At 38.8% G+C, this 121896-nt stretch overlaps 1 protein-coding gene across 1 annotated transcript; it reads left to right on the plus strand.

Annotated features, from left to right (window-relative positions):
• Positions 1 to 57816: 57816 nt before the first annotated feature.
• Positions 57817 to 117748, plus strand: gatb.L (glutamyl-tRNA(Gln) amidotransferase, subunit B L homeolog). The gene is made up of 13 exons (XM_018231408.2): positions 57817 to 58003; positions 66363 to 66513; positions 69154 to 69267; positions 75060 to 75258; positions 79033 to 79155; positions 80319 to 80432; positions 81223 to 81307; positions 82637 to 82681; positions 83089 to 83278; positions 105582 to 105715; positions 108058 to 108136; positions 115416 to 115550; positions 116984 to 117748. Exons 1-13 carry the CDS (start codon positions 57954 to 57956, stop codon positions 117110 to 117112), a joined length of 1548 nt encoding a protein of 515 aa, XP_018086897.1. The 5' UTR covers positions 57817 to 57953; the 3' UTR covers positions 117113 to 117748.
• Positions 117749 to 121896: the final 4148 nt, after the last annotated feature.

Below are 121896 nucleotides of genomic sequence, written 5' to 3' on the forward strand. Positions count from 1 at the left end.
CTGTATAAAGAAAAGGGTCAACCATTGGATCCTCCCATCGAACATCTCTTCATGTCACCTTCCCTCCCTTGAAGTTTTCTTTTTTGCCCCCTTTTCTTTGTGGCAACTCAGAACACTGATACAATGAAAAAAAATATTTTGCAAAATAAAAGAAGCAATCTTCCAGTAAGTATACTTATTTAGTAGCAACATTATTTGTAAATATAATTGCAGTTAAAATCTGTATTTATTTATTGATTTCTGCTCTGCTGGCTCTGAAACTTGGTCGCGAAACAATATGGCAGAAACAAGGTTTCATCCAGCCAAGAGTCCAATTCCCATAATGCCTTGCACGCATCTTTTCAGGTGTGTTAAGCAGCTGGCGTCTGATACATTTCTTTCAAGTTGAAAATCAGCAAAGCAGAGAATAGAAAGGGACAGACACAATATTTTCATTAGAATAATTAACAAGTTTATGATGGTAACTTACTGAGAATTACATTTTCTTTCATTATACAAATTTGGGTAGAGATACCCTTCAACATTAACCTTATACCTTGTACAGACTAGTCTTACCTTAGAGGTATAATTTATTTTCTCATTATCAATGTTGTTTCCTGTTATATCATTGCTGGCAGTGTTTAACCATACTACAGATTAAAATCCAATCATTATAGCAAAGAGAGGTTCTATGTTTCCAATGAATAAACAAGTTTCACAGTAATTGTTTTATTGGACATTTTGCATTAATTAACTTGTCATAAGTAATTGTATTCTGCATGATAAAATTTCCTGTGTTCATCCTACTTAAAAAAATAAATTTATATGCCAATGCTGTAAAAAGCTTCTGCCATAAAATTCCCATTACTCACACATCGTGGCATTGCTTCACATTTTTCAGACTCCAGGAGCCTACCCTCTTTAAATGAACCTGACTTACTGCTCTTGCCGATGAAAAGAAACACATTTTGTTTGTTTATTTAATCTCACTGTATATATTTGCATTTATGTTTTGTTTTTTTTTAATTAGTTTAAAGAATGCTGAATATGGGAAACTTATTGAATAATTAAAGTTAACATCTGTGAATTGCCCAATTAAAACTTTGAAACACTTTATAATGGAATCCCCGCTATCTACAAGTCAGTTAGGGGAAGGGGTCATTATACCTTTCCTTACATTGGCATTCCTGATTCCTAAGGGAAGGAGGTATTAAAGGTAAAAACAAGATAATAAATTGTTATGTTTTTTAAGCATTTTTAATGATACTCGCACATTTATATGAAAATGGATAGGATTAGATTAGTATTACCGGGTAGTAAGTAGGGGCACAATTTTCTTTCTCTGTAAAATGCCCCCAATCCACCCTCTGTACCTGTAGTCACGAAGAGGAGATTGAGAGTCATTCAGTAATTCTGGGTTGGAGGTGGAGTGACTCTTGCTTAAACTGGAGTACAAATATAGGCAGTACTCCTACAATGCAGCCAGTTGAAGCATCACACTGACTCCAGCCCAGAGCAAATGACACAAGTGACATAAGGCTGATACCTGCCTTATAGCACCAGTGTCTGCCATAAGTAGCACAGCTCCAAAACAGTTGTTCAGTTGCACTCGTGCCTTCAACACCCACACTCGACCCTAACCAGTGCACTTCCATATATAGATCCATGCCTGCCACACCCCACTCTGAAGTCATGGAAGGGACATGGGAATGTAGGCGTGAGTGTATAAAAAGCCTGAGACTGGAGGCGGAAGCAGGGAACTGTAAGGTCAGGGGCGGGTGGACACAGGGGTAAAGTTCAGCCTGAATCCGCCTGCAGACCACTAACATTGTGCGGAAATCGTCCCGAACCCAACCAACCCTTGGATAAACCCTCGGGCTGATTTACTAAAGGGCGAATTGTTGTCAGCAACAGCTTCGCAAACTTCTCACCACTTCACGAGGCGAAAAATTAGTTACCACTATGATAATTCACTAAAATGTGAGGTTGTGTCCTGGGTGCTGAACGCTGGCGACTTTTCGTTAGCGCTACTTTGGCATTGCGAGCGCTTCCAAACGAAATTATGCTAGAGATCGCTTCTGCCTAGTGAAATTTCGTTAGTCTTATTATGCTTAGGTCAATTTGAATAGAGAGGGAACATTAATGTCTGGACGTCTTTATTAGAGATGTTGGTGAAAATGCTTCAAGTGGCCATTTTTTATTACAAATGTCCAAGGAACCTGACTAAAGACAAAAGAGATACTATAATGCCCTACACAAGAGCCCATCCTAAAATGAATGTTCCATGGCCCTTAAATGTCTGGGGAAAAATGTTAACCCAAAATAGTTTAATAGTTCGGACTTTTGCAGGCAATCCCGCTTAAAAAAAGGAAAAGTCACCAGTGTTTTTACAACTTTAATGCATTTCCCGCAGACAGGATATGATGTAAGTGACATAAGATTGAGGAAGATGTAGCTTCATTTTAGCAGTTCGCCTGGTCTGAGGTAGCGAAGTTAGAAAGAGAAAGAGGTAACGTTCAGTAAAATTCGCACTTTACTGAATTTGTGGAGTAACATCTGGGGATAGAGTGCGAATGACTAGCAACGGTCCCATTCGCAAATTGTTGTCTGCGCCTGTTAGCAAATTGGCGATGTCCCTGGGGATGGAATTTCCGGAGAAATTACGCTAGTGTTAGCCACTTCTCCCTTTAGTAAATCTGCCCCTTGGTGTGGTATGGTCATTATTCTATATTTATAATAAATAGGGCTTCTATTGTTCAGAGCACTTTAAACAGGTCTCAGTTGGATAAAGTAGTAATGCTCATGATAATATGATGAACTAATTGTAAGCAAGAACACTAAATTTGAAAAGCATATAATTTTATGAACAGCTATGAAACCCACACAACATTATTTAAGCCTGGGTTCAACAGGATTATAAAAAAGTCAAACCAAGTAATAAAACCCTACCTTTATTTAATGGTCGTTTAATTGGGATATTGAAAATTTACTGCCATACTTAATTAAAACATTTACTCAAAGTTTACTCAAATATTATCTTTGACAGTCCAGAATTTTAGTACAGTCAATTAACTAATGCAGAATGAATTTTGAAAAGAGTAAAAATATATGTATAATATGTTACTTTTATTCAATGTATTTATTCGCCTAATTAAGGATAACTGGTGGGCGATAATTTAAACAATTGTTTTTTTTTTAAACGTTAAGCTATTTGAAAACAAAAAAAAACTTAATAAAAAGAATGCATGTAACAAATGATTCCCCATGGAAAAATAGAAAATTTTCTTGCAAAGTCAGAAATTTTCATCAGCAACCATTCTAAAAAAAAAAATGCTCATTATGTAGAGCCCATTCTTACACAGCGACCGTTGCTATGGCAGGAGCCCCCCAAGTGCTTACCTATCCTGTGTCTGAGAAGGTCTGGAGGACACTGCATCGCTACTGTTGAGAGTGCTCTTGAACTAGAAGAGCTGAATTTCCAGTTTAAAAAATGAAAATTCATTTCTTAAAGTTACCGGGAGCAGCTTTTTGCTGCCCCTGGAAACTCAACTGGCCCCATTGGTGCAGCTCCCCTGTTCCTACATTCAATTTCACCACATTGGACTAAGAAATCTTTATTTTTTTGTCTTTTTAAAAAGACAAAAGTTTATCAAGTTTAATCTCTCCAACTGACTCCCCCCAATTAATATATATATGTAAATAGCTACACAGACTTATCAATACAGTCACATATACAAAATATATCTACACATACCTATAATAAACTAGCTGTAGATCATGATTACTATAACCATGGACATTAATTTGACCTTAGGGTGAAAGACAGATACACAGGTTTGAAGTTACCTACTGCATAACATTAGGGTCTTCATTTTATTTTAAGGGTGTTTTTTTAATACTGTATCTTTAACAAAGGTACATTTTTTTTTCATTTGATCCTGTTTTCTCAAATAAAAATCTGTCAAGTTTTAGGTGGAGATATATATATATATATATATATATATATTCAAAATAAAAATATAAAATGTTTTTTAAAAGTACAAATAGCTGAGGCAATATAAAAATTTCCAAATTGGGTTGGATGCCTCATGAATTATGATTTATCAAACATTGTGCAGCCGCTGATCCAGGGAGCATTGCCATTTTAGTGTCCCTCTGTCTGAGTGAATTGGTGACTTGACTGCTGTCGTTTTTGGTCGCCCTACTATGTACCCATAAATTAAGCTTCTAACTTGCTTCTCAGTCATAGATTTTTTGAGTAGACAGCAGCCCATTTAAAAAAAGTAAAAAAAAGTAAAAACAGATGAATATTTTATACATGAAGGGCATGTTTTATTACTTGTGTTCAAGGAAATAAATTGAATCAACTGGCCATTAATTTTACTGTTATTTCTAGGAAAATCATGAATCAGCCACCCATTACCATTAAATTTATTCACAATTATATGCAATACAATATAGAGAATGGCGTTGCATACCATAAATCCATGACACTTTCACAGTTATTTAAGCTTGAAAAAAGGGTTTTGATGATTTATACGAATCTATTTTTCTTATTATCCAACATTCCAATATGTAACTGACCTTATTAAAGAAATTGTTAGATCAAAGAGTTAATGATATTTCACAGTGCAGAATAAATCCAATTGCCGTGCTCAAGCTTTATTTTTCAGAATATAGAATATATTTATTCCCACCTGACTGCTACATTTTATAAATGGTTCACACTCAAAATAGCTTTCTGATTTTGGAAATGCCGTTTCTTTTAAATTAAATTTTTTGAAGGATGTCAGTTATGTAAAGTATAAAATATTCGATCCTCTAAATCAAAGACGTGTAACTGCAGAGCCCTCTTAGGCTTAGGGGCAGATTTATCAAAATGTGAGATTAGAGCTTACCACAGAAAAAAATCACCCACTATCTATTCATTCCTATTGGATTTTTATAAACATAGTTATCAAATGGTGAACTATACCCATTATAAATACACTTTTAAAAATAAATGAATAGAAAGTTCGTAAACATTTTCTGTTTGATAAATTTGCCCCTAAATCTACTTACGGACTTCACAAACTTGTTTTTATGACATCACCATTTTAATATAACGTAGGTCCAAAAAAATGCCTTTGATTAGGTTATTGGTCCAGAAGTGGGATACTGCCCTAAATAATTAGGGAATCATACAGTATATAATCACAACAAACATATACCTATAACAGTAACAATAAACCTAAAATTACAACGAGGAGGGAAATCTTCAATAGTAGTGATGGGCGAATTTGTCCAGTTTCGCTGAAAAATTTGCGAATTTCCTGCGAAATTCGCAAAATGGTGAAAAATTTGCGAAACGACGCCGTTGTCTCGTTTTTGGTGACCATTTTTTTTTACTTCGCCAGGGAATTTTTGCGGTAGTTTCGTGAATTTATTCGCCAGCAGCGAATTACAAGAATAAATTCGCCCATCACTATTCAATAGCAACTACTATACCTTTTTTTAGAACCAGCTTGAATAATACTTGAACAATTATTAGACCAAGGAAGAAACTCATAAACTACTTGAATTAAAGAAAAAATCCTCAGCTTGTCATAGACAGAATTCTTCCACGACTATAAAGAGCTATTCTTTTTATGGGTTTGCAGCCAACAGAAAATAAATATGAGCTATTGTATAATCTGTTTAGCTCTACTGAGACTGGACAAAGAATACAGTTCATGGGTTGCTGTGAATGAAGTTATTTATTCAGATACACAATCTGTAGCACAGACATTGAAAGCTCAAGCCTCTATTTTTCATTTCAACAACTGGTCAAAGAACACTTTTATAAACCATATACATGATGAGAGTGACATGATATTCACTGCGGCTACATACCGTGATACTGTATTATGCCAGCTAGTGCTGACATTTAACTGCCAACACATCAATAAACAATTTGTGGCAGTACTGATACTGCTGTGTTATACTTTGTAGTGGGTACATAGTTATATTATAGTAGATCATTATCAACAGACAGATGATGTTCCATACTTTCTTTTCTTCTAGGTTTTGAATTTTATAGGCACAATCACTCATTTACTCAATATACTGTAGAAGTTCTCAGTTATATACATGTACGAGAAATAGGGATGCACCGAATCCACTATTTTGGATTTGGCTGAACCCCTGAATCCTTTGCGAAAGATTCAGCCGAATACCAAACCGAATCCTAAACAATTTTTACTTCCTTGATTTGTGACACAAAGACACGCAATTTCCCTCCTGCATATGCAAATTAGGATTCGGTTCAGCTGAATCCTGCAGAAAAAGGCTGAATCCTGGCCAAAATCCCGATCAGAATCCTGGATTCAGTGCATCCCTAATGGGAAATCTGTTTCGTTTACCAGACCCAATCCCCGTGTGAAACCTTTTCCGCGGCTTCCCACCTCCCTCCCTGGCCCCCAGCACATCAACAAGAGGAAGAACGTAGGTGCAGGGGGGCCAGAGGGGGGTTACGGCTCAGCAGGGGCTGGAGAGGGCTTTGCGTCTAAGGCACCAGTTCGACATTGTGTTTATCTACTGGATATTGTGTTTCATACAATTAAAACAGGGAAATCAGCTTATGTTAAATAGCTAATTTAATGAGCAAAATAAACAATTCAAGACAAGCTTTGCATCATCACTTAATTATGTGAATGAAAGAGCGGATACATGTACCCATGCACAGGCTACAAAATTATAGACAGTAAGGAGAGAGGGGGAAAGTGAAGCGGGCAGCAACATCTAGGAATGCAGAAATGAAAGTGAAACATTTCTGTGCCTCAGGCATAGAGGCAGTGAAGCCAATACAGTATATGATTGACAGCAGAGATTTTTAAATATGTTTATAAAAGGTATGGATGTTTTAATTAAAAAAAATGGATTTCATATTTAATTTGAAATGGACTTTTATTATACAGCTTATGTCTGGGTGACAGATCCCCTTTAATAGCCTTTAAAATTACATATACATAGATCTGAATATTGTCCTGAGGTCTTGTTATTATTCTTATGATTTACCTTCTTTGATGATCTTTCCAATTGTCACCATTTAATGGGGCTTCATGATACACTGCACATTATTAGTATTTAGGAATTATGAGGTATCATATGAATGCCCCTTTCAATCTCAGTTTTGCTTCATAATAATGTAAACAAATAAAACTGAAGAAAAAATGAATCATACATTACAAAACCCTTTAAAAGTCTGAATTTGAAAAAATAAATGTTACCATATGCCAAAGTTTCATTTTTTGTATGGCTAGGGTATTTATATTACTCTATAATCTATCATCTTGTCTTATAGTCATATGTCAATGGGAGAAACAAATTATATGTCACTTGTCTCCTTTTTAAATGTCTTTGTAATCATTGCTTTGGAAAGACAATATCAAATAGCTGTCTGCGTTGTGAAGAACAGACTAAAAAGATCTTATCCTGAAGGATTCAGTAAGTTACTTTTGTTGTATAGAATAAACCACATCTTACCCAGGAATGTCAATCCCTAGGATAGGGACAAATTTAATGTATGATGCTAATATTCCTTTTGATTTCTTGGTAATTGCTAGAAAAATGTAGCCTAACACTGACCCAAGATTCAACTTCCCCATTATTATGTTCACAATTTATCACCAAAGCAGCAAGAGTTGGATAAGGACAATAAACAAGAATGTTAAAGGGCTCACTTGTGATAAGTCTACCTTTGACCCCAACTCTCATGAACAGTATCTGAGGAACCAGTAGCACCCCAGATCATATGTTTACAGACCAGTTGTGTTGCTCTTTCAATGTGCATTGTGCTTAGACAGCTACACCCTTTCTTAAGGATAAACATAATGGCTATACCTCATATTTATTGGTTTATGTGTCCAGGCATTCATGGGCAAGAAACAATATTTTCCTTGTGTCCCAATGTGGCTTATTTTGAATTTGAAATATGTATGCTATTGTTATTCCTTGCAATAAAGCTACAGCTCAAAGAGTCGATGTCACGAAAAGACATCCCCAGACTTTTGGCAAAATGTAAATGGGGATAAATATAAAAATATTATGGGGCACTCAATCATTTTAACAACCATTACTCTTTTAGGTATCCATTACAGCTCACTTTGAATATGATCACTTCAATGTGAAAGCCAATTTTACGTGTTTATGCGAATTGACCAGATCCTCAGTAAATTCTGCTGCACATATGTACAGAATAATGTAATGTTATAGGTTTCACAGATGCACATTCACAAAGAAGCACACTAATGAGAGAGACTACAGTAGAATAATCAACAAAGGGAATAATCAACAGAGGGAGTCTTGAAGAACTCCAGTGGGTAATGCTCACCGAGACATAGTTTATTCTTAGGCCTCCACTCCTGGAAAGTCAGTGAAAATGAAAACATGAATAGTGGTAGGCTCCAAGTGTAAGAGACAAGTCTTCACAATTATTAGTAGCCCATAAATGAGGAAATTGTCTTCATTAGTAACACCTGCAGCTGGTGGATAACAGTGGGCATAAAGCAACCATGAAAATATTTCTTGAGACACTTTAATAGCAAAGTTCTTAAATACTGCAACTAGTAAATAACCATGGAAAATCCTTTGTAAACTGATGCCAGAGACATTGACTAAAGGAACCTAAATTTCTTAGATAAGGCATATCCCACCATAAGCCAATAGGGTTAATTTATGACCACAACAGCAGCTGTTGCACCAGCAACATTTCAGACCAACACTGGTCTTTTATCAAGCATGATAGGCTTTGTGCTGTAGTACTAAATAGTTGAGAAATTAGTCCAGGATGAAAAGTGAAATTTAAAGCTATCCATTTATGTTTCATGCACCCAGTGGTCTTTTTATCTTATATACACATGAGAGATCTCTGTCTACTAATTCAAGAGACTAGCAAAGTATTGGCAAAGGCAAACAAGGTCATCTACGTGTTGTATAAACAAACAATATTAAGAAAAAACTTGAAGTTCTTTTAGTTGTCTATGTGCAGATTATATATGCTGAAGTTAGGTAAAAAGTAAACTTTCTCCTCATTTCAGATTGTAAATCACACATATATTTATAGCTTTCCAGCATCCCTAAGGTTGCAAATAGTAATGGGAATGCCAGAAGTCTGTGAATCATACCTGCCTTTTCTTTTTAAGAATGGATCGCCTAAGGTTTTTTTTCCGATCATCAAACATTTTCGGAAGAATGTGAGAGATGTTCATTAATATATGATATGCCTAAGAATTCTGTAGCTCTCTCAGGTTAAGTAATTATGTACTCTATTTAAAACATGTACTGCTATTTGGCAACAACTATATGCCCTAGTACCTTTATACCAAGCTCAATACAAAGCAATGTACAGGAGCAAAAAATACAGGGATGAATGACAATGACACCTGGAGGATAAACAGGCAGCCATATGCAACACTATTAATATTAAATTAATTGTTTCCAAAATTGAGTACAATGTTTACAGAGTTGTCTGGTTGCATCACTTTACTGCATAAAGTTCAATGTGCAAAGGACAGGATTTTTTTCTAGGACAAGAACTTTTCCACAAGGAAATAATGATGATTAATAATAATAAAACTGATGATATAAGCAAGGGACCTTGTCCAGTGTTTCTGTGGTTTTATCAGATTTGTTCCCAATATTCTGCTTTTTTTTGTTCCCATCCTCCCCTTAACTACCCTTTCAGTTGCTGTTCTATCCTTGCCCTTGCAAAATTAACAAATGCAACCGCTTGAATTTGCATACCAATAGCATACTTTTGCATTGAAAAATCCTATTTTAACACATACAAAAATTGCTGATTTGCACAACAATGACAACTTCCTATAAAGTTTAAAAATATTCTACATGTACTATTCAACAGCAATGTAGAATTGTACCTTTAAAATAGCTAAACACACTCTAGAAAAAGCTGAATTTCTCTCTGTATTAATTAAATTTTAATAAAAGCGGCTGGATTATATTATATATTAAAAAAAATTACTGAACATAAAAAATAGGGAGAGAAATAAAACATATATTTAATATATATAGAACTAATTATCAATATGGCTGACCTGCACAAAGATTGGTATATTAATGAATACCAATATTAATACCAATTTTAATCTACAATATATTGAAAATGTGCCCCCCACAAATATATGTTCTAAATTAAAACCATGTTTTGCTAATTTTATTTTGCTAATTTTTATTCCAAATCATATTAACTATTTAATTTTTAATGTACATTAATTAAAAATGTTCTCACATAAATGTTATTGTTACAAACACATGTACATATTTATTTCGCTCATCCCTACTACATAAACATACTGTATCTGGTTTTTTTTGTGTTGTGCCTCAGATTTGGTTTTATGTGATGGAATAGCTTATACAACAACTGTATTTTGTATACTTTAGGCTTCACACATAACGTATAAATATATATGTGTGCTTTGATCACACCTCTTCTTATAACAATGAAGGGATGCCTATACAATTTCTGGGAACAATTTATTGTGCAATGGATCATAATAGATTAAAAGAACTGGATTCACTGAAGGTGATAATATACAAGTATTAAAAACTGGCATTGACTAGTATTAATTTAATGTCAGTTTCTAATATCTCTGCATTCCAATAGGAGTGTAAATGGAGAGTCCAAGCAATATGGGAATGTTTGATAAACTCGACTGAATCATAGGTTTTTTTCTGACTTTTTTCCCAAATTGCTCAATTTTGTCTAAACCCAGCGCAAACCACAATATCTTCAAATTGGGATAGGTACATGCCATTAACTTATACATAACCTCGACAGGTTTGAGATGGCGGATTTTCAGATTTGGTCTATTTGCAACATCGGGGTATAATAAAACTCAAAAAAAATTACAAAATTTCCCACAAAAAATTCGAGTTTTTGCCCCAAAAAGCCTGACCACAATAAAACAAGTTTTAGTAAATAACCCCCTAAGTAGTTAAATTAAATAACTGAATTCCTTATCAATAGAAATATTATCCCCACAAAAGCAACAGCAATTGAAAACAGTTGAGTAATTTAGCTATTGTATTTCATTTGAGACTCTTTACCTATCATGTTAAATAAAATTGTAATGAAATGATAATGTAAAGCCCTGGAAAACACTTACCCTACAAGGCTTGAGTAAGTAACTGCAGCAAAGAGGAAGAGAGGAGATCAATGTAAATGTGGGGGTTCATAACAGAAGATAGATGAGGAAAGAAAGTGAGGACAGTAGAACCACAATACATTCAATTTCTATAAAAGCTTGTGGTAAAACAATAAGCAATGCTGCTTGTTTTAAAACTGTAGAATTTCCACATAGAGACAAAGCTTAATAGTAATGACCGTAGTAATTATAGGCAGAAGGCACAGAAAAAAGTGGTAAGATACAGGTCTGGGGTGTAACACCACTTTGCAACATAGACGGTATAAGGCCTGAGGATCTACAGCTCAGGAAACGCAGAAAATAATTACATATTTGCAAGAAGATTTATTAAATATCCATTGGCTTGGTCATACTATGAACAATAGCTTCCCTTTAATCTGCAACCTACAGTAGCTATGAGGTATAGTAATGGGAGCAAGATTGCCATCAGGGGGGCACAGGGGGTACTGCTGTACCGGGCCCAGGCCTGAAGAGAGGCCGAAGAAAACAGCCGAAGTTTAAGTCCTGAAGCGGCGAAAAGACCGAAGTCTCGAAAACATATACGAAATTGAAGTCCTGAAGTGGGGAAAAGAACCAAAGTCACTAAAGGAAGCGAAGTTGAAGTCCTGAAGCCACAAGTTCAATTCTACTGGACACTGTATTATTTTAATAATCTATAGGCCCCTGCCACCAATATTTTTTAAAAAAAAAAATTCTCTGGGGCCCCAATTTCTTTTTAACTTGTAAGGGGGGCCCTGGCACCAATGTTTTATACCACAACATGGGTCATTCTCCACCTAGTGGTAGACATGAGAATAGTACCCAAGCAGGAAAAAAGCAGGGGTTTTCCTGCTTTGATGTTATTCTCATGTCTACCACTAGATAGATAAGGCTGCCGTGGAGGGAAGGAAGGGGGTCATATCACTCCAACTTGCAGTGTAGCAGTAAAGAGTGACTGAAGTTTATCAGAGAACAAGTCAAATGACCTGAGGACTCCTGGGAAACTGACAATATGTCTAGCTGCATGCATTGGCGGAGGGTGATTTTTAGGTATGGAGAGGCTAAACATGGCCACACACAGGCTAATTTCAAATGAGTGGTGAAAGGTATGTCAGAATATATAAGTGCCACATAAGAACACAACATATCTATGGTTGTCGATTGCTATAGACTGGCAGTATGTTCTGATAGCACTGATAGGCAGGTAAACAGCTAATGTGTGCAACCAGACTATATTATATAGTGAGAAGCAGTGGGTACTGGAAATGTAATTTTATGCTATATTGTATCATATGCTAATGCTATATTGATAAACAGGCCTGAACATGTGTGGATCAAGATTTAAAATAGACCCCCTTTTCTCTGGTGCCCAGGCAGTGCAATTCTAAAATAAAGCACAGTGCTTGCTTACAACTGTCCATCTGGCATTTGCCAGAATATTTAGATTGCTACTCTTGGCCTGTCATTGGTTTATTATATACAAAGCAACTGATACTGACAGCACAAGCAAATTATATAGAGAGACTGTTTATATTGGCCCCACAAACATGTAAAGTGAGAGTCAGTGAGAACTGGCATTACATTATACAGAGGAGGCAGTTGGTACTACAAACCCAAACCAATTATACACAATGAAAGACAGCGGACAGTGGCACCCAAAAACATTGTGGCACCTAAACACATTGTAGAGTGAAAGACAAGAGGTACCACAAACATTTTATACAGAAAGAGGCAGTGGTGATGTCCTAAGCACATTAAATATAATAAAGGTTAGTTGGTACTAGCACCCCAAGTATAGTATACACAGGTTTGATCAGTTATACACAGTAGACTGTGGCACAACAAGTATGTTATACAGTGAAAAACAGTGAATACTGGCACCCTGAGCACACAGAGTGATTGGCAGTGGGCACTGATACCATCATACAATGCTGTTAAATTATAGTTAATATAGTTTGACCACTGTGCCCCTGTTTCACAACGAATATTGGAACTGTTGGGCATGAAGCAACATAATCATTTTTTGTTCTTTTCTGTGTTCATCTTACTTATTCTTCACATTCCAGTAACACCTTTCCTCAATGTACTCCCCTCAGTTCTATGTTCTCTACACATATATTTGCTAGGCTTTTCCATGCATTCTTATTTCTTCTTCAATTTACCACATCTCTCTCCCATTCCATTTAACAATCTTGTCTGTCCTTTTTCTTCTCTACTTCTTCACTGACCTTATGATGCAAAGTCTGTAGATGATGTGGTTGTGCTGATGGCAGCCATTCAGTTGTTGCAGTCATTGGCCATTTTCATAATCAGTGGTGGGGGGACAGATCTTTAACCTTAGGTTAAAAGAAAACTATACTATATGTAGGTCTCTGTAAACAAATATTGCTTAAAACAGCTCATATGTAAAACCCTGCTTCATGTAAATAAACCATTTTCATAATAATATCCTTTTCTAGTAGGATGTGCCATTGGGTAGTTATAAATATAAATTACCATTTTAAAAAATAAGGGCAGCCCTCTGGGATCATACGATTCACTGTGCACACAAACATGCCAAACAAACTATACTTGTTAGGTCACATGACCCAATTAATAGACAGAGTTCTTCCTGTTACAGTTAGAGCTGTAGTATTTCTGGTCAGGTGATCTCTGAGGCAGCACAGAGACCTTCACTTCTTCCTGTTACAGTTAGAGCTGTAGTATTTCTGGTCAGGTGATCTCTGAGGCAGCACAGAGACCATCACTAAAATAGTGGGTCAAGGCAAGAGTATTTACTTAAATATATATACCAGTTTGGTAAGATTCTTTAATATGCCACTTAGTATAATATAAACTGTTGCTTAATTATTCATTTTGGGGGTATAGTTTTCCTGAAGTATCTTCTTTCGGTCTGTTTTAACTTCACCGCTGCTGCTTTTGTCCACATAGTCCCAAGTACAGTGACTGACTGGAGAGAGGTTCAAAGGTCACTCTGTAGCCAATCTGATTCTCTGCAGCTGTATCGGGACTGTAACGGGAAAAGCAGCAATAGCAAAAATGCAGCAGACGTGAAGCTTTTTAATATAGCCAGGTGTCTGACCACTGACACAATCCACTGCCAGTAACATCCCCCATCTGGAGACAAACTTACCAGCAGTTAGTAAGGGAGCAGCATTTGTTTCCTCCTTTTATTTTTTTCAAGTGCCAGGTAGGTTTGGGGAGGCTTGAATGAATAATTCAAAAGGAAAGGAAACAAGAAATATTACAGAAGAATATCTACTGTATTTTTATCACTATAGTTTCCAGTGCATGTGTCCCTTTGGGATGCCTCTCATATATTCCATTAGATCTTGTGTTTTTTTTTTGTTTTTTTTTAAACTTCAGTTTTATTTGTTCAACATTTAAGTGAAAAGCAGCGATCAAGTGCGATACAGTAAGCAGTAATGTAACAATACAACCTCCACCACGCAGTGTGGACAATTGCTGCATGAAAGCTATACCATTTAGAATAAGTTCAACACATAGTACATACAACTAAGAATAAAAAAAACAAATATAAACAGATCAGCCATCTCGTCTGAACATTGTCTGAGACCGTAGAACATTATGTAGAGGTATTTTGCATTACTTTATAGCTAGCCCATTTTCCCCAGATTTTAAGGTAGGTGTCTAAAGAGCCATCTCTCTCTGCTGCCGCCCTTTCCATGGAACATCTAATGTCAATGCGAGTTTTGCATTCCTGCAAAGGCGGTGGTCTGGAGGATTTCCTCGTAGCATTAAAGATATGAAAAAGCTGTTGTCTTGAGGGTTTGGAAAGTTTCACTGTGTAGCGTTGTAGTAAAGCCACTCCAGGGATCATAGGAATTTGCTGACCCAGTAGTTGGGCTATAAGATCAAAAACTTGTTTCCAGAGCGGGATGATGGTTCGGCATTCCCACCACATGTGTAAGAGCGAGCCTTGGGCCCCACAGCCTGTCCAACAGCTCACCGAGTAGTGTGGTATGATTTGAGACAGACGTACTGGAGATAAGTGGCACCTGTAGATGAGTTTGATGTAGGCCTCTTTATGGTTCATGCATTTCGTCGCTGCGGAGCTGCTAAAATCCTTTGCCATTCTGGTGTGGTGAAGGTGATTTGAAGATCCTGTTCCCACTTGCTCATATATGAGAGTTTATCATTAGGGTCCTGGGCTAGAAGCTGTTTGTAACAGTTTGAAATAAGCTTTTCCCATTCCAGCCCTGCTTGCAGAGGTATTCCATAAATGTTTTAGTCCTAATAGTGGTATAGTCCTTAGCAACAGAGCGGAGCCAGTGGGTGATTTGTAAGTAGGCATACCGGTCAGCCGGCCAAAGGTTAGATCTTGTGGTTTTATGCAATCTTTCTAACACATCATATTATTTCATCTGCTATAAAGTTGGAAGTGATGGGTGATGAAAGAATCCTTCTGTTGCTCTCAGCTTGTGTATGGGAATTTATTAAAAAATAACGATTACCTACCTTAATTCACAATTAAGGCACCAAGTGAGTAGAACGTTATAAATATGTTTCCTGCTTCTTTTTTTTGGTTTCTTGTGTTTTTTTTATAGTATTGAAAGTAAAACCAGAAATTCATATTCACATGCTGGAACAAGGGGATATCATTAAATACATTCGATTCTTTTTGGCCCTGTGATGTCATATATGATCAGTATGATTAGTATGACAGTATAAAACTGACAAACCCTGAGAACAAATAAGGTTAATGTTGAAAAATGTAATTTCTGTGCTCCAGTGGGGCAGGAGAGGTACAGTATGTTAGAATGATCCGTCTTACTGTTAGTTCATTCTACCCTCCTGATCAAGACAAGTGCTTGTCTGACTGTGAGTGACAAATATGAGTGTTGATATAAGAAGACATTACTGCTTATTGAACATCACAGTAGGAAAGTGATCCTTCAAATCCACGGACAAAGGTTTATGGGAGAAAGAAACACTTAGGGCAGGGGCACACAAAGCTACTGGGGGAGATAAGTCGCCCAGCGACAAACCGCTTCTTCTTCAGGCGACTAATCTCCCGAACTGCCACCCGCCAGATAGAATCTAAATCGCCGGCTGAATGGCACTCTGTGCACTTCGTTTTCAGAAGTCGCCCGAGGTTTCCTCGTGAGGCAACTTCGGAAAACGAAGAGCTCCAAGTGCCACCCCACCGGCGATTTAGATTCTAGCTGGTGGGAAGGCTTTTCGGGGAGATTAATTGCCTGAAGAAGAGTCGATTTGTCCCAGGGCAACAAAATCTCCTGAAATCTTAGCGTGTGCCTTTCCCCTTACGGTATTATTTGGAGGCTATGAGTCTCTTGTCTGTTTTCATTAGGAGAAACTCCACTGACAGAAAACCTTTTCAAAGGATAACAGAGGCGCTTTGAGATGAAATATTATTGATCATTTCTAAGCCTCATAAATAATTGTAATCTTTGTAGTCAATGTATCACAGTTATGGGAAAGACTTACTACAACTTTATGTAATAAATAACCAGGGATTGAAAGGTCTGTGCTCCCTACATACTAAGTTTGAGAATCTGAATCTGTAGGCTGGAAGTTTGTAACCAAAGAAGAAATAATGCTTTTTTTGACTAGTAAGCAAAAGATTAAGGGGCAGCTCATTGTGAACCATGTACATTGTGGTATTCCAAGGCAATTTGCTGCTCTCTTTGTTTTTATTTCTTTGAATTTTTTTCATATTTAAATGAAAACATGTTCACCAGCTTGTCCTTAAGGTCCTGTCATGAGCACACCAGTTCAGAGTTGGTGGTGATAATCAGTGCAGCTCTGGGATTCTAGCTCCAACACACCATAAATGCAGCATGTACAGTACGCACCAGGAATTTCCTGGAGATTCTGTATGTTAGATCAGAGCATGCCTTTGGCACGAAATCCAAATCCTAAAAGCACACTGACACCAATTGGGACTGTTTGTTGTCTGATGTCCCAATCCTTTTACTCAGTCCGTGGTAGATCTTTCTGATCTTTAGGGAAACTTATCAATATATTCGAGACTGTGTTTTTCCCACAATCCATAAAAATTGTAGTGAAAAAATGTGTTCACAAATATATTCAAGTGGTAGTTTTTCAAAGTAAAATGTTCTGGATGTATGAAGCAAAATATTTTTATGAGAAATCGCTGAAAATGTCTAATTAATGTATATTATAAAATTGCTTACGCTTTGATTACATTGTCTTTTTATTCACATGCATAATTAATCTCATTTGTTGTATTTTTGTGTATCTCAATAGTATAATGATTTAAAGCATATAAATTGTGTAGCATTGGGCCAATCCAAAGAGAGAATGAAGTGATGTCTGGGTGTTTTACATAAATTAAAGGGGTTTTGTCATGATTGTTATGGTTCACTTTTAATTTCTATATTACATGGTTTATATTGCAAATTATTCACTCTACCATTTGAAATTGTATTCTTGAACCAACAGAGGTATTTTTTTAGCTATAATATTGGTGTGGAGGCAGCCAGTGGATTGTGCCTGATTCTGTTTGAGAAGGAGACATCACTTCAGAATGGAACTTTGAGACAGATATTGTTTCTCCCTTCTCATTGTACTTCGGTACGACCCAAGTCATGCTATTTTCATGTCTAGGGAGCACTTTTAAAAATGCAAACGATTTCTGACTTCATTTTGATCAAATCTTCTCCAGCCTTCGGGAAACGTGTTTTTGGAGGGTTAGGAAGGGGCTCTGCAGTGTCATAAATCTGAGCTTGATAAAAGATTCAAGGCAGTCTGAAACGTTGCTGAATTTTCGGGTCAGTGCCCATGTTCCAATAAAGGCGTTTTAAAAGAATCCTGTGGCTGGTGCTGTCTGTAAGTATATTGTGTCATAAATTACTGCCTTTCATATTTAATGTTTTTGGGCCTAAAGTACCCACTGCCTCTTACTGTATTTATTGTATATGGGGCTAAAGTTCCCATTGCTTCTCACTGTATTTAATGTATTTTGGGTTAATAATGTATTTATGATCTGGAGTTATTGTTCTCAGAAGCCATTGTAACATTATTTAGATGTGAATACTATGTATACATATATCTCATATACTGTACAAGCATTTGAGGCTTATGGTACATGGGACAGTTTTTCCACTGTGTATTTTAGCTGGCAGAGAAATGCCTGAAACCACCCTAAATTATTGGGGTTGGGCAGTATAGGCAGCTTTGCCTGTTCGCCCACTTGTTAAAATTCAGGACAGCACCAGCACTGCTATTAGTCCATGGAGGCCCTATCAGTTCAGGCAGCAGGTGTCAGGTAGCTACTATCTGATTTGTTGCCCAATGGTCTGTTGATAGGCTGCTTATGGGCTGCTGCGGGGGGGGGGGAGGGAGGTGGTGATATCACTCCAACATACAGTGTAGCACAGTGATCCCCAACCAGTAGTTCACTAGCAACATGTTGTTCACCAACCCCTTGGAGTTGCTGCCAGTGCCCTTAAAACATGTGCTTATTTTTGAATTCCAGGCTTGGAGGTAAGTTTTGGTTGTATAAAAACCAGGTGTACTGCAAAAACAGAGATTCTTGTAGGCTGCCAGTCCACATAGGGGCCACTAAATAGCTAAATACAGCCCTTATTTGGCACCCCAGGAAGTTTTTGCATGCCTATGTAGCTCAGCAACTCTTTTTATTTTTGAATGTGGCTCACGAGTAAAAAAGGTTGGGGACCCCTGATGTAGCAGAAAACAGTAACTGAAATTTATCAGAGCACAAGTTACATGGTTTGGGGCACCTGGGAAATGGACATCATGTCTAGCTCCATGACAAATTTTTGAATTAAATATAAAAAACTGATTTTAGTGCAGAATTCTGCTGGAGCGCTATTAACTGATGCATTTTACATGTTTCTCGTGACAGTATCCCTTTAAGTGAAATAATGTTGAATGTAGTGTGGTAATTCAAATAATAGTAAATAGTTCAATACACACTATTGAGTGGAATAATTTAGAACTGAGAAAGAAACTGCTGGCAATCCTTTTCACATTAGGACTGTAATACTAGTCTTTGGAGAAGAAAACCCAAATGGAAAGCTGTACTGCTAAAGGCATCTCTTTACACTGTTACTGTGACAAGCTCATTACAATGTGTAACAAATTGTGTCTCCTACTTCTTAGATATAACCACTGTATCTGTATCATTAGATCCCTAGGTGCTGTCTGCAGACAAGGAACGTGTGGATCAATCTATTTATTTCCAATGCTGTCTGGATAATCCTAGAAACTTCAGTAGGTCAATAGATATAAATATACAGAAAAGATAACAAGCAAAGAGATGCCATTTATATTATGTATAGGAGACAACCCAACAAAATATAAGATATAGAGGATGAAACATCTCTCAACTAGTTATGCTACTCTATATTCTGAGAGGCATTTAAGTTCTGAGAGAGAGAAAGAGAAAGAGAGAGAGAGAGAGAGAGAGAGAGAGAGGGGGGGGTGTATCAGGGTTATAAAAATTATTAGTACTGTTCATTTTGTCTTGAAAAATGGGAAAAGAAGCACACCATACTTCGGCTCTTGCTTTTAAAGCATTCTATTGCAGCAGAGATGTGGCACATCTCTGCTGCAATAAAATGCTTTAAAGGCAGGAGCCGAAGTATGGTGTGCTTCTTTTCCCCTTTTTCAAGAGATTACTGTGTTGGGCTTGAAGCAGCCTGGGATTGAATGCACCCTATAAAGTATCAAGTAAGTGGTGTGCCGAAGACAAATTTTTTTGACTACTGTTCATTTTCCACATTGCTTTACAGAGTAAGGGGATACAAATATGGGACATAACAGTTTATGTATACAAACATTTCACCAGGAAAGATGCACATAGTTTTAATTGTATATTGTTAAGAGACAATAGGGTGAGACTGAGAGTCCTTTTCAGAAGAGCTTGTAATCAAAGCAGGAGAGGAAGTGAGTCATATGGTGAGGGTAACCAGTGTGGTTGTAAATTTACTGTTGGTCAAGATAGTAATTGTAAGTGCATAGTGAAAAAAAACAGTAGTTAGTGTGTGTGCAAGCCAATAGTAAGGGGGTGTAAGGGTGGTCAATTTGCTAAGGCCTTAAGTTGAATCAAAAGGTTTAAGTGATTATTTGAAATCCTGAAGGTTCTGGGAGTGTCTGTTGGGATAGGGCAGAGTTCCAGAGCATGGGCACAGCACAAGAAATGTCCTGGATGTGGGAGTAAGAAGAAGTAATGAGTGATAAGGAGAGATGGAAGTCATGTGTGGAACGAAGGTTACATCTTGAATGTACTTGGTAATTAGAGAGGTGATATATGGTGGGGCAACATTGCTAATTGTTATATGAGTACAAGAAATTTGAAATTCTTTGTATGACATAAAAAACAATTAATATAAAGGAGTTTGCAGGGAGAACTTTTAACATTAGCTGCCAAGTCGAGGAGCAGATGTCCCCAAAAATGTCATCTCCCCCTGTCTTCAGAGCTTCTTCTATCATTTCTTTGAGAAGCATGTACAGTCAAAGCTGAATCAGGATGTGGATTCACCTGCCCATGCTCCTGCAAAATCCATGTCGGCAAACAGACAGAAGATGATCCAAAGACACGGGAAGATGGCACCTTTGAATTCTGCTACGCAGGAATGGAATAGATGTGTTTGTGTGTGGGGGGGGGGAGTTTGGATGGTGTAAGTGGAGGGGGGGCTGAGGATGGGCTAGGGTTTAGTTCTCCCTTTAGGAGGTGTTTCATCCAGGGTTCCCATTGCATGTTGGACCTAAATGCACAATTGATTTTAGTCTAAAGAATCACACACGATCTTACTGTTTTCAGTCCTGTGACCATCACTGCACAACAAATGACACAATTCCCATCCCACTGTCTTCATTAAAAGGTGAACGCAACTTGTGTGAGATTTACCATCACCCACACTAATTAGCACATGCTGTTTAGCAGGTAACCACAATCATGCAGTAGCTGTGGGAAAAATGCTGCATTATAGGTAAAAAAAAAACTTGGGGATTTGTTTTGGGCTTTATGGTTTCCATTTGCATTTGTAAATGAGCTTTACAGGTTTTTATTTTTTGTTTTGGAATATAGTAGGGATTAATAGTTTATCCATGAAAATAGAAATAAAGAAATCCACCCAATCAGCCTTTTAGATACGCTTGCTTTTAAAGTGACAATTTTCAGCATACACAGTGCTGCCAAATAAATGAAATAGCTGAAATTACATCTTATCTGCACTGTCAGGCACAGTAAAGACTTTTTTTTGTGCAATCCCTGGTAATCGTTCTCACCTCCAGTTGTGCTCAGAGCGTGACTATCAGCAAGACAGCAGTAATAGATTTCTAATTAGCTATTCACCTCTGTTTATCACTGCTTGAAACAGAATCCTGAAAACAACTTCATTTGCTGAGTGCTGAAATGTATACATCTGCACAATCAATGAAAGAGCTGTTTATATTGTAATCTTCAAACTGGCAATGTCTAGGAACACATAAGTTAACTACAACAGTGATCTCAAACTAATGTTTCTAATGAAACACACAATATTTTGTATTTATTATGATGTTCCTGTATATTATTCTTGTCACCATTCTTATCTGGATTATTTGTGCTTAAATTAAGTGTACAGCAAAGTGGATGATGCCATTCTAGAGTGATTCTCAGTATTTTTTTTTCTTTTGTGTGTTGCTGTTGGAAGTAAAATACTTATTACGAATTGTCTACTGCTTTCAATACTGGTAAAGTATAAATTATGAATAATAACTTGAAAGGTTGGACTCTCTTATAAATGATCAAAGTCTTCATGCAATAGGTAAGGCTTTCCCTGAATAATTATTGCTCACAATTGTAATAATTTTCACATATGATGAAGCTCCTCCAAACATAGTTATTTCCCCTCAGACAGTGTAGCAAAAAATGTGTGAAGCTGTGTTACTTGCAGAGAGAGTCTTCAGAGAAAAATGGACCTTCAAGTCAGGTTTAAAGCTTTGAGCCAAGTACCAGGTTTTGTCAATGATGCCACCAATCATTGTAAATTCCTTTCAGTACTTCCCCAAACTAGGGCTGAAGGACATTTCAAATAGTCTATGTGCGCCTATGGGTTGTATTTATGGAAAATGAATAGTCCATGTGCTCATTAAGGTTATGTTTATGAACAGAGGGAGCACCTTTTTGGGGACAAGGACAAGTGGATTGTGCAACTAAACTAGGCCTTCTATCCCTCTCCCCACACACATTTTTTTAAAGAAATAATTGCCAACCCTCTGTCAAAACATACTGAGACTTTATAAAAGATACAGTATCACTATAATGCAGTAGAACATTCAGGCGCCATATATCACACAATCAAGGTTCCAAAAAATCTTTTTGCAGAAAATTTGTAGAAAGTTTTTTTACAAAATTGCTACACCACATTTCACTGTGCAGGTCCCTTACATTTTGACCACTGGTCCTATACACCCCCTTGAGACTGCTGTCAGTCTAGCAGGAAAGAATATCTTATTGGTTGATCAGGATACATGGGATGTGATTGGTTAACTGGAAACCACTGTACAATTATTACATTCTGGATAACTGAGATTTCTAACACTTGTTATATACTAGTAGTAACTGGCACATCGTAAGAACAGAAAATAATAGATTTTTCTATGTCTTCCCATTACTTCCCACTATCAAATGTTCCTTTTTCATACTAAAACTATATTTACACCTTTGTTTTTTTGTTCTGCACTTCACTTTTCTCCCACCATTTAACTTTCCATTCCCATTCTTTATCACCCCTTTCTTGTCTCTGATGGAGTCTATGAGAGATGGCCTTCCCATAATTCAGAGTTTTCTGGATAATGGGTTTCCAGATAACAGATCCCATACCTGTGGTCCAGCATGTGGTCCAGTGCTGAAATAATTTAGCTCAATATACAGAAAATAATAATAACACTAACAAAGTTCTTTGTACAGGTACACACGATTGTTGTAAATCCAACTAACCCAGAGGCTAAATAAAATCTTTGTATGTATTGTATCAAGGCACCGATGTGACATATGGGCATGGGATCTATTGAAAGCTTGGGACCTGATGTTTTTTGGATAATCTTTCTGAAATGTGAAGCACTGTGTGAAAGTTATTTGCCATAGACTCCATTTTAATATAATAATTTACATTTTTAAAAATGATTTCCTTTTTCTCTGTAATAATAAAACAGTACCTTGTATTTGATCCAAAGATCATGACACCTCCTCTGTCCCGAAGTGCTTCAAAACCACCACCATTGTCCCTGTGCCGAAGAAGTCATCAGTGTCCTGCCTCAATGACTACCGTCCTGTGGCACTCACCCCCATCATCATGAGGTGTTTTGAGAAGCTTGTTAAGAAACACATCAAAACCCTGCTGCCACCAGCACTGGACCTCCTACAGTTCGCATACCGTCAAAATCGCTCAACAGACAATGGAATAGCCACCACCCTCCATCTGGCCCTCTCTCATCTGGACAAAAAAGACACCTACATTCGAATGCTGTTCATAGACTTCAGTTCAGCATTCAACACTATCATTCCTCAGCATCTGATAGAAAAGCTGAGCCTGCTTGGACTGAACACCTCCCTCTGCAGTTGGGTTCTGGACTTCCTAACCGACAGACCTCAGTCAGACAGGATTGGAAACATCATCTCCAGAACCACCACACTGAGCACCGGAGCCCCTCAAGGCTGTGTGCTTAGTCCTCTATAGGGATGTCGCGGACTGTTCGCCCGCGAACTAATTCGCGCGAACATCGACTATTCGCGTTCGGCGAATGTTCGCGAACGTCGCGCGACGTTCGCCAATTTGGGTTCGCCTTAGCTGGCGCTTATTTTTGCCCTCTCACCCCAGACCAGCAGATACATGGCAGCCAATCAGGAAGCTCTCCCTCCTGGACCACCCCCACACCCCCTGGACCACTCCCCTTCCATATATAAACTGAAGCCCTGCAGCGTTTTTTCATTCTGCCTGTGTGTGCTTGGAAGAGCTAGTGTAGGGAGAGAGCTGTTAGTGATTTGAGGGACAGTTGATAGTAACTTTGCTGGCTAGTAATCTACTTGATACTGCTCTGTATTGTAGGGACAGAACTCTGCAGGGATTTGAGGGACATTTTAGGTTAGGTAGCTTTGCTGGCTAGTAATCTACCTTCTACTGCAGTGCTCTGTATGTAGCTGCTGTGGGCAGCTGTCTGTCCTGCTGCTGATCTCTCATCTGCATCTGTTCTTCAAACAACTGCCACCTAGCTGTCTAAATATCAATAATAATACCGTCTCCAGAAACACCACCCGAGTGACGTTTTTCAAGCAGCAATAATATATTCCGTATCCAACGGCTGTAGTGTATACGTTGCCCTTGCAGGCATTATTTGCCCAGTCTTTAACCAAGTGCCACCTAGCTGTGTGAGCTTTTTCACATTCCGTGTCCAGAAACATCACCTGAGTGACGTAGTGTGATTTCTGCCCTTTACAGCACAAAACGCAGCGCTGTGTCAACAATGGATTTTTCAGATACATTTTTGCCCTTGATCCCCCTCTGGCATGCCACTGTCCAGGTCGTTGCACCCTTTAAACAACTTTAAAATCATTTTTCTGGCCAGAAATGTCTTTTCTAGCTTTTAAAATTCGCCTTCCCATTTAAGTCTATGGGGTTCGCGACGTTCGCGAACTATTCGCATGTTTTGTCGCAAGTTCGCGAATATGTTCGCGAACATTTTTTCCGCCGTTCGCTACATCCCTAATCCTCTACTGTTCACTCTGCTGACGCATGACTGTGCAGCCACAAACCGCACAAATCACATCATAAAGTTCGCTGATGACACGACCGTGGTGGGTCTCATCAGCAATAATGACGAGTCACCATACAGAGAGGAGGTGCAGCAGTTAACAGACTGGTGCAGAGCCAACAACCTGTCTCTCAATGTAGACAAAACAAAGGAGATGGTTGTTGACTTTAGGAAGACTAGGAGTGACCACCTGCCACTGTACATCGACGGCTCTAATGTGGAGATTGTCAAAAGCACCAAAGTCCTTGGTGTCCACCTGAGGAGAACCTCAACTGGTCCCACAACACCAGCTACTTAGCCATGAAAGCCCAGCATTGCCTCTACTTCCTGCGCAAGCTGAGGAAATCCCATCTCCCACCATCCATACTTAAAACCTTCTACAAAGGGACTATCGAGAGCATCCTGAGCACTATCTGGGCTGGGAATTGCACTGTCATGGAGCGCAAGACCCTACAGAGGATAGTGAAGACAACAGAGAAGATCATAGGTGTCTCTCTTCCTTCCATCACGGACATTTACACCACTCGCTGCATCCGTAAAGCCACCAGCATTGTGGCTGATCCAACACACCCCTCACACTCACTGTTCACACTCCTGCCATCTGGAAAAAGGTACTGAAGCATTAGGGCCCTCACTACCAGACTGTGTAACAGTTTCTTCCCCCAAGCCATAAGGCTCCTGAATACTTAGGGACTGGACAGATCTCTCTCACACACACACTCCATCTGACCTTACTATATAGCATAACTTTACACAGCCATTGTACGCCATTGTATGGATGAATAGCCATTGGATACAGTTGTTCCCAATGAGCACATCTGCACTTTGTCATGTTCTTTATCATGTCACAATGATACACCCATCATGTCTTGATGTTTAGCATTATTTACTTAACATATTACATCTGGTACATCTATATTGTGTTGTGTAGCACCATGGTCCTAGAGGAACGTTGTTTCGTTTCACTGCGTACTGTACAAACGGATATGGATGAAATGAAAATAAACTCACTCTTGACTCTTGACTTGATAAGATTTAATTAATCCTTATTGGAGGCAAAGCACCCTATTAGGTTTAATTATTAGACAAGTAATTTGGTATGGAGACCAAATTAAAGAAAGCCCCTTATGAGGAAAACCCCAGGTCCCAAGCATACTGGATAACAGGTCCATGCCTGTAGTATTTTAGAGATTGCAGAACAATGGGTTTTCAGATAATACCTCCAATACATGTAGTTTTTACATGCACAAAATTAGAGCTCTGGGGCTTGAGTAAAACTATCTTAATCGTAAAATAATTTGTACTGAACATAGCTGATTCCATCTTGTAGTCTAGAAAAATATAGTCTCCATATTTGAAAATGAAACCAAACTACATAATGACTTAAACACAACAGGGGACTGTAGATTAAAACAGCAGATCAGACTCTATGTAGGTACATTTAAGGTTATGCACATATTTTAAGAATTTGTGACAAGCAAATTCAGAAGTAAAAGGGTATACATTTATGCAATTCAGACACTGAAAATGATTTAGTGACAACCCTCACTAACTGATCATTGGTCCAAAAACCTGTATAATTTTACTTTGCAATAATGAAATAGATTTAAGCAAAGCAAATATAATTTTGCCTGAAGTTTAAAAAATTGGCTTGAACACATGGATGCAGTTTTGGGACCCACCTATAAAAGATGGAAAAAATGTAAATGTCTGCATTTATTAATTGTAGTACTTAATTAATTATTTTAGTTATTTCAAGTATAGATATTTGGTAATCTATATATTTCCAAATTTGCAAATTAGAAATGTAGGTGTTGCCTTACAGTAAAAATAAATGGTTATCATGACGTCTGATAAACTTTAAAAGCAGGTTCAGTAACTAGCTGTAAAATAACAAAAGGGATAATTTGCAATACACCATGCATTGTGGCAATCAGCCTTTTTTTGCACTTTGCCCACTATGTGGTGTATTTTGTAAGAAGCTGCAGGCCTCTAGCTCTTCTATTTGGAGTGCAGAGACCTGCAGCATGAGCATTGAATAGAACTTTGCCTGGGTATCGCAGGGGAGGCACATTGGCATCCACCCTTAACTTGTCATTCAGATACACAAGTTAAGGAACATCAGGAGGAGCAGCCAATCGGGCAGTGTCCTGCCTTTGGGTAAGGACAGGGCTAGTTGCGTCTCCTGGCACTGTGCTCTGTTTCTCGCACCAGATTTGCTAGGGGGCAAGTGCATTTGTGCTCCTTAGTGCTCTAACAGTTGCCCCCTGGGGTATTGTAAATGATTATTCCTATTGATTATTAGAAACATACATTAAAAAATATTATATATTTTCTACAATTTTATGTGAAATTCCTGATCTACTCGTAAAACAGCATGTTCTCAGAAAACATATAATAAGCTATTTTTTTAAGTCAAATAACTTACAATGGTCATTGAGGTGATGTTAAAGGGATGAAATTATGTACTGATTTCGTGAAATATCCAGAGCTTAAAATATACCTTAATACAATTTCCAAATTGCTCTGTTCTCTAATAGTGAAATTTCCTTTTGCTCACAGATCACGTCATAATAGCTATGAATAACAATGATATTTCAATCAGAGGAATAAAGTCAATGACATTGCACAGCTCTGTTGTATAGTTTAAATGTAAGGCATCAGTTACCTAAGACCACCAGTAGTAGTACATAAAGCGTCATCATCACAAGCTCATTTATCAGCGGGCACATTTGGTCAATGCAGTAACATATATCAACAAATCAAAGATTTGCAAGTTTACCTGTAGTAACTGTACGGACTGCTAAAAGCTAATTCTTGATTAGTTGCACGTTACTGGCTTCAAAGATCAACAGCCATATTTTCAATCTTTTTAACAAATGAGAACAAATGTCTGTTTACTATTGCCCCTACTGAAAACGGAAACTGAATTCAGTATGTAAAGTCACTGAGAAACTATATTGAATATAAAAGCATTAGGTTGAATGCCTACTACGTTTCATCTAGGTCATACGTTAACCTGCCTTCTATATTAATTCTCTTTCATAGTGTACATTCGTTCTTGTGTTTTTAGTTTTGACAACTTTTATAACTTCTTTGTGAGAGTGCAGATTATTAGCATATATTGTTAATTTATAACATTTTTTGTGCAGTTGTGGTACTTTGGATATAATACATTTTAGAAAGAAAATAACATTTGAATCTGGGATAGTGTTAGCTGGTGTGTGTACAATTTTGGAGTAGATTATGCTTTATTGTGTAGGTTATATCTGTCATTCTTTTCAGAGACAAACATACAAGGAACAATGTAGATTCTATTGTAAAATAGAAGAATACTGTATTAGACGTTACAAAGTCTTTTTTATTATTACTTTTCTGTTTGTTTAGGTCCTCCATTCCGAACTTTCCTGCGATCGAGATTGTTTGTTTTCAAGTCGACCGATATACAAGTCTTCTGCCGTTATCTGTTGGCTCATCTCCCACAATACACACACCGAATATTGTATAAAGTTTCATAATCATAGTTTCATACATTATTATCGGTGCATCTATGGCCACCGTTATTCATCAGCCAGTCTGTCATTCAAACCAATGCTTGATTGCTAAAATAAGTGAGTTTAAAAACCACAGAATTAATAAATATAAAGATAAAATACAATATATAATCACCACATTCTTTCATTACTCCCTGAACTTTTTGATCTCCTCCAAGTGATATCTGCTAGTGGCATATAACCTCATTTGCAACAGCCAGATGGATGTATACCAGGGATTGCCACTATGAATACCAGTTGTGCCTTTCGGCTTATGTAATGCCCCAGCAGTTTTTCAGCATTTTATTAACAATATCTTTAGTGATTTTCCTGTGTAGTGGTCTATGTAGATGACATCCTGGTATATTCTTCCTTTATGGCTGTTTCTTAAAATTAAACTAGTTCTGCAGTGTCTTAGAATAACCTGTATTCTAAGCTGGAAAAGTTTGAGTTGCTTTTCATGGTTACATTATTTCATCTTCCTACTTCATGATACATCCTGTCAAAGTACCAGTGCAGTACTGAACTGGCTCATACCCTTGGGTTTAAAAGACATTCAGCAGTTTTTGGGGTTTACCAACTGTTATCAAAACGTGTTAAAGGTTTTGCCACAGATTGTGGGTCTCAGCACAGCCCTTAACTGCAAAGATTCTAAAGCCTCCTGGTCGCCTGAAGCCCAAAAGTCCTTTGAGAATTTAAAAATTTCTTTCAGTTCAGCATCTCTTCTTGTCCATCCTTTTATCCAATTCTGGGTAGGTGCCATTCTATCTCAGCGTTCCAGTTTCCAAGGCTCCCTGCATCCATGCACCTTCTTTTCTGTATCCTGCAGAAAGAAACTATGATATTGGCAGCCAGGAGCTGTTGCAGTGAAGTTGGCTTTGGAGGAGTGGCACCATTTTTTGGAGGGCTCTCTGGAACTTATCACCATCCTCAGTGACCACGAGAATCTGGAGTATGTCTCTGACTTTGCCCCCCTCCATGCCACAACTCGATAAAGCCTTAATTCGTAAATCCTTGCTCAAGTCCTTGCATGGGGTCATTCTTTTAAGATTGTTGCCCATCCTGGTGTCAAGACAACAGGAGAACTCATTTCTAGGTACTTTTGCTGGCCTTCTCTTGTCCAGGAGGTTTCAAAGTTTGTCACTGCAATTTTGAGTTATGGAACACTCTTTTTCTTTTTTGATCCTTATACCGGACACATATAAACATCCAGCTTTTGAAGTAAAATGTACCGGTACACTGTTTTAAAATCAAATATGTGGCAGCAGGCCTGAACTAGCAATCTGTGGATTCTGCCAAATGCTAGAGGGGCTGCTGGCAGTTGCCATTAGACAGCCATTATTTATTGGGCCTTTGGGAGGCTGTTTGGGCCTCAGTGTACTCTATTTTGAGTCTCACCTGCATGGGAAATTGTGTAAACCAAGTGATCATTAGAGAAAGTGTTGAGGAAGGGAAAAAGGACAATGACTAATCACTTTCATTACAAAAAGAAACAAGCATGTCACACAAATAAAGTAAATGATTTAAAAGCAAAGTTGTTAAACATTTGTTAATAATGAGTTGGATGCTGTATTACACTTAACAGGACATGCATATTGGTTGTATGTTAATAGCTCTTAAACTATCAAATACTTTAAGGGAAAAACTTTTATGCCAAAGATATTTTATTGCTTATGATAGAAGCTCGTGTTAAGTAACTCAGAGCAAAAATGAGAAAATATGACGAGAAACTCAGTTTATAGCCAGCATTTTATCCTACCCTTATAATTATTCTAGTAGCCTTGTTTCCACAGTAACACATCTTACATATGCATGCGTTACAGAATGATTATACATTTACTACATGCAGCCTATGTTTAGATAAGGGCCCACAGCAAGTGTTTCATTAAAGATACTGAAGTGATATTTTGTGCTGATGGGTGTTTGAAATCATGCCCTTTTTAAAGAAACCATAATGAATAATAACATTATGGTTCATTCACGAGATACTTTAATCTAATTACTTTGACCTGTTATTATGAAAAACTGTTATTCTATAAAGCTCATAAAAAGCTGTTAGGTAAAATTACTGTTTCTACACTAGCCATCTCATGCCTAACTGTAGAATGGTGGCATATTCCTTTAAGTAAGGTTATCAGATAGCTCAGAAATGTGTGCATTCTAATAAATGCAAGGTACAGGGTTCCACTGATTGCATTCAAATAAGATTAAAATCATTGCATTGTGTCTAGCTGGATTATATAGAAGTGTCTCAATTTTCTACATGATGTTACACTCAAGAGGCCAGTACTTACTGCTTGGAAAACACAGGACTATTTATATGGTGAATAATATGGTGCATAAAGTACTCCCTCTTGTAAAATATAAGGATGTTATAAGTTACAGAGTTCTATGACCATATAAAAACACAAGGCAGAAGGCAAAGTGTTTTTTTATAGGTCATGGGACTCCAAGGTGACTTGTAATATCGCCATATTTTGCAACAGGGGTACTTTATTTATTATAATACATACGTTTCAGTGAGTCATGTGACAGAAATTACATCACTAAGCACCATATATAAGAATATAATTTACGGGATATTCGTGGCTCTTGTGTATTATAAACTTATTTTGTGGTAACTTGCTAAGGCCCTTTATTAAATACAGCCCATTTCTCTCTCTATGGTTCTCTGTACCAGGGATAACCTTGCTCTCTGTAGTATCTTCTGGATACATGGCTGCAACAAGACAGTAGACCAACAAGCCTGACTTGTGTAAACCAAAGACAATCCACAAGTTGATCAGAGCAAAAGGGGACTGTAGATTAAAACAGCAGATCAGACTCTATGTAGGTACATTTAGGGGCCGATTCGCTAACTTCGAGTGAAGGATTCGAAGTAAAAAAACTTCGAATTTCGAAGTGTTTTTTGGGCTACTTCGACCATCGAATGGGCTACTACGACCTTCGACTACGACTTCGAATCGAAGGATTCAAACTAAAAATCGTTCGACTATTCGACCATTCGATAGTCAAAGTACTGTCTCTTTAAGGAAAATCTTCGACCCCCTAGTTCGCCATCTAAAAGCTACCCGAACTCAATGTTAGCCTATGGGGAAGGTCCCCATAGGCTTTCCTAAGTCTTTTTGATCAAAGGATATTCCTTCAATCGTTGGATTTAAATCCCTCGAATCGTTCGATCGCACTATCCTTCGACTTCGATATTCGAAGTCGAAGGATTTTAATTCCCAGTCGAATATCGAGGTTTAATTAACCCTCGATATTCGACCCTTTGTGAATCGGCCCCTTAAGGTTATGCACATATTTTAAGAATTTGTGACAAGCAAATTCAGACACTGAAAATGATTTAGTGATAACCCTCACTAACAGATCATTGCTCCAAGAACCTGTATAATTTTACTTTGCAATAATGAAATAGATTTAAGCAAAGCAAACACAATTTTGCCTGAAGTTTAAACAATTGGCTTGAACACATGGATGCAGTTTTAGGACCCACCTATAAAAGATGGAAAAAATGTAAATGTCTGCTCTAAAGCAGGAATCCACACTGTTTATCTTCTTTTTTACCTATGTGTGATTTTAATATTTATTGTATTTATTAATTGTAGTACTTAATTAATTATTTTACTTATTATAATATAGATATTTGGTAGTCTATATATTTCCAAGTTTGCAAATAAGAAATGTTGGTGTTGCCTTACAGTAAAAATAAAAATTGTTATCATGAAGTCTGATAAACTTTAAAAGCAGGTTCAGTAACTAGCTGTAAAATAACAAAAGGGGTAATTTGCAATACACCATGCATTGTGGCAATTAGCCTTTTTTTGCACTTTGCCCACTACATGGTGCATTTTGAAAGAAGCTGCAGGCCTCTAGCTCTTCTATTTGGAGTGCAGAGACCTGCAGCATGAGCATTGAATAGAACTTTGCCTGGGTATCGCAGGGGAGGCACATTGGCATCCACCCACCCCTTAACTTGTCATTCAGATACACAAGTTAAGGAACATCAGGAGGAGCCTTTGGGTAAGGACAGGGCTAGTTGCGTCTCCTGGCACTGTGCTCTGTTTCTCGCACCAGATTTGCTAGGGGGCAAGTGCATTTGTGCTCTTTAGTGCTCTAAAAGTTGCCCCCTGGGGTATTGTAAATGATTATTCCTATTGATTATTAAAAACATACATAAAAAAATGTAATATATTTTATACAATTCTATGTGAAATTCCTGAAATACTCGTAAAACAGCATGTTCTCAGAAAACATATAATAAGACATTTATTAAAGTCAAATAACTTACAATGGTCACTGAGGTGATGTTAAAGTGATGAAATTATGTACTTATGATTTTGTGAAATATCCAGATCTTAAAATATACCTTAATACAATTTCCAAATTGCTCTGTTCTCTAATAGTGAAAGGTCCTTTTGCTCACAGATCACGTCATAATAGCTATGAATAACAATGATATTTCAATCAGAGGAATAAAGTCAATTACATTGCACAGCTCTGTTGTATAGTTTAAATGTAAGGCATCAGTTACCTAAGACCACCAGTAGTAGTACATAAAGCGTCATCATCACAAGCTCATTTATCAGCGGGCACATTTGGTCAATGCAGTAACATATATCAACAAATCAAAGATTTGCAAGTTTACCTGTAGTAACTGTACGGACTGCTAAAAGCTAATTTTTTGATTAGTTACATGTTACTGGCTTCAAAGATCAACAGCCATATTTTCAATCTTTTTAACAAATGAGAACAAATGTCTGTTTATATAAGGATTTAATATTGCCCCTACTGAAAACGGAAACTGAATTCAGTATGTAAAGTCACTGAGAAACTATATTGAATATATAGTGAATAAAGTACCCCCTCTTGTAAAATATAAGGATATTATAAGTTACCAAGGAGTTTCATGACCATATAAAAACACGAGGCCGAAGGCCGAGTGTTTTTATACAGGTCATGGAACTCCGAGGTAACTTCTAATATCCTCATATTTTACAACTGGGGGTACTTTATTAATTATAATACACAAATTTCAGTGAGTCATGTGACAGAAATGACATCAGAACTCACCGTTTATAACTGATGACATCAGAACTCACAGTTTATAAGGATATAATTTACGGGATATTCATGGCTTTTGTGTATTATAAAAGCATTAGGTTGAAACCTGCCTTCTACTGTATATTAATTATCTTTCATAGTGTACATTTGTTCTTGTGTTTTTAGTTTTGACAGCTTTTATAACTTTTTTGTGCAGTTGTGGTATTTTGGATATAATACATTTTAGAAAGAAAATAACATTTGAATCTGGGATAGTGTTAGCTGGTGTGTTTACATTTTTGGAGTAGATTAAGCTTATTGTGTAAAATAGAAGAATACTGTATTAGACGTTACCACGTCGTTTTTTATTATTACTTTTCTGTTTGTATAGGTCCTCCATTCCGAACTTTCCTGCATCGAGATTGTTTGTTTTCAAGTCGACCGATATACAAGTCTTCTGCCGTTATCTGTTGGCTCATCTCCCCTAATACACACACCAAATATTGTACAAAATTTCATAATCATAGTTTCATACTTTATTATCGGTGCATCTATGGCCACCGTTATTCATCAGCCAGTCTGTCATTCAAACCAATGCTTGATTGCTAAAATAAGTGAGTTTAAAATACAATATATAATCACCACACTCTTTCATTACTCCCTGAACTTTTTGATCTCCTCCAAGTTGATCAGAGCAAAAGATGAGATGGAGTCTATTCCAGGGCTCCCTGCTGACAAGGACTGTTTGGGGGAATGTTTCTTCAGATAGACTGACCAACAAGCACAAGGACATCGCATATATGTCTATTCAGGGGGGGTTGCCTCTCAGGACCTTCGTGCATGCCCGCAACCTGTGTGGATACCGCCACTGCCCGCAGTGCATCATTCATGAAGAAACATCGATGCACGACTTATCCATAGTATGCTGCACAACTACAACATCCGTGACAGCCTTGAGGAAGAAGAGGACTGAAAACCCTCTCCTTCTCCCTACTGTCAGGGAACCGGGAGTTCCCTCTGGGGAGTTGTCCGGATATAGGAGGAAGCCCCTCAGGAGGGATCAGGATCGTGGTATCCAGGGATTCAGCAGAAGGGGTAATAAAGTTCAGGCAACAGGTCAAAAGGCAGGCAGAATATAAACAGAGTCCAAAGTCCAGGCAGGGGGTCAACAACAAGAGATCAATCAATCAAATACACAGGAATAACAGCAACAGGGAACCCAGGAATCTAATCAGGAACAAGATCCTATTTTCGGGCGCCATCTTGACGCCTCAGGCGTCCTTTTAAAGGGGTTTTTTGGCGCCCTTGCGTCGGCGTCAGCACGTCTGCGACCGACGCGCTGCGCCTGCGTCCGTCGCGCCGTTGTGACGTTTTCGCGTCTGCGCACTTGCGCGCAGGCGTCTCTGCGCCGGCGCCGCTACCCACGTGGCGGCCATGGGCGCCGCCATTTTGGGAGCGGCGTCGGAAGGAATAGCTGCGCCGCCCGGAGCTCCTGGTCCTGCTCCGGGCGGCGATCGTGACAGTACCCCCCCCCCTCACGGGGGGCCTCAGGACCACCAGGACAAGGCTTCTGGGGAAACTTGGCGTGAAAATCCCTCACCAGACGAGGAGCGTGAACATCACGGTGTCCTTCCCAGGAGCATTCTTCAAGACCAAAGCCCCTCCACTGAATGAGGTACTGAAGGGACCCTCTGGAGATCGTGGAGTCTAAGATTTTCTCCACCTCGTACTCGAGTTGACCCTCCACAGAGATGGCAGGAGGAGGAGATTGACCGCCAGAGAACCGGTTGGTGATGGCGGGTTTCACCAGAGACACGTGGAACACGTTGGGGATTCTCATCTCTGGTGGAAGCTGAAGTCTGACAGCCACAGGGTTGATTATCTCCAAGATGGGAAATGGACCCACGAATTTTGGACCCAACTTGGGAGATGGTATCTTCAACTGGATATTCCTGGAAGAGAGCCAGACATTATCACCCACCTTGTAGGGAGGAGAGGATCTTCGACGACGATCCGCGAAAGTCTTATGAACAAGAGCGCTCTTCTCTAGGTTCAACTTGGTAGCAGCCCAAATAGCAGACATATGGGCTGCGGAATCGTCAGCAGCCGGGACGTCAGATAGTACAAAGTCTTGGGGAAAAGCTTGAGGATGCTGCCCATACACCGACATGAACGGAGATCTTCCTGTAGAGGAATGACAACCATTATTATGAGCGAATTCCGCCCATGGGAGGAGATCTGACCAGTCATCCTGGCAGAGGGATACGTGGTTCCTCAGGAACTGTTCCAGGGCTTGGTTGACACGTTCAGCTGCCCCATTCGTCTGCGGATGGTATGCAGAAGAAAACTGAAGAACATTTCCCAGGTTCTTGCATAGGGAACGCCAGAATTTGGCAGTAAATTGGGTGCCTCTATCGGAGACGATCTCCACCGGGAAACCATGCAGGCGGAAGATGTACTGGATAAATAACTGGGACAACTCCACCGCAGAGGGCAACTTCTTCAAAGGGATGAAATGGGCCATTTTGGAGAATCGATCAATGACAACCCAGATCACAGTGTTCCCACAAGAGGGAGGAAGTTCGACAATGAAGTCCATGGACAGGTGGGTCCAGGGACGGGAAGGAACCGGCAAAGGCTGTAGTAACCCACTGGGGCGAGAGTGGCTTGACTTAGACGTGGCACAAACATTACAAGCAGCAACGAAGTCCTTCACATCTTTGCGGATATCAGGCCACCAAACCAGGCGTCGTAAGAGTTCAAGAGTCTTAGCTGGGCCAGGATGTCCGGCTTGCCTGGAGCAATGGGTCTGTTGCAGGATAGGCAGACGCAGCTCAGGAGGAACAAATGCCATTCCAATGGGTGTATCAGAAGGAGCAGAAGACTGACCAGCCAGGATTTGGTCGGCAAACTGTGGATACAGGGAGGCAATAATCTTGATTGGAGGAATGATTGGCTCTTGTCTCTCAGGAGAGCGGTCCACCGGAGTGAAGCTACGAGACAAGGCATCGGCCTTCAGATTCTTGGAGCCTGGGCGATAAGACAAGATAAAATTAAATCGATAGAAGAAGAGAGCCCACCTTGCTTGTCTGGGGTTTAGCCTCTTGAGGGACTGGATGAACTCGAGATTCTTATGATCGGTGTAGATCTGAACAGGAATCAGAGAACCCTCCAGGAGGTGACGCCACTCTTCAAGGGCAAGTTTGACAGCCAAGAGTTCTCGGTTCCCGACATCGTAGTTCTGCTCTGCGGACGAGAACTTCTTGGAAAAATAAGCACAGGGATGCAACTTCCCATCAGCGGGGTGTCTCTGGGACAAGATGGCTCCAGCTCCGACTTCAGAAGCATCAACTTCGATGCAGAAGGGTAGTTCAGGATTGGGGTGTCGGAGGACAGAAGCGGACGTGAAGGCCTCTTTCAATGACTGAAAAGCTTCAATGGCAGATGGAGGCCACAAGCTGGGTTTACCCCCTTTCCGAATGAGGGCCAGGATAGGTGCAATGCGGGAAGAGAACCCCCGGATGAACTGCCGATAATAGTTAGCAAATCCGATAAATCTCTGGATTGCCTTGGTACTCAGCGGGATAGGCCACTCCTGGATGGCAGACACTTTCACGGGATCCATCTCAAATCCCTCAGGAGAGATAATGTATCCTAGGAAGGGGATCTTGGACACTTCGAAGACGCACTTCTCCAACTTGGCGAAGAGAGAGTTCTTCCTCAGACGAGAGAGTACCTCCTTCACCTGGGAGCGATGGCTTTCTAGGTCTTTAGAAAAGATCAGGATGTCGTCCAGGTACACGACTACGAACCTTCCTAGGAGATCCCGGAACACATCGTTAACAAACTCCTGGAAGACGGCAGGGGCATTGCAAAGGCCGAAGGGCATAACGAGATATTCATAGTGCCCGTCACGAGTGTTGAAAGCCGTCTTCCATTCATCACCCTCACGGATGCGAATGAGGTTGTACGCCCCCCGGAGATCCAACTTAGAGAATATCTTCGCCCCCTTCAGCTGGTCGAAGAGCTCTACGATCAAGGGCAGAGGGTACCTGTTTTTTACAGTGATTTTATTCAGGCCCGGTAATCTATACATGGCCGAAGACCTCCGTCCTTCTTCTCCACGAAGAAGAACCCAGCCCCTGCAGGAGAGGTAGAAGGGCGGATAAACCCCCGCTGGAGATTTTCTTGGATGTATTCCTTCATTGCGGTAGTCTCAGCAGGAGAAAGAGGGTAAGTGCGGCCTTTGGGGGGCATGGCTCCTGGCAGGAGTTCGACAGGACAGTCGTAGGAGCGATGTGGAGGAAGGAATTCCGCAGACTTTTTACAGAACACATCGGAGAATTGATTATAACAGGAGGGAAGAGACTTTAACTCGGTTGAGGAGATAGTTACCTTCTTGAGGGGTTTAGCAGGAAGGCAATGCTGTAAGCAGAATGGGCTCCAACGAGAAACCTGCCCTGTGGACCAGTCTATGGTGGGATTGTGCAGGCGCAGCCAGGGGAGACCCAAAACAACAGGAACATCGGGACAAGAGATGATAAGAAACGAAAGTCTCTCTTTATGCAGGGTCCCAACCTGCACAAGTAGTTCGCCAGTGGTCATCGTGAGTACAGACTCCAGGGGTTTATCATCTATGGCGAAAATCCTCATGGGAGAAGGCAAAGGAAATAGGGGGATTCCCATGTACTTAGCAAAGAGAGCGTCCATGAAGTTACCCCCGGCTCCGGAATCGAGGAAAGCATTCCCGAAGATGGTCTTATCAGTCAGACAAATCTGGAAGGGAAGGAGAAACCTGTGTGAGTTTCCTTGGGTCTTCCCCTGAGACCAATCTCGAGACTTTTGAGTCGTGCCCCCTACATGAGTTACCATAGACATACCTCGGGGTACAAAACTCTTAGCCTTTGCAGGACAGGCATTAGCGAAGTGGGAATGTCCGCCACAATACAGACACAGGCCTGACGTCCGTCTGCGGAGTCTCTCTTGTTCAGTGAGGCGAGTTCTTCCCACTTGCATGGGTTCCTCCTGGAGAGAAATGGATGCTTGGGCAGGTGGGGTGACAGGAGCCTGCAGGAGAGGCCTCTGGAAGCGGGGGTGCCAACGTGGGTTGAAACTTCCTGACACGATCTCTCAGGGTTTGATGCTCTCTCAGAAGAGTGTCCACCTTAACAGCCAAGGCGATAAGGTCCTCAACTTGCGTGGGTAATTCCCGGGAGACCAGGTCATCTTTGATGCGGAGGGAGAGACCATTATAAAATGCAGTATGGTATGCGTCGTTGTTCCAACGAGTCTCAGCAGCAAGTGTACGGAATTCAATAGCATACTCCGCTACACTGCGACTCCCTTGGCGGATTTGGAACAGACGGGAAGCAGCGGATGTCACCCGGCCGGGAGCATCGAAAACGATCCGAAATTCTTTGAGGAATGCTTCCGCGTCATCCATCAGTGGGGACTGCTTCTCCCAGTGTGGAGATGCCCACTCGAGAGCTTTCCCTGCCAGACGAGTAATCACAAACCCCACCTTGGCACGTTCAGAGTCAAATTCAGTGGGGTGTAGGGCAAATCGAATCTGGCACTGATTCACGAATCCTCGACAGGCTTGAGGATCGCCATCGTAGAGAGGCGGAGCAGGAATATGTGGACCAGAGGTGGGGGGCTGGGTAGCCTTGGCAGCAGCCGCTTGCGGAGGAGGTGCCGGCAGGGGGGTCGCTGGTGTCAACAAGGAGAGCTTTTCCAAGATCGCCTCCAGCGTGTGTCCCACGTAATTCTGCCGGGCTTCATACGCCTCCATGCGGGAATGCAGGCCCCGAAAGGCCCTGCCGAAATCTGGCTGAGCTTCCTCAGAGGAATCCATGGCCCGAAAATAATGTCAGGGAACCGGGAGTTCCCTCTGGGGAGTTGTCCGGATATAGGAGGAAGCCCCTCAGGAGGGATCAGGATCGTGGTATCCAGGGATTCAGCAGAAGGGGTAATAAAGTTCAGGCAACAGGTCAAAAGGCAGGCAGAATATAAACAGAGTCCAAAGTCCAGGCAGGGGGTCAACAACAAGAGATCAATCAATCGAATACACAGGAATAACAGCAACAGGGAACCCAGGAATCTAATCAGGAACAAGATCCTATTTTCGGGCGCCATCTTGACGCCTCAGGCGTCCTTTTAAAGGGGTTTTTTGGCGCCCTTGCGTCGGCATCAGCACGTCTGCGACCGACGCGCTGCGCCTGCGTCCGTCGCGCCGTTGTGACGTTTTCGCGCCTGCGCACTTGCGCGCAGGCGTCTCTGCGCCGGCGCCGCTACCCACGTGGCGGCCATGGGCGCCGCCATTTTGGGAGCGGCGTCGGAAGGAATAGCTGCGCCGCCCGGAGCTCCTGGTCCTGCTCCGGGCGGCGATCGTGACACCTACCCTCCTCTCACTGTCTGTTTAAGTGGAAATAAAGCTTCGGGCAATTCAAACTCCACTATCCCCTATATTTTATTTGTACACTTAATTGTTCATTTAAGGTCAACATGTCAATTTACCTGTGGTTGTATAGAATCTACCTCCAACAGGAGCCCTGTGTGTGTCTGCTACCTCTATTCCTTGATTATCTTTTATTAATGATTAACAATAAACAGTAAACAGTTTGCTTTCTTTGACAGCCTTCGTTCTTGTTCAAAAAAGACTAGTTAGATTGCAACTGTGAAAGAAAATTTAATCTGGTCGTAGGACGCAACCCACACTAGGCTAATTAATCGTAATATTTAAGTCAGCTATAATCTGCGTAAAAATATTTTATTGCAATGTACAGAGAATAACAGAGAAGTACTTAGCTTCCAGTGAGATATATTACATAGTTAAGACTTAATGAGATTTGCCTTCTGATAGCTTATAAACGTAACCACATTTTTATTCACTGATGGCAAACACATACTTTTTTTAACTCAAGTAAAACCAAAAGCATACATTTTTAATCAATTAAAGCTATTTATGCACCAATGAGAACATATTAAATTAAGATATAGAAGTCGAAGGATTTAGAGCTATTCCTGCGTTCGAACGATCGAAGAAATAATCGTTCGATCGAACGATTAAATCATTTGAATCGAACGATTCAAAGGATTTTAATCCATTGATCGAAGGATATTCCTTCAATCAGAAAATTGTTAGGAACATTGGCCTCGGTAGGTTTTAGGTGGCGAACTAGGGGGTCGAAGAATTTTTTAAAGAGACAGTACTTCGACTATCGAATGGTCGAATAGTTGAACGATTTTTAGTTTGAATCGTTCAAGTCGAAGGTCGAAGTAGCCCATTCGATGGTCGAAGTAGCCAAAAAAACATTCGAAATTCGACGTTTTTTTCTTCTATTCCTTCACTCGAGCTAAGTAAATGGGCCCCTATCTGTTCCTGTAAAGGAGAATTTAATGATTTGGTTGATGAGCACTCACGAAGAAACAAAATGCAGATTTGATATACATCACCATACATGATATATAGTCACTACTCAGATAATTATTATGGGCAATAAAAATATATGATTAGTGATGAGCAAATTTTTTAACTAGGCATGGATTTGCATGAAATCCCGCATTTTGCCATCTGCGAAAATGTGGCAAAAATTTGCTATGGAAAAATTTGCAGAGACAAAAAACACCCATTGACTTTAAGGGAAATGGCACACGCTGCTACTGGAGGAGATTATAGAACATAAATCGCCAGCGGAATGGCACTTGGAGTACTTTGTTTTCCAAGGTCGTCTGAAGTTGCCTCAGGAGGAAACTTCGAGCGACTTTGGAAAGCCTAAGCGTCTTTTGACTTCAAAGTGTTTCGCGGATTTTTCACAGTTTCACAAATTTTCCTGTGAAGCAAAACAGGACCGATTCGCTCATCACTACCTATGATGGCTCTGAAGTGCACTACCACACTGCAGGATATGCTGGAGGGATGCCTCTAAGTGTCATTACAGATCTTAAGGACTGGGAAAGATGCACATAATCATAAATACATAAATAGGCTTGCCCTCCTATTATAGTTTGTAGTTCAGAATAGTTGAATGCTGAATTTTATAATCTCCTCTATTTTCTGGCATTTTGTTAGTCATTTTGTAGCTGGAGAACATCTAAGACAGAATATATATACACCCACACAAACAGAACATTGTGAATGAGTGGGAGTATAAAAACATAACTATGTATTTATATGCAGAAATAGAAAAACACTTCAACTTTTGATTGTGTTTAAGTTAACTAAAATGAACAATAATATTTCATAAAATGTAAGAGGAAGTACCACCACTTACATGGTGTTTATAGTTAAAGAGGGAATTTATTTATTTTACTTTATTTTGCTATGGGGGAATGTTTGGAAGGGGGCAGTGGCATTTCTTTAACCTTGTTTGTTTTATTGTACCTGGTGGCAAAATAGTTTACCCCCAAAATCCTTAAGTCCACTATCACCCCATTTACCCAGGCTTGGTGCTTTGCAGTTGTCCTTGGTTCTGCCATGTCCTTCACTCCTCATATCCAATCACATATTAAAGTAAATGTCAACCCAAAATAAAATGGTTTGCCATAATTCTAAGCAACTTCACAATAGAATTCATTACAAATTTTGTATGGTTATTAAGTTATGTGTAGTGATGTGTGAAAGTTTTCGCCAAGTTTCACCGCAAAAATGATGCCCATACACTTCAATGGGAGAACAAATTGTAGCGCATCAAAATAAATTTGTCAGCGAAGTGAAATGGGTCAGATTTGCCCATCATTAGTTATGTGTATACTGTTTATTTTCTAATGAAAGCAGTGTTTGTCTGTCCCTTTCTATTCTCTGCACTGCTAGTTCAGACTGTTGATACAATGTAAGACAAGGCAACTGATCCACAATCAGATCCCCACAACAACTAACTCAAACTACTGTATATCCCCCATTCAAAGCCAATCCCAAAAATCTTAAGCCTCTCAACTCTTGTCATCCCACTCACAACTTGTTTACGTTCACTATGCCTTTTTCTCTAATCACTGTGCTGATGAGCTTACTTCAGCACTTACTCACCTTTTGGAGTCTGGCTTAAGGAACTTTCCCTTTCCATTCAAGCAATGTACATATCAAGCTTATTCTTAAAAATACAATGCTTGACCTAGACTACTGTAACCTGCTAACTGGCTTCCCTATATTCCACTTATCCCCAGTACAGTCTGTACTAAATTCTGCTTCATGAATCTTCCTCCTCTTCTCATCTAAGTGGGAACAGGCCCCTCCAAAATTCCTTATTTCTACTTCCCATTAAGCAAACAACAACTTATAAACTTATTCTCATAACTGTCATTGTTCTGCACTCTTCTCTTGTGTCTCCATAATAGTGTATCCTGTTTTCTCTGTTTTAATTTAGGCAATTAATATTTAACAGATTAACCCTTTAAACACCGAGAACATAGCTCCTAGGTTCTGGCTTAAAAAGGCTCTAAGCACCAGGAAGGTAGGAGCTACGTTCTCTGTTTAAAGGGCTGCCTCTCTGCACTTCTGGCAAAATTGAAGTGCAAAGAGGTGCTCCTGGCTGCTCAACCCCCTAGACAACGAGCCTCGGGGGCTGCAATGCGGGTCCTGTGATGCGATTGTCGCAGGACCCAGCTTCTTACCTCCTCCTGTGCTCATTAGGCTGCTCCCCCATTGCTGTTTCTTCCTGGACCCAACCTCGTGTGATAATCTCTGCCCACTCGCTTCCTGCTGCTGATCTCTTCAGTCCTGCACCCTGCAGAGGTACTTTACAAAAATATATGGTTTTGTGCTGTTATGACGATCTGGTGCACATAATACTGTATGCAGTCTGAGTCTTTGTTCACAGAAGGCGAATCAGCAGCTGAGAAAATTCATATGCGCTATTTTTATTTGGGGTTCGCACATGCCACCTGCTTTGGTATATCTATGCATATTGGGCATCAAACTGTCCAGTAGACCCTTGGCATCAATATATAGGGATCCACTTGTTTGTAAGAAATTGGATGAGATAAATGCGACCAATTGCAATATTTTTAAACACTTTTCATAAATGTCATAAAAACTGCTGCCTTTAGCATAGCTTTGCAGTTAAGTAGTTTGGAGTATAAAGATGTAATTAATCCCTTTTAGATTCATCATAATGTGTACTTTCCAAAGATATATGGTTTTCAGGGGTCCCCATCATTTTTTGTAGATTTTATCCCACATAAAACTGGCAATGTTGAAAAATGTGTGTAAATGCTATCCAACAAATACAGTCATATGAAAAATTTTGATAACTCGTCTCAGCTTGCATAATAATTTACTCCACTTTCAACAATAAAGATAACAGTGGTATGTCTTTCATTTCTCAGGAACATCTGGTACCGAGTACTAAGGTGTTTTCTGAACAAAGATTTTTAGTGAAACAGTATTCAGTTGTATGAAATTAAATCAAATGTGAAAAACTGGATGTGCAAAAATTTGCGTACCCTTGTAATTTTGCTAATTTGAACGCATGTAACTGCTCAATACTGATTACTGGCAACACCAAATTGGTTGGATTAGCATGTTAAGTAGGGATGTAGCGAACGTCGGAAAAAAAGTTCGCGAACATATTCGCGAACTTGCGCAAAAATGCGAGCGGTTCGCGAACGGTTCGCGAACCCCATAGACTTCAATGGGAAGGCGAACTTTAACATCTAGAAAAGACATTTCTGGCCAGAAAAATGATTTTAAAGTTGTTTAAAGGGTGCAACGACCTGGACAGTGGCATGCCAGAGGGGGATCAAGGGCAAAAATGTATCTGAAAAATCTGCCTGTGTGTGCTTGGAAGAGATAGTGTAGGGGGAGAGCTGTTAGTGATTTCAGGGACAGATGATAGTAAGCTTGCTGGCTAGTAATCTGCTTGATACTGCTCTGTATTGGAGGGACAGAAGTCTGCAGGGATTTGAGGGACATTTTAGCTTAGGTAGCTTTGCTGGCTAGTAATCTACTGTTCTCTTTAAACAACTGCCATACGTTGACCTTGTAGGCATTGTTTGCCCAGTTTTTTTGGACGCAGCCACTGAAGCACAGTTGCCAGAAAAAATATGCCATATAAATGCTGAAAATAGTAATTTTTTTGGTCGCAGCCACTGAAGCACAGTTGCCAGAAAAATTATGCCATATAAATGCTGAAAATATAAATTTTTTTGGTTGCAGCCACTGAAGCACAGAGGCCAGAAAAATTATGCCATATAAATGCTGAAAATATAAATTTTTTTGGTTGCAGCCACTGAAGCACAGAGGCCAGAAAAATTATGCCATATAAATGCAGAAAATATGCATTTTTTTGGTCGCAGCCACTGAAGCACAGTTGCCAGAAAAATTATGCCATATAAATGCAGAAAATATGCATTTTTTTGGACGCAGCCACTGAAGCACAGTTGCCAGAAAAAATATGCCATATAAATGCTGAAAATAGTCATTTTTTGCCATACATTGACCTTGTAGACATTGTTTGCCCAGTTTTTTTGGTTGCAGCCACTGAAGCACAGAGGCCAGAAAAAATTAAACCAGTAGGGTTTGCACCCTAGTTTGTAACGGTGGCGGAGGGAGGAGGAGGACGCTAAAGGACAGCTGTGTGTGGAGTCATGAGGCTTGAAGAGAAGGACAGCTGCATAGAAGTCAGAACAAGTCTTCCGGCGTGCAGTAACCCTCCGAGATCCACCCCTCATTCATTTTAATAAAGGTCAGGTAATCGACACTTTTGTGACCTAGGCGAGTTCTCTTCTCAGTTACAATCCCTCCTGCTGCACTGAAGGTCCTTTCTGAGAGCACACTTGAGGCTGGGCAAGACAAGAGGTTCATGGCAAATTGTGACAGCTCTGGCCACAGATCAAGCCTGCGCACCCAGTAGTCCAGGGGTTCATCGCTCCTCAGAGTGTCGATATCTGCAGTTAATGCCAGGTAGTCCGCTACCTGCCGGTCGAGGCGTTCTTTGAGGGTGGATCCAGAAGGGTTGTGGCGCTGCCTTGGACAGAAAAACATTTGCATGTCTGACGTTACAGACTGGCCAAAGGGCTTTGTCCTTGCAGGTGTGCTCGTGGCAGGATTACTGGCACCTCTGCCCCTGGAATGTTGATGAGTTCCTGAAGTGACATCACCCTTAAAAGCATTGTACAACATGTTTTGCAGGCTGGTTTGTAAATGCCGCATCTTTTCGGACTTGTGGTATGTTGGTAACATTTCTGACACTTTATGCTTGTACCGAGGGTCTAGTAGCGTTGCGACCCAGTACAGGTCCTTCTCCTTAAGCCTCTTGATACGGGGGTCCTTCAACAGGCATGACAGCATGAAAGACCCCATTCTCACAAGGTTGGATGCAGAGCTATCCATCTCCGCTTCCTCATTATCAAGGACTGCATCATCCACGGTCTCCTCCCCCCAGCCACGTACAAGACCAGGGGTCCCCAAAAGGTCACCACTAGCCCCCTGGGAAGCCTGCTCCTGTTGGTCCTCCTCCTCCTCCTCCACAAAGCCACCTTCCTCCTCTGACTCCACTTCTGGCACCTCTCCCTGCGTTGCAGCAGGTGCCTGGGTTCGTTCTGGTGATTCCGACCAGAAATCGTGCGCTTCCAGCTCCTCGTCACGCTGGTCTACAGCCTCATCTGTCACTCGTCGCACGGCACGCTCCAGGAAGAAAGCGAAGGGTATTAGGTCGCTGATGGTGCCTTCGGTGCGACTGACCATATTTGTCACCTCTTCAAAAGGTCGCATGAGCCTGCAGGCATCGCGCATAAGCACCCAGTAACGGGGGAAAAAAATCCCCAGCTGTGCAGATCCAGTCCTACCACCCAGTTCAAAAAGGTACTCGTTGACGGCCCTTTGTTGTTGCAGCAGACGTTCCAACATAAGGAGCGTTGAATTCCAGCGAGTCTGGCTGTCAGAAATCAAACGCCTGACTGGCATGTTGTAGCGCTGCTGAATGTCAGCAAGGCGTGCCATGGCTGTGTAGGAACGTCTGAAATGGGCCGACACCTTTCTGGACTGGGTGAGAACGTCCTGGAATCCTGGGTACTTGGAGACAAAACGTTGGACTATTAAATTTAACACATGTGCCATGCAGGGCACATGTGTTAAATTGCCTAGTCTCAACGCTGCCAACAGATTGCTTCCATTGTCACACACCACTTTTCCGATCTGCAGTTGGTGTGGGGTCAGCCACCGATCGGCCTGTGACTGCAGAGATGACAGGAGTACAGATCCGGTATGGTTTTTGCTTTCCAGGCACGTCATCCCCAAGACAGCGTGACAACGGCGTACCTGGCACGTCGAATAGCCTAGGGGGAGCTGGGGGTGCACAGGTGTGGAGGAGGAGAAGGAGGACCCAGCAGCAGAGTAAGAAGAAGAAGAAGACGAGGTAGAGAGCGATGGAGGAGTAGAGGTGGTGGCAGAACCGCGTGCAATCCGTGGCGGTGACACCAACTCCACTGTTGTTGTTGAGCTACCCATTCCCTGCTTCCCAGCCATTACCAAGTTCACCCAGTGGGCAGTGTAGGTGACATACCTGCCCTGACCATGCTTGGAGGACCATGCGTCAGTAGTCATATGGACCTTTGGCCCAACACTAAGTGACAGAGATGCGGTAACTTGGCTCTGCACATGTTGGTACAGGTGTGGTATTCCCTTTTTAGAAAAAAAATTGCGGCTGGGTACCTTCCACTGCGGTGTCCCAATTGCTACAAATTTGCGGAAGGCCTCAGAGTCCACCAGCTGGTATGGTAAAAGCTGGCGGGCTAAGAGTGCAGACAAGCCAGCTGTCAGACGCCGGGGCAAGGGGGTGACAGTCAGACATTGGCTTCTTACGCTCAAACATGGCCTTCACAGAAACTTGGCTGGTGGCAGATGACTGGGAATGGGAACAGGTGGTCAAGGTGGAAGGCGGAGTGGAGGGTGGTTCAGACGGGTCAAGGAGAGCAGAGGTAGAGCAGTAAGATGCTGGACCAGAAGGAGTGTGGCTTTTAGTTTGCCTGTTGCCTTTGAGGTGTTGCTCCCAAAGTGCTTTGTGCTTGCCGCTCATGTGCCTTCGCATAGAAGTTGTACCTATGTGGCTGTTGGGCTTACCAAGGCTCAGTTTCTGACTGCACTCATTGCAAATTACAATGCTTTTGTCAGAGGCACACACATTAAAAAAATCCCACACTGCTGACTTTTTGGAAGTGTGCGATCTGGCGGTAACAGTAGAAGTTGGCGGAGTTGGCGGTATTGGCGGCAATGGCGGGTGCGTTGGCCGGCTGAACACAGGTGCCGATACATGTTGTTGCCCTGCTGATCCCTGCGGGCTGTCCTCCCTGCTTCTTCTAAGTCTTATTCTCCTACTGCCTCTCTGACTCTCCGTCTCTCCATCTGAACTACCCTCCTCTTGCTCTCTTCTACTAGGCACCCACAAAACATCAATCTCCTCATCATCATTCTCCTCAGATGCATCAATTTCTTCTGACACATCACAGAAGGAAGCAGCAGCGGGGACCTCCTCCTCATCACTCATTATGTCCATCTCTATCGTGTTCTCTGCCAGAATTAAATCTGGTGTAAGGTCCTCATCTCCTTCATCTTCTTCTGGCAATAATGGTTGCGCATTACTCAGTTCAAGAAACTCATTGGAAAATAACTCCTCTGACCCCAGTGAAGAAGGGGCACCGGTGGTGGAGGAAGTGTTACGTGGGGTGGCCATAGCAGTGGAGGATGAGGAGGATGTTGTGGTAAAGTTAGAAACGGTAGAGGATGGGGTGTGCTGTGTAAGCCAGTCAACTACCTCTTCAGCATTTTGGGAGTTCAGGGTCATTGGCTTTTTAAAACTGGGAAATTTGCTAGGGCCACAGGATTGCATAGCAGCACGGCCCCTAGCACGGCCTCTGCGTGGCGGCCTGCCTTTGCCTGGCATTATTTTTAAAAAAACAACAACAACAACAAAAACTTTTTTTTTTTTCTGGAAACGATAATACACACAGCTAGATGGCGGGTTGAAGAAAACACTGTGCAAATAATGCCTACAAAGTCAACGTATACACTACTACAGCGGTGGATACGGATTACGTAAAATATATGAATGCTGCTTGAAAAAAAGTAACTCAAGTGGTTTTTCTAGAGACGATAATATTATCAATATTTAGACAAAATGTGAACAAGGTCACACAGCTCGATGGCGGGTTGAAGAAAACAGTGTGCAAATAATGCCTACAAGGTCAACGTATACACTACTACAGCGGTGGATACGGATTACGTAAAATATATGAATGCTGCTTGAAAAAAAGTAACTCAAGTGGTTTTTCTAGAGACGATAATATTATCAATATTTAGACAAAATGTGAACAAGCTCACACAGCTCGATGGCGGGTTGAAGAAAACAGTGTGCAAATAATGCCTACAAGGTCAACGTATACACTACTACAGCGGTGGATACGGATTACGTAAAATATATGAATGCTGCTTGAAAAAAAGTAACTCAAGTGGTTTTTCTAGAGACGATAATATTATCAATATTTAGACAAAATGTGAACAAGCTCACACAGCTCGATGGCGGGTTGAAGAAAACAGTGTGCAAATAATGCCTACAAGGTCAACGTATACACTACTACAGCGGTGGATACGGATTACGTAAAATATATGAATGCTGCTTGAAAAAAAGTAACTCAAGTGGTTTTTCTAGAGACGATAATATTATCAATATTTAGACAAAATGTGAACAAGCTCACACAGCTCGATGGCGGGTTGAAGAAAACAGTGTGCAAATAATGCCTACAAGGTCAACGTATACACTACTACAGCGGTGGATACGGATTACGTAAAATATATGAATGCTGCTTGAAAAAAAGTAACTCAAGTGGTTTTTCTAGAGACGATAATATTATCAATATTTAGACAAAATGTGAACAAGCTCACACAGCTCGATGGCGGGTTGAAGAAAACAGTGTGCAAATAATGCCTACAAGGTCAACGTATACACTACTACAGCGGTGGATACGGATTACGTAAAATATATGAATGCTGCTTGAAAAAAAGTAACTCAAGTGGTTTTTCTAGAGACGATAATATTATCAATATTTAGACAAAATGTGAACAAGCTCACACAGCTCGATGGCGGGTTGAAGAAAACAGTGTGCAAATAATGCCTACAAGGTCAACGTATACACTACTACAGCGGTGGATACGGATTACGTAAAATATATGAATGCTGCTTGAAAAAAAGTAACTCAAGTGGTTTTTCTAGAGACGATAATATTATCAATATTTAGACAAAATGTGAACAAGCTCACACAGCTCGATGGCGGGTTGAAGAAAACAGTGTGCAAATAATGCCTACAAGGTCAACGTATACACTACTACAGCGGTGGATACGGATTACGTAAAATATATGAATGCTGCTTGAAAAAAAGTAACTCAAGTGGTTTTTCTAGAGACGATAATATTATCAATATTTAGACAAAATGTGAACAAGCTCACACAGCTCGATGGCGGGTTGAAGAAAACAGTGTGCAAATAATGCCTACAAGGTCAACGTATACACTACTACAGCGGTGGATACGGATTACGTAAAATATATGAATGCTGCTTGAAAAAAAGTAACTCAAGTGGTTTTTCTAGAGACGATAATATTATCAATATTTAGACAAAATGTGAACAAGCTCACACAGCTCGATGGCGGGTTGAAGAAAACAGTGTGCAAATAATGCCTACAAGGTCAACGTATACACTACTACAGCGGTGGATACGGATTACGTAAAATATATGAATGCTGCTTGAAAAAAAGTAACTCAAGTGGTTTTTCTAGAGACGATAATATTATCAATATTTAGACAAAATGTGAACAAGCTCACACAGCTCGATGGCGGGTTGAAGAAAACAGTGTGCAAATAATGCCTACAAGGTCAACGTATACACTACTACAGCGGTGGATACGGATTACGTAAAATATATGAATGCTGCTTGAAAAAAAGTAACTCAAGTGGTTTTTCTAGAGACGATAATATTATCAATATTTAGACAAAATGTGAACAAGCTCACACAGCTCGATGGCGGGTTGAAGAAAACACTGTGCAAATAATGCCTACAAGGCCAACGTATACACTACTACAGCGGTGGATACGGATTACGTAAAATATATGAATGCTGCTTGAAAAAAGTGACTCCGGTGTTTTTTCTGGAGACGGTAATATTATGGATATTTAGACAGAATGGGAACAAGGTCACACAGCTCGATGGCGGGTTGAAGAAAACAGTGTGCAAATAATGCCTACAAGGCCAACGTATACACTACTACAGCGGTGGATACGGATTACGTAAAATATATGAATGCTGCTTGAAAAAAGTGACTCCGGTGTTTTTTCTGGAGACGGTAATATTATGGATATTTAGACAGAATGGGAACAAGGTCACACAGCTCGATGGCGGGTTGAAGAAAACAGTGTGCAAATAATGCCTACAAGGCCAACGTATACACTACTACAGCGGTGGATACGGATTACGTAAAATATATGAATGCTGCTTGAAAAAAGTGACTCCGGTGTTTTTTCTGGAGACGGTAATATTATGGATATTTAGACAGAATGGGAACAAGGTCACACAGCTCGATGGCGGGTTGAAGAAAACAGTGTGCAAATAATGCCTACAAGGCCAACGTATACACTACTACAGCGGTGGATACGGATTACGTAAAATATATGAATGCTGCTTGAAAAAAGTGACTCCGGTGTTTTTTCTGGAGACGGTAATATTATGGATATTTAGACAGAATGGGAACAAGGTCACACAGCTCGATGGCGGGTTGAAGAAAACAGTGTGCAAATAATGCCTACAAGGCCAACGTATACACTACTACAGCGGTGGATACGGATTACGTAAAATATATGAATGCTGCTTGAAAAAAGTGACTCCGGTGTTTTTTCTGGAGACGGTAATATTATGGATATTTAGACAGAATGTGAACAAGGTCACACAGCTCGATGGCGGGTTGAAGAAAACAGTGTGCAAATAATGCCTACAGGGCAAATAATGCCTAAAAGGTCAACTTATACACTACTACAGCGGTAGTAAAATAAAAAAAAGTAAAATAAAAAAAAAATGAATATTAAAAAAAAAAAATTAAAGTTGGTGCTGCTGAACTACTAGGAGCAGCAGATTAGCACACCAGTCCCACTCCCCAACACTGCTAGACTAATAGCACTGGGCTCTTATAGTAGTAGTAGTAGTAGTAGTAGTAAAACAACAAAAAAATAAATAAAAGCAGTCCTTACAAGGACTACTGTTATTGCAGCAGTCAGCAGATGAGATCAGAAGCAGGACAGCTGCCCACTGCAGCTACATACAGAGCACTGCAGTAGAAGGTAGATTACTAGCCAGCAAAGCTACCTAAGCTTAAATGTCCCTCAAACCCCTGCAGACTTCTGTCCCTCCAATAACAGAGCAGTATCAAAACGATTACTAGCCAGCAAACTTTCAACTGTCCCTGAAATCACTAACAGGCAGCAGCTCTCTCCCTACACTATCTCTTCAGCACACACAGGCAGAGTGAAAAAACGCTGCAGGGCTTCGGTTTTTATAGGGAAGGGGAGTGGTCCAGGGGAGAGCTTCCTGATTGGCTGCCATGTACCTGCTGGTCTGGGGTGAGAGGGCAAAAAAAAGCGCCAACAATGGCGAACCCAAAATGGCGAACGTCGCGCGACGTTCGCGAACTTCCGGCGAGCGCGAACACCCGATGTTCGCGCGAACAAGTTCGCCGGCGAACAGTTCGCGACATCTCTAATGTTAAGCCTTGAACTTCATAGGCAGGTGTGTCCAATCATTACAAAAGGTATTTAGGGTGGTCAATTGCAAGTTTCTTATGTTTGACTCTCCTCTGAAGAGTGACAGCATGGGATCCTCAAAGAAACTCTCAAAAGATCTGAAAACAAAGATTGTTCAGTATCATTGTTTAGGGGAAGGCTACAAAAAGCAAAAAGCTATCTCAGAGATCTAAACTGTCAGTTTAAACTTTAAGGTTTAAACTTTAAGGAATGTAATCAATAAATGGATGGCCACAGGCACAGTTGCTGTAAAACCCATGTCTGGCAGGCCAAAAAAATACAGGAGCGGCATATACGGAGGATTGTGAGAATGGTTATAGACAACCCAAAGATCACTTCCAAAGACCAGCAAGAACATCTTGCTGCAGATGGTGTATCTGTACATCGTTCTACAATTCAGAGCAATTTGCACAAAGAACATCTGTATGGCAGGGTGATGAGAAAGAAGCCCTTTCTGCACCCACACCACACACAAAGTCACTTGTATGCAAAAGCTCATTTAGACAAGCCACAGTCAATTTGGAACAAAGGGCTTTGGACTGATGAGACAAAAATTTAGTTATTTGGTCATAACAATAAGCGATTTGCATTCCAAGAAAAACTTTAAATTCAAACATAAACTGCAACCTATTGTCAAATTTGGTGGAGGTTCCATCAAATTGTTGGGCTGTGTGGCTAGTTCAGTGAATGGGGCCCTTGTTAAAGTCGAGGGTCAGAGAGTGGCCGAGAGTTGAAGTTATGCCAGGGTTGGATATTCCAAAAAGACAATGACTGTAAGCACACTTGGAAATCGACAAAGTCATTTATGCAGAGGGAGAAATACAATATTCTGGAATGGCTGTCACAGTCCCCCGATTTAAATATCATAGAAAATCTATGGGATGATTTGAAGCAGGCTGTCCATGCTCGGCAGCAATCAAATTTTACTGAACTGGAGAGATTTTGTATGGACTAATGGTTAAAAAAAACCTCCATCCAGAATCCAGGAACTCATCAAAGGCTATAGGAGGTGTCTAGAGGCTGTTACATTTGCAAAAGGAGCTCAACTAAGTATTGATGTAATCTCTCTGTTGAGTTGCCCGAATGTATGCACCTGTCTAATTTTGTTATGATGCATATTTTCTGTTAATCCAATAAACTTTATGTCACTGCTGAAATACTACTGTTTCCATAAGGCATGTTATATAGTAAAAGGAAGTTGCTACTTTAAAAGCTCCACCAATGATAAACAAAACTCCAAAGAATTAAGAGGGGTTCCCAAACTTTTTCATATGACTGTAAGTATGCACAATGTAGATTCTGGGATCTTTACATGCCATGTCCTTCAATAAACCTATGTACATTGGGCATCAAACTGTGGCTTGGAGCTTTGGAGTAGAAAGATATGCATACCCAATTTGGATTCGGGGGAATGTGTACTTTCTAAAAGTTTTTTGGGGTGAATGTACTTTTTTCTACCTTTGCCCCCTCCCAACAATGTAAATGTGTTGATTTTGCAGTACCTGAAATGACAGACCATATGGGGGGTCTTCATTTTAGGGCCCCTATACCGTATGTCACGTGCTTTGGTGGATTCAGGGGAATATGTACTTTCTGAAGATATATGGTTTTCTGGGGTGAACGTACTTTTTTCTACCTTTGCCCACCCCAAAATTATGTAAATGTGTTGATTTTGCAGTACCAGTAATGAAAGACCATTTGGGGGGTCTTCATTTTGGGGTCCCTATATGCCAAGTGCTTAGGTAAACATATACATATTGGACATCAAACCATATTTGGGGTGATTTATTTTATGCCGGGTGGAAGTTTTGAGGTGATTTTGGAAATGTCACCAAAATTTCCAATTTTAGGGAAGGTTTGCGGCTTGGTGCTTTGGATTAGAAAGACATGCATACCCAATTTGGATTCGGGGGAATGTGTACTTTCTGAGAATATATGGGGTGAACATACTTTTTTCTACCTTTGCCCACCAGAAATCATGTAAATTTGTTGATTTTGCAGTATCTGGAATTACAGAACTGATAGCTCGAATGGGGTGTCTACATTTTGGTATATGTAAACCAATACATATTGGGAATTAAACTTTTCAGTGAACTCCTGGCATTCATATTTAGGGTATTTTACATTAGTACTTTATGATTTGTGGGAGATATGATGCTGTGGGAGATATGATGCTGTAGATTGAAAGCTTTGAGGTCATTTTTCATAAAATTCACCAATTTAGAAAAAATTATAACTTTAGTAAAGAATTGCAACTTGGTAGTTTGGATATATATATATATATATATATATATATATATATATATATATATATATATATATATATATATAGATAGATATTGGAAATTTGGTAGTGTACTACTTAAGAGATTTTGATCTATACAAGTGAGATATCTCCATAAAACTATATATATTTGGTATTGGCGTGTTCAGGAGACAAAGGGGCAGATTCACTAAGCGACTAATTTGCTATATTGTCCACTTCACTCACATTGCAACACTTCGCCAGGCGTAGATTCGCCAGGACAACGCTAATTCACTAAAATCCGAAGTTGCGTCCAGGCCCCCGAACGCTGGCGAAGTAGCACTATCGTTAGTGCGGCAAGCAAAGCGAAGTTTTGCTAGCATTGCCTAATTTGCATACGGTGGGAAGTTAAAGTCCAATAGACGTATATGTTGCAGACAATAAATTACACTACACAAGCCCGGGAAACTTTAATAAAATAAAATATTGTAATTATATTGCCCTATGCATGAGCCCAGTATATAGTTTATGTGCCATATGTTAGGAAATGTAGGGGGGAAGCAGGGTACACCAGAAAATTTTACGATCTTTTGCAGCCTATCACCCTGTAAATTGAGAAGTCGCCACTATGCTACACTAAGTCCTATCTACTCTATTGTACTTTGCCTGGTCTGAAGTGGCGAAGGCAAGTCTGGCGCAAAAGGTAACGTTCGGTAAAATCCACCAGAGCACAACTTCACCAGGTGTAAGGGAGTGAATTACCGCTAGAGTCTGTCTCCTTCGCTAGCGAAGTTACGCCTGTGCCCATTAGTAAATCGGCGAAGTAACGAAATGACATCACGCTGGCGAATTTTCGCTAATGTTAGTCACTTTGCCCTGATATATGTGATTGTACTATGTGAAACATTATTTTTTTCATTTTATTAATTTTTTACAGATGTGGAATTACACTAAAATTCTAGTATATTTTAAAAGCTCCAGTTGTCCTGAAAAATTTTTTTTTTTATTGTTTTCCTGGGTAAACTAAAAGACGCCCTTGAGGAAAGGCCCTTAAAGTGAAAGGCTCTTAAAGTGAAATAGTACAAGATGTTCAAAAATGGTTTGGCAATAAAAGTACCAAATCAGCCGGTAGTGAAAGGGTTACCCTTTCACTCCCCACCTATTTGGCTGATTTAAGTCAGTTTCACCCTTTGGGGCAAATTCACTAAGATTCGTAGTTGTGCCAGGCGTAACTTCGCCGCACTTCGCCAGGCGTAGTTTCGCCAGCGCTTCGCAAATTCACTAAAATCCGAAGTTGCGCTCAGGGGTAGCGTAAGGTTGCGAAGTTGCGCTAGCGTTGATTCGCTAAGCGAAGCGAAGTTACGCTAGCGATGGTTAATTTGCATACGGCGCCAAATTCAAATTTCAATGGAGGAATACGTATCAGCACTACAAATGCCTAGAAAACCTTCAAAACATCAAATAAAAATTTTATTTTGCCCTACACATGTGCCCACTGTATAGGTAAGTTGCCATGAGTCAGGAAATGTAGGGGGGAAGGAGGGGAGCCCCAAAAAAATTGCGATCTTTTTCAGCCTATCACCCATAATGTAGAAAACACGCCAGCGTTTTTTGGGACTTAGAAAAAATTTTGACTTTTTTTGAAGCAATCCCTATCTACTCTATTGCGCTTCGCCTGGTCTGAGGTGGCGAAGGAAGTCTAGCGTAAAAGGTAGCGTTCAGTACACTGCGCGCGTTAGTGAATTTGCATAATTACGTCCGTAGCGATAATTCGTCAGGCGTAAGGGTGCGAAGTAACACTAGCGAATCTACGCCAGCGTTCGTTAGTGAATTTGCGCAGTAACGAAAATGCCAAACGCTAGCGAATTAACGCTAGCGAATTAACGCTAGCGTTCGGCGCTTCGGCGCTTAGTGAATTTGCCCCTTTGTGTTTTGCTAAATGAGTCTGTTTTGTGAAAACATAGACTAATTTGTCTGGCTCAACTATACACACAAAACCCTGAACCACAACTCAAGATGACTTTTGGTCACTTTCACCCATTGTCTTCTCCAAATAAGCCCTTGTAATGTCTTTAAAGGGGTGGCTAGCCATTAAGTTAACTTTTAGTATGATGTAGTATGGCTAATTCTAAGCAACTTTTAAATTGGCCTACATTTTTTATAGCTTTTTAATTATTTGCCTCTTTCTTCTGACTGTTTCCAGCTTTCAAACAAATGCTCTGTGAGGCTACACATTAATTTTTTTTTTTACTACTCTTTCTGTTCATTCCCTCCCTTAATAATATTCCAGTCTCTGATTCAAATGAATGAGTGGTTCCTAGGTTAATTTGGACCTAGCACCCAGATTGCAAACTGGAGATCTGCTGAATAAAAAGCTTAAAGGAGAATTCAACCCCTTGGGCGCTAAAATCCCTCCCCTTTGTTGCCCCCCGACCTACCTTCCCCCTCGGGCAAATGCCCCTAACTTGTTACTAACCCCTCTGTGCAGTTCCTCTCCTGTTGAGTTCACGGCAGCCATGTTCGCCCGCGCGCTCTTCTTCCTGTATTCGCCGGCATTGCATTTGGTGGTGCATGCGCAGTAGAGGGATTTACCGGTAAGGATCTACTGCACATGCACCGAAAGTCACGAAGTTTCCGAAAAAAGAAATCGGAAACTTTGTGACTTTCGGGTGCATGCGCAGTAGATCCTTACCAGTAAATTCCTCTATTGCGCATGCGCCGGCGAATACAGGAAGAAGAGCGCATGGGCGAACATGGCTGCCGTGAACGCAACAGGAGAGGAACTGCACGGAGGGGTCAGTAACAAGTTAGGGGCATTTGCCCGCGGGGGAGGTAGGTCGGGGGGGGAGAAAAGGAAGTGGGGGCAACACAGGGGAGGGATTTTTAAATCCCTCCCCCTAGTTAAAAAAAGCCCTACCCCACATAGACCCTCCAGCCTAGCTGCTTCACCAGACAAATGTTTCAGTATGAGCTCCAGTGAGCACAGTAAAAAAAATTCATAGCACTTAGGTAAATGCTGGGGGCAGGAACTAATGGCAACCACAAAAAAAAAAAACGTTCTTTTTTTTTTTCCATCCTAACACAAGAAGAAGATGAGATGGAAAAAATAATCATTGAGCGAGGAAGAGCTGACGGCAGATTGTATTATTGGTAACGCACAGAAAAATATATTTTCGCACATATTTTTTGAGCACATAGCCAGAAACCACCACAGAAAAAAATCTGTCTGTCTGTCTGTCTGTTTGTTTGTTTGTTTGTTGCCAATAACTCGCCAATCAACCCGCCCTCCCTCAGTACGTGCCGCGTCACTCCGCTTTGTAGTCGCGACGTCACAGTCTCATCTCGCGAGACAGTGACGAAACCGTGAGCTACCCTGAAAGAATCTTGAGTTGGACATAGAAATGACATTGCGGGACATTTAAACAGCGATTTGAGATTGAGGGCTGTGTCATGAAAGTCGGCACTCTCCCGCAGAAAGTGGGACTGTTGGGCGCTATGCGGTACGTTTGTATTTCCTTCTTTAAGGCCCCTTCTAAGGGGTCCTAAACTTTGGGAATAAAACAGTCTAATCTGCATGAACCATATCTGTCAGGGCCCCTACACTTCCTGGCTCCTCCTCCCAGCGGTCACGTGTTCTGCTGCTGCCATAGTTACGCACCTGCTTCTTAGCAAGATGTGTATGATTTAGCCTAAAAGCAAATATAACGGTGCTTTTACACTTTTATCCATTAAAATTATGTTTGTGCACCTGCTAATTAGTACTGGGCAGTTTTCTGTAGCTAAATGTGCCCATTTTTTTCACAAAATTAAATGTTTACCAATTACCAATGACAAATGTTGTTTACTTTCTATACGCTGTTATAAACCCTGGGGGGTTCAAAAAGTGGTCTACATGTATTATTATAAATAGACCAAAAAGCCCTGATATAAAGCAGCTACTACTTTGTAGTAGAAAGGAAGGTGGCTAAACCACACTGAAATATTCCATATTCCACATAAATTAAAGGAGAAGGAAAGCTACCAAATCCGTTTTATTGCCAATAGATTAGCCACAATAGTACAAACTATTAGAATATATTTATTTTGTGGAATGCTTCACCATTACTGAGTAAACAGCTCTAGAAGCTCTCTCTGTTTGTTTAGGATAGCAGCTGCCATATTAGCTTGGTGAGACCACTTCCTGCCCGAGTCTCCCCCTGCTCACTCATTGCTCTGGGCTCAGATTACAGGAGGGAGGATGAGAGAGGCGCAAACTGAGCATGCTCAAGCCCTAACCTTGGAGATTTATGGTGAAAACAGGAAGTCTGATACAGAAGCCCATGTGTACACAATAGAAGGAAAGAAATGCTGTGTTTCTTTTGACAGAGCAGCATTACATTGAGGGTTTATTGATGTATTTATATAGACCTTTCTGATAAAGTTTACTTAATTTTAGCCTTTCCTTCTTCTTTAAAGCATCATATGTCATCTTTTCAGCATGAGAAATGAGCAGTGCTCTAAAAATGCATATTTATTTTCATTATTAAAAATCACTACTAGGGGGTGCCTATTTGTTACTGTTAGGCACCCTCCCAGTGACTATAATTGCTAACTTTAGACTGCCCCAGGCTGGCACTCCTCTTATCTAAAAATGAACTGGCCCAGGGTAATGTTCTATATAGCGCTTCCAGCTTGTCCTGGGGATCCTTTTCAGTTTCATAAGTTGGTGAGCATGCACAGTAGAGTAAAATCAAAATCTAGATAATAAAATCTGATTGTTTATCCTGATGTGCATACATACTGCTACAAGGGATCCCTGGGCAAGACACAGAATTATGGTGTGCCGCTTAGAGATTATAATTAGTAAGCGGGGCTAATAAATTGGTAAACCAAAAGATTAACCAAGCCTTGTCCTTTAATTAATCAATAGGCACAGCATATTTTCAGCAAAAGCCTCTGTAACCAGCATAGAAAAAAATAAATTGCTATTGTTCACATTTCTGCTCAGAGGTCAGTTTATCCCCCTTTCTTCCATTTTTGGAGTGGAGTCCATGCGAAAAGAAATGTTTGAAAAGCCAATTATTATGCAATGGCATGCTGGCACAAAATGTATGTGGTGCTCATGAAACTGAACTGCTTCAGCTATCATTTCAAAAAAATATTTGACTGTCACTGTAAAAAATGCCAGATTAGAGGAGTAATTATGCATATTTGAATTTTCACTTTATTTACTGAAGATACCGATAGAGAGAGATAATTGAAGTAGCAGGTCCTTTCTTTCAGAAAATTTCAAAACATGCATGAACATTACATACCCCCAACATTCTGGAAATAAAAAGAGGGACAAAAAAGTTGCTGGCACAGTGCAAATTTTTTGACCACGCCCATTTTTGTGACCACACCCCCAATTTACCATGTTAATTTTTACAAAATTTGGCAGGTTATGAGAGTTTGAACATATTTCTGTGGTTTTTTTCAGTTCTTATGGTTTTGCTAATGAAGGTGAATTGCCCTTTAGGGTTTCAGCAAATGGGCAGATTCAGTGAGATTTAGTCGCCTGGCAACTAATCGCCTCTTCTTCGGGGCAATAATCTCCATGAACTGAAGTTTCCTCGTGAGCCAACTTCAGCCGTGTTTGGAAATCGAAGCACCGAGAGTGCATTGCCGCAGGCGTTTTTTCATTTTAGCAGGCAGAAGGCAAGAGGAAGGCAGTTCGGGGAGATTGTTGCCCCAAAGAAGAGACGATTAGTCGCCAGGCGAATAAATCTCCCTGAATGTGCCCGTGTGCTTAAACCCTTAAGCTGTGAGTCTAACTTCTCCCAAGGGACCTGTTATCATATATTGTTACAATTATTTGTTTGCTTATCTCTGCCAAAAGCCATTTAAGTTTAAGTTTTTAAGCCAATTAAGCTTTTTCTGCCTGTTCAGTGCAGAGAAAATTGGGACTTTCCAGTACAAACGAGGGACTGCGGGGTGAGCTGTCAAAAGAGGCACTGTCCCTCTAAAAATGGGACAATTGGCAGGTATGACATTGTGTGCATTGTTCTCCCCAGGCTGTTGCAGGGCTCATTGTATGGCATTTTTTGAAAGCCACCTGCCTCTACTGTTTCCTCAAACAATGAGTTTGTATGTTACCCTGTGTCTGTGTGAGATTCATTCAACTAGTCTGGTTTCTTCCCACAAACCAAAAACATACAAGCAGGTTTATTGGCTCCTGATGAAATTTGCAGTCTGTACAAATGTGATAGGGACTTAGATTGTATACTCCACTGTGGCAGGAACTGATGTGAATGATGAACAGTCTCTGTAAAGCACTGTGTAGGACTGCATGCTTTATTTGCAGAAGTACAATTCCCTATTGGCTGCTATAAAAAGTTTTCAATTACGGCAAGCAAGTTTGGAGCAGATTTAAGGCGCATAAATGTTTATTTCTTCCTAGTGGAATCATATTTCTGGGGAAAATACTGGTGTGCTTTTACACAAAACAGAAAAAGTGTTTTGTCTAACCATGTAAATTGGTTTTTTTTGGTTTAAATGAAACCAAAAGTGGTTCAAGCTTCTCTGTTTAACCCTACGTACCACTTCAGTACCGATTTAGTATATGTCAGTGTTTCTACCTAATAATAAACTGCTTATACTAAAAACCAAGGGGGCAAATTCACTAAAGACGAATTTTCACCAGCGACCAATTCGCCACACTTCTCCAGGTGCAAATTTATTACCACTACGCTAATTCACTAAAATGCAAAGTTGTGTCTCAGCAGCTTCACAGTGCAAGCATTTCCTAGCAAAGTTTCGCTAACATTCAATTCTGTGTAGGTAAACTTCATTAGTATTCTTGTGCTTAGGTCAAATTGAATAGGGCGTGTACATAAAAGTCGTATGTACGTCTTTATTAGTAATGTTGGTGAACATGCTTGAAGTGGCCACTTATTATTACAAATGTCCAAGGAAGCTAAATAAAGACAAAATATATCCTCTAATGCCCTAGACATAAGCCCACCCTAAAACAAATGTAACATGCCCCTCAAATGTCTGGAAAAAAATGTTAACACAAAAATCATTAGGAATCTTGAAGGCAATCCCGCTTTAAAAAAAGTGGCAATTTTTTACAACTTTTGTGACTTTCTGGCATACAGGATATGATGTCACTGACATAAGATTGAGGAAGACGTAGCTTCGTTTTATCAGTTCGTCTGGCCTAAGGTGGCGAAGGAAGCTCTGGCGAAAGAGGTTCAGTAAAATTTGCACTTTAGTGAATTTGCGGAGTAACAACCGTTCGCCAGAGCTAAAAGTCGCCTGCCGATAGGGTGCAAACGTACGCTAGCGACGGTCTCTTTCAAAAAAACACCAATTATTTCGACCACCAGTAATTTGTATACCAGTTTGTATACGTTAAAGGCAGAAAATTCCTTGAATATATTATTCTTGTTTTGATTGCAGATATTTTTTAGGTAAAAATCTATTGTTACATCTCAACTCTATAAACCAAGATGCTATTCTAAAACTTGTACAGTAACTGCTGCTGTCAGTCGGCTTGTATAATTTATGCCTCTAGTTTCCCACAATGATAAATATTAATTTTCTATCCATTTCAGTATTGGAATCAATATATCCGTGTGTAGTCATTTATAAGTTGGTACAATAGATATTTCAAATACAGGTATGGGATCCACTATCTGGAAGCCTATTATACAGAAAGCTCCGAATTATGGAATGTCCACCTTCCAAAAATGATTTCCTTTTTTTCTGTAATAATAAAACAGTACCTTGTACTTGATCCAAACTAAGAAATAATTAATCCTTATTGGAAGCAGAACCAGCCTATTGGGTTTATTTAATGTTTACATGATTTTCTCATAGACTAAAAGGGATACTGTCATGTATCAGTTAATAGTGCTTCTCCGCAGAATTCTGCACTGAAATCCATTTCTCAAAAGAGCAAACAGATTTTTTATATTCAATTTTTAAATCTGACATGGGGCTAGACATTTTGTCAAAGCTGCCCCATGTCATGTGACTTGTGCTCTGATAAACTTCAATCACGCTTTACTGCTGTACTACAAGTTGGAATGATATCACCCCCTCCCTTTTCCCCCCCAGCAGCCAAACAAAAGAACAATGGGAAGGTAACCAGATAACAGCTCCCTAACACAAGATAACAGCTGCCTGGTACATCTCAGAACAGCACTCAATAGTAAAAACCCATGTCCCACTGAGACACATACAGTTACATTGAAAAGGAAAAGCATTTCTCTCCTAAAGTGCAGGCACAAGACACATGACATGGGGCAGCTGGGAAATTGACAAAATGTCTAGCCCCATGTCAGATTTCAAAATTGAATATAAAAACATCTGTTTGCTCTTTTGAGAAATGGATTTCAGTGCAGAATTCTGCTGGAGCAGCACTATTAACGGATTCATTTTGAAAACATTTTTTTTCCCCATGACAGTATCCCTTTAAGGTATGAAGATCCGAATTACAGAAAGATCTGTTATCCAGAAAACCCCAGGTCCAGAGCATTCTGGATAAAAGGTCCCATACCTGTAACAGAAGTTGCATAAATATAAAAAAAGTATTTTATTTTGCATGTTTTATTAACATGAATGTAACTTTTTAAAGTGGACCTGTCATCCAGACACAAAAATCTGTATACTAAAAGTCCTTTTCAAATTCAGCAAGAAATCCAATTTCTATTTTTTATTAAAGCATTCATAGCTGTTGTAAGCTCAATTAAAAGTCTCAGCTGTCAATCAAATATTGTCTGCCCCTCCTCTATGCCTAGGCATAGAGGCGAGGCAGTCCAAAAATTTACTACTCAACTGCTGCAGTCTATACAGGCCTGTCAAAAAATGGCAAAAGTGCTGGAATATAGCCCCCAACTCCAAAGGGCACTCAAATCAAAAATTCAAAAATATATTTCCAGTCAATTCTTAAAGTTAAAAAATCACTCTTTATTTATCATAAATATTAAAAAGTAGGCATACAGACCAATTGATGCTCCACCTTACGCGTTTCGCACCCACAGGCACTTATTCATAGGCATTACTGTTGTTACATTTGGTCACAAAATTTATACCCCAGGAAATCCCTCCCCAAACGTTAAAACCAATCACGTGTTGCCACCTCACGTTTCTTTTCTTAAAGCAACATACATATCAAATTGTTCCTATTAACATTGTTTTTCTGCCTATACTCTATTTTTTCTCACAACCATTTTATTAGGATGTCCACATTTAAGCAAATATTTAGATGGCAATTACTGCTCCATTAGCATTATATTTTCACTCCTAATGTTACCAGTATATATCACATTTTCTTGTCTGCCCCATACACTTCTATATATCCACCTCGTTATAAGCATAACCAATTACATTATAATTTACGTAAAGCATGTTACATCAAACTCGTAGTTCAAACCAAGTGGTAACCGAGTATGCAAGTAAAAAATCCAAGTAAAAAGAGGGGCAGACAATAACTTTCACTTTCCATTCAGCACTTCCTAGATGTCACTGCTCTCCCCACATCCCCCTGTTCTCTTCACCATTTAATTGTGTAACCAGGGCATGGGGATGGACATCAGGTCCCCCATTCTGGCACAAACAAGATTCTGAGATGATACATAGTGTAATTAAAGTACATTTTGCTTGATTAATATGATAAATAGGATTTTGAATAATTTTATTGGGTGACGGGTCCCCTTTAACGGGTCTGTAGTATAAAATACATTAATGTATGTGATTTATTTATAGTGTTCTGTTTTGATGAGGTGGCACAATTTGTGGAATGTGCTAAAACAGTCAGGAAGATTGTCACTGGAGAAGGAAGTTTGTCACTGGAGAACAGGCTAAAGTCCAATAACACCGTATCCAGAAAGGCAATATAAGGCAATGTTACAGGCAATGGTCAAGGCAGGCAGCAATCAGAATAGACTGGAGCAGGCAGAGAGTCAAGAACTGGTGAACTCAACATTGTTAAACAAGGGGCAAGGGCGGATGGGTTGGACTATGTTTAAGAAAGGTACAGATAGCACCTGAAATATTGATGGATATGTTATTCATGGTTATGAATAAAAAATATTCCACGGTTGCTCTTATATGACCTTACTGATTTTGCCAAGAAACACAAAGTTCTATGAATTTTACAGTGTGTCTCAGTTAGATTCAATTAGAATTACCATATAATCCTTTCATCTCATAAGATAAACAACATTTTAGACAAATATCTGTTAAAGAAAAGACACCAGGGATTTAGGGTAATAAAAATGTCATTAAAATGCCATTATGTTCATACATGACATGACCCTGCATGCAACATTTTTTAATGATCACTATTAAATTGGATGATATTGTCTGCCCATTCTGTTTAGAAAACACAACTTATAATTAGTACCAAGGACTTGTTGTGGTACACATCAATGCTTCAACATTTTGTGACATTAAATTGATTTTCCTCTACTTCTTACAGTGTTGACAAAGTTTTAGCAAATGTTCTTCATATTAATAGAACATGATGAAGGTGCCCTTTTTATTTCTATTTATAAAAAAACTAAACATAATGTATCTGACTGCTTGGCTTCATTCTGTTCAGTCATGGAATATTAGACAATGTGCATTTTGCAATATGCCTTGACAAATATAAGAAAAGTCTTTGTAACGCTGACATTTACAAAGGAAATGCATTTTTTACTTGAGAAAAATACAAAATTTGCAGTCCACGATAAACGAGACAGAAGCTAGCTCCGTGTTCAGTATATTAATTATGCACAATATCCACAGCATTTCTTACAAAATACATTAAAAATTGATGACAGAACCATTTTTATAAAAGAAGCAAAGCTGTGTTAAAATATTACAGCTCACATGTAGACTATATCATTCTTTTACTGGAAAATATCAGCCAGTCACACTTTTAACTATGAAATGTTTATTTACTTTGCTGCTAACAGAAATGTAGCCTTAAGACTAGGTACAGAAGATGAGCAGAAATATATAACAGCATTTGTGCCTGAATGCCCATATCTAACCAACTTGCAGGCAATGCCTTAAAAATTTTTACAAAATTACATGAAAAACCAAGCGCTAAATACAGAGCAGAAATATGAATTTAGAGTAAATGGGGAATTGCGTACTTGAAATGTTCCCTTGGTTTATATCTTTTGGCAGTTTTCGTGCCTTTTATGACCAAAAAGATCAATAATCACTAGTGGTTCTGGATTATGGTCAGAATCTTAAGGACTCCTAAAAGAGAAGTACTGAAAAGAAAAACAAATATTGTAATGTGTTCAGACTAGAGACCACACAGATAAAGCTATCGATTAGTTACCCACATTGCTTATCTTTAACCTTTGAAAATGTATTTTTGCCTAAATTGCCTTATGATACTTTTATTCGAAATCTTTTTCCTGGAGTAATCCTTATGTCCAGTACATGGTGTTCTTGTTGAATTATGCAATGGATTATGTCTCACTGATGTTTGAAGGGGCTAGAGATTAGCAGAGTTGCACTGCATTTATTTTGAATTCACACAAAACCAATTCCGTTTCATTTTAATCCCTCAAGTAGCTATTAAAGCTTAACATTCAGAATAGCTTCCAGGCATAGTAGCTTACCAGAGAGGACATCTTCCGTAACATAGATCTCATATCATAGATCCCATCAAAGATAGTATAATTATATTTATTTCTCTCGTTAGTTGCCTTACAGTTGTAACATTATTAATAATAATCTACAAAAAGTTTTTTTATTGCTCACAGTTGAACACCTACTCCGTGTGATGAAAGGTCTGGGAAATGTGTTCCTGGACCTCCACATAGTTTACTGTTAGCCTGTAAACTTTATTCCACTGGTTTAATATAATTTGAATATTATCTCTTACAGAGCAGTCCGTTGGGTAGGTGTTGTCGGTCTGGAAATACACGCACAGATAAATTCGGAGTCAAAACTGTTTTCAAGCTCACGAGTTCAGTTTGCTGCTCCACCTAACTCCACTGTATCATTCTTTGATGCTTCATTACCTGGAACACTTCCAGTAAGTACCTGTTTAAAAGTTTTTTTTCCTATTTAGCGTTCATAGATTTTAAAGACCTACATTTTTATTTTGGTAACATTAATTTTCCCAGGTGGGGTTAGGGAGCAGGAAGAGGCCGAGACTCGAGGCTTGTTGTAATTTTGTTGTATACTTTCAGCACATTCATTTTTTCTTTTATGCTAATAATAATTCTTAGTTAATGCGAATACATTAATGTTTCCAGAATGCTAAAAAAAAACACAATTTGGAGAGCCCAGTATTTTGCTGGATTTTGGAGTGTGTTGCAGTTTCCATTGTATCCCAGATCTGGAGTGAGCAGAGGAGGCAGGAGTTTTAACTGGGCCAGCAGAAAAATTAGATATAAAATAATTTGATTGTAAATCTTATCTAGATGATTTCATTGTAAAATCAACGTAGCAACAAAAATTGAAGTAACTGTTATAATTTCTTCGCGAGAAACCAGCCACTTCGAGCCGGTAAACTTTCTTTACACAGTGCAATCCCGCTCAGTCGGCGCTGTTCCAGACTTCAAAGAGAGGCATGTATTCATCTTGAAAAGCATCTTTATGTAAACATACTTGGTGGTGCGCATATTATGCAGTCGGCAATTTGGACAAGTTTTTTGCCTAAAACCTTGACACTTTTTTTAGGCAAGAAACGCGTAAGTCCAGAAGCACCCACTGCATAATATGTACACCACTGAGTATGTTTAAATAAAGTCGCTTTTCAAGATGAATACATGCCTCTCTTTGAAGTCTGGAACAGCACCCAACTGAGCGGGATTGCACTGTGTAAAGAAACTTCCAATTAGTATAGGGACATCTCACATTGACCTATACATGACATGGACAGGTCTGAGATGGCGGATTTTTGGATTCTGGCTTTTTGCAGCATCGAGTATAAAAAATCTCAAAAGATTAAATTTTGTTTTCACTGTTTTGTTTTTACCCAGAAAACCCCAACCAGATAAATCTGAGGTTTAGTTTAATAACCCCCTTGCTGTCGGTATTTATAATCAGTTTCACCAGTCCACATTTACAAGGTCCTCTGAACATTCACATCCAGGGCCGGATTTCTGTTTTGGTCGCCAGAGGGTGAAACTCCCTCTCTCGAGCGCACCCACCTCCCCTTGCGAGCACGCATGCGCAGTCTGCCTTCTGGTAACTGGCAGAGTGATGGCGAAGAAATCATCGGATCCCAGGTGCTTTTCTACCAAAATAAAAATACGGCTGGGCGGCATGCCGCTCCTAAAACTTTGCCGCCCTAGGCCCAGGCCTTTGTGACCTCACCACAAATCCGGGCCTGTTTGCATCCAAAGCTCTGAGTTTCTCATGTTTTCCTACCTTTACAGTTCTTTATTTTTGTGTAAATCTTCCCCTCTCCTGTTCTTTAATGAGCACCCAAGGAACAATATTCTGTTTGTATTCTGCCTTGCAGAACCTGCTTAGTTTAGCCATTATTTTATTTCCGTCTTATGTTTTCCCGTCTCTATCCTATAGTATGTCAATCGTCTTAAGTACTGAGAGTGCATAGGCAGTGCAGATCGGCCTGTGGTGGCAAAGACCAAGCAGGCCACCTTAGGAACAACTTAAAAAGAGAAAGAGAGAGCACAAGAGACAACGCCCATAGTGTATCACAAAAGGTATAGTTGGTTTCAAATTTCTGTTACCAATTAGCAGGGGATGTGAGTAATATGTATCAGGTAAGGGTCCACCACAGTGCTCCCCCTCCCCCCTATATACTCACAGGCACAATGTTAAGAGTCGCTTTTTCAAATACAATTTGATCCTTCAGTGTTTCAACAATGGCAACCCATTCAATTGATGTGTGAAAAAACAATAAAAGATACAGTTGTGCATTAAAGCTTTTAATGATTTGTAAATAGTAAAAATAAATGTCTACTCATAAAATGGATAAAAGTACAAAAATATCAAAGGAAAAGATGCTGACTGCTCCTGGCTTCCAAAGTGTTTCCTGAGGCTCCGCCCCTCTTCATCAGGGAATATCTTTACTGCTTGTACTTTTATCCATTTTATATGTTTTTACTATTTATACATCATTAAAAGCTTTAATGCACCATTATATCTTTTATTGTTTTTTCACACATCAGGTAAACGGGTTGCCATTGCTGAAACACTGATGGATCAAATTGTATTTTGAAAAGCGACTCTTTACATTGTGCCTGTGAGTATACAGGTGGGAAGGGGAGCACTGTGGTGGACCCTTACCCGACCCTACCCTTACATATTCCTTACATCCCCTGCTAATTGGTAACAAGATTTTGAAACCTTGCAACTATACTATTGGTGATACATTATGATAGTTTTCCCTGGTGCACCCTTTTTCTTTTTTTAAGCACTTCCTGAAGCTGAAAATTGTACACTACCTAGAGATGCCTCCATTGGGATTTGAGTTCATCGCAAAACCTTTTTTCTTTTATTAGTGTTCCATCCTAGGAACAAACATGCTTACTGCATGGAAAGACAGATACCATAAAGCCATAATAGCGAAGTTTTACTCGTGCAGCAAAAGTGTACAAGAGTATTTCATAGGTTTTTGTGTTTCTTTTTAATAGCTAGTTGTTTATAAAATATATAAAAATATATATTTGGATGGACTTTCTTCATTTTCTATTTTTAGGTAATTAACAGAAGATGTATTGAAGCTGCTGTAATGACAGGCTTGGCATTAAACTGTTCAATAAACAAAAGGTCTTTATTTGATCGAAAGCACTACTTCTACGCAGATCTTCCAGTAAGTGTAGTATGTTTCTTACATAACTCATCAACCATGCTACCTCTTAAATTTTTAAAAGGTTGAAGCTGCACAGAAGCTGATTGAAGATGTACTGTTTTCTTGGCTGTTTATTTTGTTTTTGTAGTTATAGGTATATTGTTATGGCAGAAAAGAAAGGCACATGATTCAAAAACTTAGAACAGTTAAAACTTTTCAGCTGGGGAATTCTAAACAACACATATATTTACTTAAAATGAAAACTAACCTTTTAAACTTTTTATCTGTGTGTAAAAAGCTTCGCAGGGAATTGTATTTCTTTACAGCTTTTTACACAGCATTATAAAATGTGTGCCTTCATTGCTGATGCTTTTTATATTTTATGTCAATTTTCTGATTTCTAATACTAATCAAGCAATTTGATATGCTATCTCTTATCCATGACATTTGAGTAGTTTTACATATTAGTGAAATATGGAACACCGTGACCTAATGTCATTGCATGCATGGCCACTGCACTTTTCATCTATTTTGTCTGACTGAGGAATTGCCTGTGTCAAAGGCAATCTGACTTTAATATTGTATTTCATAGTTAGTGAATAGAAAGGAAATGACATGTCATTGAAATAAAATCTACCAGGAGCCCGGTTTGTTAGGCCATAATACAGTATAAATGCTGAATTATTTTATTTCTACTGCTTGTAATTAACTACTGTACTATTATATTAAGTAATATTGTTGAAATTTCAAACTTTCAAGGCACTTTCCGTTTCTGTCCCATTATTCCACTGACTGATATCAAGTATAATCAACTGATTTTACCCAGTGGATCATTACACCAACTGTTCCCATACATTCAATTGTAAGTAATTGCAATATCTTTGATTTAAGAAAAAATTTAAATACTAAAAGGGCCAGAATCAAGGGGAACGACTCTTTAGTAAGTAAGTAAATGTTATTTTATTAAAGAAAAAGGACTATTTTTTTACTAAAAATCACCTCCCTTCCTTCTAAACCCTTTTAGCGTTAACATGATATTGTAATTACTTACTTGTAATTCCACCAGCCTTCACATTCAACTCATTTGAGGTCTACACAATAACATATCCAATCCCCAAGGTCTGTTTTATATATTCAATTCCCCTCTACACCCCTCATCAACAGAACCACTCAACATCTTACACTCTCCTCAGGACATTGGACATCAGGACATTGCTGATTTCTTCCAAAACAAGTAGAGTCCATTCACAATTAAACCCTAAATCCTAAACCCTGTTTTGCCTACCTTAATTCTTTCAATCCTGTAACTGCCTCTGATCTCTCTCAGCTTATTTTGTCATCCCCACTTACAATGTTCTCTTGACCCCATGCCTTCTTTATGTACACTGCATTGCTGAGCTCTTACACACATATTCAACTCTTTACTGTCTTCTGGAACATTCCCCTCTCAATTCAAACAGGCCTGTGTCAAGCCATTTCTTAAAAAATTTAGCCCAGCATCAATAGGCGCAGCACACTTGCATCCACATACAGAAGAAGGCAAGATAATGCAGCAATTCAGATTTCCTGGGCAGTTCAGTTTTTTCCCTAACTGGAGCACCAGCCTGCGGAATTAACCTAGCAATTCTATTCACTGGTCTCCGTGATCTTCTTCAATTTAGTGACTTCTTTTTTTCCTTGACAGTAGTACTTAAAATTGAATTGGTCATCCTACTGTACCTCAGTGCTTTAGATGCCCTTAGTATCAACCTTTTAAGTGCCAATAAAATTTTGCAATATGCATATTTTTTAAGGAGAATCTAAGCTTTCGTGTGTTAGCTCCACATTGCAAAAATATTTTTGAAAAATTGCTATTTTTCTTGATATTGGAATTCCAAGAAAATCCAACTGATTTGGAAAGCCTCATGTCTCTCGATCGTTCTTCTGTAGATCAAAAACTCCCAGTACATTACTTGACTACATGATTCATTTTCTAAGCACTACATCAGCAATTAACATACTCTAGATTTTAAAGCCAAAAAATCTTGTAACACTAGGGGGCAGATTTATCAAATGTCAAAGTGAATTTTCGAAGTAAAAAACTTCGAATTTCGAAGTAATTTTTGGGTACTTTGACTAGGGAATAGTCCAATTTGAATTTGAAAAAAACTCGAAATTCAAAGGTCGAATTTTTTTGAAGTACTGTCTCTTTAAAACTTCGACTTCGACCATTCACCACCTAAAAGCTGCCGAAGTGCTTCGCCAGGCAAAGTTTTGACAGGGTGCCGCTAATTCACTAAAATCTGAAGTTGCACTTAGGAAGGTGAACGGTAGTGAAGTTGCGTTAATTCGTCCATCAAAGAGAAGTTACGCTAGCGTTGCCTAATTTGCATACGGCACCAAGTTAAAGTACAATGGACGTATATGTAGCAACAAATACATTACACTACACAAGCCTGGGAAAGCTTTATGAAATAAAATAGAGTTGTTATTTTGCCCTATACATGTGCCCACTGTATAGTTTAGGTGCCATATGTTAGGAAATGTAGGGGGGAAGGAGGGTACCCCCAAAAAAATGTACAATCTTTTTCAGCCTATCACCCTTAAAAAAGGAAAAGACACCAGCGTTTTTTGGGACTTAGAAAAAATGTAAACTTTTTTTGAAGCAATCCCTATCTACTCTATTGCACTTCGCCTGGTCTGAGGTGGCGAAGGCAAGTCTGGCGCAAGAGGTAACGTTCAGTAAAATGTGCAAGTTAGTGAATAAGCGTAGTTACGTCCTTTCGCCATAGCGCAACTTCGGCTGGCGTAAGGGTGCGAAGTAGCGCTAGAGTAGGTCCACTTCGCTAGCGAATTTACGCCAGCGCCCGTTAGTAAATCACCGAAGTAACGAAATGACATCACGCTGGTGAATTTGCGATATCGTTAGGCGCTTCTCGCTTTGGTGAATTTGCCCCTTAGTATCTCCCACATAGCTCTAGGTACCTAGTTATGAATTCCAAGGATCCACCTAACACTTCATACCCATTGTGCATAGGATTACCAAAGTATCTGACATGTAGAGACCACAGAATAAAATTAGTGCATACAAATTTTCCCTGAGGTCACCTCAGCTACCAAAAAATCAACACTACTACAATTAATGTTGTGTAAAGCCACAAAAAAAAGTTTACTACATAAAATCATATATTTCTAGAAAGCACACATTCAGGAAAAAAAACAACCATTGACCAGTGCCTTTGGTGCTGTAGAAAACACCCACTGAAAGTAACTCCTATTAATTGTAATGCATTTGAGGAAATTTTAATGGATTTTCACAATTCAGCAAAATTTTCATCAAAGTGAAACGGGGCAGATTTGCTCATCAGTAGTTCTGATCTGTGATTATTAGAGATGCAGTGATTAGTATAGATACAATGTTGGAGCTATTAGATATGTAAATACAGAGCTACAGGTATACAAGAGTTAAAATATTAGAGCAGCGACTTTTATAATACTATAAATGTGTCATCCTCGGTAGAAGTAAAGAAATATTCTGCATGCAATGGGCAGTTAAACATGAGATTTACTTTGTAAAAGGAGTTTAGAGTCAGATGCCTATGTCATATTAAGTAGGAAGAATATATTTCAAAATGAAAATGTTAAAAGGAAAGTATAATATTTAATAAGAAATGTTTTTCAAAATTATTTAATAAAAAGCTTTAATTATATATTTCAGCACAAAGAGCCAGTCTAGGTGGGTTATTTACTAAAACTCAAATTAATCTAATTTATTTTTAATAAAACAAAGTCAACCAAACTCCCTTTCCATGAATTGAAATAATTTTACTCAAAAAAGTTGGAGAGAAAAAATGTTGCAACAAAATTGAGAATCAATTTGCATCATACAGTTCACACTCTAAAAACTTGACTTTATGGAATTGTTGCTGCAAAAACTTGACTTTATTGGATTATTGGATGAATGCCCTGACTTATTATCCAGCACAGATCACAATGTCAAGAAACAACTTCAGGGACACCTGCTATTGATTGTACATGACCTTGACAGGTTTGCGATGTAATATTATGATTTTTTTTTAGTAGGTTTGGGGTATAAAAGAATCTCTAAAAATGTTAGGGTTTTTTTTTCCACAAAATGTTTTCCCCTTTAAAACCTCTACCAGATAAATTTGAGGTTTTTATTATTTTTTTAAGAAATGCAAAAAGGAGCCCACTGGACTAATACACTAACTAAAGTTTACAGATTAGTACTTATATCTAGACATGTTGAATCTCAGGATGTGGGCTTAAGTAACAAGCAGCTCATATAAATGTTATACTAATGCTGATTAACAGATGTAATTATTTATTTATTTATTACATTTTTATACTATAATATCCCCAAAGGACTACATATTCAGTTTCATATGAATTATCTATACCTCTATATGGATAGCCATAAAGCAATGTAAGAATTATTCTCAAATTAATAAAAAGGGACCTCTGCCATTGAGCTCGACAGGTTTTAGCTGGAGCTTTTTCGGATTCAGGCATTTACAGTAGAAGCTTCGGGACATAATAAATCTAGAAAAATGTAAGTTTAGCTGGAGCTTTTTCGGATTCAGGCATTTACAGTAGAAGCTTCGGGACATAATAAATCTAGAAAAATGTAAGTTTTTTCTAATCCTGAAAAAAAGTTTTTAGTGAAACTACCCTTGAAAAACTCAAATTTTTCATGAAGAACACAACTTGACATTTAATAAATAACCCCCTTAAAATATAGAATTCATTGATGAACTCAAGTTTCTGAAATAATTAAGTTTATATTTACTATTTCTCTCTCAGCATCTGCTTCTCTTCATTCTGTCTTCATGCAGCCATTGGGTGTCAGATGAATATCCAATATCTTATAGGGGTACTCCCATTCCTAGCAGAAGAATTAGAGCTCAGTCAAATAACCAATTCCAGTACAAACAAAATCTAACAAAATATCTGCCTTTTGCACAAATCCTGCATGTAGAGAGACATGATTTTCTGGTGATTTTAATAGAGTGAGCTCTAATACATCTTCTAGGCAATAGGAGCCCCCCTATAAGCTATATTTGATCATTCATCTGACACCCAACTCCTGAATGAAGACAGAATGAGGAGAAACAGATGCTGAGAGAGGAACACTGAAGACAAACTTTACAAATGAACCATACAGAATTATTAATTGATTGCTTGTAGAAAGTTTCTTATTTCAGTATGCTGAAGCTAATATTAGATTTTCATTTTCGCGATAGTTACCCTTTAAGGTTTGCCTTGTGGTGGGAAGTATAAAAAACATTTTGTGTTATCTTCTGCCTAAAGAAATAATTTGCAAAAGTACTGTGAGTTAGTTAATCCTTCAAGGCACTGTTGATGTACATCTGTGTATTGCAGGTATGCTCAGCCAGCAACCAGCGACACTATAAACATGAATATTTGCATATAAAATTAAGGTGTTCACAATTTTTGTCATGAGCCTAAATTAAGCTGTGTGTTTTATCACTGGTATTTCTGGGGAAACATAATTTATGTAATTGTAAAAGCATAGTCAATTATGCAATTATTTATTAAGAAATACTAAAAAGAAAAGTGAATAAAATAGCATGCTGTGCGCAGAAAAGCTAACAGTTAATGGATTATGTTATATTATGTAGAGTTAGTCTGCAAAAGCTTCTCCTCTCCTACTGTGCACAGAATGGCAGATGCCTCAGAGAGGAAACAGGCCTGTAATTAAATACTTTTATGTCTGATATGCATTGCCACTTCATTTAATAGAAGATAATGAGGGCATGCCTTTTACTAACAAGTTTTACATTTTTGTGAAGGCTGGTTATCAAATTACCCAACAAAGGCTTCCAATTGCGGTAAATGGAACTCTGACATATCGCCATCAAGTAGGAACAAAATGGAATCAGATGTTAACTAAATGTGTGAGGATCAAACAAGTCCAGCTAGAACAGGACAGTGGAAAGAGTCTTCATGATGAGATAAGGCGACAAACCCTTATTGACTTAAACCGAGCTGGTAAGTATCATTGATGTAACGTGCTTCTTGGTTCTGTATATGATATAGCACTTTGCATACTGAATATAATTTGCTACATTCTACAAGAGAATGCTTAGGGGCACCTTAAATGGCTTTAACACTATGGTTGAACTATACAAGGTTATTTGTATGATAATGGTGAAGGAAATACTACCCCCCCATTTTACACTCTTGGATTCATAAGGGCACACACTGCCCCGGAGTTCCCTGCAAAATTAAAAATATAATTTCAGTAAATTATAGAGGAAGTATGCAGTGTAAGTGAACATTATGGGAAATGCAGGGAATTTTCATTAGCTGGTGATACTATCCATTAATACCATACCATAGCTAATAAGAAAGCAAAACAGAGGCATCAGGGCTCATTTCTGAATGCAAATGCAATGTGATAGACACAAAAACACCTACAAACTACCATGTTTTGTTTTTTTCTTCCAAACTAACTTGCAGCAAAACTATACCCCCGAATAACATAGGTCTCTATAAAAATATATTGCATAAAACAGCTCATATGTAAATCCCTGCCTAATCTAAATCAACCATTTTCATAAAATTATACTTTTTTAGTAGCATGTGCCTTTAATCCTAAAAAGAAAATTGCCATTTAAGTACTAAGGGCCGCCCCCTGGCATTTTAGGATTGACGGTGCACACAAAACTCTCTAATAGGCAATTCAATTTGATATAAACTGCTGGTTATGTTTTCGTTCTGAAGGTATTGTTTTCTTTAATGACTTCTAAATGGGTGGTTCACCTTAAAGTTAACTTTTAGTATATTACAGAATGGCTAGTTCTAAGCAACTTTTCAGTTGGTCTTCATTTTTTTTTATAGCTTTTAAATTATTTTCTTTCTTCTTCTGATTCTTTACAGCTTTCAAATGGGGGTCACTGACCCTATCTTCAAATAAATGCTCTGTAAGGCTGCATATGTATTGTTATTGCTACTTTTTATTACGGTACTCATCTTTCTATTCAAGCCCTTCCATTATTTATACTCCAGTCTCTTATGCGAATCAGTGCATGATTGTTAGGGCAATTTTCACCCTAGCAACCAGATTGCTGAAATAGTAAAACAGAGAGCCGCTAAATAAATAAAAAAAACACAAATAATAAAAAAATTGCAAATTGTCTCAGGATATCACTCCCTACAGAATAGGGAGTGATATCCTGAGACAGGATATCTTTGTTTTGTGAAGTTCTTATCTTATGGTTGTTCTTCCCCATGCAGGAGCCACTTGACATTTTTTTTAAAAATTATAAAACTTATAGGAGGCAAACACTTTCAAATGATGCCAAGAGGCACAGGTTAAATATTCCTATGAAAAAGCAGTCATATTCCCACAATAGAACAGATTCCCACATCTAGGGACAGAGCTTTTAGCCCTTTTCAAAGAGAAACCAAATTTCAGCCATAACTTTTTTGGTAGGCACAAACCAGCTTTCATGCTGGCCTTTGGTACCTTGGCCCTTGAACCCCAGGTGCACAACCTAACAGTTATTGGCTGCTGTTTAGTTTTTTTTCTACCAGCTACTCCTCACCGGGCAATGGACATTCATCTCCTTACCCGCACTTCCTCTATACTTGTTAAGCAAAGGGTAATCTTTAGTTTGAGTTTGATATTCTGTGTGAAGAATATAATACCTGTTGTATATTTTCTTAAAATAAGCACCAAGCATCAGTAACTGCGTCTGTGAAGGTTCATCCATTCATCCAGGTCATGGTCAGAAGTTCTAAATTGAGATGACTAGCGAAACATCGTCATGAGAAAAAAATACATCGTCCAGTTGATTTTACTTATTACTATAGATATATCAGTCACTGCCTTTCTCTCTGTCATCGGTTGCCCACAGAGATCTATTTCTGGCCTTCTGAGCAATTAATATTGGCACCTGGTCCTCTCAGTCTGTAAGTAAGTCCCTTGGTTGCCTCCCAAGTTATAGGTTAACTATAACTGTATTATTGCAAGACAGGAACCTAAAATTGAGATACCTGACTTCCAATCCATGGTATGCTGGGACAAGATATTTTATAAAGTTGCTTTTAAAGCCAGTAGTAGAAAGAAGTCACTGTGCTTTGACCCCTTATTAATTCTTTTTTTGGCGAATATCACAAGCGTAACGTTCTATCACCTTTACTCTGCAGCACTGAGGAAAATGACAGGCTCGGTCTGTTCATAAGCTTATCCTAGGGAGACAAGTAAAGCATCACGGTACCCTGCAGTTTTCTGACAGTTGTAATGTCAGAAATGTCACTGCAAATCCAAGACAGGCACCATAACAAAGCAATCTTATTTTTTCCTCTGGTTAGACTCGTATTCTTTTTATTTTTTTCCCACTCGTGGTGTTAAATTTTGTGTTACATTCTGCCATGCATTTGCACTGAGGTATCTGCCTTACGGACACTGGATTTCACATGACAAACTGTGGAATAGCTTTAGATGTTATGTACAGGTATGCGATCCCAGTATCCAATTTTGGTAAATTTTAACAAATAATTGTCTCTCTGTAAATAATTATCTCACTGTAGTTAGAAAATAATGTATACATTCTTACTGGTGGAAAAGCAATCTTACTGGTTAATATAATGTGTAAATGTTTTTAGTGAACTTAAAGAAGAAGGAAAGCTACCGAAACAGTTTATTAACTATAGATTAGTCACAATGGTGCAAGCTATAACACTATATTTATATAGATTAGTCACAATGGTGCAAGCTATAACACTATATTTATTCTGCAGAGTGCTGTACCATACCTGAGTAAACAGCACTAGAAGCTCTCTCTGTTTCTTTAAGATAGCAACTGTCATATTAGCTTAGTGTAACATCACTTCCTGCCTGAGTCTCTCCCTGCTCACTCATAGCTCTGGGCTCAGATTACAGCAGGGAGGGGGGAGAGAGGAGCAAACTGAGCATGCTCAAGCTCTAGCCCTGGAGGTTTATGCTGAACGCACAATAAAAGGAAAGAAATGCTGCGTTTCTTTTGACAAAGGACTGAGAGCAGCATTACTTTGAGGGTTTACTGGTGTATTTATATAGACCTTTCTGATACAGCTTACTTCATTTTAGCCTTTCCTTCTCCTTTAAGGTGCACAGAAAAAACTCTTATCCAGAACATCCCAGGTCCCAAACAGTCTTGATAATAGAGAAGAAAATTGTGATTTCTTCTATAAAAATGGATAACACAAATTGGTTACAAACCAATCAATCAAAAATCAATTGTTTAATCATTAAACTACTGCTGGTGACGAATATATATATATATATATATATATATATATATATATATATATATATATATATATATATATATATATATATATATATATATACACACACACACACAAACACAAATACTTTCTCCTGTCATGCAATAATAGTGAAAGTAGAACTTTACAGGTTTTGGACACCTATCTTGTTTATTCTTTCTCTTTGTAGGGTTTTTAAGCCAAATCCATAAGTGCACATTATATAAAGTGCTATTGAGTGCAATGGATCTGACACAGGATTGGTGGGAATTTCATAATTGTAAGACAAGGAAGTGGTAGAAAGAATTTACCAGCATGTTGGTTAAGAATTAAAATGTAGGTTTCAAGCAGTACTGGCACTTAAAATAGAAATTTCATATCAGAGCTAAAGATAAGTCAAGTATTTGATTTCTTTAAGCCCCCAAGTCCCTGTCACTTGGGTATCTATATATTTTTATCAAGTTACTTTTAGTGCTATTTCTTTTTTTATTCAATATCTTACACTTCTAGGAGTTGGACTAATGGAGATTGTCATGGAACCCGATATGAGCTGTGGAGAAGAGGCAGCTGCTGCAGTTAGAGAACTTCAGCTTATCTTGCAGGCACTAGGAACATGCAATGGAAACATGTCAGGTAAACTGTTCTTTTATATGAGAAGGTAAAATACTTGATAGTGTGTAGACTATTACCTGTTCTTTCACTCCCCAGTGACTGACATACCCAGGCAGTTTTTTGGCTTCACAGAAAGCTGGTTTAGTACCAGATGAACATTTGTATTAACTTTGAATAGATGATTTGTTTGCAATTTGTTTCTTAAAGGATAGAAAGTAGTCTGAAGCCACACTTGGAAATAAAAGGTAGTCTGTCAACGAAATGTTTTTTTTATTCTGTTATTGTGACACATTGATTTTCCTCCAAAGGTTTGTGATAAATTGTGTCTGACTCGTGTTTAAACAAGAGAAAACACATGGTGTGTAAGAATCCCATTATAAAGTAGAAGTCTTTGAAGTATTTCTCATTATATTTAGTTGTAAAAAAAATCTACTAATTGGCAGATATAAGTATCGGAGCTGAGTGTGTAACAAAAAGAAAACACTTTAACAATTCTATATGCATCTGGAGCCACATTAAAAATGATGTTGGCCCAATAATAGCATTTGTTAAGCAAGCGAGTAACAGCAAGTCAGGCCTTAATTTGAAAACATGACCTTTCTTTATTTCTAAAGGCTGAAAGCCTTCTAATTGATTTCATTCAGATGTGAGAACATAACAAGAGGAACATTAATTTACCACCGTGAAAGTGGTACATCTATTGCAGCTTTTAGTTATCCAAAATATTAACATCTAACCATATCAACATCTCATCGCTCAAGGACAGAGAAAGGGGAAAAAAGTTCAGGTATTGTGCTTAAATGGTTCATTTTCCAGTGGATATTACTTTTCTTTCTTCTGTATTTCTTGGGACCAAGTAAAGGAGCTGCCAAGAGTCATACAACTCCAGATCCTTCTTTCTTTATGTATTTAAACTATTATTGCCATGGGAAAAGAGAACAGCAGAAGATTCTTATATACCATAATTACATAGATTCCTGTTACATTTTCAATAGTTTTTATTGGAGTTTTCATAGATTCCTGTTACAATGCAAGCATGCAAGTTCCTTACACAGAATCTTCATCAAAGTGCCTCCGTATAAACTCTGTTTACTTTTTGACTTACATATTCACTTTCAGGTATATTTAGAATATAATTAACCAAGTCAAACCCTGCCATAATGTTAATGTATTTTTATTTTTAGAGGGTCAGATGAGAGTTGATGCAAACATTTCTGTACATCGGCCTGGGGAGCCATATGGAGTGAGGACAGAGGTTAAAAATATTAACAGCGCACGGTTTTTAGCAAAAGCCATTGGTAATTATTTTAAGTGTTTTGTTGATATATCTATATGTTCTCTTGAAAGATACTTAGGGGCAGATTTATCAAGGGTCGAAGTGAATTCAAGGGAATTTTCAAAGTAAAAAAATTCCAAATTCAAATTAATTTTTTGGATACTTCGACTTTGAATTTACTTCGAATTTGATTTGAAGTAAAAAAAGTTTGAATATTCGACCATTCGATAATCGAAGTACTGTCTCTTTAGAAAAACTTCGACTTCAATACTTAAAATTAAACCCGCCGAAATGCTATGTTAGCCTATGGGGACCTTCTACAACCATTTTCTAAGTCTTTACACATCGAAGTAAAATCGTTGGATCATACGCTAAAATCGTTCGATCCGAACGATTTAATAGTTCGATTGAACGATTTTACTTCGATCATTCGATGGCCAAATTCGGCGAAAAATACTTTGACTTCGAAGTATTTTAATTCGATGGTCGAATTTCGAAGTATTTTTTACTTCGAAATTCGACCCTAAAGTGGATGTATTATTTTTCCACTCTTTTGAATTAAGCTTTGAATTTTGTGCAGTCATTTGCAACAGACAATACATTTTTATTTCTAATAAGCAATGTTTAAACTTTTATGGGCACTAGATTTGTCCAAGTGCAACAAATCTGCAGGTTTCATTAGCATTTAACCCATTTAAATGAAAAGTTGCTGCACCTCAACAAACCTGGTGCTTTTTTATTATTTATGGGGTCTACGTTTTATTCTAATTGTATAATCAGACCCATTTTAATGTTTAATTTTTTATCTCCAGATTATGAAATTCAGAGGCAGACTGATGTTCTTAAAAATGGGGGAACAAACTTGAATGAAACAAGAGCATTTGATTACAAACTTGGGTAAGAGTAAATTCTTGCCTTTTTAAAAGCATTGAAGACGTATAAGGAACACAGTCAAAATGTATGTAATATAAATTTACCCTCTAGGTGCCTTCATGTAGTTTGTAGCTTTACAAATTGCCAGTCAAGTCTAATCTTGCAATAACTGGCCTTATAACATATGTCATTAAAGGGGTTGTTTGCCTTTAAATTAACTTTTAGCATCATGTGGAGAGTGATATTATTAACAACATGAATATTTGCCATATTTGTACCCTATTACCTCCCCAAATGCCATATAAGGCGCATTAAGTTTGCACAGGAGCAGTAACCAAGAGCAACCAATAAGATGTTTGCTTTTAAACAGGTGACTAGTCAATGCTACCTGCTGATAGGTTGCTATAATTACTGCACCTGGTTAAACTTAGTGCCTTTTATTACATAACCCCATTTGTACAGTAAACCTATGTTTACCAAGGAATTTTGTGTCCAGTTTATGCCAGTAATGTATTTTACAGTCCACATTAAATTATGTATTGACCATTTAATATTTTGTACTAGTTGCATATACTTTGCCACAATTAGGATTACAACCTTTCACTGTTGACGATAGTTTTCCAATGCTTGGGAGAGCATTAACTACCATAGAATATGCTTTTTGGATGGGTACTGAGCAGCTTAGACTTTCTAACTAATTGAGAATATCTATCAAATTACAGGACCATCTCCCATAGACTCCATTATAATCAAATAATTGAAATTTTTAAAATTTCCTTGTAATATTTAAGCATACCTTGTACTTGATCCCTGCTTAGATATAATTAATCCTTACTAAAGGCAAAGCAGTCCTATTGGGTTTAATTAATATTTAAATGATTTTATTAGTAGATATGGTGGTCCAAATTATGGAAAGATCACCAGGTCCCAAGCATTCTGGATCACAGTTCCCATACCTGTAAATAAGATAGGCATGTATTCCCTATACATACTTCCCAGCAAAAGTGTGCCAAAATTATTAATACATTTCCTTACTTTTTAAAGCTTCTAACCTATTGCCAACTCTCCTTAATTGGGGGACACCCTGAATTACCTGAAATTTCAGTGACTTGTGGCATGTTTGGCCAGGTTAAATAATGTTGTGGTATAGGTTGTTCTAATTCATTGCATCTTATTGTGAATTTATGTTTGGAAATTCTGTATCTCAGTTTTTGAGTTTCATATCTTGCGTAAACTGAGCCACATTTGCATTTAATAATATATAAAAATGTGCACTGTTGTATGTGTAAGTCTTATTACCTAAACCTTTAATAGTGTAATCACTCCATAGGTTTCTATATTTATTTTTTTTAGGGTCACTACACCTATGCGGGATAAAGAAGGAAAGCAAGATTACCGGTTGGTATTTATATAATTTTAGCATGTTTTAACAATTCATAGAAAACTTCATGTACCACGCTGAGTATATTTTTTGCTTTTACGAGCGTAGCTGCTGTCAGCAATACTGGGATTTCTAGGCAGAAAGAAAATGAGAACAAAATAGTAGCGTAGAACACAATGCTATTTTAAGGTTCTGACTCAGGAAAGTTTTTTGTTGCTTAACTGGAAAAGTATCATGCTTTGTGCGTTGGTAGACTTTTTTCAAGGCATTCATACTTTGCTCTCAATGAAATTTAAATACTTGAAAGAATTAAATTACTATATAAGAGGTAGAGTTGTAAGATAAAAAAAACCAGAATGTTTTAAAAGGCTTTTTTTGTTTCTTAAATTTTTTTTAATTCATTTTTGTATATTAATTTTTGAAGGTTTATGCCGGAGCCAAATCTTCCTCCTCTTGTTCTTTATGATTCAAACTCTTTGCCAGCTAATACAGACCCAGACCAAATTATTAATATTGATTTGATGAGAAGAAGTCTGCCAGAGCTTCCTAGTGTTATCAGAGAAATGCTTGTTGAACAATATGGGATATTACCAGAACACAGTTTTATTTTAGTGGTAAGTCAAATAGAATACTCTGTTTATACCTGTACTGGCATTCTAAACATTGCAATTCTAACTATAAAAGCACCTTAGTTAGAATATCCTCATTATGTGAAGTGTTGTGTAACAGTTGTATTGTACCCTATCTTTCTGTTTACAACCTGCACAGACAGTTTTAAATGTGCATGTTTTATTTTATTGGAGCCTGGATCTGCCACTTACCTAACAAGCACAGGCAGTGGCGGATTAAGGACATGTGAGGCCCCTAGGCTACACTTTCCATAGGGCCCCCTTCTAGGGCAGGGCTTTATTTTGTCGTGGCATGCGCCACTTTTTTTTAAAATAAGCCTACCGTCGTGTAAATACGCTAGCGGTTTCAAGCTTAGGCAATGGCTCATAATGCTAGCGTATTTACTCAGCAGTGAGTTTTTTAAAAACCGTGGCACGGACTGTGCCAAAAACACGGCAAAGATCTGCAATTAACTTCCAAATTATTAACTATTAGTAATAGTAAAATAATTTCTAGAAAATCGCCCATAGACTCCATTATAATCAAATAATTAAAATTTTTAAAAATGGTTTCCTTTTTCCTTGTAATATTTAAACATACCTTGTACTTGATCCCATCTTAGATATAATTAATCCTTAATAAAGGCAAGGCAGTCCTATTGGGTTTAATTAATATTTAAATGATTTTCTTAGTAGACGTAAGCTATGGTGGTCCAAATTATGGAACGATCCCCAGGTCCCAAGCATTCTGGATCACAGTTCCCATACCTGTAAATGAGATAGGCATGTATTCCCTATACATACTTCCCAGCAAAAGTGTGTCAAAATTATTAATACATTTCCTTTAAAAGCTTTTAACCTATTACCAACTCTCCTTAATTGGGGGACACTGGATCTGCCACTTACCTAACAAGCACAGGCAGTGGCGGATTAAGGACATGTGAGGCCTCTAGGCTACACTTTCCATAAGGCCCCCTTCTAGGGCAGGGCTTTATTTTGGCATGGCATGCGCCACTTTTTTTTTAAAATAAGCCTACCGCCGTGTAAATATGCTAGCAGTTTCAAGCTTAGGCAATGGCTCATGATGCTAGCGTATTTACTCAGCAGTGAGTTTTTTAAAAACCGTGGCACGGACTGTGCCGAAAACACGACGAAGATCTGCAATTAACTTCCAAATTATTAACTATTAGTAATAGTAAAATAATTTCTAAAAACAATAACCAAGTGTTAAACTTACACGTTGGCATTAGGCATATCATAACAAGAAAGAGCACAATAGAGACCTAGTTGAATAACTGCATATCAAAAGCAACCTTAAAACATTGATTGCACTTTGATAATGTGTGTCTACTGCACTGTAACTGAGCTGAACAGACAATTATTTCACGGTTTGCAGGCTACAAAAATTATTTTACTGTCTGCAGGATACAAAAATTATTTTACTGTCTGCAGAAATGGTTTCACTGTTTGCAGGCTACAAAAATTATTTCACTGTCTGCAGACTACAAAAATGATTTCACTTTCTACAGAAATGATTTCACTTTCTACAGAAATGATTTCACCGTCTGCTGAAATGATTTCACTGTGTGCAGAAATGATTTCACTGTCTACAGGAATGATTTCACTGTCTGCAGGCTACAAAAATTAAAATTTTGAAATTATTCAAAAATTATTTTTTTCTGTCTGCAGAAAGGATTTCACTGTTTACAGAAATTATTTCACTGTCTGCAGAAATTATTTCACTGTCTGCAGGCTACAAAAATTATTTCACTGTCTGCAGGCTACAAAATTTATTTTACTGTCTGCAGAAATTATTTCACTGTCTGCAGAAATTATTTCCCTGTCTGCAGGCTACACAAATTATTTCACTGTCTGCAGAAATTATTTCACTGTTTTTGCAGGATACAAAAATTATTTTACTAATTTCACAGACAGAATGTTTCAGGCGCAGGCTGGCTCTATAGTTGCTGCTAGGCCCGGCTGGGTGCCCCCTGCTGCTGGCTGACCCCTGTGAATGGCCACTTCTCGCATCCGCTACTAAATAACTGGCCTCTTACTCTCAGTGGCCTGGCTGGCTTGATAAATTTAAAAAAAATTCTCTGCCCACGGACTGCTGCCGGACCAAGGGTGCTACTGGCTGGCTGCCCCCCGTTTTGCTTAGGCAGGATCGAAGGTGCAGGGCAAGCAGCTAATAGCTATAAGGCAACTTGGCACATGGCAACAATTGTAAGAGTCACGAAGAACTTGACAGAGACAGTCAGACTAATTGTGTCTGTTCTCTGCAGCGTGGGACCGTGTGCTTTGTGCAAGATCGCGCTCAACTCTCTAGGAAAACTATACCCCCCAAACAATGTAGGTCTCTATTAAAAGATACTGAGTAAAACAGCTCATGTGTAAAACCCTGCTTCATGTAAATGAACCATTATCATAATAATATACTTTTTTAGTAGTATGTGCCATTGGGTAATCATAAATAGAAAATTGCCATTTTAAAAAATAAGGGCCGCCCCCTGAGATCGTAAGATTCACTGTGCACACATACAAACCACATGTAAGGTCACATGAGCCAATTAACAGACAGAGTTCTGCCTTTTGCTTCCTCGCTTCTTCCTGTTACAGTTAGAGTTGTAGTATTTCTGGTCAGGTGATCTCTGAGGCAGCACAGATAGAGTCACGAAATGGTGGTTCAAGGCAAGAGATGTAAAAGGGCAATATTTATGTAAATATATATTCCAGTTTGGTAAGATTCTTTAATATGTCATTCAATTTGATATAAACTATCTGTTGCTTAAGTATTCATTTTGGGGGTATAGTTTTCCTTTAAGCCGCAGGCTGCTTCAGCGAACAACAGTGACGTCACTGGTGAGCGCCAAATCCAACCAAGACAGTTAGCCTGGCTTAGAGATTGCTTGCACTGTGCAAACGCAGAGAGAGGATGCTGTGCACTGTTATACACATGCATCTACCTGCATTCTTTGTCTCCCATACTCAGTCCCGGGGGGGGGGTGGCGATGCAGGACCTGCCGGTCGGTGAATTTTTTTTTTAAATAAAATAAAAAAAAATTTCAATAAAAAACCCAGGGTCCCTACCACTATAGGCTATAGCCTAGGGTAGCCTATGGGTTAATCTGACCCTGAGCACCCTGGTAGAATTCTCTTGTAACTTGGACCTACCCAAACTGCAGGTAAACCAGAGAGGTCCCGCAGCCCATTAACCATTTTATTGCACATAAGAAGAGGTGTGCTCTCCATTTCATTAAAAAAAAAGTGGCTAAATAAGGTTTCAAGTTTTATATGTTTTGTTAACTTCATTATAGTAGGGGCTGGATAATTTTTTAGTCCGTGTCTAGTAATATTCTTATCCAAAAAGTAAATTGTTAGCATAAATACTGCTGCTGATAAAGACTCACCAAGTAGAGGGATGGCCCAGGTGCTCCAGCCCCAGACTCTCAGCTCAAGGGAAGCGGATATTAGACCATATAGCAACAAAAAATAAATAAAACAAAAAAATACTTTGTTGAACAATCATCTCAAGCCTTACACATTTCGTGTCTATCTGACACATAGGGGCACATTTACTTAGCTCGACTGAAGGATTAAAATGAAAAATACTTCGAATTTCGAAGTATATTTTTGGCTCCTTCGACTACGTTTCGACTTCGAATCAAACTATTCGAACTAAAAATCGTTAGTCGAAGTACTGTCTCTTTGAAAAAAACCTTTGACCACCTACTTCGCCACCTAAAACCTACCGAGCACCAATGTTAGCCTATGGGGAAGGTCCCCATAAGCTTTCCTAGCAATTTCTGATCAAAGGGAAATCATTCGATCGATGGATTAAAATCCTTTGAATCATTTGATTGAACAAATTGCGGTAAATCCTTCGATATTCAAAGTCGAAGGATTTAACTTTGATGGTCGAATATCAAGGGTTAATTAACCGTCGATATTCGACCCATAGTAAATGTGCGCCAAAATCATAGGCATAGGTAATCTTTTCTGTATTTATATTTATTATTCTTGAGACAAGGGTAGAGGGAATATATTCTGCAGTGCTAATTATCCATCCTTTTACTTGGATATAGGATGAATAAGAATGAGGATAAATAATTCGCCAACTTCCCAAAGTGATATTTTAAGTACAAAAATACTTTTCATGTTAATAAACCTTATAAAATTATACTTTATCTGGGGGGATACTCTGGCTCTGTGCTACTTCATGAACATTTTTACATGCACTGTACTTCTGCTTATAAGACTCTTTGTGGTGGTTTTCGGGTGCCCAATATGGCAAAATGGAAATAGAGTGGAAGTAGTGATTATATTCATGGTGGGGGAGCAGTGCAAATAAAACAACATGAACTATAGTTCTCCTTTAGTGCAAGTGATTTCTTTGCCTTCTGCTGTAATACAGTGATAACTCAATTTGTTGTGCCAACTTTTCTTCCTTTACCACCTCACTTCTACAAAATGAACACTTAATTTCTTATGCTGCTTCTTCATCCCTTCTCCTACTATTACTTAAGGTGGCCATAGATGCAAAGATCCACTCATTTGGCGACATCGCCAAACGAGCGCATCTTTCCCCGATATGCCATTAGCGAGCATGGCTATATCGGGGGTAATCTGATTATTCGGCCATATTGCCGAACGATCCGATTACGATGCGCAATGGGCTCCGGCGGGATCGGTCGGGTCAAAATCAAACCTGACAGATCGACCAAACGACCAATCTCCGCCGGACGAAAGCTGTCGGCACACTCCACACACGATCCGAAAATCGTACAAATCCTCGATTCGTACGATAGGATCTGTATGTCTATGGCAGCTTTACTATCATATATAGAACTCCAGTTATCAGAATATGTATTCTTCTCAAACTGTTGCCTCCCCTTCTGGGAGACAGAATACCAGCTCTTCATCCACCATCTCAACAATTCTGTAAAACACTTTGAAGCTGCATACATCTGCTCAGAAACAGGCCAATGTTCTGTCATGGACCTATCAAACTTTGTGTAAAAGAATATTGTTGTGCTTGCAACTTATAAAAATGTTTTTAAATAGTGGTTTTACTAGTAATGAAAAACAGCTTTAAAGAACTGGTTTAGTTGTAAGACTTGGAAATAATTATCAGACTACAAAAAACTTAGTGATACTGGCACTAAAAAAACTTTAAAATATGAATGTACATTAAAAGTTACCTATAGGTCATAATGATTGTTTTTTGCTGAGGTTTTTTTTTTGTAAGTAATTGTTAGTTGAAGTTCCTAAACCTGACAGTTAAAGTTTCTAATGCTAACGAACTCCTGCTGCACAAATATGGCAGCCCCCTCATAGGCGATCACAGGGAGTCAGATAGGTAATTAAAAACATTGGGCAAATACATTATGGCAAAATTATAAGAAGCATGCAAAGTCAATTTTATGGTAGATGTTAAAAAAGGTTCAATTTCTGGTATCAGTATCTCTTTAAGTAGTTCAGGATAGGTTAAATTAAGTATGAATATGGGTTATGCCCCCATTTATAGAATGTACACAGTCATAATAGGCCAAGGCTGCTTATGTGTTCCAGCTGTAGTTTATGATTGCAGAAATGTGTTGTTGTGCATTGAAATTGAAGTGTGCTTAGTAGACTAAACTGTGTCTAAGGAAAACTGCCCTTCAGTATAGCAAGATGTTGTATTTATGCTAGTCTAAAATTTCATTTCAAGAGCCAGAATATTTTAGAAGGAGAGACACTTGAAACATAATTCTTACGGTAGGTATTTCCATTACTTCTTACAGTTCAGTAAACTGCAGTGGCTAGAAAAATGCCTCCTTTAGCCTCATACTTCAGCAGTTTCCATGACAACCTGTTGTCACTTATTGTTTTTTAAAAATAATTTGAAAGACTATTGAGGCATACTATAAAAGGTCCACAAAAGGTGCACTAGCATTTAAATGGCTTATCGGGTGTTTCAGAATATGCAGGCAGAATATAAAAATATGTCAGACACTGCTAATTAAATTTATTTTACAATTGAATTGTCTCTCTTCTCGGAAGATCCTGATTAAGTTCTTCTGAGAAATGAAATATTGCTGTCACATAAGTAGTAGCATCATCTTACCATTTCTCTGTTCAATATCGTAAGTAACGTATTCTTCGCTTTTTGATATGTTCAAAAAGCCTTTTTTTATTGGAACAATAATTACTATATTTTCCCATGCCATTTTTTTTAAATCTGGTTTTTCAATATGGTTTCAACTGTTGGATAACATCCAAAATAGAAAGATCTCTGAGAACGTCTAGGAAAGTATGCAGAAAATTAAAATAAGATAAACCCATGAGTAGTTTTTCTTACTCTAGATTCCACCTATAATGACTAAATCTTTTAAAAGTATGTATTTTTAATGTGGCAAAAGAAATACAAAACATAAAGTTGATCATGACAAACTCATAAATCTCTCCTTAGCCATCATAGTACATGAAATGCATCTAGGTGGGTTTCAAGACGAAATATGAAGGTCCTGAGTTTAGGTACTGCTGCACTTAGTCTTGTCTGTTCTTTCAATTAAGTTGTCTTGGCCTTGAGCTGACTTTGACCTACCCAGTCTTGGCTTTGACTAATATGCAATGTATAACCTGAATTCCAGACCACCACATGGTGTAACAGTCTATCCAGTGATTGGTTAAGAATAAAGTTATTTGCCTGGGTATTAGCCCACTTTATGAAATAAGGTGTACCATGATTGGTCAAATAGTGAAGCCCGGTTGGTCTGTCACAAATGACTCATATCATGATAAGGTTTATCGGAAAGAGTGATGAGCAAGCCAAATGAATGGAGTAGTTCCCAAATAGCGGGTCTGGTTCCCCTTGGGGGTGCTTGAAACTGTAACTGGGGGGACTCAGCTTGAAGGCCAGTTAGGGTGAAAATTAAGGAGAATGACCTATGCTTTTCTACATACACCTAAAATGTAATCTGAGAAGTCAGTTAGGCTGAAATTAGGGGTGTGTGTAAAATGTTTTACTTGTCCTAGATATTACCTTGAAAGGGGGGCTTGAACTAGAAAGGTTTGACTAATATGCAAAAATGATTTTTGCCTGATGGGTTGGACTTATGTACTTATGAAAATGTACTTTAACTAAAAGGGTTAGACCCTATAGACACTCCACAATCTCATCCTGGAAATTATAGGCCTGTGAGTTTGACATTTGTGGTGGGTAAGTTATTAGAAAGTTTGTTGAAGTATTGCATTCAAGATTATGTTCCTGAGAATGACATTAAAGTAGTAATCAACATGGCTTTACAAAGGAAAAATTGAATTGCTTTGAAGTACGAACTTTGATAGTGGAGTGGCAGTACATGTGATCTATTTGGATTTGCCAAAGCTTTTGATTAAGGGCCACATAAATGACTGCTTTCTAAACTAAAGTTTGTTGGTCTTGGTAATATTGTTTGTACATAGAAACTGGATAAAGGAAACTGTACATAGGGTGGTTGTTAAGGTACATTAAGGTAAGTTAAGGTAGATTCTCTACTTGGGGTTGTCACAGAGTTCTGTATTGGGTCCACTTTTATTTAATTTGTTCATGAATCGAACTTGGGGAAGGGCGTTTTAAGCAGTGTATGTGATTGGCTATATAGGCCAATTAATTCCATTCAGAATGTGGCATACTTGCAGCTGGATCTGGACAAACTGGCAGTCTGCTAAGTGGCATATGAGACTTAGGGGGTTTAGCTATCATGCTGTGTAAAAAGTGGAGTGAATCATGACTGGTTATTTATTAGATTTCATCAGTTAGAAAACAAAAACAAGACTGAGTATGTTAGTGTTCTGTATTGTCACTTGGCAGTAGTATTTAATGATACATCAATATTTTCAGTACAGCTTAGTGGAATACAGTTATTTTCCGATGTTTCGTTAGGTATTAAACCTGTATTTGAGAAAAAAAAACAAAAACAAAGATCTGATTGGTTGCTACGAGCAACATCACTGATAATGTTTTACACCACAGCATGATAAATGACCCCCTAAATGTTGATAAAGGTTAGGTCATATACCTGGGATGTAAAAATATGCAAGCCACTTTTACCCTCAACGGAAAACCCATGATGTAGAAGGGCTTGTGGATACCTGTGGATAATAAATTTGGCTGTAGCAAGCAAAGCCAGTTAGCAGCTGCAAGGGCAAACAAGGTTTTTCAGCTGTATTTAATGGGTATAGATTAGTGTGAGGAATGTGTAATTCTTCTCCTTTGCAAAGGCCCCATATGGAATATTCTGTGCAGTTTTGGTGCCCAGTGCTTAAACGGGATATTATTGAATTACAGAGATCCCAAAGAAGGGCAGCTAAGCTGGTAAAAGGCATGGGAAGTCTTAGTTATGAAGACATTGGGTCTGTTTTTACTGGAAAAGAAGTGCATATCCTTTTTAGTGACTAAGCAAGATCATGCCATTTGACAATGTTCTGATGCAGCAATAAATTTATGAGGTGCCTACTGCACATTCCTGATTGATTTCCATTGGAGCATTCCCAGTAGGCACATCTTTCACGGTCAAAGAGAGGAGGAGAGCTCCTAGACTAGACACTAGACAAGGAAGTACAGTAGAACCCCCATTTTACGTTCTTCAGGGGACCAGGAAAAAAATATTTAAGATCCGGTAAAATGTAAAATCGGGGAAATGTGTTAAAGTAACTTTTTATTCAAGTACTGAAAGGAGATAAGCATAGGAGTCCGTTTTACTTTTAGATACAATATTTACTGTGTAAAAGGAAAACTATACCCCCCCAAACAATGCAGGTCTCTATAAAAAGATATTGCATAAAACCGCTCATATGTAAAACCCTGCTTCATGTTAATAAACCATTTTCATAATAATATACTTTTTTAGTAGTATGTGCATTGGGTAATCCTAAATAGAAATTTTAAAAAAAATAACGGCCACCCACCGGGATCGTACCATTCACTGTGCACACAAACACACCAAACAAACCATACATCTTAGGTCACATGATGTACTTCTTCCTGTTACAGTTAGAGCTGTGTTATTTCTGGTCAGGTGATCTCTGAGGCAGCACACAGACCACACTTATGCCCCTGACGAAGCTGCCAAGCAGTGAAACGCGTTGGGTGGTGTAGGTGGAAGGTGGTGAGGCTAGTTCCCACGCTTCCCAACGTAGCTAGGCAGAAACTATAGCATTGGGAGGGAATGGTGGGGGGCTCAAAGGTGGCTCATTGGAAGGTGTGGAATACATTTAAGAGCGCTACTGGCACTAACGCTGTGTGACCAGTGAAGTGCATTTAAACATTTGGTTACCACTAGCCTACCTAATCCGCCTACACATTCAGTTTTTAATATGTGTTATTTTTAAGGACATTGTCCTGCACAGCTGTGATTGGAACATGCTGCGTGTGTTTATGTCGGTTGGAGCCTATTTGGTTTTTATTAAGCATAGTTACTATTAAAGGTTAAGTTTTAATATACTGTTGCGATCATAACCTGAACTGGCTGGCTTGCTACATAGTTGCTGGATGGGTGTCTAACATTCAATTCAGAGCTTGTGTGCAGTAATTTGTGTTTCTAGGTATATGTTTCATGGTTACCAGCTTGCAGGCTACAGGTCGTTTAACTTCCCTATTAACCCCGATTAATGTGAGCACACAGACCATCATGAAATGGTGGTTCAAACAAGAGATGTAAAAGGGGAGTTTTTACTTAAATATACATACCAGTTTAGCAAGATTCTTTCATATGCCACTTAATTTGATATAAACTGTCTGTTACTTAAGTTTTCATTTTGGGGGGGTATAATTTTCCATTAATAACAAGGGTTAAAGGAATAACAAGCCTTGCATGTTACGCTGGGGGGGCGGCATGTACAAGGCCTCTCTGTCAGTCACATACACAACATAAACAATAAGTGATTAGTGCAAGTCTGTATAAGGGGCAGACTAATTGGAATTGACCATTTACAGGCAGGACCATGGAAAAATATACATCTCATTAGTATTTTAAACCTCATTATTTCACAAATAATAACATTCATAGAGAAAAAAAAGCAGGACAAAATTTTGATATAAAATCCGAGAAAACATTACTTAAAATCATCGAAATGCCCCCATTGAAATGCATTATAAATTGGTGGGACCACAAATAAAAAATGTAAAATGCGGGGAAAACTTAAAATCGAGGTTTCACTATAGCTGAAAAGAGCTGCAGCTCAGCTGATTTATGTAAGAAATGAAATACAACTAAATGTAGGGAGAAAGTTATGTTATGCTGGGGACTGTTTAGAATAATTGTAGGGGTTTATTTTTATTTATTTTTTTTAAATAAAGCTTACTTCTCGTTTAAATTCTGATAAAACCTGCATTTGTTTCTCAACTGTCATGTAATGTAAATCTGAATGTATTTGTATTGTGACTTTTATATTATAGATATATAGTATATTATGAATTGGCGCCTATATACTCAAGTTTCTTACAGCAGCACAGGGCATGTGCTTTAAAGCAATAGAAAAGAAGATGGGAATCTACTGGGGGTATCTTCATTCTAAATGGATGTGGTTGCCTGGGGCTGGTATGGAACCCCTATACATAATGTACAGTGTTTTTACCTTGGTTCTTTGTTAAGCTTAAGATCTCCTTTTAAGTTCTTATTAGTACTTGCACATGTCTGCTATATAGACAAGTTCACCTTTATCTGCTTGTTTTAATTACTTTGTTTTCTTCTTAGAATATGGGGTTAGTTTACACAACAGGGTAATGTAAGGACATTCTCTTAACACAGAATCTGCCAAACAAACCATTAGCTTCAGCTATAGAGCAATATAAAATTGTAATTCTTACAACCTTGCTAACCTGCTAAAGCCATAAATAACAACTTATTACTATGGGGAGCTACTGTTAATATTAGTGCAAACATTTTAGCAGTACTCATACATAAAGGTAATTTGTATCAAGGCAATGTACATATTTCTTATTATGCCCTGGAGAAATACTTAAGATTCATGCCTTATGAAGGGGGCTGGCAATAAGCTGCCTTATTATAAAACCATGTTTTATGTTACCAAAGAAGACACTAAATATATAAATATTTTTATACGGCATACCAAAAGTGACTGACTATAACTTAATATATATTTTTTTTATCGTCAGGTACCTATAAGAGACATGTTTTCGAAATACTTATTAAATATCACAAGCCATTTTGCACTAGGGTGTCCAGGGCCCATTTGTACTGCCACCTCAAGGGCCAGCCACAGAGGCCCCCACACCATCACAAATCCTAGGGTTTCTACATGTCTGGTTTTGACCCAGACAGCCTGGTTTTCAGCAAGATTTTCCAGATTAGGAAAACCGGGTAGGATTCTCCTAGATTGACATGGGGATCAGCGATTGGCTGATCCAATATCTGATTGCCACATCATAGTCCCACTTTCATGACATCATCAATTGGCCCCCGTGGTGTCACAACCATGCCACCACCCCCTCCCCATTGTTTATATGGACTCTTAAAAGGCACTTGTTGGGCAAAAACAGTAGGTTTTTTTTTTTTAAAGATTGCCCCCCCGCCAGCGCTAGGCCACCCGCTCCAGGAGGGAGCTCCCAACTGTTTATTTGACCACAGAACCTGCCCTTTAAAACTGCTTGGACCTAAAACTACAAATTACCCCAGTTTAACCTCAATAACCATTAAGCTACAGATAATTTGGTCACTATTCTTTATTACTTTAACCTTGTGCTGTACATCTGACATCAGTGGGTGGAAAGCTTTTGGAAGGAGTAATAAGGGATAAGATACTTGACTGCATTGCAGATCACAATACTGAGTGAGTTTTTGCCAGTATGTTTTTATGTGCAACAGACAGCAAGAAGTTGACCAACCACTAAGTTACCACAAATGTATTGGTTATAAGCAGAGCCAATTCTCGAGATACGCCTCCACCTTAGGTGTCGAGTAAGAAAATGCTTGATAAAGAGCTACCCAACCCAAAACATGTTGTATTAATAAAACCACAATTTTGCAGATAGTTCTGCAGTTGCAGCCTTTCCTGAGAAAGCTATTTTTCCTGTGTAACAGATTTTGTCAGACTAATTTAGTTGCTTTTTATGAAGAGGTGAACAGGAATCACAACTCTTTAACTTTGCTAAACTTTGCTAAAGCATTTGATACAGGACCACACAGAAAGTTGTTGGAATGTTGGCTTGGAACATAGTATTTGTACTTAGAGAACTGACTAAAAGATAAAAAGAGTGATGGTAAATGTAACATTTTCTAATTCGGACAGTATTGTTAGTGGAGTACTGCAGGGGTCTGTACTTGGTCCTTTGCTTTTAAACTTGATTATTAATGACCTGGAGGAGGGCATTGAAAGTACAGGTATGGGACCTGTTACAAGAAATCCAAAAAGTTTCACGAGAGGCATAAGTCTTATTGTATCATTAGGATAAGCTTACCGCTTTCCCAGTTGGGTCCAGATGCACATGCCCCAGACCTTCATCATAGGGGAGTACTTCACAACACATCACATTAGGCAGGCACCAATCCGGAACATCCAACGAAAGTAGATTCCAAGAGCCAGTCAATATATATAAAATATAATACTTTATTTTACATCACATCTAAAAAATAAGAATAACGCCTGATGCGTTTCGTGTCACAAGGTGTCCTAATTATTATGGTAGACTGTCATGGTTGCGGTTGTTTTCGCTGGAGAAAAGACATTTGCGAGAGGACTTGATTACGTTTTACAAGTACATTAGAGGGCATTATAGACAGATACGGGGAATCTTTTTACCCATAAAAAGATCAATGCACGAGAGGCAACCCCTTTAGAGGAAAATAATTTTCATCTGAAGCACTGTAGGTGGTTCTTAACAATGAGGGTAGTGAGGTTGTGAAATGCCCTGCTGTGTGATGTGTTCTGTTAATGATTGTAAGAAGTATAGATATTGGTATATAAAGTTAGGTCCATATAAGTGTGTGTGTGTGTGTGTGTGTGTGTGTGTGTGTGTGTATATATATATATATATATATATATATATATATATATATATATATATATATATATATATGTGTGTGTGTGTGCACTGGAGTTCATTTGGAGGGGTTAAACTTGATGGACTATGTAGCATATCTGGGAACAGGGGCAGACTGGGGGGCTCGAGGCTGCTGTCTAAGGTACCCCCTCCTCCAGCAAACCTCCCACTGCGTGCCACGCTATGTGAGGTCATGGCAGGAAGAAGAAGCGCAGAGTGCGGATCTGGGCTGACTCTGTCTGGAAAGTATCTGGGAAGTATTGTGTGTGTGACTATATATATACATTATAAGAGCTTCTAGCATGTTTTTCTATTCAAAAGGGCTATATGCATATTAGCGCTTAGCCTTGCTGAAGCAGAACATAAAGAATTTCATGGCTGATCTCCCTGCAGCTCCACATACAGATTTATTCATTAGCTGCAAACAGCCGTGCTTTCTTGTTGCAAGATACCAAAATAGTAGGAAATATTTCTTTTTATATTTTTTTTTGCAATCACATCCAATTAATTGTTTTTCTTAAGGCATTAATTAATGGTCCAGTTTAATCTTTTTTTGATATGCTGTTAAGAATCAGAAAAAGTTTTCAAAGTGATCTCCAACAAAAACGTTTTTTTTGCATGGAAGAACTTGCACAGGTAATTCTAAGCAACTTTGCAATATACATTAATTTTTAAAGTTTCACTGATTTGCTTGAACTTATTTGTTAATTTAATTACAAATGAAAACAGTATTTGATTATCCCTGATCTCTGGCTCTGTCTCAGCAATGTAGCAGAAGTCAGTTCTCCTCCAGGGCTGCAAAAACCCTAATTCTTCAGCGTTGTTCCAGGAGTTGGAGCCAGATAAGCCAACAATATAAACAGCCAGATAGACATTGCTTTCAGTTACAATTACATTTATCAATTCAGGCAACTTTGAAACCATTAAAAAAGTGTAATTAACATATGTCAAAGTTGCTCAGAATTGCATTTTTTGTACCCAGTTTCGGTTACAAGATCTCATGGAGACACAGTGAATGTTTAGTTAAAGGAAGCATTTTATCCCTGATTCTAAAATAACTGTATGCATTAGTTAGTAGGAATTATCCACAAGCATGCTAAACCACAACAGCAACCAGTCAGGTCTGTTTGCATTATATGTTCCTTTCTGGGTGGCTTAGGGTGGAAATATTATACTTTCTCACTTCAATTAAAACCTGGCCGGCCTGGACAATGCAAATTCATAAAGATAAAATAAATGGTCACTTATTTACAAATCACTTTGATAAAAAAAACTCCTTATAGATTTTCCTAAAACCAGACAGGTTTTAATTGATTAAGAATTTTCTTAAGTATCAATAAAATCAGTATATTTAAATATCAACTTGGTTTTATTTACACCTTTTAAATTATTTATTCTATTTATTGGTATCCTCAAAAAAAAACCATGGGAATTAAAGGTGTATTAAGGGCTAGTTGGTGAAAAAACTTTCCCTTGAATGCCACATTACTTTATATTTTTTCTTTGATTATTAGTCTACCAAGGGTGTCCATCTTAAAAATATATAAGGACTTGTTTATTATTTCCTAAGATGCAAGTAACAGGTCACTAAGGGATGCAAAAAAGTAAGTACAGGGCTGCCCTGCACCTTGTGTTCAATGGGAATCCCTAGTTATGCATCTGAATAATAAGCACTCTAAGAACATAACACCTGAAATTTATATAGAGTTTATTCTTGCTATGCCATTTGTTTTTGGCATTACTCCAAGTCCATTTTGTCACTGCCCCACTCCAGACCCTGAGCAGATGGAAGGGAGTGTCTCCGTAATCACTTGACTCAGTTTGTGAATTTAGCCTTGCCCCTTACACTTTTAGGGCAATGACTCATGGGACGGTTTTTCATCCGTGATTAATCTCAGCTACAGTGGGCAGCAAAACATCTCTTGTTTCCTCTCCACTGGTTAACATGCGAATCGCTGCTCTGGAAACATACATGATGCAGCTACTTTCTGGTTTTAAAGGAGACTTTGTATAAAGTGTAAAAAACAAGAATTTATGCAGAAGAAATGTTGCTTTAAAAAAAAAGTTGTCTTTCAGACTGATTTATTAAATATTTCTGCAAAAACCCTAATAATCCATCCCTTCTCTTCCACTTCCTGCTCCCTGAATTCCCAGGCTGTGCAGGGGAGCTGGCAGCACTCATCACACTTCACTGTAGGACAGAAAACAGAGCTAGCAGGACCTGATAGGGAACTGAAGCCTGTCTGTGCTTGTGTGACTGCAGGGCTGTGATTGGCTGTCCCCCTCCTACTGTGCTTCTGGCAGGGACAGTTAGGACACGCCCACCCCTCATTTGAAACACGGACAGGGACCAGAGAACATCTATAGGGAGCTCCAATAAAGGGGCTATTTTTAAAGATAATGTGAATTTTTAGAACCATGTAAAAGCAACACCATATATTATATATAATTGCCTACAATATTAGGGTTTTTTCATTTATCTTAAATGTCTCCTTTAAGTATTCTGTTTTTTAAGGGTGCTCATTCCTCTATCATTGAGCACCGGGCTTCTCATATTAGTGTGAAGGTAAGGGTCTGCGAGCGTGCCTTACTATCTAAAAACATTATTCTGCCAGGGTGCATGAGGCACATTAAATGCATCTGAATAATATCTTTATTGCCACTGAGTACAAAATGCGTAATATGAAGAGATACTTTGTTATGAAATGACTTTTCTTTAACTGCAGAAAATGCAGAGATATACATCAAAGAGCATATATTAAATGTCACACTTAATTCCCCCTTGCCTTACCGTGTCTGAAGTAATGTGTTTGTTGCTTAAGACGGATAATGATTTTATTATCCATTTTGCATTCATTACACAAGAATGGATGCTACCTGCCAGTTATCAATATTTTCATAATAGAACATGACATATTTGTAGCTTATTTCATAGTTGCTCCAGGGAACAGTTTCTGTATATCATAATTAATGTTTAATCCAAAAAGTACCCAGCAAACTAATAAAAAATATATCTGATAGTTTTGGTATAATGGTACTTTCAAAGCGGGTTCACTTCACTGCGGGCAATTATTACTGCAACTCTCCTTTACCGCATGTCAGATGCAGTCTTCCAAGTCACGGAACTCCAAAAGTGGGCCAAAGCAATCTCATGGAGGGCACACAGACTACTAATAGAGGTACATATTAAAAGTCACTTCTGTTAACATTTATTAAAAACAAAAGGCTAGTGCAGACACGGGCAGATTTATTATATGTTGTAAAAAAAATAACTTGGCAGCTATGAAAAAAAAAAACGGTGTAAAAATGGCATCAAATTTTTACGCGTTTTTTTCTTTGCCAGAACTTACTTACAAAGGTCTGAAGCAGTGTAACATAACAGCGTAAAAGTTGGCGTTCGAATGGCGTCAAATAAAATACACCTTGATATATTTATTTTACACTGTTTTTTCTGTAAATTTTGTTCAACACAGCATTTTAATAGACCCCATAGTCTGGTGTGTTTTGTGTTCATAGTGAATGTTCTGCAAGGGGGGCAGCAAGGCTTTAAGCATTGAGTGACAGTGCCTCTTGCAGGAACAATTTCTAATTTGTTTTTTGCTAACTGTCCTTCTCCATACTTTTAAAGATAATGTCAACCGTGCAAGAACATAGTGGGAAATAACACGTTCAGAAAACATAGTTGCCTATTTTCACTTATTAATCACACCATAATGTGAACAAACACAGCTGCAGAATTCAAATTATAAATACGGCATTCGGGCTTTGCTGGGTAATTTTTATATTACATTATGAAGAGTGAGGTTTACTTGATATGATATCTGTGATGTTAGTAGAGTTTTTGGTCAGCGGTTGTAAAGCTATAGTCTTAAATGTATTTTTATGACATCCTCCCCTTTTTGTACAATCAGCTGCTGTCTGTGTAAAACTTGTCATATATGATCCCATGTGGACTGTCTGGTTGTTTATACTAATGCCCAACTTGTTTCAGTCTAGGTATAGGAAAAGAATCAGTGACGCTGGACACACATGGGTGACTTGCCCAGTCATCAAATCATATGCTGTTTGGCCAAGCTCTTGAATGGTCATGTTTTTTTAGTGGATCTTTGTAAAGATACTAAAATAGCAGCAACTGATTAGTGTATGGGAGAATCCCCAAAGTTTCATATTCATATTATCAAAGGTATTCTTTTGAAGAAGAACTTGTATCCAAAACATTGGAGTATTATCACACATCAGTATACCTGCTAGTTAGCCTTTGTGCTTCTGATGTATAATTACTTATTAACACTTTGGGTGGTGTGTCAAGAATGATTCATTGTTGCAGTCGCTTTGTAAATTGTGTGTGTGGTTTGTAACATAAAAGTCCCTTTATGTTAATCCTGAAACATAACAACCACTGTTTGATTTATGAATGCAGAGCTTGATTTATTCTGCATTTAAAAATAAATAATATATATATAGAGAGTGAGAGAGAGAGAGAGAGAGAGAGAAGGGAAAGTTGTAAAGTGTGTAAAGTTATTTCAGAAAATAATGAGATAAATTCAGTTTTTTAAATACCCCCCTAATACAAAAATAAAACAAAATGCTGATGCACACCAAAGACTTAAACAAAAAAGTAACATTTTATTTGATCATATAATATGTTTTAATTTATAAATATATGTGTGTGTATATATATATATATATATATATATATATATATATATATATATATATATATATATATATATATATATATATATATATATATATATATGATTTAATGACGTGCATATGTAAATCTCAGGTTGGCCAGTGAACTCTTGTGCATGTTGTTGGGGATGACAGACTAGATTCTCCCTGTGGGGTGTTCCACTTTGGTTCCAAAACCTTCGATTTTGATGATTCGTAGATTATTATTGTGCATGTGCCCTGTGGATCAATATGTATATGCTTGTGCAATTATTTATCTGTATCAAGTAAAGAAAACAACCACAGACTATTTAAAATGGCTTACTTAACTATGTGATGATTTTATTACTTGCTTGTATTTAAAACAAGCCTTTACTTCCAAAATGATAGTTTGGCAATAGCCAAAGAAGGAGGATTGCTGGCTCCAGTGTGTCCTGGTCATTAAATGGTACTGCTGTAGATTCCCTGGAGTCTGTGTCACACTCCCGAAGTACATATATCATAGAGAAGAAAGGAATAAACAGCTTCAGGCAGTACTTAATAAACTGCAAGTGTTCATTTATTAGCAGTGTGCAACACTACATGTTTCGGGTACAAACCCTTTTTCAAGTGTTGAAAAAGGGTTTGTACCCGAAACATGTAGTGTTGCACACTGCTAATAAATGAACACTTGCAGTTTATTAAGTACTGCCTGAAGCTGTTTATTCCTTTCTTCTCTATGATAGTTTGGCAATAGGACTGCATGGAAAGATTTTGCTAAAAAGTGATTATTCCCTTCAAAAAATATTTTTACTTTATGATGTGACTTGCCCTCTATTAGGAGGAGTATCCTTGTTGAAAAAGAAAACCAGAAGAGAGGTTCTCTTCTGGGAATAGCAGTGATAGACAACGGTTTCTTGGGATGTTTTGAATCCACTATTTTAGAATTCGTCTTTGAAGGTTTCTTGAATCCTTCTGAATACAGAACCGAATTCGAACACTAATTTGCATATGTAAATTAAGGGGAAAGAGAATTCTTTGTGTGAAGAAAAGTTACGTGATTTTTTGGATTGGATTCAGTTTGCCCAGGCACTGAACCGAATCGTGGATTGAGTGCATCCCTAACGATTTCCTCACCAAGCATCTATTTCCCTTCACTCTTATAATTGAGAAATTAAGAAATCTGAGCAGATAGCACTATTAGCTGTGTAGCTGTGTAGAAGCAAGTTAAATATTTGTCATGGGGTTTGATCTCTCTTTCTGTTGACCTCCCTAACCTCACAGCAGCCCCATTCCTCTAGAGATGGAGAGTTTATTCTTTTCCCGCATACAGATAAAGAGAGATTATACTAAATCCTAAATACCCTACATAAAACACACACAAGAATCACCAAATATAATCTTTCCCTGCTTTTTAATCAGAGTTTATTTGTACTCTCATGATAACATTATGAATACAGCTATAAAGAGGGCAGACCATTTTTAGCTAATGAGCTGTGCTGACATCTGTAGCAGTCTCTCTGTAGATCGAAATGATATATGTACTACTGCTGCTTTTATTGTATGTTTCTCTTCTTTGTTTGGTCACAACCTTCTTAACCAAATGTAGTTGACACAAAAGATAGTATTCTTGCTTGTCCTTTAAAAAAAAACAGCAGTAGTATCGTAGTGATATATATATATATATATATATATATATATATATATATATATATATATATATATATATATATCATAGACATACATGTGTTCTTTGTGTACCTATATTAGGAGTTGTAAATGTCAAAACCACAAAGTACTCTTTCTTAAAGTATCTTTTTTTCCCCAAAATAGTATGGTTTCATAAAACGAGCAGTGCTGCACAACTGGAAATCTATACCAGTCAATACTCAGTTTGAGTACCTGAGTATCTGAGTTTGAGGCCTATTAAAGGTCAAATTTTAGTGGCATTAGAGCTCATTTTCTCTAAAACCACTAATAGCATTAGTGTTATTAAAAGATCCTAATATAAAAATACAAACTGAAAAATTATTGAAAGATTTGGTAAAAAAAATAGGAATACCTTTGAAACCTCGTTTTTTTTTAAAAAATTCAAAAACATCTAAAAGTCTGAATTACTAAAAAAAAGATCAGAGTAGCTCCCATTAATACCAGTCAATGCTCATTACTGAGTGTAAAAGGACCATTAATTAAAGGTCGAATTTTAGTGGTATTGGAGCCTTTTGAAACCATGATTAAACACATTTTCTCTAAAACCGCAAACATCATTGAAGTTATTAAAAGATCCAAATGTAAAAAGTATAAACAAAAAAAATCATTATGATTTGCTAATAATACGAATACCCCTAAAACCTTGAGTTTTCAGACAATTACTAGCGGAAAATATAAATCTGAATGGTTAAAAAAAAGGTCCAATAGGATTTGAGCAGCCCCCATTGACTTCTGAGATCTCAAATGCTTTTACTTGGTGATGTTTTGTATTAAAGTTTTTAGTGATCTTTACGCTTAACAAATCTCGAATTTTAGAGAAATTTTAAAAAACACAAATTTTTATAGATCAAATACGATTTGTGGAATAAACAGGAAAAAAAACCTGAATGTAAGAGTGTTAGCCTCTATGGGGGTTATTTACTAAGCTCCGAATACCCAAAATTCCCCAAAATCCGAAAAATTTGTGTTTTTTTTTATAAAATCTGACTTTTAAAAAAAAAAATCACAAATTTTTCGGAATTTATTAAACCCCGAGGGCTAAAAAGCCCGAATATAAAAACACAGCATCTCAAACCTGTCGAGGTTGCATAAAAGTCAATGGGAACAATCCCCTTGATTTTTGGTTGTGTTGGGGGTTTCGGGCAATTTCACAATGTTTTCGGGGGTTTTGGGGAAAATTCACGAAAAAATAGTGAAAAGCTGAGCTTTTCCCGCAAAGCAAATTTTCGGGAAAATGTATTAATAAATAAGCATTAAAAACCCAAGCGGGTTAGATCAGAGTTTGTAGCAGCCGATATTGAGATAAATTCGGAGCTTGATAAATAAGCCCCTAAGAGTAGTGAACGTATGCCCAAATGTCATGTTCTGGAATCATGTGAAAAGTATTTAGTTCCTTCCTTTATAAGAGGATCCTTCCCAAAACACAAGGTGCTCTCACTGCTTACACATTTACACATAGCAGGAAGGATACACATAGCTCCAAGGATTTACTCACTATTTGCAGCGATGGAGCAGTGATAAAAAAATATCTCTATAAGACAGTAAAAGGCCTGGAAGTGGTGAATAGTAACTTTTTTTTTCTTTTTAGAAGGGATAATCTCATTTTAGAGTGGCAATCCAATAACAGCACACTGGGCATTTTGATTGCTGCAGTGCTTTGAGAAACCAATGGCAGCCAGAGGTCCTGCTCCCGTGACATCACTACCAATTCAAATGAATAGGAAATACTGTGCCTATGGCATATGCTGGTATTGCCAGTGGGGTTGCCAACTGACCGGTATTTTACCTGTTATTAATAGGGAAAAAAGATATATATATGTGTAGGAAGGCCGGTATTTTTTTCCAGAAAAGGTGGTAACCCTAAATGCCAGCCAGATGAGTATTTTTATAAGGTCCCCTGCTTAGGGTATCAGCAGCTTTGATGGTGCCTTTATAAAAAAAAATCCTCCTAGCCCAATGATAAACACTTGAGGCTAAATCCTATGGCCAGGCTGAGGTGGTGTACCCCTCTCTTATGGAATCAAGGCTTGCTCAAACTGTACTCTATGTGCTGATCATTGGGGGGGGGGGGTGCAGTTTGAAGTCTTGTGTCTAGGGCAGCACCAGACCCAACTACAGCACTGATGCCAGCCAGAGTAATTGCAGCCATTGGATTACAGCCTATTCTGTGATGCAACTGGATTTCATACAGTCTGTCCAAAAATACTTTTCATTAGCTTCTTCTTGATGCATGGATGGGTCATATATATTAGTAACAGGATATTACAGCAGTATAACCTCAGAAGATTTTAATTGGCAGTAATTTTAATTGGCAGAAGAGGTTATTGTAATGGATGAGCTGATGTGAGTTGAATGCTGTTAATGTGGCTGAGATAGGGTTATATTAGTGTTGTACAAATAGGTATCTTGGCAAGTGTGAAAAAAACAGTTGAACAAAAAATAGAAATGGCCAGAATATGAGAAAACTTAAAATAGGGTTGTCATGTAAGTGGTGCCCAAGTACATAGCCTTATCATTTAAAGGTTTTTTTTATTGTTTAGAAAAAGAGAAAAATTGAATGGTTTGTGTGAGTACATTATGCAAAAAATTTTTTTAAAAAAATGTATATGTATAAAGTATATCTTTTCAGATTTAAACAGTATGTGTTTTTCAACAGGCATAAAATATAAAGGATGAATGCAAAGTTGCTGTATCTTCATATATGTACATTAATGGTAATAGATAAACATGAAGCACAATCAGTATTAATTGTAACCCAAGATTTATTCTGCAACACATTTAAGGGTCTCTGAATTAACATGTAACATATATGTTGAATGAAGATAAAGAAATCACTACCCAACACTTCTTTACTCTTAGTTTTGTTGCAGTAGTATGATGAAATATATACCAAAGCTATTTTTTTTCTTTTGTTTCTGTTAGAACGAGGATGGATTACAGGAATATTTTCAAACTGTAGTGAGAATGACCAAAGTTGACCCTAAGAAGATAATTGGATGGCTGATTAATGATTTACTTGGGCACCTTAGACAGCAGAACCTTACCATCAAACAAAGGTGAGATTTATTCCCCTGTCTAAACTGTCTGGTTTCTCTGCCTCCATACCAGTGAAGTCTGACTAATTTTTCAGACCGCATTTAATTTTTGTGATTATGTTTTTAATTGTTAAATATTCTAAGCAGTATGTTCTCATCATTAGCCCAATGAAGTCATTGAGGTTATGTTGTGACTGACTCCCTCTTAACTCATTAAAAAGATTAGAGTATAAGCAGCCAGACTTCTGTTGTTGGTGCATTTGTTTGGATCAGGCGCTGTACTACACTGCATGTGTATACAAATACCCAGAGAAACATATACTTTCTAAAGATGGCCTGCATATACAGTGACCATTGTACAAAAATCCATTTATTTATAATAGGCTGCAAGGTACTGTCTCTAAACATTCAATAATGATGTGTATTGTCTGCTGGGTAGTAAACACCAACCATATTCGGCAAAATAGTAATTTAACAACTGAAGGATGTCTTTGTGTGGAATGGAATGGCAGGTATAGCCTATAAATGCAAGGTAAGGGCAGACAGAAACTGACAAGATGATGGTCAACGGTGGTGGTCACAGGAAAGAGTTAACTTCCTTCTACTTCAATATTCAAGCAGTGAATTAAAGTTGAAAGAAAGTTGAGCTGTCACTGAAAGTTATACCAGATGTGACCTTATCTGCAGCCCCTGTGAAGCAAAATGCTGATAAGCCATCCGCAATACTAAAGTCCATGAGCAATTCTTTAGGTGGCCATAGACGTAACAATTACGTCCATCGGATGCAGGAAAGATCGTTCATTTTCAGTGCAGACAAAGCTGAATCGTAGGTCAAAACAATAGAATTCCACCTGTATCTAATGATTCTAATGAATCGAATGATTCAGTAGTAAACAGTAGCTGATGTTTGGCCGATCGACAAGCTGGCTGATATCTATGTCTTTTGTCGATATCAGTTAAGTTGTCTCCAACTTAGTGAAGAGAACAAATCACACAACGATTGGGCCATTAATTGACAGACAGCAATCGTATGGAAGTTATGTCCGACAAATAGTAGTGACAGTCTCCCATTGATATTGTCAGATAGGCAATATATGCAGAGATATTTCCGGTAGCTGATGTTTAGGCCCAGATTTGTGGCAAGGCCGCAAAGGCCTGGGCCTACAGCAGCAAATCACTAGGGGCGGCATGCCACCCAGCCGCTCTAAAGGGAGCACCCGGGACCCGCAGCTTCCTAGTGCTCCGGTGCCTGCACTCACTAGAGCGCTGCGGGCACTAGGACTATGCGGCCTACGGGCGACCACCTCTGAAATTCTGCCCTGCTGATATTAATCTTTTAACCTGTCTGATCGACTGAACCACTTAAAAATGTTGGGACAATCAACACACGGTCCAAAAATATGAATACGAATCTTATGATAGTATCTTTGTGTCTATGGCCAGCTAAAAGGAGAAGGAAAGGCATCCTGCACTTGGGGGTGCCAAATGTTAGGCACCCCCAAGTGGTTGTATTGACTTACCTGAAACCCTGGGCCAGTGTTCCTATCGGCAGAAAACATCACCGGTCCAGGGTTATACCAGTGAGCACCACAGAGCGCTTCTCTTCCGTCTCCCGATTTCTTCGCACTGCTGCGCATGCACAGTAGAACGAAAAACCGAACTTTAACTAAAAAGTCGGCTATTTCGTTCAACTGCGCATGCGTTTGCCCCAGGAAATTTGAAGCAAGAATAAGAAGACGGAAGAGGATCGATCCGTGGTGCTCACTGGTATACCCCCTGTGCAGTTTTCTGCTGATAGGAACACCGCACCGGCCCAGGGTTTCAGGTAAGTCAATACAATCACTTGGGGGTGCCTAACATTTGGCACCCCCAAGTGCAGGATGCCTTTCCTTCTCCTTTAAGTCATGTAATCAAATAAGGTGTGCCCTGTGTGACGCTCGCACATGCATTATTTGAGCAGGAAACCATCTGTCATCTCTCTGTGTGTTGCACACACGGCACTTGTATTAACAGCAGTTACAGGCTACCATGTTCTTTCTGTCTACCACTGTTTATAAAAACAATAATTAGATGGTGCACACCTATGTTTAAACTTTCATGACAGTTCCACATGTGACTGAACAGAAAGATAATTTTGAAATGTCTCGCAGCCATTTCTACTTGTTTAGTGGCACAGAATTAGCTTTCTTTTGCTTCCATTCTTTGACACAAAAATTCATTGTAGAGCAAATGTTAGATTGATGTCACCCCAAAATTCATATCGCTGTGTCCATTCTGTGTTTTGTTTTTAAATATATTGCCTATTAATTCAGTTATAAAATGAAATGTCTAGGTCTTTTACTCATACAGATGTTTCTTTCCAGTCCTGTCAGTCCAGTTTCATTAGCTGAACTTCTGACGCTTTTAGAAGACGGGTCTATCTCCTCTTCAGCCGCCAAACAGGTATGTGCTCCAAATGATACCCTTTTTTATCAATTGGATGGTAGCTAGCAAACATTTCTAGATTAGAGGTGGCTTCAACAAACAATAATGCAAATATATTTAATGACAAGTTAGCTATTCTTTGTGGATATAAGTCCACTACCAGTCTAGAGTGTTTTGCACACTTGTTTGTTTTTAGCATTTTTTGTAGAATTTCAAGCAGTATACCTTTACATTTGAAAATGTAATTTAGAAATGTGTATGTTTGTAGATCGAAATAGGCTACAATTTTTTTAATTCTCTTTATTTATAATTTTTCAAAAAGTCACATGAAATATAACCGTGATATACAGAAATTGCATCAAGAACAATATCATGTTATGAAATCAGGCAATATACACAAGCATAATGTGAAATAAAAATAAAAATAAGAGGTTACTAAGGAAAAAAAAAGAAAAAAGAAAATTGAAATAGACTACAATTTTATCAGTGAAACGAGGTTCCTATAACAGGCAACATATGTTTGTCTTCAGCTTAATGCTAGCACTAATTTAGAACACTTCTAAGCTGCTGAGAACGTGTCAATTTATAGGTCCTAAAATACAAACATTTTGGCTCAAGTTTGGCTCTTAGGAATACTCTGGAATATTCTGAGAAATTGCAAAAAAACAACATTTTTTTCAGAGCATATTGGCATATTGATATTCCAATCAAACAACGGTTTGTGTGCAGACATAAGATTGTCCACTTCAACAGTGTAGAGAAGTCATGGAGAGGTAGGACTGAAGGATCATTTTGCAGCCCAGAAACCCCTGTTAAAGTGGACCTGTAACCCAGACATAAAAACCTGTATAATTAAGGTCCTTTTCAAATTAAACATGAAATCCAAATTCTTTTTTTTATTAAAACCTCCATACCTGTTGTAAACTCATTTAAAAATCTGTCAATCATATATTGCCTGTCCCTCCTCTATGCCTTAGGCATAGATGTGGGGCAGGAAATTACTTTCACTTTCCATTCAGCACTTCCTAGATGTCAGAGCACTCCCTACATTCCCCCTCCCTCCTTAGCATCTAATTATGTAGCCTGTGCATGGGGGATTGCCATCAGATCCCCCATTCTGGCACAGAAATGAGATTTTGAGATAATGAAAGTTGCATTAATAACAGTGTTCACAAAATGGCAGCTGCCTCCCTGCTCTAATTATGATTTCCCAGAATGAAGGAAACAAGATTTAAATAAATTATATAGTATAAATAAAGATTATTTTGCTTGACAAATAGGATTTGGAATTATTTCTTAAGGTGACAGGTCCCCTTTAAGCACAAAACATGCTTGGGCTAGCAAGAACTTGACTTTTAGGTCAACATGACAAATTTTTGTACCTTATCAACGTGGCAAGAAAATATTTTCCCAGTGTTGTTTAGGTTTGTTTGGGGAGTTCTACTTCCTCTAAAGCAGGGGTCCCCAACCTTTTTCACCTGTGAGCAACATTTAGATGTAAAAAGAGTTGGGGAGCAACACAAGCATGAAAAATGTTCCTGGTGGTGCCAAATACTGTAAGTGCTGTTATTGGCTATTGGTAGTCCCTATGTGGACTGGCAGCCTATGGGAGGCTCTGGTTGGCAGTACATCTAGTTTTTATGCAACCAAAACTTGTGTCCAAGCCAGGAGTTCATTAATAAGCACCTGCTTTGAGGCCACTGAGAGTAACATCCAAGAGGTTGGGGAGCAACATGTTGCTCACGAGCTACTGTTGGGGATCACTTCTCTAAAGCTAGGGACCTGCATAGTGACTGTAATTCTAATTCATTTAGATTAGTATTTAAGTGTCATATCCACTGGTATGGACGTACTTCCAAACTGTTTCAATAACTATTTGCAGCTAAAGGAAAGCTAAATGTGATGCCCTTAACCCTGGTGAGCTTATTTGAGATTCATTGGATAGAATTTTGAAGGTTAAACAGCCACCTGGTCCTCATTTGTGACCATTTTATGCAGCAGTGTTGGAGTGAAAGATTATTAGTGCAGTGCGCAGAGTTTCTTCTGCTGGGATCACTGCCATAGGTGGCTGCTTTGATTCTTCTTTGTATGAGGCACTGATGAGTGTTTAAATTCTAATTAAAAATGTTTACTGGCAGTGTATATTGTTACACTGTTTTAATTATGTTTATTTTTATTATTATATATATATAGTGAATAAAGTAACCCCTATTGTAAAATATCAGGATATTATAAGTTATTGAGGAGTTTCATGATTATATAAAAACAAGATGTGGAAGGCTGAGTGCTTTTATACAGGTCATCGAACTCCGAGATGATGACTAAAATCCTCATATTTTGCAAGAGGGGTACTTTATTATAATACACACGTTTCAGTGAGTCATGTAGCAGAAATGACATCACTAAGCTCTAATTATAGCCTATGACATCACTAAGCACCATTTATAAGGATACAATACACACAAGCCATGAATATCCTGTAAATTCTATCCTTATAAACTTTGCTTAATGATGTCATCGGTTATCATCGGAGCTTAGTGATGTCATTTCTGTCACATGTCGCACTGAAACTTGTGTATTATAATAAATAATGTACCCCTGTTGCAATATATGAGGATATTAGCAGTCACCTCGGAGTTCCATAAACCTGTATAAAAACACTTGGCCTTCGGACCATGGTCATGAAACTCCTCGGTAACTTATAATATTCTTATATTATTTTACAGGAGCGAGTACTTTATTTACTATATAATTTACAGGATATTCATTGTATTATATATACAATGCTTACATTCACACAAGATAGTGGGTATATCCTTTTATGAGCTTTCAGAGCACTAAATGTAACCAGCAAATTCCTGCTTGTCTGCTTCGACAAATGGTAAACTACAATCCCAACTGACGTCTGGTCTTTGTAGAACAACCAGTCAATTATCCTGCACCTTTTTGATAGGAATTACCTTTTAGAGGGGTGCATGCATCAGCAGCTAAATGTGTTCACCTTGTTTTCCATCATGAATCCATAGAGATTGCAGCACTCCCAAATGGTGATATTAAAACCGCCTTTATTTCACATATCGCATGGCAGGGTTTTGGGCCTTACTGGTCCTTTGTTAGCTTGATAAAGTACCAGTAAGTTCCAAAATTCCTATGGAATATTGGAAACAAAGGTGGTTTTAATAACACCATTTGGGAGTGCTGACATCTGGGCTTTCTCAAACAACTCATGCAGGATAACAAGAATTGGAACTTTGTTCAAAATCAAGAATTGTATATTATAAAATTAAATTATAATATCCACAATAGACTTTTGGATGGGGAAATTATACTTGAACGATGCTGCCATGCTTCAATGCTGCCCCAGCATCTTCTCTTATTTTTCTTTTAGATTAGATTTCCATAAGAGCAGTTCATTTGGGTATGGAGGGACATGTCAACTGTGAGTCAGTGCCATATAACAGCAAGAGATCCTGTTACTAGCAGCGAATACTACAGACAAGGCTACATTATTCAGAATGCATAAATAATTCAGAATGTGTTAGATATCATGAAGTGCTTAAGGCAGTGCTGACTGTATGGAATCTTGGTGGGCAGAACATAATACACAGTGGACTATTAATAATAGCCATAAAAATATTGTAGGAGATGTTTCCATTGCATTCCCGGATCCACCCACATGTTATTTCTCCTAGCAAGCATGACAAATACTTCTTTACCCATCTGTCTACCTCAAAGAAAGATCGTAACACCAATCAACCTTGGCACATGACCCAGTATAATACCACTACATGTCCTTTCGGTCATAACAAAAGATTATTGTCCAGACCAATTTGAATTTCTCTTTAATCCCTTTCAGACCAAATCCATTATTGGTGCAAATCCAGAAAGCTTAATAAGTGTGCCGCTTGCATTGCTTTTGTCTGCTCGGCTTAGTTCAGATGTATCTTGCATTATTCATCCCATGTATTTTTAGTGTCGTGTGTCATACATTCATTTACCATGGTAGAGATTCATTGGCATGGCGCACATGTTAGAGTATCATGTTAGATTCTGTTGTTAGAGATGCCAGTTGGATAGCAACACTATAAAGGATCTCTTTGAAGAACAAGCCAAGCCACCTATCTGCATTTATATATAGACATTTCTATATTTAATTGTGCAGACACTTTTGGGGTTATTTATTAAGGGTCGAGTTGTGATATCCGTGGATATTTGAGTTTTCAAGTTGATTTTTTTCGGTCCAAAGTTTTAGGGTTAAAAAAACTAACATTTTTCAAGATTTATTATATCCCGACCCTGAAAATAGCTCAAATCTGAAAATACACCTTCTAAAACCTGTCAAGGTCATGTAGAAGTTAGTGGCAGAGATCCCTTAAACCATTTAAAGATGTTAAAAGCCTTCATGATGTTCGAGTCTTTTTCAGAGGATTTTGCATGGAAACGCGAATAATTCGAGCGAGGGTTTTCCCACAGGAAACCCTATTAATTAGAGTTTTCGACTTTCGCAACTCAAATCTAGTTTTTTCCATTCCAGTTTTTTCTTAAATAAAATACAATTCGGTTGTGAGTTCATTCAAGGTATAAAAAACTATAACATTCAACCTTTGATAAATAACCCCCTTTGTGTAATGTAACAATTTCTTATAATAAGGTTTGGCATCTATGTGCCTATCTTTAGTAACATGGCAATGCTGGAATGGAACTGTTCTTCTGTTGGGACACTAATGGGACAATTAATTGCATAAAACAATAGTACATTTTAAAGTTCGACTAGATTTGTATTGGTTAGAAGCTACTAGATGGGAAATAAATGTGATTTAGGCATAGTAAATCTCTTTATTGTGTTTTCTAAAACAAATTACTGTCTGTGTCATGCAGTCTAAGGGCTACATTACATAACAGACTGTGATCCGTCTATCCCACAAGATTTGATGGCGTGCAATAAAATCTCATTCTACATCTGGTTATCTTCTGGTACATTTATGAAATTATTATTTTTATATTATCAACATGTTCTGCAACCCTTTACAGAGACTTTACATCGTTCTCATCAGTCTCATACGGTTTAAGATCCCTGTCACTTTCTGATACTATGGTCAGTTTGAGCAGTAGCCATTTAACCAATGTCTAAGTTTGTGTGGGAGGAAGCCAGAATAACCACAATTTAGTGATCCAAAACATGATCTCTGTTGAGCATTGTTTAGAGACTAAAGCTTGTCTTACACACTTGAATATTATCGTATGAAACAAATTTTCGTACGATATTTGGTGCGTGTATGGCGGCAGATAAGCCGACCGTAATCGGCAGAAGACTTAGATATCAGCTGGCCTGTCATTTGGCCCAGGTGGAAAATTTTGATTGGGCGTCTTTGAAGGCACCCGAACATCAGCCAATGGAAAGTGCTGAATCGTAAGATACAGGTATAATTCTATTGTTTCTACCTGAATACTGATGATTCAGCTCTACATGTGTGTATTGAAATAAACAATCCTTCTTGGAAAGATCTTTTCCAGGAAAGATTGTAATTGTTACGTCTATGGCCACCTGAAATCATCAACTATGCCTAACGGGCAGATTTAGGGAGACAGAATTTTAGGGAATGTTTTGTATAGAATAAATTGCATTACTGTATTCCAATATCTAGCTACTTTCTGACACAAGACCTCATATGCATTAAATTGGCTTACAGCTAAGATCTAATGGAGCGATACTGTATATAGACAGTGAAGCACCTTAAATTGGATGAGCCTGTCCCTGGCTGCAACTAGATATTGATACACTTTTTGTGCACAAACGCCCCATTCCTCTATAAAAAGCATTAGCAGATCTTGTTGCCAGGTCCTAAACACTAAGAAAAATGGTGGTTGAATTGTGGTCACCAGATTATGATATCGTTTTGTGACCCTTTTGCTGAGGATGTGGACCTCTCGGGGTAGACTCAAATGCCATGGGGTTGTGGAGAATTGGACCTAAAAGGCATGTCTAAATTGCATATTAATCACAATATTCATCTCAAATCAGCATTTCTCCAGATTTTGATTTCAACTCTATGCATTCTCATATATGGTAAATATGGTAAAAGTGAGGTAGCAAGAGTTGCATGAAATAGGGAGATCTAGTGACAAAAGTGGGGTCACATACAACACAGTTGCAGGGAAGCATTCCACAACTTTATCAGGATGTTTCTTTTGTAGGTCTGACCGTTTCTAGTACGGGATATATTTTAGGGTTTCCATTGAGCCGTGCAGTGTGGTGTGTAGTTGGAAAATTATTTGGGCCTGGCATAAACCACCAGGCTACATAGCACAGTGAGGAGGCCAAAAGGTAATGGTACAAATCCAGGAGTCCAAGCTTTCCTCATTCATGGGGCCTTCAATTCAATTCTGTCCCCAGATAAGTGCAGTCTGGATGCTCTCCATGTGACTAAATATTGATTTAGTGATATAAATGTGAGAATTGTGCAGGATATACAAATATTTGGAAAGAAAAATAATTTTTGATTGATCTGTTCTGCCCCAAATTGTTGGGGATGGAAAGGTTAAATCACTTTACCGTGCCCCCCAACTTTCTTGATACCCCGGGACAGTGCTCCCAGGCCGGATTTGTTGAAAGGCCACAAAGGCCCAAGCCTAAGGTGCACAAAATTAGGGGTGGCAGAGGTGATATCGACCAGGCAAGTCCAACCTCTGGCCCTTCGGCTGTTGTTGAACTACAACTCCTACCCATAATATGCTAAGTCTGCTGAAGGATGCCTGTAAAAGAATGGCCTTGGGATTTTCCTGTGTGAGCACCAAAATCTGCCTATGTATGGCCAACAAATAAACAATTCACTACTTTTCTTTTTATATCTATCTAACTCGTGGTCAAATTGGGTTAATGCTAAAAAATGCAATTAAGGTTTCTTCCTATTTAATCTAAATCTTAATTACTTTATCAGGTCTCTTCAGTAGTCTCATTAGCACAAGGGCAATTGTTAGATTATGCATTAGAAATACTGTAATCTCACTTTAATGACATAAACATCAGTCACAGAAGGAAAGATCATGACTTAATTTAATGACTGTGCTCTGCATCTGCCTCTGCCTCTCTCTCTCTCTCTCTTGCTCTCTCTCTTGCTCTCTCTCTCTCTCTCTCTCTCTCTCTCTCTCTCTCTCTCTCTCTCTCTCTCTTGCTCTGCCTCTCTCTCTCTCTTGCTCTGCCCCTTTTTCTTGCTCTGTCCCCTTCTCTCTCTCTTGCTCTGTTTGTTTTGCCTCTCTCACTCTCTCTTCAAACACTTATCTCTGTTCTAAATTTTAGGTGTTCCAAGAACTTTGCAGAGGAGGAGAAAAAACTCCAGCAGAGATTGTTGAGGAAAAGGATCTAGGACTTCTGAAGGACAGAATGCAGTTAGAGGAGATTTGCCAAGGAATTGTTAACAGGCACCAAAAGGAGGTATTTTGCAATTGTACAGCTGCATAAATGTAAATGTTACTTTCCCCCATGGAAGTGCCCTGAGCTGAATCTGTTCCTGCAGTCAGTGAATATTACATTCAGCCTTTCCCACCAGCCATGGCAGCCATATGTCTCAGTACAATGCCTCTTTGATCCCCATATATCCCTTTATTTATATACAGATAAGAGCTCAGTAAGTGGTTGCTGGTAATGAGCAGTTGAGAAAGTTTGTGGAGGTGGAGAACCCTGTATTGTCAGGTGATGTGGAACCATAGTCAAGCAGTAAGTACAGGGATCTCTGGCACCTTGCAGCCCCTGGTCATCCCTGAGCTTCAGTCATTTCTGCCACCACCTGCCCTGCTGCATAAATGGTAAATGAGCCTAATACGTCAGCTTTCCTAATTCTTACTTATTACCAATCACCAGCAGGTCTAGATTTCTTACTCTGGCGCCCCAAGGCAGGGTCAGACTGGGCTGATGGGACACCGGGAAAAAACCCATTGGGTCCCGACTCTTTTGGGCCCGTCCAACCGAGACTCGCTTCCTGCGCCCGCTTTCCTTACCTCTCTCCCAGACCCCAAGTATCACTGATGCGCAGGAGAAAGGTATGCGCATGGGGGGTTGAGCACTGGGGACTCAGGGCAAGAGCATAAAAGATCTCTTGTGCCCCAAGTACCATGTCCCTGGGAACAAACGCAGTAGCGGCATGCTGCCCTTAAAATAATGATGCCTAACCCAGGCCTTGGTGGCCTTCCCACAAATCCAGCCCTGATTGCTTTCCTCTTATCAATGCAGCAACCCTGAATATATCTAAATTGCTAACATTAGTTGCTCAGTTGCTAATGTTAGATGCAGAGATGTGCACACATTTGCACTCATTAATAGGCCATATACAAAGTGCTTGTTCCTACTTGTGCTTATCTGTACAGTAGCCATGCGCTGACTCTTCATTAGCATTACAGGTTGTATACATTTGACAGTGAAGAGCCAAATAGACTCATAGCCATACATGTGACGGTGGCTGTCAAAAGGTTAACTGCACAGGTGTTCGGTTTGTCCATTAGCTCAGGTGTACCTTATTGCTAACAGGTTGAAAAAGGATGAAAAAGGTCCCAAGAGAGACCGAAACTTTGCAGCACTGTGTGAAAAATAAAGTCACTTGATTTACTAAGGGGAGTGCTGGCCTGGGAATGCTTTATTCCAAATTGCGAGTGTATGTATATTTATATATATGTACCTTTTCCTCCAATAAAGTGGTGTGTTGTGTATTTATTTTGGTTTCCAGTACTGCTTATCATTACACCTCTCTCCCAGCCTTGCCTGTGCCCTGGATACTGTATAGATGGCAGCAATTGGGTTGTGTGGGTAACTGCTTGTGCCCTCCAGTATTCTTGCCAATCCTGACGTCTAACTGTTGCTCTTTATTCTTTTAGGTTAATGAAATTAGACAAGGGAACCATAAAATTATGAACAAACTAATTGGCTTAGTGCAAAAGGCGACCAAAGGACGCGCAGATCCAGTTCTAGTGAAGTCTATACTTGAAGAGAAAGTGTTTGTGTAGTTCTTCTATGAAGACTGAATGATCCCAGATGAAGACGTCTGACGTTTTACTTTTCTGGTTACTACATAGGCCGACGTACATAGAGTATGTGAGTGGTTGATATTATCCCTATTGTGTTTCATCTCCAGTGTGTGAATGATTGTGATTGTGCATCAGAAGTCTGGTCACTACTTCTCTATAGGAGTGAATAGCTCCCCAACTGCCCATGGTCTTTTACAGAAAACTGTCATCCCCCAGATATTGAGCCTAAAGTGAAGCTTTGCTAAGACATTGAAAAGTGCTCCAATAATCAATCCTATGCAATTTTCCCAGCGCTTCCCTTAACTTTTATTAAGTGGGCTCACCTTCTTAATTAGGTACCACCGTAAAGTCCAAAAGATTCATCAATACACGTTGTATGAAGGAGGCCACAAAGCATCCGCAGTGCTGTGCTGCAAAACTTTTATTCCAAAATACACAACATGTTTGGAGTCAGCAAGGAACCTTTCTCAAGTGTCACACAGGACTGCGGGTGCTTTGTGGCCTCCTTCATACAACAGCTCCAATTATCATCTGTGAGCATTTTAAATGTATTTGTTTTGAAGGGGGAAATATACAGCAAGGGTCAAAAAGAAAACAATAAATTGTTCTTGTGTTGGAAAGTGTTCTGTGTTTTCTTTTAATTAAAAATATTTTTGCCGTTTTGTATTTTTAATAAAAACATGTTGCTGTTTATACCTTCCCATAATCATCTGTATTAAAGAAGCCCTCCTTCCTCCCTCTACTGTCATCTAACTGGAAGTTGGATAATGAAACTATTTTCATTATTATCATGTATTTATAAAGCACCTACACATATCGTATTTATACGATAAAGGGGTGTATGTATATATATATATATATATATATATATATATATATACGTTAAACATACTGAATTACATTCAAAGCAGCCAGTAACTTATACAAGAGGTGAAGAGGGCCCTGCCCAAAATAGCTTTGCTCTTCCATATTAATCAGTGCCCACGGGGAAGTGCAAGAGATTAGTTAGTAGTGGTTGTTAGACAGTTCAACAGTGGAAATGTTCAACAATGTGTGTGAAGTGCAATGCAGAATGAAAGCATAATAAACAGAAAAAATATAGATATAAATTGTACTTATCTGTCATTATGTTGAGCGTATATATAAATCATTCTACCTGTGTATCATGATTCGGCATGAGATCTAATGAGGTGTAAGGTTTCAGCAGCCATTGTTTCTACCCCTGTACAGTATGGTACAGGTACAGATATGGGACCTGTTATCCAGAATGCTCTGAACCTGGGGTTATCTGGACAACAAATCTTTCCATAATTTGGATTAACATACTTTACCCAATAGGCGGGTTTTGCCTCCAATAAGGGTTAATTATATCTCAGTTTGGATGAAGTACAAGCTACAGAGAAAAAGCAAATAATAAAAATGAAGATTATTTGGATAAATGGAGTCTATGGGAGACGGCCTTTCCCTAATTTGGAGCTTTCTAGATGCAACGTTTTACATCCCTGCACTAATACATTGTGTTCTTACTAGGGATGTACGGTTTTCAGACCAGGATTCAGCACTTTTCAGCAAGATTCGGCCGAATCCTTGTGCCTGCCCAAACCAAATACTTAAAATCATGGGACTTTTCGTCACAAAACAAGGAAATGAAACATTTTTTGGTCGCATGCTGCACACACAGCTCTCTTTTCCCTCTCCCTCACTGATTTCCATAATCAAATTAGGGTTCGGTATTTGGGCAAATCTTTCACAAAGGATTTAGGGGTTCAGCTGAATCCAATATAGTGGATTGGGTAAATCCCTAGTTCTTACGGCAATACATCTAACTGTGGCATTATCATCTATTAAATGACCGGTCTAATTAGCCTCATTTAGTGTCCTCTGTCAGTAACAATGACAATCGCTTCAGGAGTGAATGGATGAGAGATGCTGTTTAAGTGAATTGCTTTTATGTTGTCTCCTCTAGATCATCAACTGAGAAACACATGCAGACTGCTCATAACTTGTGTTACAATTTAATATGTTAACTGAATTAATGGAGATCATAAGAGGAAAAAAACCTCTCTGTAATACAGTAAATATGTTTTAATGATTTTCCTTAGCTTTTTGATAAACTGCCTGTTCCTGGCACATTATTCGCCAGAGGCCTTGTGCGCCCATCCGTATACTTTCCTTATAAGCACCTCTGTCACTGCTGCTGTGAAAACGCAACTGATTTGGCCTCATTTCTATTAAAAATGTTAATAAGCTGAATAATCCATTTAATTTAAATTGCAGATAAAGTATTCTGCATGTGACTGTCTCTTTCTATCCCCCAAATTATTTGTACAACTGTGGCCGTTCCATCTGCTTGTAGCCAATAGCATGAGAGCTCACAGTCACTTCTTGCAATAAATATGTAATACGCCATGAGACTAAGAAAGTCCCTTATACAGCAGTTAGGGCAGATTCACTAAAGGGTGAAGTGGCTAACGCTTGCGACTTTTCTCCAGCATTACCATCTGCAGTGGCATCAGCAATTCACTAACAGGCGCTAATTCGATAGCGTAAGAGACCGTCGCTAGCGTTCGCACTTTATTGCCATGCGACTTTTCGCTCTGTCGAAAGGTCGTTACTCCGCAAAATTCAGTAAAGTGAGGATTTTACTGAACGTTACCACTTTCACCAGAGTTTACTTTGCCACCTCAGACCGGGCGAATTGTTAAGAAGCATCTAGATCTTCCTCAATCTTCTGTCACTTACAGTGTCGGACTGGCCCGGCAGGACACCAGGAAAAAACCCGGTGGGCCCCCGAACCCTCATGGGCCAGACCCCCTCTCCAGATTTTTGGTTTTGGAGAAAAAATTTTTTACTGGCGCTACACAGCGCCGCCTGCGCGATGAGTGATGCCGAGCGATGTCACTGCACATGCGCGCCAAGCACCACCGTTGTACATGCGCGACAAGCCAGCGCATCACAGTAGGGGGGCGGGGGGCCCTGGACAGCAGTCCTGGTGGGCCCCCCAGTCCGACCCTGGTCACTTACATCATATCCTGTGTGCTGAAAATGCATTAAAGTTCCAAAAACGCTGGCGACTTTTCCTTTTTTGAAGCGGAATTGCCTGCAAAAGTCCTGACTTAAACTTTTTTTTGGTAACCGGTTTTCTCCAGACATTTCATAACATATGGAACATTCACTATATAGTGGGCTCATGTGTAGGGCTTTATATGAACTCTCTTGTCTTTATTAAGGTTCCCTGGACATTTGTAAGAAAAAGTTGTAACTTCAGGTATTTGCACCAACATTTATAATAAAGACCTTCATACTACTTTTAATTACCCGTCGTATGCAAATTGACCTGAGCGCAAGATCACTAGCGAATTTTCACTAAAACAAATTTTTCACTAAAACAAATGAACGCTAGCACATCTTCACTAATATGCAAAGTTGCGCCCGTGGCGTCGAACGCTGGCGACTTTTCACTAGCGTTACTTCGGCAGTGTGAGCATTTCATACTGAAGATTCACTAGCGTTCACTTGTCACAGGCAGGGCAGCCATCAGGGGGGAGAGTTGTAGGGGGCCCCTGAGGGTAAGGGGGGCCCGGCAATGCCACACTTGATTAGCCAGGCCCCCCATCTTTCTGAGAGCTGCTGACTTCGGGAAGGCATGGATGTTTAAGGGGCCCTGGCCACCAATTTTCTTATAATGTGGGGGGGGGGCTGGCACCAAATTTGGCTACCAATATTTTTTAATGGGGGTCCCTGACCACCAATATCTTTTTATTTTTTTATTAACATGTGGGAACCCTAGCCACCAACATTTTTTTTGTTTTTTTACTGTGTGGTGGGGAGCGGACCTGTAGGTGGGGCTTGCAGTGGGCGCAGCCCAGGGGGCCCAGGAAATTTTGTCGTATGGGGCCCTGTGATTTCTGATTGCGGTCCTGGTCACAGGGGAACCCAGGGCGCAATTTTGCATATTATTGAATTAGCGTAGTGGTAGCGAATTTGCACCTGGCAATGTGTGCGAAGCAGTCGCTGGCGACAATTAGCCCTTTAGCGAATCTGCCCCTTAGGCTTTACTTCTGCAAGCTGTTTGCAAGTTTTTAGGGTTAGCGTCCATAGTCACTATCATATAGAATCAGTATGTACAGACAAATACAAGAGGTTCTCTGAACTCAACCCATTATCAGTATGTTAAGGACATTTACTAATCAAATTTAGAGTTTTTTTCACCAAATCTCAAAAAACCTCTACTACAAAACTTTGCCAGTTAAAAGTTGTCGAGGTCCTATAGAAGTCAGTGGGAGCTGCACTAATACTATTGGACCATTATAAATCAATTGGGACTTGAGGTTTCATTTTTTAGCACATTATTCAGCTTAGTGAGTTTAGTTGTGGTTTTGAAAACCTTGAAAATGAGACTGTTGATAAATAGGACCATAACAGCATTAAAGTGATACTGACAAGTTGCTATAAAAAAAGGAACATGTCGGTATCAGTAAATAGAAGCTGCACGTGAAATATAATCAGCTAAAAGCTCCCCAAAGCCGCCCCCAGCCCAGTGAACCTTAGTAACGGCGACTCTCCAACACCATTAAATCATCTTGCTGAGTTGTTTCAGTCACTCTGGGCTGGGGCGGCGCAATCCTTCCAAAGATGCCCCAGTAGCTCCCCATCTTCTTTTCTGCTGATTCACTGCACATGCTCTGTGCTGCTGTCACTTACTGAGCTTAGGGATCACTCACAATATACAGTACACATAGAATCGAAATGTCACAATATAA

This window comes from Xenopus laevis, chromosome 1L, assembly GCF_017654675.1.
Source record: "Xenopus laevis strain J_2021 chromosome 1L, Xenopus_laevis_v10.1, whole genome shotgun sequence".
In the NCBI taxonomy this organism is placed as follows: Eukaryota; Metazoa; Chordata; class Amphibia; order Anura; family Pipidae; genus Xenopus; species Xenopus laevis.

Bases quoted from the DNA above. Each gene is read 5' to 3' on its own strand.
- gatb.L (XM_018231408.2), top strand. From the start codon at position 57,954: ATGAAAGTCGGCACTCTCCCGCAGAAAGTGGGACTGTTGGGCGCTATG. The intron at 58,004-66,362 runs GTACGTTTGTAT...TATCTCTTACAG, and splicing joins GGACTGTTGGGCGCTATGCG to AGCAGTCCGTTGGGTAGGTG. The intron at 66,514-69,153 runs GTAAGTACCTGT...TTCTATTTTTAG, and splicing joins CATTACCTGGAACACTTCCA to GTAATTAACAGAAGATGTAT.